General features: G+C 36.8%; 1 protein-coding gene across 4 annotated transcripts; it reads right to left on the bottom strand.

Moving 5' to 3' along the window:
- Positions 1-8795: 8795 nt before the first annotated feature.
- Positions 8796-94199, bottom strand: AHI1 (Abelson helper integration site 1). 4 transcript variants are annotated; one of them, XM_061475013.1, is made up of 25 exons: positions 94126-94199; positions 89805-89869; positions 88760-88881; positions 81324-81931; positions 80625-80782; positions 79354-79567; positions 78452-78644; positions 77171-77266; positions 75539-75724; positions 73352-73501; positions 71754-71886; positions 70433-70556; positions 68110-68339; positions 67680-67783; positions 66569-66687; positions 62815-62945; positions 61465-61605; positions 60721-60923; positions 53428-53545; positions 32732-32790; positions 27062-27127; positions 24629-24791; positions 23094-23194; positions 12498-12577; positions 8796-9937 (listed from the first exon to the last, which is right to left on the bottom strand). In XM_061475013.1, exons 2-25 carry the CDS (start codon positions 89812-89814, stop codon positions 9715-9717), a joined length of 3732 nt encoding a protein of 1243 aa, XP_061330997.1. In that variant the 5' UTR covers positions 89815-89869; positions 94126-94199; the 3' UTR covers positions 8796-9714. The 4 variants fall into 4 exon arrangements, with proteins under 4 accessions (XP_061330997.1, XP_061330998.1, XP_061331001.1 ...); XM_061475014.1 differs by having other exon boundaries at positions 60721-60818; XM_061475017.1 differs by lacking the exons at positions 8796-9937; positions 12498-12577; positions 23094-23194; ... (1 more) ...; positions 27062-27127; positions 32732-32790 and adding an exon at positions 42794-42970.
- Positions 94200-105663: the final 11464 nt, after the last annotated feature.

Here is a 105663-nt window from a genome sequence, read left to right as displayed (position 1 = left end):
TCCTCTTCTGAACTAACATATTTCCACACCTGCTAATACCAGCACACGTATGACCTTTTTTCAAACAGACAGTGTGTGTGGTTGATTCACTTAGTTTGTGTTTGAACCCATCACCTTCAACATTTTTCAGGAATAAAACTGAAAGGGCATTTTATGTTTTTGCCTTTGGTTCCCCCTTCTTCTGCCTTGCACAGATCTTACTGGCTGCTATTTCTCTCAATTGCACCGTTACTTCCATTTTCCAAAATATTTTTAATTCTGATCGTGCCCTACAAAGCGCCTGCGAGCTTCTGGTGTCACACACAGGTTTTATAAATACTACTACGTCGTCCAGCTCGTTAATGGAAATAGTGAATAGAAGTGACAGAGAACTGACCTCAGGGACCTCACTTGCAATATCTCCCTGGTATGATGACAAAACCTGGGTAACTCTTTTTTGAATGCTGCTTTTATTTTTTAATTAGTTATGCATGGACTCATTGAGATGGTTTCATCTATTTCCCCCCTTTGCTTATAAAGAATATCAAATGAGACAGTATCAATAATCTTACTCAAATCAAAATTTGTCACACTTATTGTGCAGTTTTATTCACTTAGACCAGTTATACGGCCAAAGAGGCAAATCCATTCCGGTATTTCACGTCAGTCTTTTTCATACAAAGATTTTTCTTAAAGCATGGTCTGTAAATAAGCACATTTTCACTATGTTGACAGTGAAAAACTGTCAACACTCTCAGCATTTCCTGTGACAATGCAATTGCTTTCTTTTTCAAAATTATTGTAAAGTCACTACTGGTATTTCTTAGTAAATAGTGATAAAACAGAATTTAGGGTAACTAATTAGGTCATTGAGATTTAGACAAGAGTTTCAGATTAAAGCAAATTAATCTGATTTCAGTTAAATGTCACAAAACCAGCTGTAAATAAAATCCAACAAAAAGGAAATAAATAATCATTTCAAAATGTTTTGACAAATAGTTTTCTTGGTTTTCAGACAGCACTAAAATTCCAGATCATAACTTTAAATTAACTTTCCAAAGCACTTTTAAATGCTTTTCATCCTAGAGCAGATGTTCCTTAGGACAGAAGCAGCAAAAACCAGTTCTGCTCACACCTTTCTAGTCAAAGAAAGTTACAATGATAGAGGCAAATAACCAGCCAACCAACCTAAACAAAAGAGCCAACCTTCAAAAGGGCCGGTGCAAAACAAGGCAGCTATATCAATATTTGTACAAATTTGTCCAGGAGTGAATAAGTTCTTTGAGTTACAAGAGGCATGAGTGCGTGAAGAAGTGAGTCACCCCCGGCATGGACAGCAGGGTGTCCGTCAGAGAGAGAAGCGGCATCTGATGCCCGGGCATCTGGCACACTGCCACCCATCCCATTTCTCCATTTCAGCTGGATTTTTACAGAGGCAGGAGGCCAGCGGGAAACTGAGGGCAGCTGGGAGGGAGAATGGGAGCAGCATCACAAATTGCGCGTCCTGCCAGGAGCCCTTAATCCCGTGTGACATTTGCCACTGCTTACAAATTCAAGTATAGCAGGGCCTGTTTTCCACACTGCTGCACCGTGCAGCAAAGAGGCAACCAGTGCACTGCTAAAGCACTTCTCCACTGGTTTTGCACAGGTCCAAATGACAAGCAAATTCTCTTTTTCTTTCTCACCAGTCTCTTACTCAGCTCACAGGATACAACCTGACCCTGCAAGATGTACTCATGCCAAGAAACTCCAAGTCACAAAGGAACTCTGCAAGTGAGGTTAACCACTGTTCAGCTATGGTTTCAGGCACAAATACACACATCTTCAAATTTGGAAGCTGTGACAGTGTATTGTCAGGTCCTAAGAAAGCAGGTATCATCTTCTAGCTGACTCTAGCTCCGGGAAAAGACGTCAGTGCTCCAGAAAATACCAACAGTTCACATGAATTAGGAGAATTAGGAGCATGTTTCTTCAGTGATACAGAGATGAGTTTCCGATATGTAGCACCACACATTCAAAAAAGGACCAAACCAGAAAAGAAAAAAGATAGATACCCTCAAACATTCATGGATGTTACAGCACTGCTCTTAGCATGGAAAACTGTCAGAGTTCAAGTGACTCAGTGAAGCAACGTCAGCCTACAGAAAGACCAAACCTTGACAGTGTTTGACCAGTGTGCCAACCCCGATGTGCTGAAATAGTCACTTTCTTCTCCATACAAAACTTGTCCTTAGAATAAGTACCTGAACTAAACATCGGATTTATCGTCTTTGGTGGCACACTCCATAAGTGCTTTTAGACTAAAAGGGATTTTTAGTTTAGTCTCTTCCTAGTTTTTCATGGCTCAGGAGAAAGCTCTGTTTGTAGTGGTATGACCTGACTGTCAGCATTACTAGTCCTGTATTGCCTCCTGTTTCACTGGCACGAAAAAATACTGGTAAATGCTAAGTATTGTCAGAAATGCTAGCCCTCCTGATGGAGCAAACTGAATCAAGCTGCTGCTAGGTGATAGCAAAAACCAATCAGTAAATAGTACCTTAGACCTGTCCTTCAACACAGAATATGAACAATAACCAGAACCTGGGAATTACATCTTTTTTTTCCAATGGATTTGGGCTACCCAGGGACCTAACTGGAGGCAGCCAAGTCTGTACCCCTTGGCCTATGAAACTGATGTCAAAAGCACTGCCACAAGTGAGTCTCAGCAAGAGCCAGGTGCCCAGGCTTCCAAACATGACTAGAAAACACATATTATTTTGCTGCCAGAGAGTCTAAAGTGCAAAATGCCAGAGATGCTGAACTCAAATAACTAGACGTGGAGGGCTTTTTCTGCTTTCAGAGACATTAACCCTGAAAGAAGGAACAAGAAAAATGCAGCTGTAGCTTCCACTTCAACCAAGCATGAAGCAAAAGGCACTGTCTAGAGCTCTCACTCTCTTTCCTTGTGCTGGCTTAGTGACTGGAGCACATCTCAGGGCAGCAGGAAGCTGGAGCCTCGTCCTTGCTCTGTGTCATCTTGCAGCCTCCATTGTGAGGAGCGTGCCCTGAGTCGCTCCCCTTATAAGTGAGTGTGCCAACTGCCTCCTGACCTGCCCTCTGGGCAGCTCACCTGATCCTCATCCAAATGTTTGGATGCAGACCATAAATTAGGAGCTTTGGGGTCGAAAGTGGGACTCCTTTGGTGACTAGGTCCTGAGATGGGCAGCAAGCCAGCCAAGGGCCACGTGCTGGTCCAGACCTTCTGTGAGATGGCAGGAGCCCTCAGTCACACTGCAGAGTGCACTTACTGCCCCTTCTGCCCTTTCCCTGATGTCACTTTCTCATTATGACATTACACCGAATCACAGTGGGGATTAACCACCCCCGTATAAGCTTATTATAGGCTTATGCAGGCTGCTAGAGCTTGGCTTTAGATGGCATTTATTCTAATGAGCCTGGGGCTGATGTCACAACTACACCCATGATCGTATATCCCCATTAAACACCAAAATTATTGTGGAACACAAAATTAAGTTGCCTTATACCGTGTCTATACAAAGGCATCAAAACCCTGATGGCATACACTGAAAAAAAAAAAGGCTCATGATTCAGTGGCAAAACAAAAAAAAGGTCGAATTGGAACCAAGGGAACAATTACAGTCTGTAATAAAAAAAACACTGCCAAGTGAGTAATGCTTGGTGATAACAACAACCTGCACTGCTCATCTGCACCAATGGATATGCAAAGGCTTAATTTGTGCACATTAGAACATGCAATTGCAAGCAAAGAAGCAAAAGAACCTGTTCTATTTATCAAAATCTGGGAGGGAAGAGGGAGGTTTTTCCTTCAGATTATGCAGTTGTGCAGCGCTGAATTGGCTATATTTAGCTGTAGATTAATAGAATCATAGAATCATAGAATAGTTAGGGTTGGAAAGGACTGTAAAATCACCTAGTTCCAACCCCCCTGCCATGGGCAGGGACACCTCACACTAAACCATGTCACCCAAGGCTCTGTCCAACCTGGCCTTGAACACCGACAGGGATGGAGCATTCACACTTTCCCTGGGCAACCCATTCCAGTGCCTCACCACCCTTACAGTAAAGAACTTCTTCCTTATATCCAATCAGGGTATTCAATAGCAGGATATTCAAGACTGAAGGTATTCCCAGAAAAAGAATTTCGGTACTTCTTCATTGTAACTGAGAGCTGAGACAATGAATAACCAGTTGAATACAGGGAGGACCTACTCCAGTTACCTCTGTAAGAACTAGAGCAGTAAGAGACATTAAAAACCTTATTTGTAAGAAATGTGCACTAATCCTCTTTTCGACTCACAGACAATTTCATTGGAACTCTTTCACTGTTACTAAACAAAACCGAGTGTCTTAAACATGGGCAGAAAAAAAAGAAACATGGGCTGATCAAGAAGAAAGTTAAACCGACACCGAGTGTCTCAGCTTCACTGATTTCATCACCAAAACACACAGCTAGGGCCTGCACTGACTCACAAAATGTGTGAAAAGAGGTTCCTCGGTTGACCATGTCTACAGAACTCATTAGCTCTCAGTTTCTGACTCCCAGAAGAGTAGGATCTAAGCCAGTACGTTCTGCAACAATTTCCTTTCCAGCTAGTACCTCTGTCTGCACTGACACTTTGCTATGGAAACTCCACGATGTTGGTGAACGTGAGTCTGGGAAGAATTTCTAGATTCAGAGAAATAAGCGTAATATTGGGCTGTCTTCTTTCTTTCCCCCCCCCCATTCCATCTATCCCTGCGTTTTATGTGACTACAGAGTTTTCAAACAGCTATATCATAACAGTCTGTCGCAAGTGTATTGGGTGTTTCAGTTTGCCAGAGCTGTCATAATAAATTAATTACAGGATGTTGCAGAAATGGCTGAGTTCCAGCAGCATCTTGCACAGTTTAATATAGCCCTATTTCCCCATTTCGATGTATTTGTGGTTAGATAAATCCTCAGAAAATTTACAGCTGCTACACACTACTTTATTCTACTCCCTGCCTGTGCAGGCGATACAAGTTCAACAAAAACTCGATGTCTGCTCAGAGCTTAGATTTTACAGATACTGCTTTACCGGTGTGGAAACATTTTTCCGCTAAAAGTGGCATCTGTACTTTCTTCCGAGTAGTTGCATTTGAGCATTAGACAGGACTTGTAAACTTGCTTGACACAGCTAGACATAGTGCAAATTCATTTCGCCTGACCAAGTCGTCACATGAAATGAGGTGGATGGAGGTTTAGATGAAATATGGAGCTGTCATTTTAATTTCTAGAAAGTATTTTTCCAGTCTTTAACATTAGTGCACACTAACATATAAACTACAGTGACAATGTTGCTCCTCAAACCCTCAACCTTGCTGACTTTGCTGGAGCTTTTGTATAGGGGTCCATCAACTCCAAGCAGCCTTCATGACTGGGCCTTTACGTATGCAGGTCACAGCTAGAAAACTATACCCTTCTGAAGGGGAAGGCAGCAAGCAACTGACATCCAACAGACCGAAAAAAGGACCAAGCCACTCTGAGCAGAATGCATCTACACATAAGAAAAGGATCACATGACATTTAACGTTCAAAACAGCAGCTTGATGCTTGGTGTGAAATTCCCATCTCTGCTCTAGCTGTTTTGCCGCTGGATGGAGAAGCTGGAGTGGACTGAATCAAGGCAGAGGTGCATACTGCAACAGACAACAACTATAAAGGTGCCCTCCGAAGACCTGTGCCTGTGTTACAAAGCTTCATCTACCCTGGTTCGTCTACAGCACTGCAAACCATGGATGATAAGGGTTTTTCTGGGCTGTAGCTCACACTTAGGGCAGTACCAAGTTAGATGTTACTGGAGAGATTCAGGAGAATATTCAACATGGGTTCTGAGTTCATCCAAAAAGCTCCTGTAAATGGCGCAAAACTTAAATGTATTGAAAAGTGAAGTGGTTAAATAACTCGATTTCCAAATTCAAAAAACATGACTGAAGCCACGAAAGCTCTGCTATAACATGTCTTCTATCTTCTGTTCCTTCTTCTTAAGTTCCAATTTCTAATTGCCACATTTCTTGCAAGTCTCCCCCAGAGAGCAGTTTTCTTCTGAAGCTGCTTATTTCCCTCTCTCAAACCTCCTCTTGTTTCTATTCCTCACATGCAGCAGTTTTGTTCCTAAACGCACATATTTTATACTCCAAGCAGTAAGACTCCTTGAACTAACACAGTAGGTTTTTACAAGTGCAGGTGTACATTCAGGAACTCATCTGTCCAAAACATTCTGGATAGTCACTGGACAGAATGCTAAGGGAAAAACTGCACAGTACAAACCTGTATGTGAATCTTTCTACCCTCCCTCCACTATTCAGAAAATACTTCCATCCCCTCCTGATTTCCACATCCATAAAATAGGTTGCACTGCATACATACCAATTTCATACATGCTAGAAAAGGATTATTAACCCCCCACACCACTCTTTGTGTTTACCAAACAAGTGTTTTTGCTTTAGTCTGTTCCCGCCTTAAATGAAGGATTTCCTATTCACCTTAGCAATTAGAGCAGAAGGATGTAGTGAATGAAGTGCCTCATTATCAAGTTTGTATCCATGGTCTCTGCAGAATGGCTACCATGCCGGCTATTTTTCATAGCTGTCTGCTTTTGCTTGTAATGGGCCATTGTTAACCCTAATGATCCTGACATTCAATTCTCCATCAGACAATTGGGTCCAGCCGGCAAATTTAGTTCACTAGTCAACAGAGACTTTCAGTTGTCATGTTCCTCTGTGTTCTCATTAGCCCTTATTTGACTGTGATCCATCCTTTACTGCCTTCTGAATTAAGTTATGTTACAAATACACCAATTGTGTTTTATGATGTCTATTTCTCAAATTATTGTAAAAATACCTTAAATGCAACCTGATGGCTATTGGGAAACAGGAAAAATGTGCCATCCATTCTTTCCTATTTTGTTGATTTATGCATTGTTCTCGATGTCTCTGCCATATCATAAAAATGTAATAGGAGCTGTATGTTGTAACCACGCATACAAAACCTAAAAACACCAGAACAATGAAAGCCTTACTATGCTGTTATCACCAGGCAGTTACAAATATCTAATATTTACCCTTTCTTAAACAAGGTTTTATCTGCTTTGTTCCAGTAATGAACTTGTATCACCCTCTAAAAACTGCACAAATAGACTTTTATGACTCTTGTATTTTAATTCATAACTCAGGAAGCAATTTTGCAGAGGAAAATTTTTGGTAGGCAATCTGAATCCTTGAGGAAATCTTTTTTTCCACTGGAATGTAAGTCCTTTAAATACTCAGACGATTTTCAGCAAATACACAAATGTTCATTTGAAAGTTATTTTAAGTCATATGTAGGTTACATTAACACAGAAACAGGAAGCATTATATAAGGTTTAATTTAAAAACTTTTTTACCTGTTCCTTCACTCCAAACTGTTTAAAAGGTTTATCTGTTCTTGTAAGTTGAAAATCCCAATGGCAATGTCTGAAGAATACAGAATCTAGTAATGCTGAAAAGCATTTTTCCTTAAAATGAATGTATCAGCCTTTGCCATCATGCCACGTTAATAATTTGTTGAGATTTGAGACTGAAGGTTCTAATTTTAACACTGAAAGATCACTTAAGACTTTTTATTTTCTTAAATTTCAAATGTTTTTGTTCATATTCTGTCAAATGAATGCAGAAAACTCTTGTACCAGAGTGCCAAGTTATAAAGGAATAGAAGTGTCTATCCAACCATGTGGTAGTGAGAGAAAAATTAGAAAAACAAAAGCTATTGCAATTACAAGAAAACATGAAAAGTTTATTTTCAACTCCCTGCATTTTCATGTTGGGCTCTTATTTTATTCCTTCTGCTTAATTGTCATTTGGAACTGTGCCTTGGAAGACACTGCTGCTGCCTCTCCTCTCAATTTGGAAAGTGTGGCAAAGCAGCTCTATTCAGCTTCAGAGCAGTGAACATAATTGGAGCCCTAGTTCGCAAGCATGAAAGGAGGTGCTGTGCCTTTGATTAGAACTACCATCTCTCTGTGGTGTTTATCTGAAGTGTTATTTCTGTCTTCAGTGTCCACAATGCCAAATTAACATTTTACAATACTTTCCAATGAGCTCCCAGATCTTGGCTGCTGCTCAGCTAGCTCTCCCTGACGTGGAGACTGATGTCATGCTCTGCCCTTATTTTAAATGTGACCCAGGACATTTTAAGAAACATACAATGTTGAGCATTTTTCTCTAAGATCTTTAAATCCCGCATCACACAGAATGATGAATTGGAACACGTTGCAAAAGCAAAGAGACAAAGGGGCTTGGAGCCTTGCTACAATCAGGCAGTCCCAGCACCATGATAATTTTACACCACCTCTGACTGGGGAAAGGGACATTAATAAGTTTCCAGTGCAAATACGCAAACCTCATTTAGGGGAAGACTCTATAGACAGGCTCCAGGCAAGGCAAAGCAAAGCTAGGACTATAAGTAAAGAACAATTACAAGCAGGGCCAAAAGAGTATTTGCTGCTGTGCGTTACGCAAAAGAAACAAGTTTACAGATTCTTCTGGCTTTAAAACATGTGCAGGGAAGATACAAAAATATATAGCAACTAGTTCTCCACATCTGGGTGCATTTCACACATCAGCGCCCAACATTGTTATTCTCACTTCTTTTTTTAATGGAATCAAGAGCCCTGCCTACTAAATAAGGGCTTTCTAATTTTATGTTATTTATTGCTTCAGAAGGGCAGGAGGAAGAATTTCCTAGCAGAGTAAAAATAAAGTGGACATCATTAGCCAGAAAAAATACCAACACTAACTGATAGAAAGTGTTTTGTTTAATATAAAACAAAATTATTTAGCACTGTACATAATTAGTGAAGTCATTAGTTAAAGTTTACAACAATACTCAAGTAAAAAAACCATAGATTAATGACACAAGTGAATAAGGACTATAAGTAAAACAAACAGTACAGTCGGGTATAAAATATTTCATTCAGACAAAAGGAAGTATATTTGGCAAGACTGCTGCCACAGCAGCCAGGAACTCTGACTAAACTGCAATGCATCTTTATTATGTGCAGAAAACCTCATCTGAAAAATATAACTGCCTGGAATTTGCAACACTTATTTACATTGGTAAGCATGAGTAGTCCCACTGAAGACAAGGTAATTGCATAGGTAGTTACTCAAAATTTGATTTGGAGCTGCAAAATGCAGTCCAGGGAATATCTGATGTCAGGAAAATACCTTTTAAAAGTTTGTTTTCAGGTACACTGCAATACCAGCATTCCTTTGGAATTTTACCAATATGCACACTCCTCTATTTTACTTACAATGCATTTTAAAGCACTAATTTAATAACTTACGAAGTGGTTGAGCTTGTTTTGCTCTTTATCAGACTTTTTCACTTGATTCTCTGCTCCCAATGGGTTGATCTACAATCTACAGAAACGCCCAAGTTAAGGTATAACCAGATATTAAACTGGTTAACATTGTATTGGACAGTTTCAGATTTTACCAGTCCAGTGAGGAGCTAACATTCAAATTCTGCTGATTTCAAGGAAGCCAGAACAAAAGTCTTTGAAAACAGTTTTACACCATTAGTAAGTCTTGACCGGTGCCATTTTGCATATTTGAATATTTCTTTGTTTCTTGTTAATCCTAGAAGTGAAATTGCAGTTGCAGCTTTCAATGTGTATACTGAAGATAACACCAGTATTTGGAATGAAATTATAACTATACGTCATAGCATTCAGGCTCGAAGGCAATATTTGTCTTTCCATTTGTGCTTAAGTTTGAGCCTCTCACTGCCTTTTTCTTCAATTCTACCCCATGGGCTGTAGGTTCATTTTCAACACCATTAGCTGTAACTGATGATACAGAAGTATCGAGACCCATTAAGCTGTGCTGATTTTCTCTCTCATTCCTCTGTATCCTTTTCTTCTTTTTCTTTGCACCTCTAGAGGAAGGTGGATATAAAAAGAGCAAAAGAAACATAAAGTTAGCCCAAATTTAGAGCTTTTTCCACCCACAGCTGATGTATTAGAGCAATTGTCTGCCTGTTCCCTGAGTACAATGCTGAAACAGCTACAAAAACTACCATTCCACAGCAGAACAAAGACAGAAAAAACATGAAGACGAAATACGAGACCACTCCACAAGCCTACTTTTTATCATAGCGCTGCTTTGAAAAGAACAGCTCGTGATCTTAAAAATCAGCTAGCCTTGATCAACAGTCAACAGATGTAATTAAAAACTACAAATTACCAGTCTTCTCCTCTCATTAAAGCCATTGCACTTTTTTTTTCTTTCCTAAGCTTAGACACCAAACACTTGCAATTAAAGAGATTCCTGGTTTATTTTCTCAACAAGACAGGCAGGCAAAGTGGGTATGGTAAGTTTTTCCATTTTAATTTACGTGAACAATGACAGATTTACAGAATCAGAAATCACTTCAATGTCTATTTATGCTTATCAGACTTCATACAATGCCAAAAGCATCATCTGAGCTCCTGTATCTTTCCCACTTAGTGCCTTTAACAGGAATGTCCTGTACATGGAAGGAATCAAAGAGGTCTTGCAGATAATGCCAGGGATCATGCAGATGTGACACCACTTCTGTCATGAATTCCTACTCTTTGTGAAAGTTGTAACCTTATTTAACTGTAAATATGTGATAATACTTTGACTGTAACCCTTCAAGGGCAGGTACCATCTTTGTTCAAAATTTGTATTGTGCCTAGTACAAAGTGGTCTTGGTTTGTGACCAGAACTGTTACGTTGAACGTGGCTGGAACACGTAAGCGCATGGATGAATCAAAACTAAAATTATAATGAGGTGTGTGCAGTTCCCCCCCAAAAAGTGCTACAATATCATTACTGTTAGTGACACTGTCCTTATGTAATCCTATTTTATAGATGAAAATGTTTACACATCAGCCTTGCTAATGAACTGATGACTATATGCCTATAGTTTTTTTTTTTCTTAAGCTAAACTGTGTATCCATGAATACATGCTATGAAACCTGCCCTCTCCACGTCAGACAAAATACAAGCACTGGAGAAAAAAAGCTGGAAAACTGTAATAAAGCCTAGAATGTCCTGTACATGGAAGGAAAATAGAACACTATGTAGGAGTGACATGTCTACCTTCCTCCCTTTCAAACTAGTTCCGCTGACAAAGCAGAGTATCAAATGCTATCACATGGCATCTCTCTCTAATGATCAGGTATAAGTGGTTCAGTACCCTGAAACCTTGTGAATGAGGCTCTGCAACACTACTCTTAGGCCCAGATGGGACAGCAATGACATGAAGCATGACTTCAGACTGGCATCTCCATGATGTGCCTGCTGGTTATAGCTCAGGAAGAGGAAGCACATCCCTATGACTCAGGCATGTGGGTGTTTTCTCTTATTTTCTTGAAATGTAACTGAAGTCGTTCTGGGACTATGTTTCTTCAGCGTGACACTTCAGTGTGAAACTCTTCTCAGGACAGCCTTAGTTTCCACTAAAACTGATATTTCACAGTTGATATGACTCAGAATTCTTGAATCTTGCATTCTTCAGTGGAGGCCCTGGACTGGTCACTCAAAATAACTGTTTTCTGAAGTACTGTTAATAGTGTTGAGTCATACCAAATTTTTGATAGTTGCTTCTAACAGGCTGTATCAACCATCGCAGCAACTGTGCTTTTAAGGCATTTCTTTCCTTGATATACATTCTATCAGAATGGTTATGCCCAAAATTCAGTGCTGAATTCTGTCAATATGTTGCTATATAGGTCATTCCTCATCATATATGTGGACTTCTTTTCAATCACAATTTATTTTCAAATCTAGATATAGATTGAGATAGAAAGTTAAGATTTAAAGACAAGTTTAAATTAGATCTGTATCTACATCTATACCGTATATGCACAGATGTTTTATTTAGGGAGGGAGGGGATGACTCTGGAAAACGATCAGTGAAATAACTTTGCTTAGATGACAGACACTTGTAATGGCAAACACAGGAGGCATTTCCAGATGTATTTTTTGAAGTATAAATGGTTGCAATAGCTAAAGATATTATGGAAGATCTTGTTCAAAAGTCTTATCTGTTTACAGCTTTCACACAATGAATATATATATTTTTTAAAAACTGCAAGTGTCCCAACCAAAGATACTTGTTTGCATCTTCTTGGTATGTGCTGACCTTTAGAAGGTAAAAACAGAGTTTTCAGTCTGTAGCAATAAAGCCTAATACATAGCTAAGGACACAGCAATCTCATATCCCTGAATTTTGGTTCTCAAACACATTGCTTTTGGTGGGGATAGAGTGTGCATATGCATACGTGTGTGTGTGTATACACATAAACCGTTATTTCCTTCACATTTCAGGTGTGAAGCATTTTTTGAATGATTATCCTAAAGCTAACTTCTTGGTTTGCTTGCTGAAACAAAATAACCCTTCAAACACTTCTCACAGTTTTCTAACAGCAGTTGTAGAAGTAGCACTGCAGATTGTATTTCTTGCTTACTGAGTTGCAGGTGAGTTGCTCTCTCTGTCGAGCTCGGAGTTAGATTTTAGGTCCTCTGACTTACTGATGACTGGTGACATCTGTAAAAGAGAAGAAAAACAAGGACGCCAGACAACGGGGCCAACACACATACAAAGAAAACCCACCAGCTTCCTGAATAAGGAGAGAATACACCTCATTTGAAAAAGAATGTCTATCAGGCATAAAATGTTAACTCCTATGTGGTTACAAACAAGGAAACGGTACCCTGCTTTATAAAAAACAAGCTGCTTGGAAATAAGACTTTTCAGGTATGTGTAGAAACAGTAGGTTATGAATCTGCTATAAGCCACCTTAAAATATGCATGATCTGTAAAGAATTATTTCTGCTACTGTGTGAGTAAAGACATAACGCCAAAATGCCATCTTACTGCACAGTTTGAAAAGAGAAACCTGTCTTTTTTTTAAGCCTGAAAGTTTCAGTCAAAAGCAATTCAGACCGCTCCAGGTTACTTTATAATTCAGGGCTAAAAAGAAAACCAAAAACCCCAACAAAAAACAACCCAGACCTGGAACAGCTGAAGTAAATGCTCAAATTTCCTATGTAATTAATTAGTGGGGTCTGTATGCAACCCGCTCCCCCTCTAAGCATACCTCTTTCTAACTCTAACAGTTCTCGTATACTTACTGCAAGAATTCCCATATGGAAATGTGAGTACCCTTCCTGAGTTTACTGTCTTCAGGGACAGATTATTTTCTCTACTTTCTTCCACACAGGCTGTTGTCAAATATCTGGTAACCAACCACATAGTTTCGTTTCCATGCAGGGCAGAAGCCAACACAACTGATAGGCCTTATGTTTTACTCAAAATTTGCTCTTTTGGAAGCAGGCATACACTGCACATCCAGCCATGAACTTCAGGCCTCTAGAACACCATAACAAAGCACCACAAAAGCTGTGGAAAGCAGCAGAGCACACTGTAGGTTCAGACCCAGTTTCACAAAACTATCAGTGAAAACCTGCTGTGGACCTCTACTTGGGATTGACAAAACAGCTATATTCTGTAAGTGTCTGTTTGACATGGCATGCATGAAAGAACAAGTTGTATTCAGGTAGGCACTGTGGGAGTGGGGACTGGTTCCTATAAGGACCTTGGAAAGCTGGAGAAAAAGTCTGGAAGCCTGAAGACAGAGAAGGGGGTGAGAGAATAGATCTAGTACTTTCAAAAAAATGAAGATGTTTTTTTTCAGATAGGAAAGAAGAATGAGCTTGAAACTAACTCAACCCTCAACTTAGCCCACATTTCTGCTTTTTTAAGACTTCTAGTTGAGATTCGGAATCATAGCTAGCCTAAAGCAAAGCCTATGACATAGTTTCTGAATTTCTCAAATAGCCTTAGTGTTAAAAAAGATCACACCATCCAGTTCTGTCAAGCACAAAGCTACTCATCTACTTCTAAATAAAATGTTTAATGTTCCGCTATCAGCCTGAATTGCTCCGGGAAGCAGCCAGTTACTGACATTACTGTCTCTAAAACCCCAGTTAAAACCAAACCATATTAGGACAGGAGTATCATTCAGCAGTTCTGGAGTGCCTAACAACAATACAGCATCTAAAAACGTAACCACAAAGTCAACAAGAGCTTTCTGGAAGCAACAAAGAAATAAAAAATTACATTCCTGACCCTTTAGTCTGCCAGTTGTTCCTTTCATTATATGAGATCTCACAGGCAAGGTGTACCATGGTCCCTCTGTATTTAATGTAAACAGAGAGAAAGAGGGTTGCCTCACAGCAGTTCTTTTTATTACTTAAGCATTAGTTTTGGTATTTTAAAATGGAATGAAAATATTTTCCTTTGAAAAAGCCCTAATGAACAAAACTTAACATTCCCCTGTGCAGTTCTACTATCCAGTTTTAATTTGGTGTGAAGTGAGGCACAGATGAAAACTATCTTGGCACACACAGATGAAGACCATACTGGAACCAGAAACAGTATCTCCCAGACCTCAGTTTTAGGCTTTGAACTGTTTAATTACTTTCTCAAACTCTAAATAGAATTAATTAAAAACCTCCTTGCACAGCTCTTGTCCCACCCACGTGGTGGTGGTCAGCAGGTCCAGGGGCAAGAAAGTTGAGTCCTGAGCCCATGGTGGGCTATGGGACCGGGCTATAAAAGGAGCCCTGCCAGAGAGCTGTTTTGAGTAAGTTCTCCTCAGAACAGCAGTCCTGCAAAGAGGGACTCTCCCCTTGGGCTGGGACATTGTCCGAGGCAACTCCTTGAGGTTCAGAGCCCTCCCTTCTCAGGTGAGTGAGGACACATTTTGGATCGCTAGCCATAAAGAATCCGCAATGTAGTAATGAATCCATGTGACACCCTAGATCTGTAGTTGATGTTGGTGGAACTTTATTTGAGTTTGAACAGAAATTTCATTTAGCCTCAGCTTATTGGTTCTGTGACAAATGTTGGTACTTGAATGAAATTTGAACTTTTTTGTCTTGGCCCTGATCCCTAATATTATTACTTTAATATTACTATTCTGCTGACTTAGAAGAAACAGGATCAAACTCCCACTGACTTGTTGAATTCATATAAGCACACTGCCCACAACCACCACATTCCAATATTAGTCATTAGAATTAGTCTGCTGAAAAAACATAGATTGCTGGATTAGTTTAGACAAAAATCAGCCTATTAGAATATAATAATGCAGCATTGGCAGGTCTAGGAAGAAAAAAAAAAGTCTACTTCATACACAAAATCCTTGTTAATACAATGATGAATTTGAGACTAAGTCAGTGGTAAAAGTAAACACAAAAGAAGGAGCTATAATGGCCACAGATATGAAAATACAAGGGAGTGCTGTAAAGGGAATGACTCTTCAGTAATTAATACTTCCTTCAGCATTTATAACCTTGTGGTTCCTTGCCATATAAAATCATGAATTCACTTTACCTGCAGTCAAAACAAAATGTTTTTCTGAATATCCTGTGGGAATGATGTTGAACTAGGTTTTTGACATTCCTTTCTGAGTAACTACTGCAGAATCTCTACATTGTAATAATACTACAATCAAATACAGACCTTTCCAAAGAATAATCTATACAATTTTGTTGCCATATTCTAATTCTCCATCCTTTGAAAGATACAGACTACCAGAAGGATAAAACATCAGTTCATATCAATTCTCAAAGCTTAAATTTTTTTGAAGTTTCTCTTGGTTTGTTTACATTCACAAAAATAAAAATTGTAATAAAACATATACTTTCCTTTTCTTGAAGCCTTGTTTGCGTTAAAGCTCATTTTTTGGTACTTTGCTGTCTCAGTATTGCCACATACAAAGCAACCAAGGCAAAACAAAGGCTAAATACACAAAAGCGTATCAGTTCCTGACCCCTGCTGTAGAATCCACAGCAGAAAGTCAAGCACTAAACCCTCCACGGGCAAATTGTGTAAACAACCAGACGTATCAGAACTCAATTCCGAGCAAAACCTGAAGTAGAGGGCATCTAAAGGAAGTACTAGGAACAAAGTCTCATTCCAAGTCTAGTGTTTGTCATGGTTTTCTCTGGGCTGTGCAGAGTTGTCTCCAAGACTGATGGTCTGTGGAGGTTCTCTAACAGGCTAAGTAGTAGATGGATAGAATGGAGCAATCTATTTTGGTGATTCAAGCCATTAAAGTAAATGAGCTTGTTCTATAGCTTACTCTGCACAAGGGAACTCTCCCATAGAAGCTGTTTCTACAGCTTGATCTAATTAAAGATTCATTGGAACACAGATGGCAAGAATGGACATGTCTCTGTGTTCTTTTACATTAGTCTTCAGGATGTTAAGCTCATTATTAAGTTTGAATTTTGTCTTCTATTACACAGTCCATGGATATAAGATTTATAGCAAGGTACTTAATTCCCCAGAACCATATTGATGCCTCCCATCTAAACTGTTCTAACAAGTCAAGTTTGGGAGAAATGCTGTGACACCACACTACACTCACCATTTTCTTTCCTGCTATTCTGTACCCTTCCACACATTTCCTCATTAAATGAACAACTGGCAGGGAGATTTGCTAGTGGAATTACATATATTTATTTTGCTTATTTAAAATTCAATTAACTTATAATTGCCTTCCCCCCCTCTCCTAGTACTTTTAAAGAACAAACCTATCTAAAGAAGATTAACCATATTGTAACTCTTATGTCTATCACTACTTAGTATTTAGTAGAACTGTGGCTCTCTATGCAACAGAGACATTAGCATGAATTTTATCTTTCCCATAAAAAACCTGCTAAGCCAGTGGAGTGTTTAGGACTAAGCTAACTTCTCTATCCACGAATGCTAGAGCCACAGTCAGAGAGGACTTTGCCCTGTCTAGTCCTTGCAACTGCAAAATCCCAGGGGCATTCAGAGCTAGAAGAGACCAGCAGGAAATCTGGTGGGTGAAAACAGTAGTTGTGGCTCAACACAGACAAATACTACATCTCAGAAATCAAATCAATTAGATGACTGAGGGTCAACAAAAGAAAGAGAAGGAAGAGTGGAGACAAGATACTTCAGACTGAAGCACTATGGTTTAGAACAGCTGTTTTCAGTCTTAAGTCTTGGCCTCTGGGAATTTATCTGTGGTTACAGCTTTGCATTAAAATTTGCACAAAAATAGTTCAATCTTGTTCAGAGAGAGGCTATGAGGACCCAATGAGAAAACCAGGGGAAGAGAGAAGTTAGCTTGCTCCTGAGAGCTATGTTAATAATATAAATGTCCCTGTATAGTATTTTTGGTTTTGCTTAATCAGTTCAGCAGCTCAGCCTGATTCTGCCTTTCATTAAACAGAACAGTCACTTATAGCAATGACTACAGGTGTCATTTCATCTTCCCTTTTTTCATCCAACAGATATTAATTTGCTTATAAACCAGAGACCTTTTCTTTCAATAACTCAAGTAAATACTACAGACACAGGCACAAATATTTCATGAGACAGAATGCATTAGGAACCATAGAGGTGGTTTTGGAGATGAAAGAGCTACCAGCTTACAAATAAAGTAGTACCATACATGCTTGAGAGTAATTCAGCTTCAACAGTACAAACTGCATTTTAAAGGGGAAACAGTATCTAAAAATAAGACCTAAAAAGGTGAATTAAGAAAAATTGTCCACTCCTCACAGATGGTACAATAACATTTCCTTCAGAGGAACGATTTCTTCAAGAAAAATCAAAGTAATTACTATTTCAAAAGTAGATTTGCAGATGTGTCTATTTTATAATGCCTATTCAAGAGTTCACGTGGAAGACCACAGAGCAGATTTGCACACTGATTCTAGAAAAGCAGTTTGTTTTAGCCAAGATATCAATGCCTTCAGGGAGATCTGTAACCATATTAGCAACAAAGACAAAAATTATAAACTTCACTATAATAGATCATAATTCAATTGAATGTCACATTTTCTGGATCTACAACCTTTCTTAATCTTGAAATTGAACACATTTCATGATGTGTTGAAAGTCTTCAGCTCTATTCACTGCAAGAGTTCATTTGTATTAATTTTGTAATGTTTCCCTCATTAGCATTATCACATCTTCCTAGCCCTTCACTGAAGTGTTCCCCCATAACCTGAAGAATGTGACCATTAAAGGAGAACATAGAAACAGCACAGACTACAAAATTAAAGTTTTTGATGAAACTAACAGAAAAATTTCTAGCTGATATTTTTCAAAGGGTTTTTTTTGAGCAATTTTTCTATGCTTTTAAAATATTTAGATCTCGTAAATAAATTTTGAGCCCATAAAAACACCCACATTGAAAGAGCTCAAGCCCAGGGGAAAAGCATCAATGACTTGGCAGGTTAGTTTCAGACATGCTAGGCTAAGTATTCAGAAAGTCTGACAACAACCTACTCTAGGGAAAGAAGAACAGCAAGAACATGAATTATTTATGTGAGCAGTGATAATCCTCAACTTTGTTTAAATATACATGGAATCAAGTTTTGATGATCTCTGGGTAGATTATCCAAATTGTGCAATAAAAATGTACTTCTTGAAGGTAAATCTTTTCATACTTATGACCATTATTTTATACTTTAACATCATTTCTCAAAGATAAATATGCTAGAAAAGTAATTTTTATACTTTTAAAATTATTGTTTTGGTTTTGTCTATTACTATTTACCACTATTCTCACTTAATGTAGAATTGAGTACTCCACGTCCAGAATCCTATTAGATACATTTTACACAGTGAGTGGCAGGCTATCTTAAATCATAAACATACTCACAAGATTCTATAGACAACTGAACATTAAAAAGACACAGTACTGACTCTGAAATGTCTCTTGATTTGCCAAAATTCTGTAAACCCCAAATTCTGGTTTCTAATAGAACCCTATCTGAATTCTCATTTTTTCTGCCTTCATCTTACAGAATCTGAAACCAGCACATCCACTGGAGCAGACAGATGACAGGTCTGTTTCTATTCCTTGGGATTCTTCATCAGTGCAGTGAGAACTTCACTCCATGAAATTTCTATTGGCAGTTTAGATGCATGTTGTAATTAAAGATGATTATGATCTAATTTTGTGGCTCAGAAATTCAGTAACTCACAAGGCAGGAAAACATGGTTTGCATAAAATTATTATGTTAGGAATACAAAGATGATGGTAGAAGGCATTTTGAAAGCAAGTTCTTTGAACTGCAACTTTATTTTTATTATTTCCAAAGATTAATATTGGATCTTGAGTATTATGCCCTCTTCTAATGTTAATGATTTCATTTTATTCACTCATCATTCAATTCTGACAATTAGATATGCATTTATAATATCTGCACTTGAAAAACTATTTTTAATTAGCTGGTATTCTCAGTAATTAAAATCGTAGTAATATTCATTACTATTCATGCCTTATTTAGTCTGGTATGATAGCAAAATCTGATGAGTAAATTCTATAATGATTTTCACAGTAACTGTGTTTTGCAGTCTAGAGCTAAATATTAAGGATTCCTCAAATACTCCACAAAGAACAACAGATACATCCAACAGAGTGCATGTAACTATTTGGGAAAACCACGCTTGTGTCCTTGTCCTTAAAATAAACATAACCCAAAAATTCAGTTATATTCTCCTGCTAGTAGTAACAACTTAAGCAACAGCTTAATTATTCAATAAATAATTTTGGGTTTAACAAAACAAAACAAAAACAAACAAACAAAAAAAAAAATCAAAAAGTAAATGAAAAAAGTTTCATTTTTTGCCAAAGCAGAAAAACTTAAAACTATAGGTTATTACAAAATAGTGATTTTTCTTATTTCCCATGCAAAAGAAACTGGCATTTCCTTTCATCAGCTCTTATATTGAAAAGAAATGAGAGGAATAGGAAGAAAAGTTGCTATGTCAGTGCTGCAACACAGGAACTGCCATAACCGACCAGCCCCCTCAGTGGTTCTCTTAGCAGTTTTGTCTCAGAAGTATCTGGTGTTGCCTAAAGCCAAAGTGCTCTAGAACTTACCTTCATTATAAGCTAAATGATAATTTGTTTCTTCTGTTCAGCACTCCACTGGTTTTGTAAAACCATTACACTTCAAATAATTGCAAATTTCACACAAAGATTTGATTCATCATTTGATTCAACTCACTAGCTTGGTGATTTATACAGTGCTTGTGCAATTTGAAATTAAAAATATCAGACAGATTTATGTTTCCCAGTCATATAGATGCTTTTGGGATCTCTGCCATTACCTCAGACTAAAATGTGTTATTAAAAAATTAATCCCTGAGCACATAAGTTTAATAGTGCCTTGTAGTAACTAGGTTCACCAGGTTAAGTACAGCATGGAAAAAAATTTCCTTCTACCTATATTAGATGTGTTCCATTCTCCATTCCAGCTTAAATGTTCCCTGATCTTGCTTATCTTTCTTAACGGGGGGGGGTGGGGGGAGGAATTAAAAAAAAAAAAAAACAAAGAAAAAAGAGTGCATCCAATTAATCTCTCTACATCATGCATTATTTTATACACTCTCTTCACTGCTCATTCTTTCCTAATGTAGTCTTCTAATATCCTCTCATACCACTTTTTCCAGGACTTGTACCTGTTTTATTACTGTTCTCTGGACCTGTGATTTTGAGGTGCCCTTGGAAGCTGTTCAAGATAAAACCCAACATATTTGCTTTGTTTTTGGCTGTTACTGTATACTTTATTCATCATGTCTTTTGATTATCTGCATGTACTATATAGACTACTATAAAATTCCAAATAATTATTAAATATGCAGTCAATTTAATTCAAAGTGTCAACAGAATCAAAGTAAAGAATATTTCAATGAAATACTACTAAAACTGAAAGTTACTAAAATAGTGCTACTAGTAATACAAAAACTTTTGTTAGAAAAATATATCAACACTTGAGAAAATGTAAGTGATCAAAACTAATCAAATGTTATTTCTCACAAAGCTGAATAATAAATCCTGGTTGCAAATGTTGTTAACATTAGTTAGTGCACTTAAAAGAATTTTGATCTAGTAAATTAACAAGACTCCTACTAGATTAAAACAGAAAAAAAGACATGGATAAAATGATCAAGTGTCTAATGACAGTAAGTATCTTGGCACTTCTCTCTTGTCTTATCTGGATCTGAGTGAAACTGGGTGAGTGTGGCCACATATTCCCTGCCTCCAGCAGCATGGACAACAGATGAAAGAAATCTTTATGCTTTCCAGTAACGTAGTTTTCCCCGTATTTGCCCCAGTCTGCCTTTACAGGACTATCTAGAAGTACTGCATCCTTGTCTTTCTTTCTTGGACAATGTTTTGGCTATGAGTTCATCAGCTATGAAGAGGTAAAAGATACTTTAGATTAATTATTACTACTTGGTGTAGTGATTAATTCTGTTTTTCAAGTATAGTTAGAAACAAAACACTTGGTAATTCGATTTACAGCAGTTGGCTTCAACAAGCCAGCCAAATGAGTAATCTATACTCAATAATTTATTAAATGCTACCTCTCTATTCACCTACTAAAACCAAAAAGCTACACAAAAAAGGCTAATAGAAGTAGCTTTGAGTGTTTTAACCTTGAACACTGCAATATACATTATGCAGCAAAGAATACATAAATCATCTGAAAAAAGAAAAAATTGTAATTAAGCAACACAGCATATGCTTTGAGTCTCACATATCAGAAGCAAAATATTAGATTCAATTTTAGAAAAGTACATGGAAAAAGTGAAGTAATTTGGAAGAAATGTGAAAAAAGTCACTTTTAAAGTAGTTATGTCAGTACCATTTGACTAAATGAACAGCTATGGAGAGCACATGTAAGGAGAATACAAACATTTGGGAATGAAAAAATTCTTAAATTGTAACAGTTACTGAGGTAATATTTATTACTTTACCTTTTTTTTTTTTTTCTTACAAAGTATCCCATGTTTTAAGTCAACCATCAGTCTTACTTCAAAGAAGGGGAACATGAGCTAAGTAAGGCTTCTAATCTTTGTCTGGAGAACACAAAGTCAGGCATTGGAACAGGCTCCCCAGGGAACTGGTGGAATCACCATCCCTGCAAGCATTCAAAACCCATGTAGATGAGGCCTTTAGAGACATAGTTTATTGATGGACTTGGCAGTCCTGGAGTAGTGGCTGGACTTGACGATCTTAAGGGCCTTCTCCAACCTACATGATTTGGCCTGCTCTGCACATCACAATTATCTCTAAAGATCCCTAAAAATAAAATAAAAACCAAACGCCTATATTTTTTTTTTCTTAACTAAAACCTGGCTGCTGTTTCCTTGTTCTTCTGTATACCCTGGATTCTGACTGCTAAGTAAAATCACATAAAAAAGAATGCTTCTGGGTACAATATAGTATGTGATATGTAAACAACAACATAATGCCATATGCAACTCAGTAAAAGCATATGGTGGGAGAGGAGAGATTATTAGTTCTAGTCAAGTTTTTTCTCTGCTCCTAAAAAACATGAATTCTCTATAATATATCCTCCTGAGCACATACAAGATTGGTGCAGTCATTCACATCTGAGAACCATCAGCAGCTTTTAAGCAGAAACATCTATTGGCAAGTAAGCATGCTTAGATACAGCGTTTCTCCTGGTCTGGTAATAAGGCTTTTGATCATATTGTATATCTTTAATTAGGATACCACTACATGGACTAAAAAACTCTCAAGAGACAAACATCGCAGCTTTTTTGTAAGCAACCTGATAAGGAAATTTCAGGCAGAAAATTTGAGGAACCTGTGGGAAGTGCATATTCCAACAATTACAGTCAAATGCTCAAAAGTACCATCAGGTTTTGACAAATCCATGTTGTTTCTTCAACCACTGTTTACATCAGGTAGCTGTAAGAGATTCTACTGTAAACTCTGGAGTCAATGGGAGATCTGCCACTCATCACAACAGTGCAAAAGTAAGCAGGTTACTTAATTGCTACATGATAGAACGGTTGTTTCCACTCAGGACCAATGTTAGATTTCTGTTGAAAAGCAAACTGCTTACCTGGAGTGAGGTCTATGAATAAGAAGCTTTTCCAAAAAGGACTGAAAATTAATAAGTCCACCTTGTGCACAAAAGACATACTGCACCACTACTTACAGAATCCTTCCTTCTGAAATTGTTACCTTATGTAGTGTTGCAGAATCTTCCTCTGCTTCTGTTGGTCCTTCAGGCAGGAGAGGAGCAGAATCTGGTACTAATCCTGAAGGCTGTTCTTCATATTCTTCTGAAAACAGGATCCATAATTGGCCATTATGAGAGCCATAAAGTACTATGACAATATTTATTTTAAGTGAACAACCATGACATTATGATCTAGCCAAAAACAGGATGTGAAAAATGTTTGAACCTAAACTTTGTATAAAAATTTATCAACATTTGTCCATTAACTTTCATTTATATTAGTAAGCTTAGATTTAAATGTGATTAATATATAGGTCATTTATATAGGTAATTATATAGAATAAAAATAATTAAACATTTGCGTGACTAAGAACAAAGTCCATACTGACAGCAATGTAGCTGATACTTAACAAATGTACCATATACATTTCTTTTGATTCAATAAAATAGTCACCAACTGAAATAATAAATCATATAACAGGGTTTGTTTTTTTTTTTTTATAGTTGGATAACTGCCTCAAATATTTTGTTTTTGAGAACAACAGGCTGAAGACTCTCCCTACAGACTGCTCTCTGGCTTATTTTGCAAGGAAAAAAGGAAGGAGAAAATGAACAGGATGTGCAAGGGGATGACAAAGGGGAAGGGCAGTAGTTAAGCTAACCTTAGTTATTATCATCATCAAGTTAGCACAGTGTTATGTACAATTTTTTTTTAGGAAGGAGGCATAAATTCTAGACTTCGCTTTAAAGAGAGGAAGGAACCAGAAAATGGGGGAAGACATCTTGAGAAATGCTGGGTTAAAAGATTTCTAAACACCAGTATAACTGATAGTTTGATAATTTAGTAAGGCAAATGAATTTCTTGTAGCATGCAACCACACACTATGTCCATAAGCTGAATATTAACAACTGTCAGGACACTGATCATCTTTACATCAGCAGACCCAGTTAGGATGCTTCCTACATTATTTATTGAGACTCATTTAGCTCTTTATGTTTTAGTTTAATCAAAACTGCTTAATGACAAGGACCTGGAGCAAATTCAATGCTCAAATATGCGATTTAACCATTACTGTTTTTTTAAAACCGCATACTGAAATCAACTTATTTGGGAACTGAGCATTCTGCATTAAAGGAGGGGAAACTCAAGAGTTTTTACAAAAGTATCTGATTAGATCTAAGAAAAACCTAACATGTCCGTGAAATGCTTTGATGTGTCCTAAAAAAATTGCAAAGTAAGGCATGTACCAGGTGGCTATATGAGAGAAGAGACAAGTAATCAATCCAGTGGACTGGTAATTAAGCCAAAACTATATAAACTGGAATGCTTAACTAAGTGCCAATACCCTGCTAAGTCAGGTATGTCAACTTGCTAAGCTAGCTTTATACAATTTCTGCATCACAATAAGTCATTATTATGCCATCTGTGTCCTACATAAATTCATATCTTCAGAACAATAAGCAGTACAGCATGGTAAAATCTTGGACCATCAGTTAAACCCACACTGGTATACCAGGAAGACAGCAGTAAACTTACTTTCACCAGCCACATAATTAGCTGGAAAATAGCCTTGCTGTCCATTTGCTAGGCTGCCAAACCACCAGTTATCATTATCTTTGTACAACACTTGGATAATGTCACTGCGATGGATGGTTAGCTCATCTGATCGATGCGCTGTGTAGTCATAAAGAGCCACTACCTAAAAGAGAGATAAGAGCACCACAGCTTTATCACAACCATGCCACAGAGAAAAAAGCGCAACATTCACTTCCTCTTGCAGAAAAGCAGCTGAAACCAAAGCTGCACTTTGGTAAAAGCTGAGGCTGTCTCAAGTTTTGCTAATGGGATCAGGGGTGGTGGGAAAGCAGCAGGAGAGGCAAGATAAAGGACTGTGGGATTGTAGAAATGGTTAAGAACATTCAATTCACTAAGATTAGGTTCAAAACAGCAGCTGTTAGTTTTATAAGCAATTTACTTGTAAAGCAAAAGGAAAAAAAAAACACTTCATGCATTCACTTTCTCAGAATTGTTATACCACCTTCAGATCCCATTCTGTGCACTCATGAAGCATATGTGTTTGAATAAATACTTCAACGGTATGACAGTTTTACTGAAGGAAAAATTTAGTACAAAAACATCATTGCAATCACTCCACTTTTTTTTTTGTTTGTTTAAAAATAAGGATTTACGTATACAGTGTTATAAATAACTGCCAAAAATACATTTATATTCCACTTCATATACTAAATTCATTTTTCAATTAAATACAGTGCATCTATACTTTTCTGGAAAAAAGCACTACTAGTGGTCAGCATCATGCATCCTGCACAGAACGCATTACCACAAGCTGGATTTCTACCCTGAATATGAAAATATTACATGTAATTTCTTACTTATTTCCTGTGATGTATTTACGAAAATCTGTCCTGATGAATTCAGAGCAGAAAAGGCTAAAACCAAATGAACTGAAAAAAAAATGGAATTGATCGCTTCCCTCATCATAAGTCAAGAGCAAAATTATGACCTATTTTACACGAAGACCACTGCTCCCCTACATATAGCCTTAACCTCAGATTCCTCTACAAAAATGCAAGTGAAGAGGTCAGAAATGGGGATTGTTAGGAGTGACAAGGAGGCTAGAGGGGCTTGAAGGAGACAGCAAAGCTTGCATTTAAATCCTAAGACTGCTGAACTGTACATTGTTTTTTATATTTGTGTTTCTATTTTGAGTAAGAGCCTGTGGGTTGTGTGTGTAAAAATAAAGCCAATGTCACTTGTATCTTCAAAATTCCACATCACTGATTAAACAGATTAAATCGGTTATGAATGGGAAAAGATGGAAATTATTCTACCACTGTAAATTCTATGTGGTAATTTGTGATCTGGTCAGCATCAAAGAATTGCTATCAGCATAGTTCTCAGTAGACAGGAAATTCATCTTAATACACATTCAGTAATCCTGAACTTACATAAAGAAGCTAAACAATGAAATATCCTTTATCATAACTCTCCTCCCTGCATTAGGAATGCTAACGCAGTAATTACAGGTGATGTTGACAATACAGAAATATAAACTACAGAATGGAATCAAAGTAAAACACACTAATGATCATCATAGAGAAACAGTATAGAACCGGAAGCCTGGATGATCGTGTCCATTAAGGGGTGCTCTAACAGTGCCCACTTCAGTTAAGTGACAACAGTTTCCTTAGAATTAGTACAATCAAAACCATGAGGTCACTTAAGGTTAGAAACAAAACAAAAAGTAACACTAATTACTTGGCAGCATGAAAAACAATGACAGGCAGAGAAACACATACTTTTTTTTTTTTTTGTAGCATGCTTTTAAGATGGTTCTGGTGTAAATGTTTTGGGTTTTTAGCATATATTACAAAAGTTTAGTAACATGGAAACACAGCCAGCAATGGTTCAAACCAATCAAGTCCCACTGTGTCTCCCAGAAATAAAAAAAAAATAAACCACCACGCATTCTGTAAGACAACTGGTTTAGCAAGCCTGGCAATTTAAGCAAAATGTGGAAACAGATATTATGTTCTCTGGAGATATATGATCAGAAAACGGCCATAATGCAATACCAAAAACACACCTTGGGATCAAAGAAGAATGTAAGCCACCCATATTAGTGCCCAAAGTAATGGAAATTCTGGTGTGACATTCAGACGTTTGTTAAGTTCAGTCTAGGTCCAAGTTCAAGCAAAAAATAAAACCCCATATTCATCAAATTGTTACAAAACTATTTTTCAAGAGTGACATAAAACCAGTAATGTGGTTATGCCAGTTATGAATATGCTTCTAAAAATTACAAAAACTAGGGTAGCAAAAATCCCTTGGGATCATGCTGAGCAAAGAAATAAAAAAAAAACCCAAAACACAGAATGTGCTTTCAAAATGCACAGAGAGAGTGCAAGAGGTATAGAAGATACTGCAAAAAAATTACATAATACTTACTGTCTCTTGCCCGAGTGGGCAACTACGACCTCCTCTCATACCCAGTGCAGTCAGGCATTCATCATTCTAGAGGAAGAAATTATTTAGAAACTTTAATATGAAGCATTTTGATTGACTATAATTTTGAGTATTTTCATGTCTACTGTAAACCAATAAAAATTATCACTAATAAAATGTCTTTTTTAAAGAGAGAAAGCAGACATGATATTAAGCAACACAGTAATATTGGCTATGTAGATATTTAGAAAAAGATACTAAATTTTTCAAGTATGTACACTACAGTAAAAACAACACTGGGGAAGACAGGGGGTTGATGACTGCAGTCTAAGCTTATTTCCATCGCAAACACTGCTGTAGAAGTTTAAGAAGTTGTTGCAGTGAACTTTACCTCTGAACCAGTATGCAAAAGCTATCACTTTCATAAAATGGAGAATTTCAGGTTGGTTTTAATAACCAAGGCTTTTAATTTAATTCTAATTGGTCTATCTTTACCACTTACTCTTCAGACTTCCAAAAAGAGTCAAAGGAACAGCAGGTATATAATGCAATAATTTCAATGTCCTTATATCTACAAAATCGGATTTCTCTCAAATAATAGACTTATTCAGTTGAAAGAAGACTTAAACCAGAAAAATTATGAAAATTGTCAGAGGAACAACAAATTAGAACAAATGAAGAGATGGAAGTCCTTTTCTTGTGTTATTTAACTTTTCAATGGCCTATTTTCACAAAGGGGAAACCAGTTTCCTCTAGATTTTGTGTGCATGAAAGGACACAAACTACAATACAGAATAGAAATATTACACAGCAGTTAAAACATTTTAGCAGACAAGAATCAAATGTGAGCTTTGTGAAGTAAACAACATTTCCACCCATAGCAATCTGCACATTATTAACAGCATTTAAATATGAGAATTTCTACCCAATATACTTCACCTTTTTTATATTTTACAGTCCCGCCTTTAACTGTTTTTTTTTTTTCCATACACTGCCCTTCCCTTGCTTTTTTAGAAACATATGTCTAAAATGTATTGCTCCATTTTTTTTTTTTATTAGGGTGATCCAAGGACCATTATTACTGCAATCCTCAGCAAAATAAATGGCATTCACTAGAAAAGAGATTCTTGCCCTCAGTGTTTTTTTCCTAACTTAGCTAGGCTTATCCCATATGGGAAAGAAATAACTGACTGAACACAGAGGTTCCATCCACTCTCCAAATTGTTTTGGTATTGCCACAGTAGTTACAGACACACGCAGTACATACAGATGGGCACAGTATAAAAGCAAACAGTCACACTGAGTTCTTAACATCTACCAGAACATCCAAGCCTACCACCTAAAGAGTTCTGAGTAATTACGTATATACACAGAGGGGTAGGGGAAAAGTGTAACTGCCTGATTTGCTAAACAAATTTTGAACAAAGACCGGTGGAGCTGCAGTTCAGAGTATGTGGCTTGTTCAGTGGTCTACTGGTAGCTAGTACTGCCTTACAGGTTTTAGCTAATTCTCATTTTCAGTTCTCAAGGTTAAGAGAACTGTGCAAGCAATGGGCTTAGCCTGTGGGATGGGAGTGCCTCCTGTTGCTCAAAATGATTCATCAGAATTATTAGTATTATTTAGGTAACTAGTTCAGGTACTCATATTGCTCCATTATTGTGTCTCAATCTGTCTCTCTTTTCAATAAAGTATTTACGCACTCTCAAACACTCAACCAAGAAGAGCCTGAAGAAAGCAAGCTGTTTGGAAATAAGCTAAAATCCATGAGTCATCCTGAGACTATGCTGAATGTTCTCAGATACTGCGTTAAACTTTTAAGGCAACAACAAGGAGTTTGCTCTTGGAGTGATACTCTGAGTACCTCACAGGCTGCACACACACCCTGCCTCCAGCGGGACACGGGAATTGCCACAGCTGTCTACCACAAACATAGCTATTGCAAGGCAGCAGAGTTGCCTCTGGCATGCCATGCCATCTCTCAAATAGTGCAACTACCAGCTACGCTACAAGTAACAGCAAAAACTATTGGCCTTTCAGTTTAGAAACATCTTTTTTTTTTTTGCATTGTGAGGGTGGTGAGGCAATGGAACAAATTGCCCAGAGAAGCTGTGGATGTCCCATCCCTGGCACTGTTCAAGGCCAGGCTGGAAGGAGCTTTGAGCAACCTGGTCTAGTGGAAGGTGTCCCTGTCCCATCGCAGAGGATTTGTAACTAGATGTTCTTTAAATTCCCTTCTAACCCAAACCATTCTGTGATTCTAGGATTAAGCCACATTTTCACAATTCCAAAAAAGTGACAGACATACTGAAGTGTATGAATACATGGCCCTTAATACAGTGTTAACAATTCCTTTTTTTTTTTTTTTTTATGGAAGATGGAAACTAGTTAATCTTTTTCTGTTGTGGGGCTACAGTTACGTTCTGAGGAACTGGGCTTTTTGGAAGGCAGACAATCTGTGATAAACAGGAACAAAATATTTGCTGAAAAAGCCCATCGTGTCACTCTGATTTTGGTTGAATAAAGGAACATCCACAGAAGAAGATAAATAGATCCAACAACTGATGCAGAGTTCCAGACCATGGAGTATGATGCTGGTTATCCAACAAGTAACCCACTTACATAGCCTTGACATTTCTAACACAAAACCAAACAAAAAATGTTTTAAGACAGTCACACAAAAGAGAGCACTGCAGGTAAGAGAGCATTGCAGATAAACTCATAAGTAAGTTGCTGTAGGAAGTGTCACCAATTTCTGCCAATTAAAATGTTTATGGCTTCTTTTTAATTGGGAAGCTTCAGTGATTGTGGTAATGGAGGTTTTGCTTTTATTCATGCAGATGTATAGTGGTCAACAGCATCTGGTCATTAGATAGTATTTATTCTCTTACGGAGAAGCAGCACTGAGTAAGAACAAGTGATATGTTATTACTGCCATTCCTGTAAAAAAATTAAAATCAGCATTTCATTTCTACTACTGAACAAATAACATTTGAAACACCACAATACCAAAGTTTAAAGAAAAAAATATGGCAAAATGTAATACTGATGGTTTCATATGCTGCTTCCTCATATGTAAACACACTCTTCCTTGTAACAGAATAAACATAGAGACTAAGTCCCACTTCTAATTAGTCTTCGACTCTTAATAACTACACTTGGAAAATAACCTTTTCTAAGATTAATTTTAGGCAGTCATTGGACTACCCGAGTGAGCCCCATGTGCGTGCACACAGGGCCAAAGCCACCCTCCCTTGTTTTCCCATTAGAGTGACAGACTCAGGGACATGAACAACAACAGCAATTTCTTGGATGCTGCACAGTATCACTGCTTCTCTCCACTTCACCTCCCTATACCTGCTATCTGCCAGAATGGAAGAGAAACTGGGAGCATTACTTGCGCAAACACTAAACTGTAAAACAGGGAATGAGTGTTAAAACTTCTCGTCTGTTCAGTAAATCTGTGTCTCAGTGTGTAATAGTCTAGGTTCTGTTTCCTTTTCATTTGTTTTTTAAAGGAGACAAGACATTAATTTATACTGCTCAAAAAACCCCCACAACTGGCCTAAAAGCAAGATAATATATAAAACACTTAAAAATTGTATAGAATCAATCTGAGCTTTTAAAGTTGTTCTATTGTTTTTGTTTTTTCTTATGAACCCAAGGGTTAGAAATTTTCTTAATCCTCTCCTTTCCTAAGGATACCATACAATCTCTTTACCCCAGTAATTGAAGTTATTAATGACATGCTAAAGAAGCTGAGATGTAGCATAATATAATTGAATATTGTTAGCACTGTCATATTTCTGTTCTGGTTCTCTGGTCTAATAAATTGTCAACACTCTCCTAGCTCAGGACACCTAACTGTACAAATTTAGTCTGTGGGAAACAGAAGTACAAGGATCATATAAATAGTTAAATTAGAATTATTCTAAAAGTATTTACTGCTAAGAATAATGTATTCTTCCTGGGCCTTAATTAATCTGTCTGTAGACACTGTAAAGTTACTTCCTTAGGCTTTAGATGATTACAATCCTTATTTGATTACAGCCCTTCAATATTTAATAAGTATGGGAATCTATAATCTGCCTAGAGGAAAAAAAAACAAAACAAAACAAACCCAAAACTGTGCCAGGCTGCATTTTATTGAAACCTGCAATATACAAACAGAAAACAGAATTGCAAACACAGCTGCTGCAGTAAAGCCTACAGGGATAACCCTCTCCCACCACCAACACCCCTCTCCAAAAAAAAAACAAACAAAAAACAACACCCCTTCCTTCCCCCCTCAAAAAAAAACTCCCAGAAAGTAAAGAAAAAAAAAAGGAAAAAAGATCAATTCAGAAGCATATGAAATATTCCAGCTCCTCAAATTATTCAAAACCTCTTCAATTATTTTTGACATTTGTAAATATGCTATTTTCTTGATATAAACTACTCAGTTTACCTGGATTTACATATATTACTGCATTTATAACAGAAAAAGTAACAAAAGTATTCAAAACCTTAATTTAACTCTCTCAGAAAAAAAAAAAAATATTATAAATTAGCTGCTACTTAGTATTTTCCAAAACAGTTGATCCTGTAAACATCTATTGAGCTTGCTGTGATGGAGAACACAAATACTGATTGAACAATTTATACATTTTCCTAAAAATTAGATACTGACGGCTAAAAAATTGAAAATATGAAAACAAGAACCCTTTAGCTCCTAACGAAACAGCAATGTACAACCCTAATTTCAAAATTTCTTGGGGGATCCTATGTATCTTACCAGCCTTCCAGAACTCTATTAATAAATTCTGTTAAATAAAATAGGCCCAAAAAACCCCCTAAGCCAGCCCAAACCAAAACCCCAAATCCAAATTGTTAAACACCTATAAATGACCCAAATTAATTTACCTTCATTTCTGACATTTCTCTGAAAAATTACCAATAGCTAGCAATTAAGACATAATATTAAAGCATGACATTCTGTCCATGGGTGCAGGAGGATTAACATCTCCAGTACAAGTCCAGCTTTATAGAGGCACACATATGATCAGTATTCAGAGTTAATTGTTCTTCTGTCACTAGTCTCTCCACATGATTTGTGTTTAATTCAGTTTTATGAAGTGTATAGTTGGAATTAATGGCATTTACAAATTTTGTTGGATTTTTATTATGGTGATCAGGAAACCAGAAAATAAAGAAAGGAACAAATATAATTCCTATAAGTTTTCAATCAATATTTAACAGATAAGCAATTAAATACAAGATATCTCTGATTTCACCTGTTATAAAAAGGTGAGGAATGAGTAAACAATGAAAACATGGTGCTTCAAATAGGATTCAACTTCAGGTTATTGTCCCAGCTTTCTCTCCCGACTTATCAATGCTGGTATTCTTACTTACAATCAAAACCACAGTACTGTGGTTTTAGCTTATTTATTTCTAAACAACAAAAACTAAATAATGAAAAAATATAAAGTTTTAAATTTGCAGATATGTGATTTCACTACCAGCTTGCTGCAGCAAAAGCTTATTTTCCCATGTAGACAATTTTCTTGAAGATATCTCTTTTGTGAATAAAGGCAGGATAAAAAACCCCTCCTCTCTACAGTGAGAACTTGTGAATAATGACATTTTATAGTTAAACACCAATTTAAAAAAAATGCAAAGATAGAATTCCTTACCGTCTGTAGTCTACCCAATAGTGTTCGGCTAAGAGGATTTCCTACTGGGCTGAAACACCCTGTGAAAAGAAAAGGCTGTGAATTTTCTGCTTGTTATCCTTTTCCATCGAATAAACCATTTTATTTTAAAATCATTATGTTAGCAGGACATGTTTGACAAAATTGTAATGAAAAGCAGCAGCATCTTTCAGTTACAACTATGCAACCTTCAATCAGGAACAGTTGGAGGGTTTATTTAACTAACAGACCTGACACAAGGTTAACTAATCCAATATTTCCATTCAAATGGTTTGGAGAAATAGCTGAAGCTATGTCCACATGCCACCTTGCGCTCAAAGCTGACACTATTATCTAGGCTGTATTGCTTTTCTCTTCATTGAATTTCTGAGTAATGCATACAAAGTTTTCCAACAAAAACTCTCAAAGGAATTACTTCCTTATTTTATCTGAAAGAATAACTATGTCTATTCAGTAGCTCTCTTTGATCACTGAGTTCCTATCACAACACATCTTGCTGTTTATTTTATTCACTCTCTACATAGTGCACTTCAACAAGTACTTGTAAATTCTTTTCTTTTCAAACTATTATGTTAACTACTAAGCTCAGGAAAATCCTTTCATCATCTATGGATTTATCTTTTTGTTATTGGTCTCCCCAGCTGTATACTTAAGAAAACATCTTAAAAAGAAAAGATACAAAAATCTGAAAACTGTTGAACATGACAGTGAAAAATGCTACCGCTTTGTTGGAGAATGGTTTCTCAAGTATAGAGATGCCAGACAACACATAGTTAAGCCCGCCGGATTTTCTCTGTGAGACACTAGATTTGAAACAAGTTTTGTTTTCAAAGAGGAAGAAGTTCTGAAAACTCTTTTATTTGCCACTCAAAAAACCTACTCTTGAGGAATCCAGTATCTGAATAAAGAGGACTTTTCAGATTCAGACTTCTAATGTCCTGGCACAGCTCCACAAGGAAGCTTGCACACCTCCATCTATAGTATACTTTCTAAAACCTAGTGGTTTTGACTTTCACAGGAGGTTTACTCAAAAATGTTTAACGATTGAGATAATTTAGACAATTCTAAATAAAAAAGCTGCAAGCTCAAGTAATTATAGTTAAACCATGCTCCTGCAGTTCTTCTGCACGCAAATAATTTCATACTTGTTAGAAATCCTGTAATAACTGATTCTTCAATTTTGTGTATGATTAAAAATTTTACAATCTTAATTTCAAAAAAGCTTGTATATATTCTGAAATGCTTAATTCTGAAAGGCTTACTTAGATTTTTATTACTTTTTTCCATCTCTTTTAAGAAGAGATGAGAATACAAACAAGTTCTGAACTCAACCCCTAGTCAGGCAGACCTGAAGCTAACCCTTTTACAAATAAGCTAGTTGCTAACACCAAAAACCAGTGGGCATATTATTCCTCTTAATATTGTTATCTACATACTCACAGAGTTCCAAAGCAAGCCGCCTCAGAGATACTACTACATATGGATATACTATTGTACACAAGTGCGATATTAATTTCTTGATAAATAAATCCCAAACTCAAGACCAATAAGATGTATGTGTAATAAAATATTTTCTTCTTTAGACAGCTTAATAGTCTACCATAGGATTTTCAATATGAGCATTGTAGTGTTGTGCCAGTTCACACAAACCCATTCTAAGACAAAACCTATATAAAATAAATTATTAAAACAATTGCTTGTTTGGAAAAATGTTCAAACTTTCATTAAAATAAATATTAACCCGTATTTTTATCAGTAATATCACTGATGCTCTTGTTCTAAGGAAAAGATGTATTTCCTCCAAGTACTTCGGGACTGTATGTTTTTGTATGAGTACTTCTGTGCAGTCTCTACATTTAGCTGCTTGCCAGGTGAAAACTTTATGCTCAGACTGATATCCCTAATTAAGCCTCAATAAAGGGCAGTGCGGACCTGTTCTGCGGCAAGCATAGGAGAGACAGATGTGTAGCTCAAAGACACAAGGAGTGCTGTACTGAATTCTAGCACTGGCGCTGGTTCTAACTTAGCACTTTCCATGGCTAGAGCCTTCCAAAACAAACACGAAATTCTTATTACTTTGCTTGAGGTGCAATGACTAAACAGACCACATTACACTTGGGTTCAAATATTCTGTGCTCCACAGAGCCAGTGCTATTTAGTAATATTAAGCATGCCTATTGGTTACCTCAAACTAGTCTTTAGTGTTATCTGTTAGTAGTTTTCAGTTACTAAGCCTTTGTTTAGTAGCTCCTAATTTAGAGTGGTCATATTAAAAAAAAACCCCAAAGCAAAAGAACAAACCAAAAAGAAAAAACCAACACAAAACACAACAAAACCTCTTCAAATATTCCTAATTCACAAAACAAGGTCCATTCAGCAAGCAAGGGAATACCCATCCCTTCTTTCTCAAATGATGCAGTAGATTTTTAAAGCAATTTTACACACTATTAGTTTGACAGGGTTCCATGCTTGATGAAGCATGTAATTGTCACTGAGCAGGTGTGACTAACAGCCTCAGCAGTGCCTGCTTAGGTTCTCTCTGATCCAGCCTGTGCAAACTTTTCAGCTATTAAAGTGAGGTAGTGAAACTGAGGTCAGGATTACAGAAGGACATTTCCACTTCATTCAAAAATGTAGGACACCGTGACCTGTGGGGACTCTCATTTAGCCTGAGCTAAGGTCTAACCTAAAAGGAACAACACCCAGGTTTATCTGTCTTATCTTAAAGATGCTTCAGAATCACTAGTGAAGCAGCATTTTTGTTCATTCAGAAGGTTTACTTGAACTCTCCAACAATCTTCTTTAACAGCATTTGATGTCTTCACCTTCATAAAACCCTGTACACCTTAAGAAGCTAATATTCCCTATGAAAGGATTAACATTTGAATTACTGTATCTCCTATTACTCTGCATTGATTCTTCATTTCACATGAGAAGGATAATTTCTTTCTAGAAGAACACGCTGCTATTGTCTAAATGTGATGTTAAGATGTCTCAAATAGAGATGCTGTTGCTTTTTCTCAAATGATCAGAATGTTCACATGGACACAATTTAAAAGCAGTACAGCTCTTTTTATGGTCCACATAGTCCTCTTGCTACAATTCTCTTAGGAGCCCAAACATGTGCAGGGTTTAGCTAAATGCCTACTGAAGAACTGGTATCTTTTGAAAAATAGCATAGCTGTCTGCCTTGAGAGGGAGTCTGAAACTCTATTAGTTTCCTGTACAATTTGAACAGTGAACTGAAAGTCTATCCTTAGTTCCCCTGGGTCACTTCAGGCAATATATCCTGTCAGTATGATTACAACTAAAGAGAAAAGAAGACAGAAATCAAGTAGCTGTCCTCCTGCTCCAAACACGTCTGTACTACCAAGTTCCAAATTTTACTGCCTGCTTTCTCTGCTCTAGGTAAGCACATTAATCTAAAGAGATTAAATTCTAAATAGCTGGGCTGAAATACACAGGAAATAGATGAGTTCATTTCCAAACATATTAAACTTATATAGAAATTTATATGGTAACAGCAACAATGCCTCAAAGTAGCACTTGTTATGTATATAACAAAATAATTGTTATATACATATATATATGCTATACATAATTATGTATAATAATATGCAACACAATATGTATGTAACAACAATATGTATATAAACATAATTAAGAACACTTTCTTTCAAGTAACACCATCTTTAGCTATTATATGTTTTAAATTAATAGCAAAAAAGCTAGAATAGGGAAAAACTAGGTCCTTCTAGGGAGCCACATAATTCCACTATTATCCTACTGGAGTGTCTACAGTCACCTAATATTAAATGTTTATTTGAAAAAATCCTCTTCTAAATAGAGGCTGAGAGAACATTCATTACAAAATTGGTATTTTAATTAACTTTTCAAAAGAAAGCTTTTTCTCCCTTTGTGAAATGCTATCAATAAATTAATTCTTTTATTAATAAAGGTACTTGTGCATCATAAATCTCCAAGGATTCCAGTCTCATGGAATCTACAGTTAATGAAATCATTGAAAAGTTCATTCTGGAAAATACTCAGAAAAATCACAGAACACCAACAAACAAATACATACATAGCTAAGAAAATTGGAAAAATATAATATTCAGACATTTCTGTGATTAAGCCCTCTAAAGCATGGAGAGAGAAAAAAATAATCTTACCTGTTCCAGTTCCAGATTATCCTGGTTTTGAGTTTCAAGTTTATACTAATTATTAACACCTAAAAGCCCCACAAACAAATCCTGAAAGATCTGAAAATAAACTCTCTCCTCTAAGAAACAGTATTTCTTATTGCAGACCTTCTTATAATTTATATTGTGGTAACATGGCATAGTTAAAATATACCCAAATAAACAACAAACACTGGGAAAAAAAAAAGTCAGTTCAGATATGAGATGAATTATATGGATATCAGCTCAGTTCTTGTCCCACTTATCTTCTGTGGCTTTAAAACTGCTCCCAGTAAACAGAATTATGTTCTCAGCACAGTCACCTACTCAAAAGTATGGCCTTTGTGATGAAAGGATTGTAGTATGCAGTATAATCTGTACTTCAGGATTCCAAGCAAAGTTTTGAGGTTTTTTATTAAAGTGAAATCTTTCAGAGAAGTATTACTCAGTTCTTACTGTAATTTTTCAAGCTAAGTATAAGAGAAAGAAGGTAATTTTGTAATTATATAAATATATTTATCTTCCCTTAAAGGCCTTATCCTCACAATTATGCTTTAACAGATCAAACAGAATTCATTAAATAAAAAGATTGTTTATACACTGGGTAAGAATCTGTTTTCCTTTATTTAAACACAGGATCACAAATACTTTCAAAACCCAGTGCAAACATTTTCAGATGGAGTTCACATAAAGGAATGGATGCACCCAGACAAGGTACACAAGTGTACCTTTTGTTTTCCTAATAGCCAATTTTATAGGTGAAAACCGACTTCAACTTCTGCTCTACATAACTTAGCCTAACACCTACTATTTTGAACATATTCCAAATTGAACTGGAGAATGGATAGGACCAAAGTGTATTGAAAACTGTTTAAATGAAGTTTAATCTATATCATAGCTTATAAAACTATGTTAGAACACAGTCGGCTGAAGGCAGAGCAAGAAAACTAGATCGAAAAGCAGTCCAAAGTGAGACAAGGAACACAGTATTTTCAGCATTCTTTCTAAAACAGTTATCCTAACATGATGCCAAAGGAAATGGTTAATTCTCTTAAGAGGCATATCTTGCAAGCCACTTAAAATGTGTATTCTCAAAATAGATGGTTCTCACATACTATGTTTAAGTTTATATACAAAAGCACTGTGATGGCATCACTGCTGAATGCAAAGGACTTCTACAAACAGCCATTATATTCTTGCAATGCATTCTGAACTGATATAAGTCTACTCAATGTCAGATGAGCCCATGCTGTTACCAGCCCTTTCCTTGTCTTTTCCCAACCCTTTTCTTTTACCAGAGAATCTGGAAAAGAAGTATCTCCTCAATGTCGCTCTCATTTTCTAAGTGGGGTTCCAATCTACCCACTTAAAACAAGAACACAAAATCTATAGGAAAATAAAATCCCTCCCTGTTTACTGTATTACTTTCTATAAGTTCTATAGAGAAACTTCTGTTAATTTATGTTACCAGTCAGATATGACCACTCTGTTTTCATGTCACGTAAACTTTAAAAAATGTGAAAGAGAAGCCTTAGTTGTACTGCTACCAGATGTCACTCTTACAGTTACTGATGAGACTGATTTAGATGGCAATGACAAAACAAGCCCTCCCTCCCCAGTTAAGCCAAAACAGAGCTATGCTGATAGGCAGAAAAGCATAACTTCTTTTTGTTTCCTTTTCCCATCCCCAATAACACAATGAAGACTTGTAAACTCACAAAATACAAGAAATTTGGGAACTTACGTCAATAGATCAGGCCACGACTGCCATTCAAAACACTATGCTATGCAGAAAAGTCTGCAAAGAATAAGCTTTCAATGAAAAAAGTGCAATATTTACCCAATTATTTTATTAAATCCTGGTATTAAAAACAGCTACCCAGAAAAGTAACTCTAGGGAGTTACATAATTCAGTACCATGCAGTTTCACAATATTGCTGCAGCTTCTTTCACACTAACACGTGATTTTTCCAGTAGATGTCCCAGCTCCAGATATTCAGAGAACTCTGGCATCTCAAACCATGAGTCAGTCAGAGTCTTCCTAAACTGAGACAGACAACTGGTCTAGTGTGCTTAAAAAGATTATCTTTCTTATCCAAAGACTGGCACAGTTATCTCTAGTTACTGCATCTGGTTGCCTCTGATTCCCCAACCAAAATGACCAAGCACGCCCTTGCAGCAGAGGTAAGTGAACACCGGTGCAATGGAATGGAGCAAGGCTTGAATTCACACCTGTAGATCCACAGACAGATACCTTTGCTGTAACACCAATTCCAATCCTCATATGAGATACCTCAGAATCAGACAGCACTAACATGAAAAAACACTATGCTGCTGGCAGCGCCATATCCCACAACATAATTATATCTACCATCAGCCAAAAGAATGCATAGAGATATTCATTCGAGGTTAGCCATCATTTTTATTCCTTTCAAGGCATACAAGGGCAACAACATCTATTTGCTCCGAGTCTTAGAATAATCCTCCCGAAGGAGCTATGGAGATAGTCTCTCACTGGCTTGGAGAAGAACACTGTTTCATAGAAAGATTTATCCTGTACTTAGGGACAGTGAACAGGCAGAATCTGGCCCCTATTTACAGAAGGTATAATGAAGTAAAAACTATTGCATCACAAAAACAATTAAAAAATCCAACTTTTTAATTAGAGATTAAAATCAAATACATTTAGCAGCCTACACACCCACCTAATTATTTCTGAGTAATCTTATCAAATCATCATCTTACATTTTTCTTGCAAATGTTAAGTTTCTACAGTACCATATATAAACAATGCAAGTAGTAGCACGTGTCCAAAGGCATTCTTTTGAAGAACACTTATTGAATTCATGCTAATCAGGAATGCGCTAATTTATGACAATCTCTAACGTTACATCATAATGGCAGCAGATACAACTTAAAATGAGCAGGGGGTATAGTATGCAGTTGTTTCTTTCTACAGTGTAGAGAACAGAAAGTGACTCTACAGCAAACATCAATAAGCCTGCACAGATATTATCAGCATTCTGAAATCAGATTGGCAATATTATTTACAAGTTCTAGATAGCAGATAAAAAAGATGTAAGGAAAAAGCAGACTATGACGCATACTTTGTATTAATAAGAGTTATTTTTCTTCCAGTGCTGCAGATATCCCGAGAAAGTCATTATTAGTTTTGCTAAGCTTACCAGGACTATTCAAAAGCAAACAAACTAAAACAAATTTGAGAAGAAACTTATTTTACATTCTATTAAATAAAGCCTGTGGTATTACACTACTTCATGAAATAGAAAAGTTTCAGTCCCTTAGAGTTAGGGAGGCACTGAAGTAGCAACCTTCACTTTTAGGTTGGCAATATTTTTGCTTCCGCATTAACTGACCCTCCCTGAATAAGAGGAAATGGAGATCTCAAGAAGGATTTATGCTTATATTCCCTAAAAATATGTAGTACAGTTAAATTATATTTATTAATTCAGTTAATTTCTGTGTGATACAATTAAATAGAATTTAACTCTACCTGCAACTCTAGAAGTCAGATGTCTACTGACCTCAGGAGGTTTACTCATGTCTTTAAAAAACATACTTGACTAGGGATAAAAGACAAAGAACAAAAGTTACACCAGGAAGGAAAACAAACCAATTTACTTTGCATCCCACAGCTGAAATTCAGCAATGGCTAGTTACTCCTAGTTACTTAAACCAAATTAGCCTGTTGCTCTACAAATGGAAAGCTGTAAGAAAACATGCTTAGAATATCACAACTACTTCTCAAAATCAGCCCTTAACATTTCTGCAATGCACAGCTTTTTCAGCTAAGAAAAAATAACTAGCTGCTGCATGAACTACTGAGTTTCTGCATTACCCAGCAGCCTCTGAGTGTCAAATCAAGTCCTGACTGAGACCCAAAAAAATATTTTAAAAAATTCAAATAAAAAAAAATCTTGAAAGTGCTTGAAGAACATATGTACTGTCCCTAGGGAAAAAAAAGTCAGCTTGATATTTCAGGTCTTTGCCATGACCAGAATAACTACTAGTTTGCATCTAGCCTACTTTCTCCATTAAACTAGCACCTTCAGCTAGTACTGAATATTCATTTTGAGAAAATATTACCAAAAAATTCCATGACATTGCCAAACAATTCATACATTATTAATCTGAGAAATGCAGTGTCATCGGCAGACAGGAAATCAGGAAACCATTTTATAAGAATTTTAATATAGTCTAAAATCAAGAGAATAAATTAAAAAAGTCAACAGCAGACACAATTCTTGTATTGTCAGAAATAGAAAGCTGTGTCTTTAAAATACATTCCTAAGTTTACTCTCCATTTCGTAGTTCAGAAACCAGATCGGTCAGATACTTCATGAGAACATGAGTATGGTGAAACCAACCTACCACACGTGAATTTTTGTGCATGCACGCTTTCAAGTTTTCAGACAATTTATGAACAAACTATTCTGAGAAAGTACTACATTTTTCTATTTATCAGGGATTAGAGCATATACAAATAAGTAAATCCTTTCTAATTAACTTCAAACTGTATGGAAATAAAACAATGGCCTGTAGCAAATCTGGTAACAAAATCTTAATACACATCCTTGTGAATATGTGACAAAGCTCTTGAGAATAATATTGGCATCATCCATTGTAAAGAAAAATATATTGAAAAGTTAAATCCAACATTAAAGCAACACACTGCAGATCCAGTTGAGCACTAGCTTCCACAATGCTGATTTTTCAGTTTCATTCACCTACAAGGTCTGCAAAGTTCTCTATAATGCAATAGCCACCTGCTACTATTTTTACATCAGTGGATTTTTAGAATGCTCTCTAGAAAGTATCACTATTGTTATACTCTCAGCCTTCAGCCACCATGCAAGTTCTCCATCAGAAGCTACAACTGGTTATACAAATACGTGAATATCAAATGTTATGATACGTTGGGGAACATAAAAAAGATGACTTAGCCATTAAGGGCCACCTTCTAGTAAGAGACTCTACCCCAAGAATTATCACTTGACAAAGAGCTGAAAGCAATCTGTTCTAGACAGATTTGTCTTTGGGTCTTAGATGGAGGATACTGAAAAATTAAGCATGGAAAGGAAACCGTTTGCAAAGAACATCTTAGGAGGCAATACTCCCTTTCATTTACAAAGTGGTACCTGATCTGAGGAGAGGTCAAAGACAGCAAACCAAGACACGAAGGTTCATAAAGATGGACTGTGCCCAGCTTTGGGCCAAGACCACATTTCCACAACTCTGGATATCCTTGAGAGAACAGACACCTCTCCAAGGTTCAATCTGCAATGCAAATCACTGCAATTGGTATCGAGGTTTCTTTAAAACAGACTTATTTGCCAACTGCTACAAATATTTGTTTCTTCAAAAGGACCAAACAACTGTACAAAACACAGAAAACTGTCTAGCAATATTTGGTAAGTTTGGAACTCTCAAAGTATATGCCTCAATAGCCTTGTTCGCATAAAGCACACAGTTGTTAAATCTTTCTAGGTGGTTTTTGCACATTTGCATGTGCCAAATTGTTAAGAACTGGTGATGCAGATGACCCTAGAAACACCTTGTTTTCTTTGTGGGATTCCTGGAACTTACCCTGAAAATTATTTGGTTTGGTAAGAAAAGCTGATTTGGAGGAAGACTTTTAATTTCAATTGCTGAAGATCCTTTAGGCATATGAGTAGACAGAAAAAGATGCAAGTGCTCCTTAGCACAAGAACAACTTTCCAATAAACTACTGTTAAAGGTGTACATAATGTGATATAGATGTGTATTTAGTGGACACTGTCCAGTGCTTCTTATGCTCTACTGGTGGATAGCGATAATGAGAAATTTGGTGAAAAAATTCTCAAAATATTTTCTGTTATTGAACACTTCATCACATGAAAAGATCCTCAACATATATTGAGTATATTTTATTATTTGGCATATTAGCTGCAGCAGTCCGCTTCCTTTGACTAGTCAGGCTCTGAAAAGATTCCAGAAAGACCTGTATCAACACGTGCCACTGCAACACCCTTCAGCTAATCTGGAAAAAAAACCAAACAACAAACAATCAATGAGGCACCAGATGTTAGCATAGACAGCTGAAGTACAGACAGTGGCCCTTTATTCAAAACAGAGACATTAACAGGATAGGAAAAGGTAATGTGATATCTAGAAGCATATGGGGATACTACATACTGGAATCAATCTTCAGATGAGATACAGAGTTTCAAATACTACCAGCTACACAGTTGCAGAACTGCCCCAGCACACCAGAGCAAAGTCTCGGGCCATATGAGCAGGAAAGACTGTAGAAGAGTTATTTTTTTTAATTTGCCTGTGTGTCATTTGGATCTTTTTCCTCTGGCCGAGGAGGTAAAAACTGAAGAAACTGAGTCCCAGTTGTGAGGAGAAAAGATGAGGAAGGAACCTGTGCAATCTGTTCCTTCACTGGAGCATGCCATAAGGTTGCAGAAAACACCCAAATACAAGTTTTCAGGGGCAGAGTTTTAAGGTAATTCTACCACCCCAGATGAAGCCAGCAAGCAATGCGTCACTGCTCTTTATAACCTCCAGTGAGCAAGAAAGCAAGCTAACAGTGAGAAGACATGCTCCAGAGAAGCCTTCATTTCACCTGGATCAAAGCATCATGTTGAGGCCAGCTCTGTAAACAATACCGAGTCCCTAGGTTGTATGACAATAGCAATGTGTAAACTACACACCCAAGAGAGGCCTTCACTTCTCTGTACATGCCTGCTGCTTTCTCAATGCTTTCCCAAGCCACCATCCTCTAGCATTAGTTTCTATAGAACCAACAAAATCAGTGTCAAGCTGCATTGGTATCACAGTTTATTGCAGACCATAATATGGACCACAAATACCCAAAGTTAATTTAAAAGGTGTTCTATTAATAGAATAAGTCATGTGAAGAAAGCCTGCTGTCACTGAACTTTGTGCTTAAGCAACGACGATAACAGTTGCATATGAATCCATGAAAGTTTAGTTATTTCACACAGAAAAAGATCTACCTACAGAATTAGCAAGGGTTTTTAAAACAGTTGGAAAAGTATGCATGTATACCAAAAAAAGGATGGATTGTATATCTCAGAAACACATTTTTAAATTGTAATTATTTTATATTTAATTATTTCAATTTAATAATACTTATTAATTTAAATAATTTTAAAATTACTTGGCTTTTGCCCACTTGTCAAAACCAGGAATGAAGACTAAGAACTTAGGTCTCCTCCAGGAAGGAGGAGATACCTCTCACCTGTGCGGCTGCTACTTGGTCAGTAGCAGTCCTCCCAGCTCCTCTGGAAATGGTAGTAACAGAAGGATTGGAGCAACACAAGGAGGGAATCAATTTCCTTCCATCTTATTCACTTATGCTTATTGCTGTATAGACAGCATTCTTGCTGAACCTGAACTGCTAGACAGGGAATTGATACTTTCCTGCACAGCCCTTGGGCAGAAGAATTGTTTTCCACCTCTAAAACCAGGCAGAACTGCATCTAAGCATGCACTCTGTCAACACTTGGGTTTGTGCCTCAACAGCTCAGAAATTACAGACAAGCTCTGTGAGGGTGGTGAGGCACTGGAACAGGTTGCCCAAAGAAGTGGTAAATGCTCCATCCCTGGCAGTGCTTAAGGCCAGGCTGGACAGAACCTTGGGTGACACGGTGTAGGGTGAGGTATCCCTGCCCATGACGGGGGTTGAAATAAGATGATCTTAAGGTCCTTTCCAACCCTACCTATTCTATGATTCTATCTGAAAGTACAGACAAGCTCAGACTGAAAATAGTTAACAGGACCTCCCTACTTAGGAATTAATTAGATTTGGTTGGTTTAGGATCCACATAATTGAGAAAGTAAGGGCACACTCAGGCTAAATCACTTTTGGCAGAGTCTTTCCTCAGTACTACGTCACACCCTGATTTTGCAATCTATATCCACTGCTGCCAAACAGAGAGTAATGCTTCATTTAATCCACACCCTTGTATAATTTGGCTGAGAGTACTTCCTTTAGCCTGAAGGCACTGCAGTAATTACCCTAACATACACCAATTTCAAGTAAATATAAATGGTGTTCTTTTGATAAAGATTTTGGAATCTTCAAAGATTGCTGTTATTGGGCTCTGTATTTAGTGTAATTTTTAGTGAAATATTTTAATTAACCTGCCTAGAAGAAACATGAAAAAGAACATATAATAAAGGAACATATGTATCTTTGATCTCAGTATAAACAATTCTAGCAAGTTTAACCAGAAAATACAAACTCTTCTGACATTTATAACATCTTATCAATCAGATAGAGGAAAGTGGATAACCAACCTTTTAAAACAGAAGAACTAGATTGTCATTAATGTTAATGGTTTTGCCTCTATGTCTTTACTATTGTGTTTGAACATTTTTGTGGCTAGATGAATCTATTTATACAGCTTTTGTTTTCAAATTAAAAAATAACTTTTACTATTAATTTTATAAATGTAAACATTCAGCTCTTCTATCTTAAGACAAGGTCCTGTATTTGTGCCTTGAGCCAAAACTGTGGCATTGGTGTTGGTGGCACAATAGGACCACAGAGGTCTGAGGAAGTCTTCCCCTGCAGAATCAATCACATAAGCTGTCTGTAAACTATGGTGAGGACACACATGTGTCTTGGTACACTTAATTTTTATTTACTGCTAAAGTCAGCTGCAAGATGAGGGGAGAGATGGTTCTAGTGACTGAGCTGAAGGAGTAGGATCAGGGATGTACAAACTAAGGCTGGCTGCAGATGTCTTCATATTCTATTTTCATTGAAGAAACTGAGACACAGTTTCTTTGAAATTTAAATGGTACAGCAAAATATGATCTGTGGTATAGCTGGTACTCTGTTTCTACTCCGTTCTCTTGCTCTCTTTTGAAAACTAAAGAGAAAATCTGGTAATTGGATCTAAAACTTAACTCATCATAATTTCTGTGACTATGCAGTGTTTTATAGTTAAAATAAAGCCTTGTAATGAATGTAAAGGTATTATCTTTGGTCAATAGCAAAAAATTAAAACCCAGAATAATAGACTAAAAAAAATAGAGACTACAATAAACCAAGTTTATTTACTTAAAACATGTTAGCTTTCTGCACTTTCTCATAACAGTTTTCAAATGCTATTATTATCCAAATGGGGGCTGGTGAGAGCGTTTAAGTAATTCAGTTTTCAAAAGAAGGAAAACATACCTACTTCAGCCAATCAGAGATAAAAGCAATTGAGTTCTACAAATTACAGCAAAATGTGATTTTGCTTCCTTTTGATTCTGCAAGGTCGCAATTTGATAATTGTTATAATAACAAAACCTGATTCATATTTCTGTATTTAGAAGTGCAAAAGAAAACTGTCTGCAACATTTTTAATTTTTCAGAGCCACTGTCCCATTAGAACAATTAAATGAAAAGGCCACATTTTAAAAAAATTCCATCCCCATAAAAATGTTAGAAGAATTTTCTTGAAAAACTTTAAAAGTTTAAATTTCTGAAAAATATGTCAGGCAGGATCAGTTCTTCAAATATATGATGGAGCTAGAAAACAGCAAACTGCATAAAAATATGTACACATAACTGAGAAGTGAGAGACAATTATTGGGCATGCATTTCTTTCATCTTAATGCACATTCTTTTCAAACACATGAAAATCTACTATAAGCAGATTGTAGCTTGGAGGAAGCTAAACATTCTGCAAGCACTTCTTATATATTCTTAGACCATTTTCTATTTTGGCAGCACCTCTATAGGACATACTGATAGTGTTCTGTATTTCTATATAGTTTAAGACTTTAAGAAAACTGGTAGGAGAGTACTAATCAAAGACACTTCCACCCCAGACTGCCTGATCACATTGAAGCCATTACAACTAACCCATAGTGAAGAGGAAACTCTGATTTCTTCCTCTATAGTAGTAGGGATAAATAGGAAAAGATAAACATACCAGGCCTCCAGGAAAAAAACCTCAAACTACTAAATCCCTACTAAACAGGCCTCACAATGTCACTTCGTTACTTTCTTAATATCAGAAAAAAAAAGCCCAGCAGACTCACAGATACTAATGAAACTGAGAACCTGCTTTTGTGAGACCATTCAACATCTACGTCCTTTTTGTAAGCATTCTTTTATATATAAAAGTAAGGAAAATTAGTTTCCATCATCACCTATTCCTCCTAGCAGCTAGTATTACATTCAAACCACTTTTAAGTGATAGTGTGGGTACTGAACCACTATTAGGTATGTATTTGGTACTCTTCACCACAATATGCTCCTGCCCCAACTTTAAGAAGGTGTGGGGCTAAAAAGAAATTTCTCGGAGTGACTTAGACATTATAGCAAATTGCTGCACCATTTCCATAGCTCTGATCTGTGCAGCCCTGCATGCTTAATTGCTTTTCCCATCACAGCAAATCTAAATGAAGCTGTTGGGTGAGCTAATGAGGCAACACACTTTACAGTTTAACAGGGAACTGATAAACCCAAATTGAAAGTTCTTATGTTTATATTCTCCACAAGAAGTCATCTACACACATTCAAGCATTTTCTCTTAAAAAAAAAAAAAGATATATTTAAATCCTACTTTAAAATTTTACAGAATACAGCATCTACAGTAATATGTTAGTATTAAAAAAAGTATTCAGTGATGTGTGTGCCATTCAGTTTGCCTGCACAGACTGGATCCCAATAAACAGATTTCTCCAACTGGTGCTGGTACTAGCACTCCCACTAAACAAAACTAGTCCCCCAAGGTCAGCATTATCTAACTTCAGCACAATAGTGTGAGAAAGCTGGGGATGTTGCTAGCTGTACTACATGCTTTCTCTTAGTCATCATCTTTGAAAATACCAGCAACCTATATCCAAACATAGCCAGAGATACACTACAAATACTGTATTTTATGTTATACTTGGACTACATAGTACACATACATGCCACCTTCAATAAATATATACTCAGTAATCTTTTCTAATATATTGCCAAGATGTTTTATTACTATTGGTTTTCAAATTAGAAAACTAAGCTATTCTAATAGTTAAATTAATTAAATGGTTCATTTAATATGTTTTCAATGATAATTTGCACAAGTCCTTTTTCCCTTGTCAGTTTCTTAATAAGATATGAAAAGAATATGGCCATATTGATCTAGCTTTCTACATACATTCCTCCTTCAGTAACAGATAATTATGTCAAAAGCAAGACAAATACTCCCAAACCAAATAAACATTAAAGTCCTCCAGGACTACAGGAGTACTGAAGGCAGATATGATGTTGGATATAAGTTGTAAAAAGCATGAAATATTGGAAAAATGTAATTAATGATACCAAAATACATTTAGGTTGTAACTTTTGGCAGTACTTGTTAAAAAAAAAAGAAATTTTGCTACTTGATATATCTCCTTTTCTGCTTCTAAAGAAAAAAAAATCAAAATAATACTTTAAGAGCATTTAGTTGCTCCATAAATTTTTTTGATATCTTTGATACAGAAACCTATTTCACTGTTTGCTTGAGATTGAAAAAATAAGTTTTAAATATTCTATCAAATATAACACAGAACTTAAATGCAAAGTCAGTTCTGTTAATATCTTGAGAGAGTGAGAAGATTGCTTTTGAAGCTTTCACTTTATATAGGTGGAAAACACCTCTGACTGTCAGTTGTGTTAATGGAGAGAAAATTTCTAATTGTTCTCAGCCCTGCCAAAGAGACGTGTTTTTTGTTTTTGAGATTTTTTTTTTAAGATACAAGAACCATCACGTTTCTAGCACATACGTAATTAATTTTTAAGAGCAAGTTTAATTAACTGGTTTTATTGAAGTTAAAAATTAGTGAAAAGATCTGTGCGGTATTTACACTCAAGCTTCAATCTCCCACATAGTTAACAATTAGGGTCACTGCTAATTACAACTACCTGAAACCTAAAACTTATTTTAGAAAACATGTCTTGAACACAGTGGGAGTTACTGAAGAGTCATTGTTGAATAAAGCCTAAAAATGCATGCCATTTCTTTGATAGCATGCCACGGATCTGCAAAACGGTGTCTGAGAGTATAGGAAAACAGTGTCTGAGAGTATAGGAAGTTAATTTCACTGTCCAAAGACGCTCACTAGCTAAAAGAAGGAAGGCAAATAAAACCAGAGGGGATTTTAAAGTCTCTCATGGGTAATTGAAAGCTAGAGTTTTTGTTACTTTCTTATTGGTTTAAAAATTATCAACTAGGAAATGGATTATCCTGGAAGAAGGTACAAAGATGAGAATATGGTAAGAAAATATAGGAATGTCTAATATAAAGTCCTGGATAATTCTACAATGCAGTGATGCAAAGTAGACTACAGGATGGGTATGATAAAATCAGCACTGAAGCATGAGCATAAACAAAACTATACAGAACAAGGAAGAGATAAAACCTCAGCTCTGATTATCAAAGATGGGTATGAGACAAATTTTCTCATTACTAAAAAGAGGAAAAGAAAAAAAAAAAAGAAAAGAAAGAAGAAAACAAATTCAGCAAGTTTAAACATACACAATAATCAAGTAAGAATAAAATAACCTGCTATAAATACAACACAGAGAAATCTGAGTGAGAAATAGGACTCCCCATAGGACTTCAGGAATCCAGGTTACAAAGGTAAAACTCAAAGGAGGTGATTTTGTCCAAAGACACACATCTAGCAAACTTTTCAAATGACTGAAATAGCTATCAACACAGCTGCAGCTTTACTGAGGCAGATACAGAAAACCTGATCTGGTAAAATGAGTTACACACTTGAAAAATTCCAACCGACAAGCTATCAGGATGGAGAGGAAGAAAATCTAAGTTCCATGCATTCCTCTCAAATTTAAGTTAATTTTGTTAAATTTTAACAAACCTGTCTACTGAAGTGTTTTATACATAACACATAAGAAACAATCCATATCTTGTATCTGCTTTTGTTAATTACTATTTGTCAAAATTCATTACTTTTTCTTAGTAATTCTAACCATACTCTTGACAAAACTTTACATCTCTTACACAGTACTCTACAGCACTGATTGGAAAACAATAGACGTTAACCTTGATTTAACAAGACTTTCAACAGTGTCTCCCACAACATTCTCACAGACAAACTGATACAGTATGGACTGTGTTTACAGACAGTGCAGTGGACTGCACTGAAAATTGGCTGAGCTGCAGGGATCACAGGTTTGTAACCACTCACATGAAATCTAACTGGAGATCAGCCACTGGTAGTGCACTCCAGGAGTTGATACTGTTTAACAACTCCATTAATGACCTGGATGATGGGACTGAGTGCACACTCAGTGAGTCTGCAGACAATAAAAAACTGGGAGGAGTGGCTGATACACCAGATGGACATGCTGCCATTCAGAAGACACTGACAGGCTGCAAAAATGGGCCAACAAGAACCTTATGGCGTTTAACAAAGGGAAATGCAAAGTCCTGCATTTGAGGAGCGATAATCCCATGCACCAGTGCAGGATGAAATACACAAAATACCATTTAAGCTGAATAGAGAGATTCAGCACCTTTCCCAAGCACAGACTGTTCTTTGTGTGACATTAGTAAAGATCACAGTATCACCAAAGTGGAAAGGCTCCTGTGGAAACTATGCAGCACAACCCGTGTACTTACAGCTGGTCTACCTAGAGCAGAGTGCTCAGGACCATACCTAGTTGGGTTTGAATACCTCTAAGAATGCTTCAGAGCAGGTGACAGGTTTGTCAAGAGCGTATGTATAAGAAGAAGTCTCACAATCACAGGCCACAACTCTCATGGAGGTTTTTAACCACCTCAGTACCTGCTCATGAGACAAAAACACAGACTAAAAGCAATTCAGACTTCTGGAATGTACCGAGGCCTTTTTGATGCAGATGCTGGACAAGCAGACTAGGGGGCTGCACCCCTGAGCATGTTAATAATGAATAAGACAGAAGTGGTTGGAGACAAAAGCAGTCCTGCCTTAGTGACTATGTGATAACTGATCCCCAGAGAAGTCAGGAAGATAAATAGCAGAACAATGACTGGGCTATCATGAAAGCCTACATACATCTGAAACTATGCACTTGAAAAGCCAAGACATACTGTATGTTTGAGAGGATACAGAAACCAACTGTTAAAATGAACAGGCATGTTTAAAAAAGCATAGTAGTGAATATTACTTTTATTTGAAATATTATGAAATTACAGCAATTTCTGCAAATATATCTGGATACAAAAAGATTTATCAGTCAGGAAAGATCTGCCGTATTACTGCTGCTGCCCATAAATTACAAAGGTCAATTACCCCACTTTTCCACCATTTCCTACCTAATACAAGACCTAAATTTTCAAATTATCTTTTAAAAGAAAGCGATGCATGTATCCACACTACTATACTATCCATATAAGACATCAGCTAAAGGCTTGTCAAGTTAATACAGTACGCACATACACCAGTTACACGCTTAAAAGAATTGCTAACAGCGCTTTACACATGCTACCTGTAGGGACTTCACTCTAACCGGAATTCTGCATTTTGCTTTAAAGAAGCACTAAATACACAAAAAAAGGTGACAGGAAAGTGTGAAAATGAGAAGACTGATTAACTGCCAACATAACCCTCACGAATACGTAACCATTTGCTGGACAAAAATGAAGGACCTCTGTATTACAGGCAGTTAACAATGTAACATCCCAATACTGTAGGTACAGAAAAGCATATATATTGTGTATAAGAAACCAACACAGAAAAGAAAGGTTTTGTTCTTCAAACACAGTCCATAAATGAATAGATTTGCCTAAGTACAGATTTTCTATCATTCAAAAGTAAAATTAAACTGGCAGTTAGGAGCTATGAACACGAGCACCTATCTTTATAACTTTTATAACCAACAAGGTAAGATGAAATAGATGAGTAAATCTTACTCATATGTTTCACTGAAAACAATCACTCTAGAACAACTTGGAAGGCTGCAAAGTGATAGAGAAGTAATTTTGGATCTTAAAAGATCTTCTTACAGAAAAATCTATTTCAGTTATAGTCCACTAACATTTTTTGGTCTTTCCCCCCCCGCTAAAAATCTTCCTTTTCTCATTGCTTTCATTGACTCTTGAAAGACCATTAAAACTACTTCCCTTGCATAAGTAATATCCTGTACTTGTGGATCATCTCAAAGTATCAGTCGGTTTTAGAAATGACTGCATTGGGAGCGCACGTGAATAGCTGTAAAATATTTCTACATTTGTTCATGCTGTCTAAGAAGACTCCATCAACACACTTTTCTGTGCTTCTGAATAAAGTAAAATTCAAGATAATAAAATGCACTGGTTTGAGCAATATTAAGTATAGCTATTTAAACCAACTTAAAATATTTGTTAATGTTCTTCTAAGGGTTAGTCCACTTACTTTAAATATTCACAGTATGTAGGACAGCATATGTATTCTACTGTTTCTGTAAGATTTATACCCTTTGGAAATGATAAGCATCTGTTGTGTGACAGGTGATTACTATGGTTCTAAGCTTTTATATTAAGGTAGAAAATGGAAAACCAGAAGTTAATTGGTGTCTGACCATTTGCATTGTGAATTAGTGACTAAGAGCAATTCTGAGAGTAGTGGTCAATTCCTTTCCCCTCATCCTCAGAAAAAGTAATCATAATTTGATTTATAAAGAAAATTATCTGCCCTTAGGAGATAATTCTACATAATTATAGAGACTGTTTCTATCTTTACTATCTACATGTTAAATCTCAGACTATTCCCATCTTTACTATCTACATTTCAAATCTCTATTACCTGTTTTTTTGTTTATTATATATTCCACCATCCCCCTGGACTTGTTTTCACACCTCTCAAGGATACAAAACAAAAACGACTTCAAAACCAAGGTTTCCATTTTCTGCCTTATTTTACAGATATCCCCCGAAAAGAGAAAAAGGCATTAAATTATCAATTTTATTAATAAATATTGTGATTAGCAATGCATCAAGCATTATTAGAAAAGTATCACAAAAACGCATAATTTTATTGTTTGCCCTTTTTCTCAAAATCTTTGAATACAAAATGTCTTTAGAAACAACCCCCTAAAAATAGATTAAACACAACTGCAAATAGGCTACTGAGCATTATGGTTCTTATGTAAACTGCTTTCTTATATCAGTACATATGATTTTAAAAATATGATTTTATTGTCTTTCTGTGTCTGTATTTGGGATACTTTAGCGAATATTAAAATATCAAAATATTAAATTAAGAAAAGCTGGCAATCTCATACTTTTCTAGGAACTTACAGTGCTAATAAATACGTGTACAGTTTAAAGGAAAAAAAAAGGCCATTACAAGGGAACAGTATTGGACCTTACCACACTGCACTATGAACAGTATCACATATAAAAACCAGGACACTCCCTGAAAGAGAGCAAAACTTAGAAAGGCAGAAAAAAATCCTCAAGGAAGTTATTACCTATTCACTACAGAGAATGAAGAAACAAATAAACTTACCACTTTTAGTAGTGAAAGAATACAGAGGATTCAGTGGAGTGCTCAGAGTGCCAGGCAGTCTTAGCTTGGAGTGTGGTGACAGTGATGATGGCGCAGGAAGTGAGAGATTTGTGCTCGCCTGTAATAGGAAAGACAAATCAGAAAGTGAAGTGTAACTTCCTGGGTTACTTACTGATGCAACAGATAGAAGAGAAATATTTGCTTACTGTAAGGAACTATTAAATTCCAATTTCAATTATGGAGTTTTTTGTTTGTTTGTATGTTTCCTTTTTTATTTTTAGAATATTTGGAGACACCACTTGGTAAAATTACTGATACAGCTATAAACTGATTTAGATATTTATATATGGACACACTCTCAAGCAGTGCAAACAATGGAGCAGAATTGTTTGAACTCCATCTCATTGCATCTTTCTGCATAAAACTAAAATTATATTTATGTATGGTTATAAACAAATAAACGTAACTTTTCATTTTCGAGTACTGAAAGTACACTACAAAGAGATTACTCAAACCCAGAATGAGAGGGAAAAAACATAATCTTAAACCAGTCCTAACACAAAACTGATTTCTGCAAATCTATAAAGCATATTTAGACCAAAACACCAGACACTTCCTTTATGCAACCTACAGAAAAAACATCTGCTATCCTAATTTCCACAGCAAAAAAGATAATGTAGTTAAAGTGTGGTTTGATATGGAGCTTCTTGATATACATGGAGCTATCATAAATCAGAAAACTTTCCAAAACTTTACTCTTGACATATTACCCACTAATCTCCACGTAAAAACCAACAATCTTATAGTTTTTTCTTAATCCAATTGAGAATTTTACTGTTTGTTAAACGACTTTTCACTGCTTCAGTAACACAGCCAAAGAAGAGGGAAAATAGGCCTTAGATAAAATATTCAAGCAAAATAGATTCAGATGCTCAAATTTTTGAGAGTTATTTACATAAAACAACATAATTCTTGACAATTTCAGGAGTCAAGCCAAGAATTCAACCTAGAATAAATACATATGGTCACTAAATACAACTAAAAGCCCACAATCAGTGGAGCACTTCCTTTGGCCTCAGTAAACTCCAGATCAGGCCCTTCAACTTCAGCTGTGGGCCAAAACAGAACACTGACATTTTGCAAATTTTCAATCTACTGGCTCGTAAATTCTATTTAAAGAAACAAGACAGCTAAACCAAAGTGAATCCATGGATTATTTCCAGAAGTCATATAATTTCTATATACTACCACTTCCATCATTTAATAAATATTAAGCAATTCAACAGGTTTCAATAACGCATACTATTTGGCCATTGGCAGGTGTATTGAGATGCTGGTAATACAGCACTAAAACTGTGTTGAGTAACTTGACTGGGCCATAGAGGGTATCTGCTATCTCGTCTGTATTACTACATCAGACCTTCATCTTAATGTATCTGTTCTTTGTGCAGCAATATAGATTTAATTTTACTGAAAGATGTTAAAGTAAAAGCTGTCTTTTGTTAGTTAAGTACTCCCTCAGCAGCTGTATGCAACTGTACTCCAAAAGTGACCAGAGATAGATAGAAAATGAGACCACTGAACATGATTAAAAAGAAATAAAAATTAAACCAGCTAGATTTTACTGAAGTGTACAGATTTAACAGAATGTTAGTAAACAGTAGTTGTGAAATGTAAGCAGAAGAGGCCTGTTTTGCTGAACAGCAAAATAAATCTGGTTTTCTTACATTTACATATGCAACTGACTAAGATGCGATAATGTTTTCTCTGATCCATAAAAATACAGTGTAAAGTCATTAGCTTATATGTTTACTCAAAGACAAAAATAATCTGTTCTGCAAACTTGTCAAGCTCAGATTTCCAGTCTCATCTTCTTTTACATACTGCTAGTTCTAGGGAGAGCCCTTCTGCAGTAAGACAGATGAGAAGATCTCCCCCTTGCATGAATTTCTTACTGAGTGCACACTATACCATCAATGGTACAAACGTATGTTTTCCAGTGAAGTATACTCATGGCATTATCTTTCAAATTTGCTATTAAAAAATTGATTTCAGACCCTACCAGGGAATGAGGACAGGTTGAAAACATCAGACACTGGAAATCAAACCAAACACAGCAGAGCAAACTATTCAGAACTAGCACTTTCACAGACACTTCCCCAGTTCAACCTGGAGGGAAAAACAAATTACAGGAGAAATTTCTTGACTGTGGTGCTTGAATGAATAGGAGATGTGGAATTCTGTATATAAATTATTCCTGTACAGTATTTAATTCACTTCTCTTTATTTATCTGCTGTACTACCCAAATACTCTCATGAATTCCAAATATCATTCTTTGAAATGAAATGGACACATACATTAGAAGACTGAATGCATGGTCCTGAACATTTAAGAAAGTCAGCCTTTTTAAAATGCAAAATAAGTTCTATCTCACAACCCTTCTCCAAGTCCTTAAAAACAAGATAAAAAAAAGTTTTAGTATCCCTTTTTTATAAAAACTGAAGTTTTAAATTTAAGCAGTCTAATAGGAGTGATTAATTCCTGCACTTAAGGGCAGTGAAAATCAGCGCAGATGAGCTATATAAGACTGCCCATCTAAAGTAAACACAAAATCAGAGTTTTAATGACCTTTCTGCCACCAGCTCTTACATATTAGTTAAATTTCTAAAAGGCCCAAAGTGGAAAAGAACCCGCAGCATTATAACACAAGAAGGATCAGCTCAGCTAATAAGTAACGACTAATGATTCAGCAGACTGTTTCTACTTGAAGTATACTGTCCTATGAAGAATAATTAATTCTCCTGCAACAGACGGACATAAGACTACCTACAGAACACAATGAAGCAATCATTTCTTTTTGAAATACGTGCTGTGGGAAGGCATTGCTAAATACCTTTACAACAAGTGAAGTTGGCTAAGATAGGCAACCATCAATCTACTTATTTTTCACAACAGGCTCTGCTTGCTTCATACACAAACCACAGCTTTTATCAAAGACACAGTTTACTCCTATCCTGAATTGAGTAAAACTCAGTTATAACATTCATGTAGCTTTTGTAGAAAAAGAATGCCTACATAATGTTTGCCAAGTTTAAACAAAGCTGATTTGAATTTTCTTTTTTGTTAGGGCAGCTCTATGCAAATTATGTAAATCTACATTTTCAGTGGAACTAGTTTTCACGTTAAAAGTGAATTGCTTGAAACAAAAACAGAATACTGAAAGACTTGACAAGCTGACAATAACTATTTCTCTCTTTTTCCACAGAATGCAATTTTATAACCTTTGCAATCAATATAATCAGCATTTCCATATATACTTGCAAGCCAAATCAAGTTGGCCAGCTCTATACTACCTCTTATGCTTTTAGTTTTAGGCTTCTCTTTTGAAACCTTAGACCTCTAGGACACTGGTTTTAAAGACAGTTTAAAAATATTATTAAACCGTGATTCTGCAGATTTTAAAAGTTGAAAACTGAATTTGAAATAGAAACAAATCAGAAATCACAAAACGCTTATACCTTATTGATGCAACCCAAGGTACAAGCTTCTGGATTCTCTCACAGTACCTACTATTGTAATCAATTCTGGCACAGTATTAAATACACTCGAAGAACAACAAAAAAAAATAATTGAAAATAACTGTTCAAAAATGACAGATGCAAGCATTTCCATATATAGGAAAGAGTACTTTCACATTCTAGTTGTCTAATATCATACTTAAAACCCTGTATCAGAATTTTGGTAACCACTTTGATAACCATTTAATAACAATTTCCAGAAATACATTATGAAGTAAAGAATGGAAAAGACAAACAAACTTTCAATAATTTGCAAGTATTTAGATATTATGAGATGAGGCAGCCAACATATAATTAATTCTAGGACTAGTACTACAGAGAATGTACATATGCTTAAGTGCTTAAGCGCTACAAAGGTTTTTTTCCCCTTCAAATTATAGCATGAATATCTTGACACCTAAAACCCACCATTTCAGAGCTAGGATATTATACCTTCAAAGGAAGACCTTCTCCCTATACCTACATACCTCACCTCCTTGTTATACAAAGTTAGAAACAGGTATTTTGATTGCTAGAAGGAAGAGAAAGTTTAAATACATGTACAGGAACACTGAATGAAAAGCACTTACGAGTTCTTTCAGTGACTAGAGATGGGTTAAGTTTTGCTATCAAAAACTTCTGTGAATAGAAACATAAGCTAGCATTATTTCCCTGCGACAGAAACAAGTAATAATTGCTGCCAAGGTTCACTATACCCTAATTTCTCTGTGTGGTAAAGAAGCAGATTATACATTCCGGTTTGTGAATTGCTAAAGCTTTAACCCAATATTCAACTTTTGGCTCTAATTACACATTTTCTGGGCTAACAAGAATGGCAAAGTTGCAAAGGAGAAATAAGAAAACTTCCTCTATGATTCATTAAGGTTCCTGTTTAGGTAGTAAAGAAGAAAAAGAAAAAAGTAAGAAAAACACTGGTTAGAAAGGGAGCTGGAAAGGAGGCACTTGTCACAACAAACCCCCCCGTGCTTATACAGGATCAGAATATTCTCTACTTCTAATTGGCTTAAACCAAATTTTAATGTAGTCACACTACATTTTCAAATTACATATCTAAGTGGTAGACCTCCAAACTTTGCACTTACAAGTTAATTTTATATCCATTAGTTACTGCTGGGAAGTTTACACACACTGAACCCAGAAACCCCTATCTGCTGTTGGGAGATTCCAGCACCTCTGTCTCATAAGACATGACCCCGGGTGTAACCTCAGGCCAGGTTTACTGTCTACAAGGTATGCTGCCTACAGAGTTGTCCCAAAACGGTAACCCTACATGTCTGTGACAAAGCACTGGCAGGCAAACATGACCCAACGTACAGTACAATGCCTACATAGTTTCCAGTTCTCTTATTTTTCACATCAGACAAATACGTACAAGATAACACCTGCGTTCATTTGGCTTTTCATATTCCAACTTGCTACTCTACATGTGGCTTTATTAAAGGCTCCTTTCTTTGTTTTCACTTGTCTGTACTCAGATGTATTAACGCATTCTCATGTACATTGGCTGGGTAGCAATCTGTCCGATTCCTACTTCAACAAACAGTTTTGTAAATCATTTATGTGAGTATACATTCTAACAAGCCTTCCAGTAAAGCCTACACTTACATATATGCATATTTTTCACATGAAAGAGTTGCACAAATGTAAATGCATACACATATAAATCTGTAATTCCCAATGACAAATTAATACAAATTTTAAGATTTAGTGTTGATGTAACACTAAACACTCTGGGGATGTCCAGAATCTGATAATGCAGGCAGGCAATACTGCACCCACATGTAAGAAATGATTCAATCTCTGCTTGGAAAGGAGGTATCAGTGTCCCCCAGGTTTCATGTTGGACCACTGAAAAGATGAGTATCAAGAGCCTTTCAAAGAAAAGAAATCTCCCAATTTCTCAGGGATTCATAAAGTCCTGAAAGCAAGTACGCATCACTCCTATGTTACAGATGTCAGACTGAATGTGGACTCTTTTAACCACCATCCCGTACTGTTTGGAAACCCACAAGGTGAGAAGACTCGGATGATCTTTCTGACATCTCCCATATATGTATTAATCCATGGGTAGAGAATTTGGAGGATGTGCTGCCCAAACCCTTGATCGTAAGAAAATTCCAGTGGCTGAAAGTTACTCTCTCACAGTTTGTTAGGCTTATCACAAGCCTAACAGCTGTAGCCTTACCTATTTCATCTAGCTACATGATTCCACGGAACCATGTTAAATCTGAACCGCTGGCTAATCAGGGACTGAACAGTTACAGTGATAAATACACCCATAAATTTGTTATCCCTGACTTCTTCCTCAGAGAACAAGACATCCAGAAGAGTAAAAATAATTTCTTCTGGAATGCCTTCCTAGAGTACTTGTCCCAGACACAAGGTTACATGCTCCAGTCTCTCCATATTGTGTCTCTCTGACTAATAAAAAACTTAAATCCCTAAAAGCATGACAGTAGCCACAGCATCTTCTGCAATAACTGCTTTCATCTACTTATCTGCTTCTTTAATTAAATTTATTGCCAATTCCAAAAGTTTTTATTACCAATTCAGGTATTAAGAAACAACATGAATAGCAAAACAAATACCCTTCCCAAACACTTCTCCTCCCTCTTGGTCAGTCTCAACTTTGCTTCAGCTGCTTTTCTCCTCTCCTTTCTAGTCCCTAGTCTCCTTGCTTTTGCCATCATGTTACACTTTAGTAAGGCAAAGGGCGGTGCAGGTTAGTATATAGTGGCTTGCTCTTTTTGCTTCTCCTTGTTTCTTACTCCTTTCAATTGCTTTAGTGCAGGTCCTCTGAAATGCCCTTAGGGATGGATCCCTCCATGGGTTGCAGTAACTTCAGTACCCAGGAGTAACCAAATAGGAGGTTGCAGTACTTTCTCCTGTGATTTCTTTTGTGTGTCCATACACATGTCCTGTCTTTCCCTTCATGCCTACTTTGTTACCTCCCTGTAACTCCATCTGTGCACCACTTGTGCCTCCTGCACTCCCTTCATACCTCAGCATCTTTTGCACCTCCTCACATCCCTCCTCCTGTGTTTCCACTTGTGCCTTCTGGCATGTTTTTCTTTGTGTTTCTTCCTCTGCTCTGGTGTCTTCTATCCCTAATAGCTACTGACCTATCTTAAACACATTTTTACAGAGGTGTCATATGCTTTCCTGTTTGGTTTCAATTTTGTTTGTGCAGTGGATCCATACTGTCCTTCCTGGAGCTGGCTGGAAACACCTGTGCTCAGCACAGGGCAGTCCATGACGTCCTCCCCTACACGTCAGCCCTGAACCCCTACACACACACACCCCACCACTCCTACTGTGAAACCCTGGCCATTTATGCCGCATACAATTGTAAAGGTGAATAATGGAGAAAAAAAAAAAAAAAAAAAAGGTGCAAAAAAAGAAAAATAATTTCCTAAAGCTCAGCCATAATGACCTATAGAGTAAATCCTAAATTGCAATTGTATGTATGGCAGTAGGCGTTGACAAAAAAAATCCCTTGTCATCAAATATTTAATAAACAAAAAAAACTTTTATATGATTAATTTCTTCTAAAGAGCTACTTACAGGTGCATTAATATTAGTGAGAGAGATATTAATTTCTGAAGAACAGATAGCAAGACAACATATACATGTTTTGCTACGTATACCAGTCCAGAATATGAATTTTGGCTGAGAAGACCATATACTTCTGGAAATAAATTAAATTTGACTTACCGTAACAGAATCAAGTTTTTGTTTCACCTTCTGCATTCTCATTGATGCTCTTGCAACACTGATAAACTGATCTGCTGGAGACATCACCAAACTTTTTTCTGCAGGAATTTCAGAAAAACTATTTAAGAACTGCGGCCCTCTTGGTGCAGCTGTGGTAAGTGATGAACTGAGATCTTTTATGAGTTCAGCTTCCTGTTGTGCAACTGTAGAAATAACCAATATCTACGTGTCAGGTGAAACTTTATGATGCCATGGACAAAAACCCAATAATTGAATGATGGTTGCATTTTGCCAGCCATGTCTTCAGTCGAACACCATCAGAACCTGTGCTAATAGTGCTATACCGAAAACCTGAAACAGAAATTTTCCCCATACTACCCCATTTTCCCCTGGCTCTTCCTGATCACAATGTCTCTTAAAAGGGGCTTTTAAATATTTATGACACTGCCTATATGTGATAAAGTGCTGTAAAAAAATCACACAGGATGACATACAGTAACAAGTTTAAACTTGAGACTGCAAGGGACCGCTGGTGATTGGCGAGGCCAAAGCCCCTGCTCAAAGCAGGTTCACCTAGAGCAGGTTGTTCAGGGTCATGGTCCAGTTTGGTTTTGTTAGCTCCCAGGATAAAGATATCCATTATCATCACATGACTGTTTCCTTTTTCCTCCAAAAGAAGTACAAATACTAAAAAATCACTTCTAAAAATATTTACAGGTGTATATAAAAAAAATTGTACTGTACCTTTATAATCATGGATGTATACAAGTATTGGCTGGTTTTGACCAAATGCACAAAATGATACCATGTGCTCATGTGGGTGAAAAGCAACATCACGAAGTGGAGATGTGAAGGAAAGTTCAGAATATATGGCCACCTGATCTCCTACAGAAGTGAAATATGTTTATTAATACCATGGAAGCATATTTGATGCAGCAAAATAGCAGTCGGTTAAGGCTTGTATTACTACCGTGCACTGACTGCCACTGTAAACAAATACTCCTAAGTAAACTTCCTTACTGAAAAGTAGTGTTTGGTATAAGAGGAAAAATTATCACATGTTTTGAAGTTACTGAATAAGTCAGAAAAGTCAGTGATGTGGCAACAGCTGCAGGAAACCCCAGAGGATGCAGCAGGTTAACTGAGTTCTCTTGTTCTGATAAACAAGTTCTGGAAAGGTGGCGTTCCACAGTATTTGTTTGTGCTTGCATTTTGCCCTAGATAGCTATCTTGGTTGTGGATTTTGACTATATAATGCTGACAACAGGAATGAAAGTTGAGGACAAAATTACTAGAAAAATAAAGTTAGCTCTTCAGTTGATGGCATTATGGATGCAAATACAGTGTGTAAGCAAGAGTCAAAGCCCAGTAAAAACATACTAATAACGAAGTTTGTCCTTCCCACTTTTATTCTTTAAGTTTTCAGACAAATTATGTAGCTTCACAGATGTAAGCCAATATTTTTGGAAATGTAGAAAAAATTAAAAACAGAACTGTTGGTTAACTGCCAGCTGGAAAACATTTACTTTTTCATTTTTAAAAATTATTTAGATCATAATGGGAGACAGAATATCATGTCATCAAAAAATGTATTCTGCTGCCTTTTACTATTTGTCCCTTTCACCTCGCTGCACAACGAAGACGACAAACTCTTAATCTTACATTTGCTTAATATTCTTCCAGAAAGATCTTGACACCTATTTTGAAACAACTGGGGAATAATAGACAAAGAAAACTTACATTCCAAAGGCCAAAAATATTTATAGTCTCTGACCACTCTTGGGAAACAGATGAAGTGTTTCTCAACAAAAGCCTAATTCCCAAATCCATGAAAGCACAGCAGAAAGACTGATTTGACATTTTTGTGCATTCTGTTTTAAGATCCTCATCCACATGTAAAGAATTGCAGTATTTTAATTACCTCTAGAGAATTAAAACTTAGAGATTAATAATATCTACTCACAAGGTGGGGCTAAGTCTCTAGGATTCAAGAGCATATTAGGGAAGTTTTATTCCGTATCAAAAGTGTTTCAATGAAGTTTACAAACCCTTTGTCCCCTGACAACCTGACTTTAGACCATAAAATAATGTTACCTGTTTCTGGATTCCAAACATAAGCCCTTCCATCTTCACTTCCAGAAAACAGGAATGTACCACATGGTGTTAAGGTGCTGTGAATCTTTTCTCTGTAATTTGTAGCACCTATGAGTTTCTTTGTAGCCAAGCTATGAAATGAAGAATAGTTTGCAAATGTAGCAGATACTCTCAGAATAGACAATATAACTTCTTACATGTCAGGCTGCTCATCTATTCCTCAGAAAAATGAATACAGCTTACATCCCAAATAGATACACAAGCACCCACATTTGCGGAGTGCAGTGTTTACCTTTTCTTTTCCTGGTTTTCATAATGCATCTGAAATTATAGATGAAAGTGTACATCCTTGCCTTTCAGCAGAAAACAGATCTAGAGATCTAGAGAATCTAGAGATCTAGATCTACAGAAAACAGATCTAGAGAATAGATACAGATGTAGTAATTAGCATTTTCTTGTTCCTGGGGGCTTTGCAAAAAATGGGAAATTGGCACCATTACCCCAAGTTCTGCCAAAAAAAAGTTTTCATTATGCTTCCTGAGCTTGATTTTACCCCAGTAGTGCTTAAATTCATACAGCAGCTGTCTTTAACTCTTCACGCTAACACATCCTTTGTTAGAAAACCAGCAGCAGAATCAACAAATTTCAGAGATCAATCACAGAATGCTTTGGGTTTGAAGGGACCTTAAAGGTCATCTGGTTCCAACCCTCCTACCACAGGCAGGTACACTTTCCACTAGACCAGGTTGCTCAAAACCCCATCCAACCTGGCCTTCAACACTGCCAGGGATGGGGCAGCCACAACTTCCATAGGCAACCTGTTCCAGTGCCTCACCACCCTCATCGTGAAGAATTTTGTTCCTGATATCTAATCTAAATCTACCCTCTTCCACTTTAAAACCATTATCAACTACATGTTGATTTACTATTAATACTAGTTTGCAACTTAGGTATCCTAATCTTTTTTCAGTGAAACACTACTGGTCAGCACAGTAATAATGACCTACTAATGAACTATGGTCAAACAGTTTGTAGGCATCCGGTCAGCACAGTAATAATGACCTACTAATGAACTATGGTCAAACAGTTTGTAGGCATCCAGTAGGAGAGAGCCTACAAAAGGATTTAGAGAAGCAAAGCCAGCTTGCAAGACACTGGTACATCTCAAACATGAGGTACAGACTGGGAAAGGATATGACAGTTCAAAATGGAGGCTAACACAGCAGATATACTACAATGCAAAATTTGAGGCAAGAAGAATGGCAACAGCCCACCATAGCCCTCAAATACTAATTTTTAAAATGTGTTACTGCAGAACCAATGAAGGTATGCTGGAAAAGTGCAATACAGTTAATGATAGAAAAAACATTTTAAACAATATTCTGAATACAATCATATCTGTAAGCAAAGGAAAGGATGCTTTAATGATTACAGTGGAAGACCATATTATCTCAAATAAGAGCTTTAGCTGTGTGAATAAGAAAGATAGGATCTCCAAGACGTCACGTAGAACAGCTCTGCAAGATGTAAAGCTAACCTGCGTCTCAAACCCTAAGGAGAGGTCTGAAACAAAATGAAATCCCTGATCACATACCTGAGTGACAGGACAGCAGCATTATCCAAAAAGATCAAAAAAAAAAGCAAGTTGAAAGAGCAAAGTTAAGAACAACTATCTGTCAATCAAAGTGAATTGTGTTGATCTGTGACCTCCACCCCCTCTTTTCTCATGCAGTGAATGAACAGTTAATGCTGACGTGTAAAATTATCACTGCTGGGTATCTGACCCTGTGGTTTATTGGCAGACTAAAGCCAAAGTAACTGTGGGCTGCAGGGAAAGCGGCAGTCCTGCTGCTGTCCTCTCCACCCTTATTTTCCCAGGCTCTCCATCATTTCTTCTCTTGTGCTTGGGCAGCTATCTGATGGGTTTGATCAGATAGTTGATAAAAATGAAAATTAATCATTTGTATTTGTAGACTGATTTTTAGTTGGATCAGTTTACTGATCTGACTTACCCTGCATCAAAAGATCTCTACAGAAATGATAAGAAGGAAACACCAGGAATACATGGCCAAAGGTATGGGAGATAGGAGATGGTGTGTTCTGTGGATAGACTGGCTTAAAATAATTGTGAAATTGCTCTCCATATTAACCCTTTCCTACAGATTAATATGAATTTGCATTTTTCTCTCTCAAACAAAAACTCTCTGCACTTTTTAGGAATGCAAGTGAAAGAAGAACACTATCGGCTTCAAAAGCTTAAGATTCCCTCTATTAATCCACTGATTTCATGCTTCAACTGAGCAGGTATTTGAGACCCTAGGATGGTCATTGTAATTTATCATTTACAGGAAAAGATGTAAGACACTGTACTGGAAAGTCTTCTGCTAGTTCATATATCCAACCCAACAGAGCCATAGAACTGTTTAGGTTGGAAAAAACCTTTAAGATCATTGAGTCCAACCATTAACTGAGCACTGCCAAGTCCACCACTAAACCATGTTTCTAAGCACCACATCCACACATCTTAAATACCTTCAGGGATGGTGACTCAACCACTTCCCTGGGCAGCCTGTTCCAGCACTTAACAACCCTATCAGTGATGAAATTTTTCACAATATCCAGTCTAAACCTCCCCCGTACAATTTAAAGCCATGTCCTCTTGTCCTATTGCTTATGACTTGGGAAAAGAGACCAACATCTCCCTCTACATTTCTTGAGAGAGTATAGATGGCTTATCATTGTGCTACAACAGTAAATGTATTTCCCCAAGGTAATTTCATGTAGAACACCATGGACCTTTGATTTTCTGCATGGTGAGGAGAGGAAGGGAACCCATGAAATTAAGGATGAATCACTTAGAAACAGCGTTCGTATCTTTAATGTGACTTTTGGAAAGAGAATATTGAGGTACGTATTCTCAACGTGTGTTAACTGATAGGAACAAGACTCTTCTCAAAGTCATTCACTGAAAGGACAAGAGGGAATGGACATAAATTGAAACACAGAAAATCCCATTTAAAATTAAAAGTGTTTTTACTTTTGAGGGTGAATGAGCACTAAGACATCTTGTTCACAGAAGCTGTACACTCTCCATCCTTCAAAACCCAACCAGGCAAAGCTTTGAACAACATGCTGCCATGCTTTGGTTACTGGGATTGGACTGGACACTCTTCAGCCCCAGTGACTCAAGTTATTCTGTGGTCCCCTTTTTAATTGTAGCTTATTATTAAAAAATCATGTTTATAGCTATTACAAATTAGAAAATCATCACAAACTAAGTTAAAAATACCTTACAGACTACTTAATATACCATAAAACATACATCACTGCATTTTTCAGTATTTATGAAATCATAATCTTCATTCTATTTTATCATCAAAATACTCTTCCCAAAGCCTTAACAATGAGAAACCAATGCACAAATAGATGTTATAATTTCACAGTATTTTTATGTCCAAATTGCATTTTTAAAAGTTAATTCAATCTTGTGGAGACTAGTGTCCTCTCTTTCAGGCCACCTTAAACTCTCAAGTAATCTAGTAATTTCTGGATAAAAGATTTACTCAGTATCACAGAAAAGGTCTGTAATACAGCAGTGTTTTGAAACCATTTCCAAGCCCTCATATTGCTATCTTTATTAGGACTTCTTTCTTCTCTACAACTATATGTTTAATAGTTTTATTGCACTTTATTTTCTCAAGCAAATTTTAAAACAAAAAAAGGAAGTTGCACTTGTCATCAAAAATCTACTCACATTCTGAGATCCATGATTCTGAGCGTACTGTCTTTGGCATGGATTAATAAACGTCTTCCATTTGGATGCACCTCCAAATGATTTATTGGTGTTCCTTTAATATCATTTTCTTTGATTTCCTACAGAAAGAAGGAAAATTAAGTAAAAAAAAAATAAATCTAACTTTGTACTTAAATCACATGTTTTTACACATTACTCTTAATTTTTCCCTTGCATTAGTCTTTTTCTGCCCACTTTGTTCTATTTGTTTAAGGAAAAAGTTTGTTCCTATATTAAGACATTATATCCTAGGCAATCAACTTTTCACAACCTCAAGGCAGATTGTGCTGTGAATCTGAACTTCTGAATCACAGCTGATGACAGAAATGTTGACTGAGCATTAGTTCCATGAAGTATGAAAAAAGGTGATTTGCAAAGCCTGTGGTCTGTTTCATTGCTGATTCTAGGGAACAAACCTAATGTATTAGCATTTATCTGGTAATACAATGCTATGAAACCTCACAGTTTTTCATGTTTTATGTACAAGAAACTGAAGTTGCAAAACAATTTAAAAAATTTTAGTCCATGAAACACAGCATTATCAGGTCTTTTGTACTGTCATTTAAAGACAATATGCCTGCAGAAGAGAAGGCTGCACAGATACCTCACAGCAGCCTTCCAGTATTGGAAGGGGGCCTACAGGGATGCTGGAGACGTACTCTTCGTTAGGGACTGTAGCAGCAGGATAAGGGGCTGTGGGTTTAAACTGAAACAGGGGAAGTTTATGTTAGATATAAGGAAGAAATTCTGTACTGTGAGGGTAATGAGGCACTGGAACAGCTTGCCCAAAGAAGCGGTAAATGCTCCATCCCTGGAAGTGTTCAGGGCAAGGTAGGACAGAGCCTTGGGTGACATGGTCTTGTGTGAGGTGCCTGTGACCATGTCAGGGGCATGGGAACAAGATGATCTTAAGGTCCTTTCCAACCCTAACTATTCTATCATTCTATGCATCAGTTAAAAAAAAAAGAAAAGATAATGTATAAAGTATAAACCAAATTAAATTAAAATCAGAAAACTAAATTTGGAACAGTTCCCATTAAAATTGCAATGCTAGTTTAAGGAACTTGTATACCTTATTAATCCTCCACTGTTGAAACAGGTGTTGAGAACTTTCTTTGACAAATGTATCCCAAACTATTATCAGTCCTGAGCCATCTCCAGAGAACATATGAAGCCCTGTGAAGTAATAACATCTTACAAGTAGAAGAGTACCACACAAAAGAACTAACAAAAGTACCACATATTTGTTTGCTTGTCCTTACTATGCTTACCTCTCAATTTATATAGGGTCTATATATCCCTGTGTGTTTTTTCAAATAAGGCATACTATTAAAGTATTAATTGCAAATATATTAATATTAATGTATTAATTGCAAACACAGCTAAAACTATTCTATCCTACTACAGCATTTCAAGAGACCTCTATGAAATAAAGCAAACTAGTAATATTCAAGCTGGTCTTCAATTGAAGACTATTTGAAAGAGCAATACTAAGTATGTACCTTCTGCATCAAAACAAAGTGTGTTGATGAAACTTTTGTGACCATCAAGCTCCTGTAGCAGTTGTCCATGGATTTCTTTCACATTTGCATTCCAGATTCTAATCACTGAGTCATAACATCCTGTCACGACCAACGAGTCAGCAATAGGATGGTACTTAGCAGTGTAAACAAATGAAGGATGAGCAAAAACTCTCACTGCAGATGCTGCCTGCAATTCTATCTTCCACATTCTAAAAGGAAAGGACGTTAGGACATCTACTATATAAAGCAATCACATACACAGGTATAACTGATGCCATATTTTGTGCTAGTGGTTCTAGAAGCAGATGTTTGCAAACACTTAACACCACCTGCCTATCCTATCCATTTGTTCCACGTATGTTTAATCCTTTAATATGGTACTTCCTAAGTACTCTGTTTTCAACGTAAATTCATGACTACTTACCCATTTAATGGATATTTTGCACATTTTAAAATACATATTAAAAAAATCCATTGAATGGAACAGTGTTTCTTTGTCATCAGCGATTATGATCTCAAGGATGTTTTCTTCACATAAATGCAATTCTTACTATTCATTTATTTCGTATCCTTCAACACCCATACCTCCAAGATCAGATTTTTCTTAAGAGGTGTTTTTTTTGTTTGCTGTATATTTTATTACTGAGCCTTCCCAAAAGCAAGTCCATTAAGAATAGAATGGTACCTGGATCATGAAATACAGGTGGACAGCACATTTCAGAGTGCACTCAATTACAATATAGAATTTAATTATTTGAGTGCCACGCTTCCAGGTGGGATGACTAATTCTGATGGCTATTGAAGAATTACAAGCTTATTCAGAGATGAGTTCATTACAAAACTGCAATCCCACAGAGCATGGCAATTAACTACCAACTTACTGTGCAAAGGTCATATGGATTCTACCTACTTTTTTAGAATGGTTTTGCTCTAACAGCATAAAAGTTAATTTATTACTTACAAATATTGTAGAAAGGCTCAAGGGTAACATGAAACACTAAATAAAGAAGAATTACTGTAAATTCTCATATTTCCCTTCAAGCTGCCTTAAAGCTCAATCTGGGATGATCCAAGTAACAAACTGAAAGCAATGGGGGTGCGTTTTGGCCCTCATTTAATTCTAGCATATTTAAATGGCAAAATGCTCCCAATATGAAAGGGAAAAAGAAGAAACTCCTTGCCTAAACTAAGACTTCTTAAGGAGCTCAAGGCAACAGACAATAAATACAGGAACTAGTAACTCGCACAGTGACTATGCATAGTACACAGAAAAGGAGGCAGACCACTACAGTTTCAACTTGCTGCCACAATTCAAGAATTGAGGAACTGCTGGGCCACTTTATAGCTAGCATAAATGATTGAAATTGATATTTACTTCAATATAAAAAATTCTTATTTGCTTCCAAATAAAAACCTCTCAAAATACTCTTCTTATGTCTATATACAAGCAGCAAAAATAGCAAAACAGTTAAACACATAAATATAAAATTTAACAATTCTTCTGGCATTTCAATTATGCAACTGCCTGTAGCATTACTGAGTTGCATAACAGAAACAACAGATAGGGATCTGAAGAGCAAAAAACAAAAAACAACAAAAAAAACCCAACCAAACCAGTCCTATGAAAACATATGAAGTTGCCTGTAATAAAATTGTACAGTCACAGCCATATTTCCATGTATTTATACAGTTTTGAGGGTTTCGCTTTTAATCCTTGATTAGTATTTTAACATTAACGCTGCACTGCAGTACTCTCTGTAATTGTAGAGGAATATGTGTACACATTCAGTCTTGGAAATAATACCATCACATTTCATTTACAGCAATTTAAGTTTAATTATTTCACTAAGTGTCCAAAACCACTATCAACAAAAAACCTACATACCTAAGTGTAGTGTGACCAATTTATACACATAATGATAATTTTAAATATTCAATTTCCTGCCTAATGTTCAAATCTTCAAACTTAATATTGCATTCATAATATGGCAGTTTCTCCAAGGAGAGAGTATTGCAACTGTCTCAGTGACTTCCTGAAATATAGTCTATTGGTTTTTTGCTACACTGGTAGACTTAGACACTACAGTTTTTGGAAAAGCTTTGGCCTCAAATACATATTAAAAAATACAGGTAAATACAGTGTGATTAACCCCATCACAATTTTTATATTATTACAGAGTGAGTCAAACTGTAAGAAAATCTTTAATTAAAACATTATAGCACAGTGTGTAGCAAGACATGAAACTGGATCACTTTTTCTGAATGCTTTTGATGTTATCTGCTAGAACACCTTTATACTGACCTGACCATGCCATCAGAGGATGCAGTAAGAAGGTACTGATTGTCTTTTGACCAACAAAGATCATACACTATATTAAGGTGACCATAAAATTCTCTCAGGAGTTCTCCAGAAGGGATTTCATATACTAGTGAAGTTTAAACAGCAAAAATAGGAAAAAAAAAAAAAAGTTAGTTCTTACAATCAATCATATACAATTATTGCAACATTTAGTCTAATCTTAGGCTAAGTTTCTGCCATCATAATTCAACTAATTGTCTTCTCATTTTCATAGAACAAGATAAAATAGTTGCTAAATATGCATGGACAGCAAGCATATACTTCCATCTAGTGGCTCATGAATGTCACAAATGTCTTAACTCTTAGAAACAGCCTACTTGCTTTAAATTATTATAACCAGATTGGGTTTGTAATGTTTTTTGACAGCTACTTGACCAATCTTTAAAATAGACTGAAATTGAGATAATTTTCTGGGGCTGGGTAATGAAGTAACCTAGACTTACTGTTACCTGCATTTAAACATTTAATTTGTGTACATTTAAAATACTGTTCTCAAAGTTCTTATGCAGGTCTGAAGAACTAAGCAGTTGAGGCTACTATGCAGCAGCAGCCCCAGGTGTGAGTAATAAGGAAAATTCATAGTTCCAACTGAACTGGATCATGAAAGACAGCAGCCTCTAGTAGTGTCTCTGGAGATGACAATGTTCACAAAACTTACACAAAAAGCATATGGGGTGGAGGCTGAAAAGTTATTTCAGTTAAAACATTGTTATCAGAAAATACGTCTCTTAGGCAAACTGATTTCTTATTTCCATTATCATAGAATCAGCTAGGTTGGAAAAGACCTTTAAGATCATTGAGCCCAACCACTACCCTAAGACTGCCAAGACCACCACTAAAGAATATCACTGGGGGTCTCATCTACATGAGTTTTTGAATTACTTCCAGGGACAGTGATTTCACCACTTTCCTGGGCAGCTGGTTCCACTACTTGATTACCCTCTCTGTGAAGAAATCTTTCCTAATATCCAATCGAAACTTCCCCTAGTGCAGCTTGAGGCCTCTAAACAGAAATAGCATGATTTCATGCAATTAAGCCATATACATTATCACGCATGAAAAGCCAGTTCCAGCCCTATGAACACAGAAAGAGCACTTTTCTCAATGCTCTTTCATGCACTAGAACAATTTGTAAAACACAATAATAAAACAAAACTGCAAAAACATCCACAAATTAAAAATACATCTTTTGCGCTTTAATTTGCAACTACATGAGTAGTAAGAAAAAAAAAACAAAAAACAACCAACTAAATTTAAAACTTACAAATAATGGGATAACCATTCCTTCCTGCACATGCTGCTGCCAGCATTTTCCCGTCATGAGAGAAACGAATAGAGAAACAGCCCAGCTCTCCACCTCGCAGTGAAAACAGAAGCTTGTTTGGTATACGGCAAGCCTAGCTTTTCAGGTAAGAAATGGGATTACAGAGTTACGAATATTAACTACCCAATGCTTAAAACACATTCTTAGTTACTGTCATGCAAAAGTTTTAAAAAGCAACCAACATCTTAAGGGAATTTAAAAGAAAAAAAAAAAAAAAAAAAAAATCAAGCTTATAAACAGAGGCAGTTCTGCTGCATTACTTGGGCCACATCTAGTTTGTATAATTCTGCCCCGTTATTACAGACGACTAGCAAGTTTGAAAAAACCCTAAAAAAATCTAAAATTGCATAATTTCCTTAATCTTAAGAAATGCTTAACGATGCTATCATCAGTAATATAAGCTAGAGAGTTTGAATGTAAGTCATGCTTGTTTAAGCACAACTTTTAGTAACTTAATGACTGCAGTGTGAACTCAGGAGACTAACTTCAGGCACTCAAAACTCTGGTTTACCAAATCGCCTTTAGCAGCCTTAATTTGTATTTCCATTCCTGATTTTTTTTAAACATAACTGGATATGAAACATTTTAATAAAATGCACAGGTGTATAGTCACCCTCCCTCTTTCCCCAAACACTTCCTCTCTTTAAAACATGGGCTTTTTCTCCATAACTCAATTAAAAGTTTAAGGGGAATTAAAATATCCTGAGTACTTATGTGATTATTTAACCTAAACCTGATTTACCTTTATGAATGAAAAATTAGTATGAAGAGATTCATATGCATTTAAAAGTACACAAATAGGTCTACTTATGAAATAATTGAATATACACAGCTCATTTCAGAATAATTATAAACATATCTGGTTACAAACTAAACGAATTGCCAAATTTCAGTTTTATGATCTCAGACAAATGCTCTTAGGATCGTATTTCTCTTGATTTTGATTACACACATTTTCAGAATAGTAACTTTCTGAAAACTAATGAACATTAACTTAAATGGCAACTTTTAGGTATCCTGCCATTTTTGATAATAAAATTTTTATTGTAAAAATGGACACATCTATTCTTTACTATTTTATTTTTATTAGCAAACATTACTGGGAAATAAAATTAAGTCCACTTTTTAAGTCTTCTTTTTGAATGGATCTGTACAAGGACCACAGTATGGAATCCAAACAAAAAGTCAACCTTCTTTGTTAATAAATCTTTACATTATTTGAATTTTTATAGAACCATGAACTCACTTAACCTTCCTAATATGGTTCTTCAATGAAAGTTCCTTCTTGAATGAATGAAAGTTATAGTGTAAAAATAACTTCAAATGAGGGAATATGAAAAACCAACCAACCAACCAAAATCCCAAAACAACTAAACAAAAGGAAATATTTTTCCAATCAAGCCGAATCCTGGGAACTGTTTTCCTGTCTTACTTCTACTACCTGCATATGCCTACTCTTTCAAACTCCAGGAGAATTCTGGAGATGACAGTAGATCTTCAAGTTATCTTCCTTTGAAAAGCAAAGACAACCACTTCACCTGTCCAGGTAATCTTGTCCATTTAAATGGCTCCTTCTTCTCTGGAAAAGATTCACATGAGTTTTTAGATCCTTCTCTCTGGTGTTCACACAGTGCTGCACTACTTTGTTCCTGCTGAACAGCGACCATAGAGCGGAAAGAAGGAGGAACCTTAAGGCAAACAAGACTAAGTATCAGGAAAAAATATTTTTAAATGAACAGTTTAATATCTGAAAAGATTAAAATATACTTTTAACTTTAAATGCATTGCATTTTAACATCTGAAAAACAAACTGGAAAAAGCCTAATGATCAAAAACTGCATATCAAAAATTTCATATAAAATAACCAGCAAGTCAGAAAGTAATCTGAGCTTCCAAAGTTGTGTCAATCTGATGGTATCAAACGTTTTCCAAATAATCAGTACTTTTCTATTTTTGTTAACTTTCTATGTCGGTGAAAATTAGTAATACTGTGCTACCTGGTGAAGCTATTGTATGAAAAAAAGAGCATTTCAGTAGGTAAATAGTTCCAGTGACATTAACCTACCACATTCAAATCAGAATACTGCCTTGGCAACAAAATCTGTTGATACCAAAAAGTATTATCAGCACTGTTTATTGAAAAAACTATGTTCAAGTGTTGCAAAGAAAAGAGAACTCACCACATTGGTGATTTTAACTATAGGTAAAGCACCTACACTTTCCAAACTTCTATAAGTACACTTACTGAACCTTATCTACAAGTTAGATTATACCAAGCTTGAACACACAGGAAGCATTAATGCTGTGAAGCAGCCTAGAAGCCCTATGGCTGAGGCGCACAGAGATCATTAAGCAGCAGCTGCAGTTCTGATTTGTTTCACTAAGATAAGTGTCTCTTCAAAAACACATCTGAAGATGTGTTTCTGAATAACAAGCAAAATTAGTTTTCTTTCAGGCTGAGTTGCCTGATACCCGCTTCAGGATGAATAACTGCCTAGGTTTCTGTGACTAAAAAGGGAGGTTTGACACCTACTATGCAAGTAGAAACCAATTTAGGAGCTTAAATCAGCTGCCCACATAGGTATCTACTTTCGTGCAAGACGCCTTGTTTTATATACATTTTTTTTCATATCTACTATCTCCTGGAGGGGACATGGGAGATCTGAGACCTTCTGGAGAAGCAGCAGACTAGGCAGGACCTGTGACAGACCTTAAATGGAAGTGAAATCTATGCATACAAAACTGTATTATGCCATGGCTGTTAAGCGAAGCTCAATCCCAGCCTTGACAAATCTGGCATTTGTCAGAACAAGAATGAAATAACATCAGTAATAAATTGATCCAAGTCAAGCACAGCTCAGAAAGCCTATGCAAATTCATCACATGACTTGAATTTTACAGAGGACTGTAAAGTAAAGACAACTGTTTTCCAGTGACAGCACCTAAACGTATCAGGAAAACATTCAGACCATGCAGAAGAAAGGCTCAGAACACTTCCAGAAAGATGAAGCACAACTCCTCAAACAAAATGCACAGAATTCCTAACAACTCAGCAGCTGACTAAGAGATTTGTGGATGTCAGTCCAGTACACAGATTAGAAGTGTCTCAAACCCATGAGAACTAAACCCATATATTAGCTTGGTTTTGGACCACATCTCACCAGGCTTCCACAGATCACCACTGACTGTATGAACAGTAAGAAGAAATACTTAAAGTTATGTAATAGAACAATATTCTACTTGTAGAATGCTAAATGCTGTATTTATCTTGAATGCACATCTCAGCACATATCAATGTAAGCTTGTCTTTAAAGGAGTTTTCATTTAAAAAAAATGAAACTCATTATAGCATGAGGGTGCAGGCGATCAGAGTTAAGCATCTTACACCTCTTCTGTCATACAGAATTTACACACCTCCATGAGTCCAATGACTTAAAATAGCATTTCACCAGCAAGAAAGTACCTTGAAAGTTTTCTGTCAACAGCAAAATACAGAAAGTATGCCTATTTTTCAAAGATGGCTATGAAGGACTGAGTCTGGAACATGTATCTTAAGATGCAAAGTTATTTATAGCTAGTTATATACTAGTTATTTTATATACTGCATATAAGTACAGCTGTTATATGCATGTGTACAAACACACACATGCTCCAGCTAGTTCCTAGTTCCTACAGAAAAGTTTGTATATTTGTAAATATATTTATATATAATATATTTAACTTACATGATCTGGTAGTTTTATGCCTCTTACAGTTACATATAAAGTTGATGGGTAACGATTTCTAGGACATTTTGCCCACCAGTTGTAAACCTCAACCACATCAGAATGTGATTTGGTCTTTGAAGGCGGGTAATATAATTGCAGACGGAGTTTTCCATCAATGTTCAGAGCTCCATTTGTACCTACAAGCTGGAAGGGTGATTAAAACGAAGGAAAAAAGGTTGTGTTAATATAAAAGTAATAGGAGTCACTGATTATTTCTAGTATCTTAAACAATTACAGTATAAACTCTTGAAATCCACTTCCCTTTAGGGAAATATACTACCCCTAATAGTGGTAATGGAGTAAGCATGTATTAAACGCCCCCAGGATCAAATCACTAAGATTAAAGCTTAGACAGCAGCCTAGTTTTGAAACATGCTTCATATGCACAACAGTAATATCTTGTATATGGTAAGACCTCTGCAGTACCACTTTTTTTTTTTTTTTAATTACTACTTGCTGAAATCACCCAAATCTCAAAGGACTGTCAACCCAAACGGCTCCCTTTGAATGCTGCAGCAAAAGGCATTGATAAAGCTTTGACTCGGAGCAGAAGATAACAGCAAAGCAGTAAACTTTCTAACTTCAGAGGAAATGTAGTTTTCTCTACTGAACTAAAGAACAAGTGTTAACACTGACCGCTGTTTATCAGGACATTTCTACTTTGACTGATACAGATGAAAGCCCAATGCAGACAGATGCAGTAGGAATGAAGAACAGGACACGATTTGTATTTATGAGTTGAAAATTTATTCTTCCCTTTGTCTAGGAGTAGGTTACACTGCATGTCTGGATGCACAGTTTCTAACGGGTATACATTCAGACACTGGATATCAGACCCCTGATTCCAGCAGTTCATATGGGGCAGAGCTGAGAAGAGACATTGTATCGAGTAACTAAGGGAGGTCTGTCTCCCTTCCCCTAAACTTGCACACCATTGTCTTCTCCTGTATTTCTCATGTTGTGGACTGCTCAATGGATGTGAAGATGTACCATCCACAGGGGCAGATGTAAATTAACAAGCCTCAAGCAAAGTAAAGCTTGTCAGCTCTCAGAGGCCAAACTTGCACATTCCAGTCTCCCTAAAAGGGTATAAAAAGGTACACGATGTGTTGGCTAAATTACCTGTATCTCATTGCCACAGCATTTCAAACTCTTAAACTAAAAATGACAAGGCATCTTATAGTCACGCCAGGAGCCTTATCAAAGTCTGGCCAACTGAAAATGAGAGTAGCTGAGGTACAGAAGTTGGTGGATTTGTCATTTTCTTTGCAGAAACAATCTCACAAACACACAGAAAACCCTCAAAGAAAGCCTTCTTCTGGACTTTACGAACTACAAAAAAATTCTTACACACTCCACACTTTCTTGGAAAATACCTACTCCTTACTGTCAAGCTTGTTACTGTGAATTTTTTGTGGTGAAAGAAGAGGGAAAAGAGAGAACAAGCAAGCAAGCATTTGTTCTTCCACTTCTGTTGCCTGGAAATACATTAAAAAAAATCATTCCCCCACTTATTATGGTTAGTGCCTTTCAGATAATTAAATAAAAATATTTATAAATTTTGTTTTGTCATTTAAATGGTTACAATACCTTTAGAAACGCCCAACAGATTTTTCGGAAACCAGATTCCTGCATTTGTACATCAGAGTTGGCTCTCAATTCATCCATACTTAGTAAATCAAGCACCTGAAAGTATTGGTAGGAATATAAATGCATTTCTACTGAGTATGTGCTTTTTGGTACTTAAAAAAACCTGCTGAACATATACTAGATGTGATCCACTAAATTAAACACATTTCAATTTTAAGCAATTACACAAACAGTACTTCCTCCACACAAGTTGGCAATTATTTACCTGATGACTATTTACGGCCTGCTTAAAAAAAAAGACAGAAGTCTGGTCTTAGAAAACTACTTTTGCTTCCCTTCTGCCTCAATAAAAGAAGAAAATATTAATTTGTAATTTTCATAAACCATATATGGTTCACAAATTATATAGATCATAAACCTAACAGCCAAAACCAGCTGTATGCTAACCTAAGGGCTCTTAGTTGTGTAAATGAGGTTAAGTGGTGAACTTTGCAGTTTTAGGTTTATGGTCAGACTCTGTAATCTTAAAGGTCTTTTCCAACCTAAATGATAATATCACAGAACATAAAGAAACATATGCTGATATTGTGTATACAGTCTATTTGAAATATAAAAAGTGAAGGATGAAGTAATATTAATTGTATTAAGTTCATTTTCAGGTTAATATGACAGAATCTCGCCTTACAAATACTGAAATACTTACAGTTGAAAATCATGTTGTATATATACCTTATAATTTTTTCTTTAAACCTAACTTTATTGGAGGACAAATTAGTAATTACTTTGTGAAGAATGGGAGAAGAGATGTAGATTTCTAAAACGTCTAACAGTTCGCTCATTTGTACAAAGGAAAAGAGGTGTTGCTACCAGTAGGTGATCTCTAACTTTCAGATTATGGTACCTAAGCCTCTTTTCAAGATTTCAAGAATGTGAAAAAGGAAGAAGTGATATTCTTTAGACATTGTGCCATCTCTCCTAATCTGGAACCAGCCTTTCCTAGAAATTTGACAGTTGATTTATTAAGAAAGCTTTGTCCTCCTTACTGCTATCAAAACAGGGTTGTGGGGTTTGGGTTTTTTTTCCCCTGTAAGAAAAGTTTATTAGTATTAGCAATTACAATACCATTTTTTGGTATCTCCACTTAATTCTGTATCTTAAGGCTATGCTATTAATCCACTATATCTGAAATAAAACCACCCAAACCAATCAAATATATACTGTTGAAGAAACAAACAGAAAATCATAATGTGCATAAATTGGATGAAAAACAGTTAATCTTACCTCAAAAAACAGGATTACTAGAGGACTTTCTTCAGTGTTTTGAATAAAATAACTAAAACGCTCATTAAATATGACTTGCTCCTCCCACTCCGGAACTGTTGATTTAGACTGTCTGAAGTTATATGGTTGTGTCATAATAGGAAGAATGTGATCTATTTGTTCTTGTTCATAATAAGATGAAACTTTCCTCTGGCTGTTTGAAAATTTCCAAACAGTTACAATTGTCATAGCACCTTAACCCCCTTCCCCCCACTTAAACAAAAAAGTATTTCTATTACTGAAAGAAACATACAAGATACCATTTGTTTGATTTTAGAAAAAGAACTTCTCTGAATTTATGCATAATGATCACAGCAGAGTACTACTTAAACACTATTAAAATTTTGTTTTCAGGAAAATTATGCATATTACACTCGAAACAAGTAACTGAAGGAATTAGAATTACAAAGACTAAACTTCAGGATTTTAGAAGGCTTTTTATAAAAGAACAGGCAGACACTACTTATGCCACAGAAATTTTGCTTAATTATTCTAATCTTGGCTTCTACAGATTTTTTAGATTTAGGAAATTTTCTCTCTGTAAGAAATGCAGATCAATAGTGCTGTAAATATGGGGACCTCGACCTCAATACACTAGTGCAGAGCATTTAAAAGTGCCAAAAAGAAAAATACCACCCTAATTTACTGCAGGTATATATGCATCATATATACATCATATATATATGATATATATAAGAGATATATAAATATCTTGTAGATAAATCTCATAGATGTAGAAACTAATGAATTACCTTGCAGGCTTAAAATTCAGTATTATTTTCATTTTAATATTTAATATTCTAGGGAAGAATCTATGTATTCATAGTAATCATTGATAATAGAAACAGTTTATTAAAAGTCACCTATGATCCTTCTTGACATATAAGCCACTTCTCTGATCAACAACATGGATTTTAACCATGGGACGAGATACCCGGAGATCAGTTTTAAGTCGATCAGATCGATGGATGTAAACTCCCAACACAAGATCGTCACCAAAACCAAATTTAGTCTGAGCTGAAATGTCTGAATTCTTAATTTCCTCATCCTTTTCTGCAGCAACTTCTGTATTTTCCCCTAGAAATACAAATAAAGTAAATAGAGGTTAATATGTTCCACTAGTGACAGTTTAAAGGAGTAAACATGCCCTGTATTGTCTCAGCAATCAACAGTAATAACATTCAACTTGTTCTTTACGTAATAGGTTAAAACAAAATTATCAGATTTGCATCATTTTAAACATGTATGAACATACACATGAATGTGTATTAACATAATCTGTTCCAACTAACAAATATTTTTATTTTAAATCAGAGGTCTTCCTCTTGACTGACATAGTTTCTTTCTTGCTACAATGTCTTAAAAAACACACAGTTCAATATCCTGCTCTGCACTACAACCTGTAGTAGGTTTTGTCTTAGGAAAATATAAAAAGAAAGATAAGCCTAATCTGATGCTTTCTCCATGCGCATTTTCCCTGAATTTACCACTGTTTTCAAAATTTCCACCTCTAAAAGTCACAGTGAGACTACCATACTTAATAGATATCAAAAGACCTACTCCTCATCAGCTTCTGTAATCTGCATTTTTAAACCTATTATGTGGCCTCATCAATGTTCAAGGAAATTAAGTATCCAATTTGACTTTGGGTTGCATGAAAAAGTACTCCTTATGTCTGAATTGAGCATCAGGTTAAAACAGTGGTGATCCAGCATTTATAGTATAAAGTAAATGAAAATGAGAAAGTAATAAAAAAGAAATTAGAATATGCATCTAAGTAATACAAGGTAAAGACGGTATATACATTTAAACATTATATTGTGCTTAAAACCCCCAAATGTTTAAACTACTTATCAATTTTAAAATTATTTACAATAAATGAATTATCAAGATTTTAAACTGATGCATCAAATCAACTTCCTTATTAACTAGCCTTAGAATTGGAAGAGCAAAAATAAAATTAAGTAACTAAAGAAACATAAGTAACTTCAATAGCTCAAATCACATCTGTGTTACTATTACTATGGACAAATACTTTTGCAGAAGTGCAAAGAGGGGGAAAAAAAAAAAAGGAAAAGAAAGACTTGGATAAAGCAGCAACGCAGCACAACATTCTAACATTTTGTTGTCAGACCTTTTCTGGTTTTCTTTTTAACCTTCTTTGCTTTAGGTTTCTGTTTTTCTATGTTTTTCTCCAGTTCCTGCCCTTCTGATGTAAACAGTCTTTCCAATGAATGACTTTCATTGCCATCTTGTGCTGGATGATGCTGTAGCTCAGAAAGGGACATTGCACTGCAATATAATGGATTACTGTCACCAACTTCATTCTAGCATGTATGTGGATACAATTGCTCATTACCATTATTAATATGACAAATTTCCTCTTTAGTTCTGCAACTCATCTGTGTATCTTGGAAATGCAACACAGCCCCTAGTATTAGTTTCTTTTCTTTATCATTTCTCTCCCCTCTTCATTTCCCCCTAATTTCCAATATTTGCAGAACCATTCATGTGAACACAGCTAAGCTAATACTCTTCTGCTGGATTAGGGCCATCACTCATCCCTAAAAGACCATGCACAAAATTATCTTTAGTTAAGAGCGAGTTGTACAGAAAATAAGCATCATATAGTAATGGAGTACGTCTTTTTTTTATAATTTTAACCTTGACAGCATTTTGAATGAGTATTTGGCAACATTTTTTCACAACTGAATCATCCAATTCATCACTTAGGCAGAAGCTTTCTGATAAACTACGTATTTTCTATCTAAACCCAAAATGCTACATTTTGCTTAAGATTCACAGGGACATGGTATACAGTTTATCATGGTACCTTGTTTCAGCTTCACTTAAAATTGCTTTTTCTTTCTTTTTCTTCTTTTTGCCTACTTCATTGTTCACTACAACTTCATGGCTTTGAACAGTAGAGGTAAATTCAGACATCTGCTCTTTAAGTTTTGTTCTTATTTTCTTTTTAATTTCATTTGCCTCGTCTTCAGCCACATGCAGCTGGTAGGCTCGGATTAGCTCTTCTTCCTCTTCTAATTCAGTTACATTTCTCTCTTCAGTCAAGAAATGTTTAATCTTTCCATCACCTCCTTGATGAGGTACATCTGTTTGTGATTTACTTTTTGTTTTCTTCTTTGAAAAATCATTAATCTTTTTCTCAAAACTCTCCAATTCAGCTTCATGTAAATTTTCCTCCTCATTAAATAGTTCTTGTAACAGTGATTTCTTTTTCTTCTTGTTAGACTTTGGTTGCTTGTTCTCCTCTCTACTAACAATATCATTGTTTATTTTCTTTGCAATTGAGGCTTTCTCTCTCAATTTATTTTTTGTAAATCGTGGACTCTCTTCTTCAGGATTGTATGTGTTGTTTAGAATTGCTTCATCATTCACACTTTCCTTAGCTAAATCAATATTACTTTTAAAGGTGTCAAGCTATAAATGAAAAGAACATAGAAAATACTTGTACTACAATTATGTTTTAAGGAGATACACAGTACATAATGTTATTTCTTCAGCAACATTACACATAGTAAAATGAAATCAAAGATCTAATAATTTTATTTAAAATTAACAAGTGACAGATTTAAGGCAACAGAAAATTCACGCTGAAAAAAAAACAACCCAAAACATTTGCCACTTCATCCTAAATGCTGTTTCACTATGCTTTTAAATTACATTTATGTATATCCAGTCAAAATAAGAAATCAACAAGTCTACTCCATAAACAGATGTTAATGTTTAGACTATGGAAGACTTGAAGATAACATGCAGCACAAAATCAAGTATTCTAATCCATTTAAAATACAAGTTAGAGACAGGCTTCAAGCTCACCTGTTTGTAGTTTCTTTAATTGAAAGTTGCTTGCCCAAGTTAGATAATGAAATTATATTTAAAAGTGCTAAGACTGAAAAATAGATTTCCATTAAGACTTTTTCTAAGTATAAAGTTGAAAGAAAAACATCACATTACCCTTAGCAGAATGACAGAGTTGACCTAAAGACCAGTCTATTAAAACCAGCTAAGATTAATTTCAGCTAATGCATATCTCCCTTTCTTTGCCAAGACCATATTCCTCCCTCAATAAACACAGGCATCTTCCCCTTCTAGCTGGGATACTTCTCCCAGTTACAAAACTGTGTTTGCCTCAAACATTACACATATTGTCCCCTTTTTTAAAAAGGGATCACCAAAATGTATAAGCTTGTAAGAAGAAAAAGCTAATGAGAATGAAGTTGCAATGGCAATTATACTTTGCAGGATGGATCCTGGCTTAAAAACACCTGCGAGAATAATATTCCATGACTGAAAGAATACTCAATGCACAAGTCATCTGCCTCTATGTTCTACGCCCTCAATGATGTGAGCCTGCAAACTTTCATCACTGTCTTGCTTTAGTCACATCTGAGATTCGAAGAGAGAACAGGGACATCAAGGAAAGTACAAGTACTGAAGAAAGAGAAGGGAGGATAAAGAAAGAAAAGTTTGAAGTACATGAGAGAAAAAAATAAAAAAAATCAAGGAAGTTTGTTAGTTGTACAGAAAATTGTCAAATAAAAGCAGTGTGGCAAGAAAAATACACCAAGACAAAGTTTAACACAGAAATAAAAGCTGATGTCTGAAACCAGAGACAGCTTAAAAATATACTAACTAGACTAATGCTACATATTAAAAAATGCTGTCCTAATAAAGTTAAAAAAGAAAGCATCTAGAATTTCATGCAAGTATGTTTACCTAATATATCAGAAAAAATCCAAAGCCATTCATCTATCTTTTCAGTAGTTACCTTTATTTTTAGCATCCTACTTCTAAAAATAGTTTAAATTATTTCAATATCAAATTCTGAAAAAAAGTCTTTGTGCCTTCATCTTTTACTTGCTTAAATAGACCAGTAACATCCTATTTATAAGTAAGTGATTTAAGAGGATGTGGAAAAATTCATACAAATAACTTGAAATACAGAACAGAGTAAGGGGAGGGGGGGAAGCACCAAGCTTAATATAAACTAAAAAAATACAAAATAATGCTTCGTAATAGATTGAGCACTTCCTTTTCTGCATTTCTAGGAATAACTTGAACTGCAGAGAATAAGGACTAAAGATTAAAACATGCGGGCAATTAAGGCCCAATAGTGACCAATAGCTAAAGTCATGCTGATGCTTGCCTCGATAGAATACTAATCCATTAAGCGCAAAAAAGTGGAATACTTTGAGAAATCCTTAACAAAAAGCCCTTGTCTTTGACCTGTTCCAGTGCTTCTAAACTAACTGATACTCAAGAACCCTTTCCTCAAAGATACACAGGTGTTGCAAAAACTTGCTTGAAATATTTACTAGAACTTGTTACTTATTATGCCTACAAACAAAAACAAATGTCCACAAATATGTGCCATGAATAGTAGCACACAGTCCTTAACTATAGTTAATTTATTCATAGGAGAAAAAGAAAAAAGTACAGAATATCCTTATAATGAAATAAAATACAGTCTCAAGCTAAGGCAAATTCCAAAAACATTAACAGGTAGCACAAAGCTGCTCCAGTAGTTCAAACACAAATTCCTCAGACATACAGCCTGTATGTACCTCAATTCATAGAACAGAATCATAGAATAGTTAGGGTTGGAAAGGACCTTGAGATCATCTAGTTCCAATACCCCTGCCACGGGCAAGGATACCTCATACTAAACTATGTCACCCAAGGCTTTGTCCAACCTGGCCTTGAACACCGCGAGGGATGGAGCATTCACAGCTTCCCTGGGCAACCCATTCCAGTGCCTCACCACCCTTACAGTAAAGAACTTCTTCCTTATATCCAGTCTAAACTTCCCCTGTTTAACTTTTAACCCGTTACCTCTTCTCCTGTCACTACAGTCCCTAATGAAGAGTCCCTCCCCAGCATCCCTATAGGCCCCCTTCAGATACTGGAAGGCTGCTATGAGGTCTCCATGCAGCCTTCTCTTCTCCAGGCTGAACAGCCCCAACTTCCTCAGCCTATCTTCATATGGGAGGTGCTCCAGTCCCCTGATCATCTTCGTGGCCCTCCTCTGGACTTCTTCCAACAGTTCCGTGTCCTTTTTATGTTGAGGACACCAGAACTGCACACAATACTCCAGGTGAGGTCTCACAAGAGCAGAGTAGAGGGGCAGGATCACCTCCTTCGACCTGCTGGTCACGCTCCTTTTGATGCAGCCCAGGATACAGTTGGCTTTCTGGGCTGTGAGCGCACGCTGCCAGCTCATGTTAAGTTTGTCACTGACCAACACCCCCAGGTCCTTCTCCACAGGGCTACTCCTAATATCTTCTCCACTCAACCTGTAGCTGTGCCTGGGATTGCTCCGACCCAGGGGTAGGACCTTGCACTTGGCATGGTTAAACTTCATAAGGTTGGCATAAGCCCACCTCACAAGCGCGTCAAGGTCCCTCTGGATGGCATTCCTTCCCTCCAGCGTATCAACCGAACCACACAGCTTGGTGTCATCGGCAAACTTGCTGAGGGCACACTCAATCCCACTGTCCATGTCACCAACAAAGATGCTGAACAAGACTGGTCCCAACACCAGTCCCTGAGGGACACCACTCGTTACTGGTCTCCAGCCAGACACAACTTTTGGCATGTGGCCATCCAGCCAGTTCTTTATCCACCGAGTGGTCCATCTATCAAGTTGATGTCTCTCCAATTTAGAGACAAGGATGTTGTATGGTACAGTGTTGAATGCTTTGCATGATTCTAGATAGATGACGTCAAGAAATTCAGGACACTTTCTCCACATGTAATTGCATGATGCAATTAAACAGAGAGGAAAGATGAGAAAGAGTCACAAAACAATAAAGTAACAGCCAAGAGGTTTATAAAAACCATCAGATCAGGTCTCAGGCAGAGGCAGGGATACCAGTATAGATTCTCTGTCTGAAATGCAGGACTGAGAAAGATCAACTAAGAGCAACTGTCCATACATAAACAGATGTGAACCAAGTTAGCAAAAGCAGTTAGGCTGGAAAAGCAGCTCATGGGATAGGCCTGTCTCTGGATTAAGTCCAGAAGGTTGCTGACCTGAGCCTGACCTCCTCAGCTTAAAGCATGGACCAAATGAGAAGGCTTTTTTTCAAAACAGCCCCATGGCCACATTACAACACCAGGGCAGAGGAAACACTCTTCCCCAAGAACAGACCTACTTGCACTACTGGCTTGATAGCAGCAAGAGATGGGCACCAGCCAAGATGCACACAGGTGGACTAATACCATAACAAGGTAATCCCAAATCCCAAACAAACAAGGTAATCCCAAATCATGTCATTTGCCATTCAGGTTCGAGCTGAGAGCAGGGACTACACCTAACAATCTTACTTCTTTTTGAAGGCTTCTCAAGTATGCATGAGTGGAACCTGGAAACACATCAGGTGATTTTGCCCAGGGTAATTGGAAACTCAGATAACCGGACTTAGAGAGGTACCTGACGTTCTTCCCATAGTACAGGCACACCTTGAAAAATAGGGACAGACACTGCCAGCCCACTGAAGGGCTGATGTGTACAGGTTGTAAAAGACCATTTACTTACACCTGAGTTGGTAATGAACATACTTGTTAAGGAAAATTTTAATGTAGTAGGGAACAATTTTCCTACCATTGCTCATGTAAGGCTACAAAATGTAGACGCTCAAAGCTAGAAAAACTTCAATTTACAGATAGGATGGGCTTGGAGAAGTTTCACCAAATTTTAATAATTTGGTGAGAGAATGTGTAGGTCAAGTATATAGTGAACTATTGGCAGTTCTCCTATTTTAAGTGTAAGAAACAATAGGCTAAATCCAGTGGAAACCTTGGCAGTTTTTCAGTGCATATGGCTACTGAAGAACAAAGCAGACCTTTCACTGGCCACAGCTGATGTCTACCGCCATTATAAGCCCCTCATTCCTATCTGTTGTGACCAAACTCATCCTGACTTACTGACTTCAGCCTTTCCTCTTTCAGTCAGGCTGCTTCCCTTCTCTCCAGGCAATGGGCACACACAGCACAGCAGGCAAGCATGCAGGCAATCTCCTTACCCTCACTTCTGTCATTTAAAAATCACAGAAAGCTCCTGCAGCTCCAAACCTCAGGTTTCAAGGAAACAGTGGACAGTGAGGCCAAAGGTTTTATTAGTCTAAGAAAGGCTAGGTTCAGTAAAGACAAAAGAAAGAAGCAGACTGGAATATTTCTAGTGAAAATAGGCTCTCAAACATAACCTCTTCATGGTCAAACCCAGGACACCATTTATGGCAAGTGTGTGACACAAAGCCATCACTGATAAATTTTACATTATTTCAAGATATGTGAAAGTCTATACAGTTAAATTACATACGGTGAAGAAAACTGTAAAAAAAACACCCAACCTCCGCCACCTATCTCCTCTTCCCCTCCCACATACATTTATTTCTTACAATGAAACGACTGGTTATTTGCTGAAGCTTTTACAGAAACTTCTACTGGAATGCAACCAGCATGGAAATACCAGCCTGAGCTCTTGCAAAGTTGCCACAATTGAAGGAAATATTCGAAATGACCAGTATAATGTTTTAATACACTTTTTCAAGTTCTCCATTTTCTGTGCTTATGCTGATAAAAATCTACGGCTTCAACAAAACCATAAAGCCAGGCTTCCACAAAACCATAAAGCCAGGCTTCCACACTGATCCTAAAAGTGCTTCTTAATCAGGGTATATACCACTAACTTTTCATTCAGTTCACTGTGAGCTTAAGTGTTCCTAGGTAACCGCAAAATACTAGTGTTTTACATCAAAGATTTATGGAATGGAACCCAATTTTAAACTCAAGGTAAGCTTAAAATATTTATGAGTAATATGTAGCTGCATATGAAGATATAACTATGTGCTCAAAAATATTTGTTTCATAAAGTACAGATTTAAAAACTCATGTTTCATCAAAAAAGTAAACCTAACCAAGGAAGAATTTAGTATTATATTTACATGATGCCAGCAAAAAAAAGGAAAAAGATCACCCTCTAAACTTTCTATGCTATGTTTTACACATCATGTTGGTTCTTTTTACAGACTATTGACTAAACTCCATATACTTCAAGAAATGCAAAATAAAAAATCTGCACAAATATCAACTTCAGATTGACAATCTAAAGACAAAATTATGTTTGAGCATAACAATACTAACTTTACTATAGCTATTTACATACAGTAAATACATGCAACCTTCTAATATTATATAAAATACCACTCCTTTGTCTTAAATCAGTATTACAGAATGAAAATTAACTTCCAGCATCTGGTATGGATACAACTGTAAGATAAAAAAAAAAAACCACCAAAACCCAGAAACTATAAAACCTAACAGGAGAAAAATAAAAAACCCAGAACATTTGTCTTTGAAGACAAGGCTTTCTTTTTGAAATTGTAATCATTGTAAGTCAATAATCAGTGTATATAGGATGCGTATTAAATATTTATTCTTCTGTTCAGCAAAAAGCTACAATATGAACCACAACTCAGAAGAATGTCTGAGGGTCTTTTAATGAGAGATACGCAACACAGAATAATGTCATCTAACCATAAGGGTAGGGTGATAGAATCCTTTATAATCTGCAAGTCACAAGATAAGGCCAAAATCTTTAAAACAAATCTTTATGCCTAAGTAAACATGTAAACACATGACTACTCAGATACAAACCTCAGCATATGCAGAAATATGCTGATTACTGAGGTCAAATTAGGAAAAAAAAAGTTTCAAATGTTGTTTAATATTCTTTGTAAATTGTTATTCTTATACAAGTGATAAAGTTAATGACTATCTCTAATATTATTATAAATTCCCATCAGTTCTGAATTCACAGATGTATTACACAGATGCAGTGCTCTAAAAATTAAATATTTGTATAGCCATAATTCTACTAGCCCATCTCTCAAACTCCCACTAAAGTTAATACTGAATTTGAAAATCTTAAAACTTTTCTGAAAACTACAAATGGAAAAAAAAAAAAGTACTGTCAGACTTTAAATGTGTGCATGCCTGAATGTGCCACTTTCTTTTTACCTGTATTATAGTCTATATAAATTTTGGCATACCTCCAAATTACAAGGATGCACTGCTGGTATACAGGCGACATATAAGAGACACCTCAAAAACAAAGGATATGTGCAGAAATATGCTTTGCAATTTTTTTTAAAATGCCTACATCTCCTTTCTACAACACATTGTCTTGATCTTTTTCCCATTAAGGAAGGCAGCCAACCAAAGCCTGCATGTGTTCAAACTCACCACAATATTCTCTTCAGATTGAACCTTCTTTTTCTTTGATTTCTTTGTGTCTGCCAGGCCAGCATGATGTCTGAAGATCTCCTCAAAGCAGGCTCTGGTTTTTGCCTTTGCCTCACTTTCAACTGCAGAAAGAAATCTAGAGCATGATTTGCAACCTCAATAATCACCATTGCTAAAAAAGTGTGTAATCATGTTTTAAAATTGAAAAGAACAAGAAATATTTTATCAGGGAAAGTTTACCAAGAAATTTGTGTAGCATTCAGTTAAGAATTTCCGCTGACAAAGTAAACCACACAAGGATAACTCAGCAACATTGTACAGACACCCAGCTATTTCTTGTTGCTGAAGCTGGCACACCATCAACTCTGTTTCATGAAGAAAAAACATTTTGAAGAGCAAAAACATCAGGATCAGCATAAAACAGGCTAGCTTAAGCAGAGGGCAGATTATTGCCCTCGCTATTTATGAATGGTACCACACTAATAACAGATGACACTGTCTCCAGAATAAGCAGCAGATCTAGGCTCTTACTGAATCTGGATCCCAGAGAAGCATCACCCTGAGACAGATCTGCAACAGGCAGGAGCATGCAGGGATCCAAAATCAGCTGGAGCTGAGTCTCTATTTTCTGTGAATCGTGATACTGCTATTAGCAGCATTTCAACCCTTGAAGCAGCAGTAGGTGTTCTAGACCCCCTGAGGTAATGCTTAATTTGTAGCTACAGAATTAAAAATGCAATCTGGCACATCTCTGAAAGAGATTGTTGAATCCTCAGCTAGGGCATATTTACCATTTGTCATTACAATTTTTTGCAAGAGCCCTCAAATTTAAAGAATAATAAAAACAAATAATTAAAAAAAAAAACAAAAAACAAAACAAAAACAAACCAAAACCACACCACAACTCTTTGGAAATCAGCTATAAACACAGACTCAAAACAGAGCTAATGCAACATTAAAAAATTACAGACAGAAGAAAATTCTGTCATTTGCATCTACTTCTCACTACAGGATATGTATTAAAAATCAAACATAGTCTTCTTACCTACTGGCATTTTCAATCCTCAGAAGTGGCTCAACACACCAGCTGCTTCCTCAGAATTCACCATTCTATTAAAAGCAATTAACAACTTTCATTACCATAACTGGTCCATAGACTTGAAGGTAACAACGGAATGCATGCTAATTAATATCAAGGATGATTACACGGCTTTTATGGAAATATTTATTTTTAAACTATTTGTCTAAGTTAGTAGAAGTTCTCTGCTATCAAATCTCAGCTCAGGAGTCTCTGTATCTATCTGATACTTGTTATTTGAGAGTAAATAAAAAGCAACACTGCAGCTGTTTGATTAGCTATATGTTTTTGGGTGACAGTCAAATATGTTAGTACTGTAGGCCTCCAGTCTTCTAAAAACCCCTACAGTTTATTTAAATAATAATGACCCATGAAGACATCTATATTGAAGCCTTTCTGATCAGGTTCCTATCCTGACAGCATCATCAAAAAGTCACATTGTAGCCAGCTGATAGCTTTCAATGCAAATATTAATATCTACCAGCAAATCTAACTTTAACACAACTATTTATGTTTACATAAAGCATTTGTGTTTTACATAAAGCAGACAAGCAATTACATGAAACTCATTTCTCTGAAGAAAAATGTTAGGCTTTCCTGACTGGAGAAAAGCCTGCAAATGTAATCCAAACAAAGCTTGCAGGCACATAAAAATACTACAAGCTTTATCTTTTCATCAAGAAAATTCAGAATGTTTTACAGAAACCTTTAATACAAAAAGCTGTTCTGTAAACAATGGAACTAACGAAACCTAGCTTTCTATCAATGTGTTATGTTCTCCTTAGCCTTCTATGCAATAAACTATTATACCTCTTTCTCTCACAGCCCACTGAGCAATAGCTTCAAGCTCTTCCTAGGTAATGCCTTCTTATAGATATCATTAACCCACATTCACCGGACACCCAGACTACACTTCCCTTAATAAATTAAGACATACCATTAAATACTGCCAGGCTATATAACTGCATTGTCTTCAGCACCAGTTTGGTCCAAGCAATTCTGGGTATAGTTTAGGAGTTCATAGAGATGATTATTAATAAGCAGTTTTCATGCAGCCACTCTGATTTGGGTCTAAAAGAGTTTAATAGTATTAAAGTGGGCCCAAGATACCACTTGGCTTCAACACTGAAAATCACTCCTAGGCACACACCTCCTACCAATATAAGAGTGAGCCCAGACTACCCCAAGCATCTGCACTACCACACTCTCAAATGGTATGATATCTGTTTCATAGTGTTACTTGCTTCTTCCCTGTCCCCCACAGCCTACATAGTTTCAGTTAATTTCATATTTGTTACGTACAGTAGTTTGGCCTGCTGGCTAGCCAAACCAACCTAAAAAAACCAAAAAAAAAATGAAAGTGCTAGGGTTGGTTTGGGATTAAAGAAGGGCTGATTAGTCAGTTGCCAGGTATCATTAGTTTATTTCAAAGTAAAGCTTTACTGTCAAAACCAAAACAGTAACAGTTGGAAAGTTCTTAAAAAAATGAAAACAGAAAATATTATTGAAAAGTATGGGTTGCAATTTATACTTGGTTATACCAAAAGGCTGTTTTAAAAGAACGCCAGTTATTAAATGCATCAAGTAGTCATTTCACAATTGGCTGGAAAATACTTCTAATATGAATGAGTAGAAAACTAAATATAGTTATGAAAACCAGCTGATTCTGTAACTTTAATCATTCCCTGAGAATTGCAGGAGCATAGTAAAGTCTCTTATAATTAGTTGAGTGATTTCAACCACCCCTTAGAAAAAATAATTACAAACAAGAAATTAAATGTTCAAGTGATCTTAAATTTAAAACAAAAAATATGAGAGGCAATGTAGAACACAACAGCAACATAAAGTACACACCTCTTCCAAGTATGGAAAGAATTTTATGGTCAATGGTTAAATAAATCACACCACAAAAAAACTATACGTAAATTTATTTTGCAGATAGTTTTGTTTATAATGGAATAAAGACCTTTCCAAAGGCTAGGCTCACCTCATGTCTACCAGCATTCTTTGTAAAATGAACAGACTTGACAAACTCACCAGAGAGCATAGTTTTCTGTTTACCTATATATTTATTCAGTAAAAGTTGATCCTCTTGCAGCAATAAAATTAAGAGATAAAGTCCTCTAATGACAGTGCTATTATTTTATACACATTTCCAAATTAAAATTAAATGACCTTTAACATGGTGCATTAAAGCAACTCGTGTGTAAATACAGATCATTAATCAACAAGGATGCGAACAAGCCTGTTTATCCAGTGTAATCTCACCTTAAATTGGTGAGGATTTAATCTTCTATCAAAGGTCAGCAACCACAGTGCCTCAATCTGAATAAATTCAGTTATCATTAAGATTAATCTTGTAAAATGCATTTTTGCCTGATCAGATTTGATCTCTTTCATGTTAGTTAATACGAGGCAATCCAGGAATGACAAATACATACTTGGAACAGTGGCATATTCCAGCCATCAAGAATAATCAGGAAAACAAGATACTGAAGCCCAAACTTCGAAGAATTACTGTATACCTTCCTGACAATCATCTAACTTGCTCTTCACTAATACTTCACCTGTATTCGTAAATGTGATTCTACATTAAATTCTTGCTATTTTCATAGTATTTTACAATACTGAGTTGCTATATTCTGCATGTGTAATACAGGAATTTTCTATGCAAAACATGCAACAAATCCCACTATTCACAAAAAAACACCTTTAACTAATAATATAGGTAGAGGTTTTTCATAAAAATCAATTCTACACTATAATGAAGCAGAATATACAGAATCTGTATTACACAATGGGAAGTGACAAATTTCCTACCTAATTAGGCCTGTTAGGAAACTGAGTAGACAAAATGTAATTGCACACTTCAGAATTTTCGTGAACTAAATCCCTCCTTTTGCTGCAAAAAGTGAATGTAATCTTCAGTGCCTAAAACCAAGTAGAACATCAGGCCATCTTCTAGATGAGATTAGTAATCACAGTGGGAAATCTCTGGTTTAACTAGCAGGTTTCCAATTCAGGTATCTGTAAGTATCACTACTTTGAGATCAGAAAAATCTTTACTTTTACATTCTACTGTAATTATACAGTAAAATGGCACCGAGTTGAATCTGTTCCTCTTCACTGATGGTAGCTGCGACATCAAAAACCAGTCTGGTTTTATTCATGAAAATTCAGCATTTAAGTCCAGAAAACTGACAGCTTTATTATTACCATGCAAATACTTATGTACTTGCACATCAAACACCACCACAAGAGCAGTAGCTTTCTACAGGTTTAGATGCGCCTGTAAAAACCTTGTGCTCACGGTAAGTGAGAAGGATGTTTAAAAAAGCTGGAACTACCCATATGAATTTTGTAACAGTAACTGAAAAAGGTTTAGCTTCAGAGTAACTGCTACTTTTTTTCCCCAGAAGAATGGGCACCTTTTGTTGATTAGGAGAAGGCCGCAAAGTCTGTCTACCCTGACGGCAAAACTACGGACTTCAGTTCTGTATAAGGAAACAAAGCTGGCTTCTATAGTTTATTACATTTTAAGACTCTGTCTTATATCCTGATTACAAAAGTGGGTTCACACCAATGGACCGACCTAAGGATTTAATTTCCGAAGTGGCATTTTGCTTTGTGCAGAGTAACCATGGTAAACAATAAAAATACAACGGCACATTCGCAGCACACACTGCTGAACTAATGGCATTAATGGCATTTACTGTGCAGATGCACATTCCTCACGCGCGGGAGGCACCGCTGCTTTGAGCTTTAACATGCTAGGCACGGAGAAGCCCTGTACTTTCACGTGCGGCGGGGTATGCAATCGCGCCGAGTAAACCAGAAAGACTGTACCGAGAGAGGGGAGGCAACACCCGCCGGCCAAGTGACCCCTCTGCACCGACACCTGCGGGCCGGCAGTCCCGCCGCTCTCCCGAGCCCACCGGCCCCGCCGTCACTCGGAGTAACCACGCTGGGTGCGAGGCCCAACTCCCGCTAATCGCCGGAGCGCGCCGCTGCCGCCCGCGCGTCCCCGCGCGCGCCAACGACCGGCGCCGCAGCGCGCTCCGTAACAGCTTTCCGAGCCCGCGGCTGAGCCCTCCACCCCGTGCGAGGGAAAGGGAGAGAGAAGAGGGTCAGGCGGCGCGGGAGCCGAGGGAGGGAACACCGGCGCGAAGGCGTGCCCCAGCCTACCCGCCTCTGGTGCCGCGCACGAGGACGAGCAGCGGCGGCGGAATGTCTGCCCTACGCAGGCCCCCCTTTCCTACCCGAGGCGCGGCGCAAGAGTATCACTCACATCGGGCCCATCCGCTTCCGTAGCAGCGCCGCTGCCAGCCCTCTGCTGCGGCGGCCTAGCCCCCTTTTTTTTCCGCGCCAATGGTCTCGCCCTGCTCCCCTCTTCCCCCCCCCCCCCCCCCCCCCACGGCTCTGCGCAGGTGGTTTTGCCGAAAACAACCGCAGCTGCCAAGGAAACAGCACAAGGAGCGCATGCGCGCAAGGGATGGGGGCGAGGAGAGGCAGGAACGAAGGTGCCGCGAGACTGTCGGGACGGTTTCGGCGGCGCACCCTGCCGTATTTTCCCCCTGGAAAGTAGAGGCAGCGGGCATGCGTGATAGGGCTGTGCGGCGGGAGGAGAGGGTGCCCGCCCAGCGCGGGCAGTGCCGTGGGGATGAGGCAGGCGTCCTGAGGCAGCGACGAGTTCGTCCTTGTGGACATACGCGACACGGGCTCGCCTTACGGCCCTTCTCTGCGCTGGTGGGGCCGGGACGCGGCTGCGTTCGGTCCGGGCGCCCCGAGGTGGTGGTGGCGGTGGCGGCGGCGGATTTGGGCCTAGACCTCCTGTTGGAAAGAGAGCCGCCTGCGCGGGCGGTCGGGCCGCGCGTTTGCCTGTCGGTGTCGCCCTCCCGTGGCGGCGGTTTGTGGGGACAACCCGGCTGTGCTGCCCGCCGCCCGGCCCGCCACCCAGTGCGATTGGCGATGTCTGGCGGAGGTGTCGGGGTGGGAGCCAAGAAGAGCGCGTGGCAGTAGCCATCCCCGCCGGTGGTTGGCGCCGCTTGTTCCCGCTGCGCCTACCCGGCGGCAGGGGGAAACGAGAGACGTCTACTGATGAGAAAGTGGTGTGCGTTACACGACAGGCAGCTAGGACAGTGAGTTTTCGTAAAACAAACGCATCTCGGTGCTTGGGTGAGCAAACTGAAAACATGGGGTTGGAGCTTAGTAAAAAAGACACTGAAAAGCTTTAGGAACTGGGGAGCCCTTTAGGGGTAATGTATCCATTTAGGAAAAAAAAAAAGGTCATAAGTACAAAACAGCGCGGAAGTGTAAAGCTTCTGGGTAATAGTCTTTATTGGAATAAGGAAGGTGTCTTACCAAATGTTTGAAATGCACATCAGCTTTTTGCAATTGGCAGGCACAAATGCATGTCCTGAAGTTATGCAAATACACCAGAAACTTCTATTTTCTGTGTGATTTAGTAGCTAATTTAGACTGTGTGGAGCTGTTTTGTTTGTTGTGTTTTGTTTTGTGTTTTTCCCCTAGAAATAGTAACTCCTCATTACTGTCATGCAAGTACTGTTAGTTCATGTGAGTAATAAATAAAAATTGTAGATATCAAAAGTTCATTCAAACACTAGAAGGCTCAAGAAGTTAATGCAGATTTTGGATAAATGTGGCCATATTTTTTCATCAGTGAAGTTGGGTAAAATTCATTTGACCGTGTGCTATTTGTACAACCTAAAGGTGGGCTAATGCTTGTGATGCTGTGATCATGACATGGTTTCTAAGTGTAGTGTCCCTCAAATTCTGTCAAAGAGTTGTACCAGCTGCCAGAAGAATACACATTTGAAACCTTGCTTCTCGAGTATTACCAGTGACAGATGCTGTTATCTGTTTCTGGTACTTACTTGTCCTTCACTTTCTCAAATACTTACATGCACTCAAGTGAGATGTAGAGGTATTTCTTTTCAATACGCAGGTGTCCTGGATTGCCTTGGCATAACACAATTTTAAAAAGGTAGCTCTTCAGCATTTCTATTGCTGCTTTCTGTCCTTAGTGTGTCGTTATTCTCTGTCCTTGTAGTATACAAGGAGATTGTGTATCTCTGTCCTTGGTAACCCCCAAAACTTCATTAAGTAACAGCCTTGAACAGCCTGAGCTCACTTTGAAGTTCGCTTTGCATTAAACAAGAGGTTGGTCCAGATAACCAGAAATCCGGATGTCCATTCCTAGCTAAGTTGCAGGATTATGACATTTGTTATGTTTATAATTGACATACGATTATATGGCAGGTCTAGTGCTGGCTTTTACAGTACTCAAGACACGTAAAATGATCTCAGGTCATAAAGTAGACATCCTAGTCAAAGACCACCTTTATTGTTCAATATTGTGGTTCCAGTAAGTTACAGCAAAGAATTGAAGCTTTATGCAGATTTTCAGTATAGGTAAGATGACTGCAAAGGATTCTTATGTAATCATTAATAGGAACCCATTCCTGATTATAGCAGACTCTATGTAGCAAAGCAGGGTAAAAAAACAAACAAGCCAACATAAATATTTTGTACACTGTAATTCAAATTCTAGCCCCGACTTTCAATGTAGAGAAAATGGCATCATGGTTCCCCAGGAGAGTACTGGTGTTTGATTACTGTGATTGTTTGATTAGCGTTATGTTATCTTCACAAGTTGTTTAGGATGCAGCATAAAAGCTACCTAAAAGCAATCCTAGCAAGTCCAGTGCAGTCAGAAAACAGGTCCATACCTAGCTTGTCAGCCATGATCTCACAAATTGTGCTGAAACTTAGATGTTTTAATGAAAATCCATTATAGGACAATGACTGGTGAAGACAGACTCCCAAAAGCTTTCCATATGCTATCTCGGACAGTAACCTGAGAGCTTCCTTGCAGAGTTTTGCAGTTATCTAGTATAATGCTGCATAAGCACTCTTCTCCGCAGAAAACAGAAGCCTACATACAGTGCATGTACACAGGTACTCTAACACAGCCTGAAGTGCCATCTCCATGAAGTCTTCATCCTAGTTATTTGGGATATCTACCTGCATGTTTTTGGTTTTTTTTTTCTTTTACAGCTCAGCATGTTTAGTCCTTTAAGAGAGTCACTGTCACACTAGGAAGAAAAATAATTACGCTGCTAGATGCTCCCACAGCCACACTGCTAGGGAGAGGGCTGTAGTAACAGGGCTTGAGAGTGTGTAGTGGTACATTTTCCATGCAATAGAGTCACTTGCTTACAAATGAGGGAAGAGCCTAGAATTAGATAAAGGCTTCCAGAGAGTAAAGGCTGAAGAGGTTGTCCTGTATCCTCTGAGGCTAGTGCAGAGAACAACTGAAACAAGGGGAATTTGAGGCAGGACTTCTGGAAGCTGAGAGTCGCTTGGGGTTTCTTTTGATGTCGTGGTTTGTGTATGGTTGAGATGGAACTGTAAAGCTAATGGTATTGCTGGGCCCTCTATGCCAGTAATTTAGGAAGAAGGCTTCATAGCTAATTAAATGGACGACTGAGTTCACTGTAGTGAAGCTTTTAGGTTCTGATTAAAGTTCTTGTAATAGTTGGGACAACAAGAGTGGTAGAATATATTGCTGGATATGACCAGCCAACAGGCTTGGATGGGACTAAGATACAGGTTGGTGGTGACCATATAAAATCCCACAGTATGTAGGGTTGTAATTCTTAGAAGAATGAGTGTTGAGGCTATTGCCCAATAGCTTTTCTGACAGCAAGGCTGAAGAAAGACCTTTTCAAATCTGTTAAAAGGCAAACTCATGCAAGACCCACAGGGCTTGGGTGAGAGCTGAGCCTGGCAGAATGGATGCCATATGACAGCTGGGAGGCTCAGTTATGGTTAATTCAAAACCACTCATTTTTAATCACTTACATAGAAAGCAGATTTGTCTAAGATTTGACCTGTCAGCAGCAGTAATGGGCTACAAGGCCTCTAAATAAACCTGGCACTAAAACATCAACAAGATTTCTTATTGCTGGTACAAACTTGTGTCAGGTTTCTGGGGAATACTTGTTTCATAAGAACATCATAAAAAGTTCTGTGGCCATTACAACTATGAAAGACCTGAGGTGTTTGAGGGGACAAGCAGAAGGAAACGCTGCAGGTCTTAGTCGTAAAGAATAGATTCTGTGATAATACCAAAAATACAAGTCTGTGATAAATTTGGTACCCTCAGCCTGGGATAGTTAAATACTGCTATTCTGCAGTTAAGAATATTGCAGGTAGAAAGCCAAGGTTTGTAATGCTGATCTAAAGAATTTTTTCCCCCATGGTTCTTCCTATGTACTTTGCATAGTGCAAACATAATCTGCTGATACTAAGCAATTCTTAAGGTTTCTAATCACACTTTCACTGCAGCTAAAATTGTTGCAATGTGTATTCCATCATCAGTGTCATGAATATCTGCTGTTCCATTTCCTGATAGTGAATTTAAGAAGATTGAGACTTCACTCATTATTGGAAGGGCAGTGGAAGTCAGAAGCAGCTTCTAAGAAATCCACGCTGGGAATTTTGACAGCCCCCATAATAATAGGATGAGTTTTGTCTGTACTTAGGTGGTCTGCGGAACAGACCAAAGAAAAGAAAACATATTCCAAACAGAACGCATCCTGCCCAAAGGCATGGGCAAGTGTGCAAGTCCTGTTGTGCTGGAAGGAGAAAAAAATGACTTGTGAAAAGACAGAACAGTTATTGTGGATGCATGGAGTTTTTCAATGGATTGAAAAGCCATGTGTTCACAATGTCACTCAGTTGCAGGGGCTTGTATATGGAAGGCTTCCTATTACATCTGCTGTATGTGGGAAGTAGACAGGGATGTGCGCAGCAGTAGAAGTAGTGTATTGTAGAGGTATTGTAGTGTACAGGTAGAAAGCACGTAGATAACAGGTGTTTTCTGAAAATCGGGCATTCCAGAATGATGCATCAAGCTTCTTGTCAGAGTCTAACTTTCTAAAAAAGGTAAAATCTATTACATGCAAGGGACAACCTCTAGATGTCACTTGAGTGTACAAAATAGAAACAGTATTTGAGGTTGGGCTCTCAGCTCTATAGATGCAGTGATACTTTGGCAAAAGTTAGATGTTAGATGTTACTTTCTCTTGATAGTCAAATATAATTCCTTTTCTGGTTTTGGATTTGCTGAGCAAATAAGCTGATTGTTTGGCATAAATTGAAGCTTAAGTAATGTATGATGCAACTCATAAGAATTTTAATGATATTGCTGAAAGATAAGTCACAAAAATTAAAGTCAATAACTTTTTAAGATAAACTTAGAGACCAATTGTGCAAGATGTTCTACATCCTGTGATTATTGTATCTAGCATGCCAATTTGCATTGCTTTGCTTTGAAAGCAAGTCATAAGGTCTAACTGTTTTGGAAAGCTGGCGTTTCCTAAATATGCAGATATTGGAAGTATAAATGCCTATACATATTTATCTGGCAGTGTACATTTTTGTGGCCTTCTCTCAGAGAACTTGAGCAATTTCAGCTGAAAAGATAGCCGTGTTAGTTCAATCTTTGACTCGCCTCCTGTTCTTCAAGTAAGTGCCCTTATTTCAGGGGAATATATAAGCATGCGATGTACTCAGTCCTTTCTCAGAAGAGAGCTTTTGCATGTGTTTAAGAATGTCCTTTATCCTCATTCCCTTTGTTGAGCCATAGTTACCATTTCAAATTTTTTTCGTGAGTAGGGACAAGAAACAATTATTTCCATGGATTTTTTTTCCTTCTGTTTTATGACCTTGTTGTGGGTGACAGTTCTTCCAAAGTTAAAATTCTGTAATGCAGAAGACATTTCACAGTTTACTACAGTTTTTACTTGTAGCCCAAAACCAGAAAATTATTTTATTAAAATTCAGAAAAACATGTTAAAAAAAAAAAAAAAAGAACCAAAATTTTTTTCTATTTGAAGATATTTCCAGTTTAGGACTTTGAAGTGTTTTAAGAAACTCAAGCCTTCGTTGAATCATATTAGAGACTTGGAGCAAGGCTAGAACTAGGAAGTAGCACAATCTTAGGATCTTATATTAATAGGAAATGTAAGATTCCTACATTTTTACTGATTAATTTTATTTTTCAGTTTAAATGGGATGAAGTTAGTAGGAGAGTCACATCAAAACTCTTTCATATCTTAGATTGTATGTCAGTATGTTCAACATACTAAATTACCTATTTATAGTGTGTTATACCTTTACAACATGAGGAAAAAAGATAAACTCATCCTGTTTAACAGCCAGAAAAAATAGGTTTCAAAAGCTGTAGGTTCAGTTGTCTTTCCAGACAATGAGCCTTCCAAAGCAAAATTTTGATTGCAGGATCAGTGTAGTTAGTGTTTCTTCAGCAGTATGCCCTGAGGTATAGCTAAATCTCTACTGATGTTTTCATGTCTTCGGAACAAGGATGCTAAATCTTGCTTTTTTGAAAGCAGGTTATCATCTGCAAAACTGCATTATGTTCACAGAAAGCTGCGGGTACCTTGCCACAGGATGGCAGTGTGACAGCACATGCCATTATATCTGATTTTTCTGACATGTTCTGGAAACATTGGATACTGGAGTTATAATTTGCTTGCAACTAAGTGCAGCATTACCACTTTTTAACTTCTCAGAATACCGTTGTTCCCCTTGTATGGTTAGTGCATCTTTGTATTCATTTGAAATTAGACTGTTTTCCTTCTGTGCTGTTTGTTAGCTATACAGTAAGATCTAATAAAGAATAATAAATCTCCAGAATTTCCCTGTTGTATCCTGTGATTCTTTTATTTGTAGGCTACTTGCCACAATCTTTTTTTAAAAAAGCCATTTATCCTGTACAACTTAATGTGTTCCATCTTTTCATTCTTTTAAAGGTGTTTTTTGTTTTTTTTTTAAGCAGGTTGGTTTGGAGATTTTAGTCCTTGGATAGCTTCTCATAATTTTATTCTCAAAGCCTTCAAACCTATCTTTTTAATCATTGCTTATCTCACTGGGGTATTTTATCCTTAAGTATTTTACTAAGGTTTTAATCTCTTTCCATGTTTCCAGTGGTTTCTTGATAAGAATCATTACTGTTGTCAGGAAAACAGTTACCATTTTTTAACTTAGGAAATACATCAGTAGTTTCATTGCAAATACGTTGCTGCACATGCTTGTTGGTATTTGTTTCTAATCAGTCTGTTGTGGAATCTTGCTAGAGCTTCTCTGAAGGTATCTGAGAGTTAAATGAAAGAATGTGAAGTTGCTTGTCTTCACAGCAATTTTGCAAACAGTATTTATTATAAACATTACTGGGTTTTTATTTTTATATCAAAGTCTTTTTTTTTTTTTTCAATTCTTTTGTGATTAGCAAAGGGATAACACAATTTTGAACTTGTACTGAAGTACAAGAACCTGCCTATTTAGGAAGGATCTGTGTGATCCAGTTGAATGTGTTGCACTTGGTCAGTACATCTGAAGAGTTGCTTTTTGTAGAGAGCTGCTTGGGTTTGAGCATGTTTTAATAGCAGTCAAAAGCAAGATATCTTGCAGCAAGTTTTCATCTTTATTCAAGAAAGATGGGCTAAGTTATGACTGGGCTTCATTTTGCTGTGAAATAATCTGAGACCAAATAACATGAGAAGTCTCAGTTCTGTACTGAAATTCTGTGTTCAACCTAACGTGCAGTTTATTTCTGCAGTGATGGGCACAGAGTTATTGGTAATTCTGCCTTCATTACAATAATGTGTTTGTACTGTGGTATAGGCAGCAAAATAAAAACTTCAGATTTGTCTTAGACACACTATCTTGTCAAAGTGACATATAAGGTTTGTAAAGATGCTTTAGAAGTCAATGTAAGTTGGTATTTCAGATTCATTTCTCAGTAAAATGAACTCAGAATGAAACTTTGTGAAGAAAATGACTAATTAATCATCCAAATGGTTTGATGATTGAAAACATAAATGAACAGAACACATTTTTTCATAAACGTTCTTCCTTAAGTAATGTGCGAAGCAAGAACACATTACTGGTAAAGATTTTTGAAGTTAAAAAAACCCTGCAATTTAGGTACTCGGCATAGACAAGATGTAAGTGTTCTCTCATTTCTGCTTGTTCTGTTGAGCAAGAAACCAGGACTTGACCGAAGATACTTTTCTGCCTGTTCTACTTTTCTACCTGTCTCCCTATCTCCAAGACATCTTTTAAGAATCACGTTTTGGCAGGATTTTTATATATCTTTACCCTCTCATAATGCATACGTGTCTATTTTAGCCATTGTTTCTATGTACATTTTATCAATGCTACATTTTCTAACTCCTACTTAATGCCTCTCAATTCTGAGTATAGGCATGACTTCATTTAGAAAGAAGTTTGGGCAAAAAGTTTTTCTTTTAATAGCTTCTGATTTCATTATACATTTCTTAATTCAGTTCTTAGCTTGTTTCAGAGACCAGAAATCTAGGAATGGCCCTTGATCCTCCCTTTTTCCTTCTATATTCTGTTTTTCTCTCAGGCTTTCTGACTGTACTTTCGGAATGCTGTCAAAATTTTTATTTAATGTGGTAGTGCTTTCTCATTCTGGTTTTGTACCATTTTTTTTTCTTGCCTGATACAGCTGCTTATTTTGGTCTTTCTCTATCCCCTTTCTGTTAAAATAGGTAGTCTAAAGGCAGCTGCTATTACTTATTGCTGCAAGAGAATATAGGTGTCTTTTGCTGCAGGATGTAGAACTTAAGTGTTCTACCACTGGTTTCCTGTCACTGCAAAAAAGCCATGTAAAACAAGGACTTGGCAACCTGACCACATCAAGGGCAAAGACAGCAGATGCAGGTACATAAATCAGTCAGATGGAAAGCCTACTTTACATAATATCAATGTATTGGAAAATAACAGTATGAATGTTAATTGATTTACTCCTGATACATTTACTAGATACTTTTACTACTCTTGTCTCTGCTATTTTGATGAAAAAGGTTACTTGCTAGGTGTTTGTATGATTTTGCAAAGCTTTTCTTGCATATGGTCATTGTATTATTGTCAGTCTTCTAAGATCATTGGTAGTCAGATTCTACCTATCAGATACAGTAATTTTCCATCATTCTCCATTTCATCATTATACCTCCCAGTTCAGTTATTCTGCTTTTACATGTGCCTGGTCTCTTATCATCTCTTTGACTTGGGCCTGCAGATTCTCACAAGACTGAAAGATTTACTTTTGTTTTTTTATTACCCCAACTCTGAAGCTTTCTTACACTGCTTATTGAATCACCTTCTCTTGGTTTTGGTTTTCCATTCCACACTGCAGCCCACTTCTTTGTGCTCTTGGATAAAGCCGTACACTTTAATCCACACTCCTGTGTAACATAAATGAGTCCAGTTACTAGTGAATGGATTTGAAATTTCTCTCCTTTTTCACTATGCTTTTTAATGTGCTTTGCATCACTATGTTATTTTGACGTTTCATAGCTCTCATCTTTTGTTTACATTGCCCAAACTTACTTTTATGACCTGGTAGAGCCTTCACATCTCAGCCTAGGTCATATAATTAATTCTACATATCACTTCTAGTAGTTGCAGCAATATGAACTCTTGAGAGAAAAGTCTATTTGATATACTTACCTTAGAATCATAGGACACAGGACTACAAATTGACCTGCAGTCTATTTGCCTCTTTTTAAGGCAAGGTAAACTATACCTATACCATCACACACTGTTCTTAAAAATCTTCCAGAGCTGGAATTTTCACAGCCTTTTCATCCACAGTGCTCTGCCATGTATTGACCCTTTCTCTTAGAAAGTTTATAGAATCATAGAACAACCCATGTTTGAAAAAATTTGAAAAAGATCATTTGGTCTAACTTTTTAAAAGAAAGAGAGCCTTCCTGGATGAGCTTATCTAAAACCCCATCCAGTCATATCTTAAAAACCTGTTGTAATTGGGACTATACCACAACCCTAGGGAGATGTATCAGTGATTGACTGTTTTCACAATTTTTCTTATATCAAGATGAAACCTCTCCCAGTATAACCCATCTTCTTTCTAACGCAACTTGCCCCTTCTCCATGTGATTTTTTGTGTAGCCATCTTTTCAGTACTGGAATACTGTGATGAGGCTCTCCCCCAAGCCTTCTTTTCTCCTGGGAGAAAAGACCTAACTCTTTCTGTCCTTCCACATGGGGCAGGCTCTCTTGGTCTTAGGTCATCTTCATGGCCCTTCTTACGGCCCTCTGCAGGCTGTCCACGTCTTTCTTGAATTGTAGAGACCAGAACTGTACACAGCACTGCAGGCGTGGCCAGGCACATCTTTATCTCTGCTAATAATGACGCTTTCACTGCCAGTGTTACTCCTGGTCCCTGCAAAGAGAGTAGATTGCCTTCTTTGCATCAGTCAAGAGGAGCATTCTTCAGAATTTGAAGTTAATTTCCTACAACACCCCTCCCCCTCCCTTAGCCTTTTCTCCAGGCTGAACAATCTCAGTGCTCACCATCACAGACTGTGTTTTAAGAGACCTTCAGCCATGCCTGTTGCTCTCTGGATTTGGCCCAGATCACTTTTAAAATGTGCCTGAATTAAACACAGTATTGCATCTTAGTGTTGAAAAAGGTAAAATAATGGCTTTACCAGTCTTCTGGATGATAGTCGTGTGCTTTTGTCCAATGGCATTGATATTGTTGACTCGCATACAGCTTGTTAACCTTGTAGGTTCAGATCCTTTTCAACAGAGCTGCCAGCTAAGCATTCCCCAACTTTTATGCATGCTTATTGCTGTGCATCCATGTCTTGAACATGCCCTTACTTAATTAGTCTTTTATTTTTTTAAATTGATTTCCTGTTTGTCAAGATCACTTTGAATTATAGCACTCCTGACTGAAACTCTTGCAGTTCCTCACAGGCTGGTGTAACTGCCAGTTTAAAAAGCTTCCTCTTTATTATATGACCCAATTCATTAACTAATGCACCAAATAATATCAGACCCAGAGCAAACTCCTGCAAATGTCACATGGATACAGCTTTCCTTATTGATAGTGAATTAGCGATAGCTACTTCTTAATAGGTTTTCCCCTAGTTTTATAATATCTGTTTGCTTATTACCCCTAGAGTAGGTAGCATTTGCATAAGCAAGAGGCATACAAGACTATCAAGTATCTGCACAAGGTGGATATATGGAGCCTGTTGTCTCCTCTTTATGCACACACAAAGCGTGTTACTCTCTCACAGAAAGAAACTATGATCTGACACAATTCCATTTCAGCACAACTATCATGAGTGTTACTTCAGTCATGCAATGGTTTGCTCATTCATTCCACGATTTCTTTTCTTTTTTAGCAGGAGCTACTGCTAAACCAATTATTATGTAATGTCCAAGCAATACTTTTAATCTTTCCCCTATCATTTTATATTTGCCCTTGCCCAACCTTGCCTAGAGACGGTCCAAAGAAGGATTGCAAAAACAGAACAGCAGAAGAGTTACAATGTATGACTAACTCTGTTTATTAGAAAGTTGAGGTGCCGTAAGTGCCTGTGCTGAGGTACTTTCAAGGCTGAGGCGATTACTAGGCTCATACTAATCCTTCCTTTTTAAACTGGGAAGGCATTTTTCATCTGACTTGGGTTGACAAGAACTTTTGCTTCCTTCAGCAATTACTGGTATGGTTTGCCTGCTGATATAATTTGTCTTGACTTAGCCAGCATCTGTCACTACTGAGAGCCAAACACTTGTCTTTGCTAGGGACCTACACCTTAATTTTCTGACAATAGAAATATTTTACTAAAGTCTGAGATTTACATAAAGGTACCTTGATAAAATCTAATGGCCTCTTACCTTCATAGGATGATTAGTTAATTTAATCACCCTTTCA

The sequence above is a fragment of the Pezoporus flaviventris genome, unplaced genomic scaffold (assembly GCF_033815535.1).
Source record: "Pezoporus flaviventris isolate CSIRO_AGI_PZ_B2104156 unplaced genomic scaffold, CSIRO_AGI_Pfla_v1 ptg000081l, whole genome shotgun sequence".
Classification (NCBI taxonomy): Eukaryota; Metazoa; Chordata; class Aves; order Psittaciformes; family Psittacidae; genus Pezoporus; species Pezoporus flaviventris.
Note: the sequence above shows the minus strand (reverse complement) of the source record. Positions and strands in the feature narration are given on the sequence as shown.

Excerpts from the sequence above, each read along its gene's own strand:
- AHI1 (XM_061475013.1), bottom strand. Across the intron at positions 62,946-66,568 it reads AGAATCATGGATCTCAGAAT|CTTGGCTACAAAGAAACTCA; the intron begins GTGAGTAGATTT and ends TTCATTTCATAG. Across the intron at positions 23,195-24,628 it reads TAATTATGTGGCTGGTGAAA|AAGAATATGAAGAACAGCCT; the intron begins GTAAGTTTACTG and ends TCCTGTTTTCAG.